Source organism: Agaricus bisporus (assembly GCF_000300575.1).
Source record: "Agaricus bisporus var. bisporus H97 unplaced genomic scaffold AGABI2scaffold_2, whole genome shotgun sequence".
Taxonomy (NCBI): Eukaryota; Fungi; Basidiomycota; class Agaricomycetes; order Agaricales; family Agaricaceae; genus Agaricus; species Agaricus bisporus.
The window spans coordinates 134,895-258,231 of NW_006267355.1; the positions used below are offsets into that span (position 1 = coordinate 134,895).

The 123,337-nt window shown below is 45.8% G+C and overlaps 33 protein-coding genes across 33 annotated transcripts in view; 15 read left to right on the forward strand and 18 right to left on the reverse strand.

Annotated features, from left to right (window-relative positions):
* The window catches only part of AGABI2DRAFT_182895 (hypothetical protein), a 2,972-nt gene extending 816 nt beyond the window's left edge, over nucleotides 1–2,156 (reverse strand). Inside the window, exons 1-3 of the mRNA XM_006457678.1 lie at nucleotides 2,060–2,156; nucleotides 1,541–2,004; nucleotides 29–1,482 (exon numbers count right to left, since the gene is read on the reverse strand). Coding sequence (XP_006457741.1) covers nucleotides 157–1,482; nucleotides 1,541–1,804 — 1,590 coding nt within the window. The 5' untranslated portion in view covers nucleotides 1,805–2,004; nucleotides 2,060–2,156 and the 3' untranslated portion in view covers nucleotides 29–156. The remainder of the gene's footprint in view (nucleotides 1–28; nucleotides 1,483–1,540; nucleotides 2,005–2,059) is intronic.
* Nucleotides 2,157–6,972: 4,816 nt separating this feature from the next.
* Nucleotides 6,973–9,401, forward strand: AGABI2DRAFT_114785 (hypothetical protein; the record flags this gene model as incomplete). Its single annotated transcript, XM_006457679.1, has 7 exons — nucleotides 6,973–7,081; nucleotides 7,132–7,273; nucleotides 7,323–7,349; nucleotides 7,401–7,439; nucleotides 7,497–7,936; nucleotides 7,998–8,379; nucleotides 8,426–9,401. The coding sequence occupies 7 exons, from the start codon at nucleotides 6,973–6,975 to the stop codon at nucleotides 9,399–9,401; spliced, it is 2,115 nt and encodes a 704-aa protein (XP_006457742.1).
* A 668-nt stretch (nucleotides 9,402–10,069) lies between these two features.
* On the forward strand, nucleotides 10,070–11,339 carry AGABI2DRAFT_190174 (hypothetical protein). The gene is made up of 6 exons (XM_006457680.1): nucleotides 10,070–10,406; nucleotides 10,462–10,604; nucleotides 10,654–10,770; nucleotides 10,825–10,929; nucleotides 10,986–11,106; nucleotides 11,154–11,339. Exons 1-6 carry the CDS (start codon nucleotides 10,209–10,211, stop codon nucleotides 11,274–11,276), a joined length of 807 nt encoding a protein of 268 aa, XP_006457743.1. The 5' UTR covers nucleotides 10,070–10,208; the 3' UTR covers nucleotides 11,277–11,339.
* Nucleotides 11,340–11,612: 273 nt separating this feature from the next.
* On the forward strand, nucleotides 11,613–12,620 carry AGABI2DRAFT_190175 (hypothetical protein). The gene is made up of 5 exons (XM_006457681.1): nucleotides 11,613–11,934; nucleotides 11,990–12,208; nucleotides 12,268–12,322; nucleotides 12,377–12,436; nucleotides 12,487–12,620. The coding sequence occupies exons 1-5, from the start codon at nucleotides 11,617–11,619 to the stop codon at nucleotides 12,546–12,548; spliced, it is 714 nt and encodes a 237-aa protein (XP_006457744.1). The 5' UTR covers nucleotides 11,613–11,616; the 3' UTR covers nucleotides 12,549–12,620.
* Nucleotides 12,621–14,802: 2,182 nt separating this feature from the next.
* AGABI2DRAFT_114788 (hypothetical protein) lies at nucleotides 14,803–17,211 on the reverse strand (the record flags this gene model as incomplete). The annotated part of the gene is made up of 9 exons (XM_006457682.1): nucleotides 14,803–14,842; nucleotides 14,922–15,003; nucleotides 15,063–15,155; nucleotides 15,241–15,404; nucleotides 15,650–15,799; nucleotides 15,861–15,973; nucleotides 16,030–16,036; nucleotides 16,098–16,454; nucleotides 16,586–17,211. The coding sequence occupies 9 exons, from the start codon at nucleotides 17,209–17,211 to the stop codon at nucleotides 14,803–14,805; spliced, it is 1,632 nt and encodes a 543-aa protein (XP_006457745.1).
* Nucleotides 17,212–17,810: 599 nt separating this feature from the next.
* AGABI2DRAFT_215673 (hypothetical protein) lies at nucleotides 17,811–22,409 on the forward strand. The gene is made up of 18 exons (XM_006457683.1): nucleotides 17,811–17,894; nucleotides 17,948–18,155; nucleotides 18,209–18,317; nucleotides 18,373–18,766; nucleotides 18,854–18,963; nucleotides 19,018–19,055; nucleotides 19,105–19,245; nucleotides 19,422–19,474; nucleotides 19,548–19,957; nucleotides 20,015–20,084; nucleotides 20,146–20,490; nucleotides 20,555–20,677; nucleotides 20,750–20,764; nucleotides 21,181–21,403; nucleotides 21,485–21,556; nucleotides 21,635–21,687; nucleotides 21,788–21,960; nucleotides 22,184–22,409. The coding sequence occupies exons 1-18, from the start codon at nucleotides 17,831–17,833 to the stop codon at nucleotides 22,220–22,222; spliced, it is 2,640 nt and encodes an 879-aa protein (XP_006457746.1). The 5' UTR covers nucleotides 17,811–17,830; the 3' UTR covers nucleotides 22,223–22,409.
* Nucleotides 22,410–23,284: 875 nt separating this feature from the next.
* Nucleotides 23,285–24,664, reverse strand: AGABI2DRAFT_114790 (hypothetical protein; the record flags this gene model as incomplete). The annotated part of the gene is made up of 2 exons (XM_006457684.1): nucleotides 23,285–23,617; nucleotides 23,672–24,664. 2 exons carry the CDS (start codon nucleotides 24,662–24,664, stop codon nucleotides 23,285–23,287), a joined length of 1,326 nt encoding a protein of 441 aa, XP_006457747.1.
* Nucleotides 24,665–29,706: 5,042 nt separating this feature from the next.
* AGABI2DRAFT_190177 (hypothetical protein) lies at nucleotides 29,707–30,381 on the reverse strand. The gene has a single exon (XM_006457685.1). It carries the CDS (start codon nucleotides 30,130–30,132, stop codon nucleotides 29,884–29,886), a length of 249 nt encoding a protein of 82 aa, XP_006457748.1. The 5' UTR covers nucleotides 30,133–30,381; the 3' UTR covers nucleotides 29,707–29,883.
* Nucleotides 30,382–30,904: 523 nt separating this feature from the next.
* AGABI2DRAFT_148303 (hypothetical protein) lies at nucleotides 30,905–32,673 on the reverse strand (the record flags this gene model as incomplete). The annotated part of the gene is made up of 10 exons (XM_006457686.1): nucleotides 30,905–30,922; nucleotides 30,999–31,067; nucleotides 31,136–31,226; nucleotides 31,284–31,440; nucleotides 31,506–31,653; nucleotides 31,704–31,928; nucleotides 31,992–32,145; nucleotides 32,196–32,337; nucleotides 32,388–32,470; nucleotides 32,519–32,673. The coding sequence occupies 10 exons, from the start codon at nucleotides 32,671–32,673 to the stop codon at nucleotides 30,905–30,907; spliced, it is 1,242 nt and encodes a 413-aa protein (XP_006457749.1).
* Nucleotides 32,674–32,750: 77 nt separating this feature from the next.
* AGABI2DRAFT_63917 (hypothetical protein) lies at nucleotides 32,751–34,177 on the forward strand (the record flags this gene model as incomplete). Its single annotated transcript, XM_006457687.1, has 6 exons — nucleotides 32,751–32,883; nucleotides 32,934–33,142; nucleotides 33,194–33,339; nucleotides 33,395–33,723; nucleotides 33,778–33,949; nucleotides 34,006–34,177. 6 exons carry the CDS (start codon nucleotides 32,751–32,753, stop codon nucleotides 34,175–34,177), a joined length of 1,161 nt encoding a protein of 386 aa, XP_006457750.1.
* Nucleotides 34,178–35,318: 1,141 nt separating this feature from the next.
* AGABI2DRAFT_176362 (hypothetical protein) lies at nucleotides 35,319–38,010 on the reverse strand. The gene is made up of 7 exons (XM_006457688.1): nucleotides 37,853–38,010; nucleotides 37,698–37,800; nucleotides 37,615–37,644; nucleotides 35,944–37,565; nucleotides 35,718–35,882; nucleotides 35,599–35,662; nucleotides 35,319–35,475 (listed from the first exon to the last, which is right to left on the reverse strand). The coding sequence occupies exons 2-7, from the start codon at nucleotides 37,750–37,752 to the stop codon at nucleotides 35,372–35,374; spliced, it is 2,040 nt and encodes a 679-aa protein (XP_006457751.1). The 5' UTR covers nucleotides 37,753–37,800; nucleotides 37,853–38,010; the 3' UTR covers nucleotides 35,319–35,371.
* Nucleotides 38,011–39,440: 1,430 nt separating this feature from the next.
* Nucleotides 39,441–40,152, forward strand: AGABI2DRAFT_190180 (hypothetical protein; the record flags this gene model as incomplete). The annotated part of the gene is made up of 5 exons (XM_006457689.1): nucleotides 39,441–39,495; nucleotides 39,550–39,726; nucleotides 39,785–39,844; nucleotides 39,897–40,055; nucleotides 40,114–40,152. Exons 2-5 carry the CDS (start codon nucleotides 39,565–39,567, stop codon nucleotides 40,150–40,152), a joined length of 420 nt encoding a protein of 139 aa, XP_006457752.1. The 5' UTR covers nucleotides 39,441–39,495; nucleotides 39,550–39,564.
* Nucleotides 40,153–41,503: 1,351 nt separating this feature from the next.
* Nucleotides 41,504–44,469, forward strand: AGABI2DRAFT_114796 (hypothetical protein; the record flags this gene model as incomplete). Its single annotated transcript, XM_006457690.1, has 11 exons — nucleotides 41,504–42,231; nucleotides 42,292–42,434; nucleotides 42,485–42,580; nucleotides 42,632–42,891; nucleotides 42,948–43,080; nucleotides 43,135–43,236; nucleotides 43,293–43,346; nucleotides 43,395–43,613; nucleotides 43,675–43,922; nucleotides 43,993–44,076; nucleotides 44,134–44,469. 11 exons carry the CDS (start codon nucleotides 41,504–41,506, stop codon nucleotides 44,467–44,469), a joined length of 2,403 nt encoding a protein of 800 aa, XP_006457753.1.
* A 21-nt stretch (nucleotides 44,470–44,490) lies between these two features.
* AGABI2DRAFT_190181 (hypothetical protein) lies at nucleotides 44,491–46,373 on the reverse strand. Its single transcript, XM_006457691.1, has one exon. It carries the CDS (start codon nucleotides 46,367–46,369, stop codon nucleotides 44,609–44,611), a length of 1,761 nt encoding a protein of 586 aa, XP_006457754.1. The 5' UTR covers nucleotides 46,370–46,373; the 3' UTR covers nucleotides 44,491–44,608.
* Nucleotides 46,374–47,133: 760 nt separating this feature from the next.
* AGABI2DRAFT_198736 (hypothetical protein) lies at nucleotides 47,134–48,890 on the forward strand (the record flags this gene model as incomplete). Its single annotated transcript, XM_006457692.1, has 3 exons — nucleotides 47,134–47,264; nucleotides 47,315–47,468; nucleotides 47,517–48,890. The coding sequence occupies 3 exons, from the start codon at nucleotides 47,134–47,136 to the stop codon at nucleotides 48,705–48,707; spliced, it is 1,476 nt and encodes a 491-aa protein (XP_006457755.1). The 3' UTR covers nucleotides 48,708–48,890.
* Nucleotides 48,891–52,666: 3,776 nt separating this feature from the next.
* On the forward strand, nucleotides 52,667–54,633 carry AGABI2DRAFT_133623 (hypothetical protein). Its single transcript, XM_006457693.1, has 13 exons — nucleotides 52,667–52,774; nucleotides 52,824–52,919; nucleotides 52,982–52,991; nucleotides 53,044–53,049; nucleotides 53,105–53,132; nucleotides 53,187–53,210; nucleotides 53,264–53,482; nucleotides 53,531–53,558; nucleotides 53,621–53,759; nucleotides 53,813–53,917; nucleotides 53,969–53,990; nucleotides 54,037–54,188; nucleotides 54,240–54,633. The coding sequence occupies exons 2-13, from the start codon at nucleotides 52,877–52,879 to the stop codon at nucleotides 54,439–54,441; spliced, it is 978 nt and encodes a 325-aa protein (XP_006457756.1). The 5' UTR covers nucleotides 52,667–52,774; nucleotides 52,824–52,876; the 3' UTR covers nucleotides 54,442–54,633.
* AGABI2DRAFT_148310 (hypothetical protein) lies at nucleotides 54,623–55,107 on the reverse strand (the record flags this gene model as incomplete). The annotated part of the gene is made up of 3 exons (XM_006457694.1): nucleotides 54,623–54,748; nucleotides 54,800–54,937; nucleotides 55,063–55,107. The coding sequence occupies 3 exons, from the start codon at nucleotides 55,105–55,107 to the stop codon at nucleotides 54,623–54,625; spliced, it is 309 nt and encodes a 102-aa protein (XP_006457757.1).
* A 340-nt stretch (nucleotides 55,108–55,447) lies between these two features.
* AGABI2DRAFT_148311 (hypothetical protein) lies at nucleotides 55,448–58,785 on the reverse strand (the record flags this gene model as incomplete). Its single annotated transcript, XM_006457695.1, has 7 exons — nucleotides 55,448–56,146; nucleotides 56,203–56,458; nucleotides 56,510–56,971; nucleotides 57,066–57,323; nucleotides 57,379–57,617; nucleotides 57,697–58,001; nucleotides 58,722–58,785. 7 exons carry the CDS (start codon nucleotides 58,783–58,785, stop codon nucleotides 55,448–55,450), a joined length of 2,283 nt encoding a protein of 760 aa, XP_006457758.1.
* A 238-nt stretch (nucleotides 58,786–59,023) lies between these two features.
* AGABI2DRAFT_182913 (hypothetical protein) lies at nucleotides 59,024–59,631 on the reverse strand. Its single transcript, XM_006457696.1, has 3 exons — nucleotides 59,447–59,631; nucleotides 59,338–59,385; nucleotides 59,024–59,270 (listed from the first exon to the last, which is right to left on the reverse strand). The coding sequence occupies exons 1-3, from the start codon at nucleotides 59,622–59,624 to the stop codon at nucleotides 59,056–59,058; spliced, it is 441 nt and encodes a 146-aa protein (XP_006457759.1). The 5' UTR covers nucleotides 59,625–59,631; the 3' UTR covers nucleotides 59,024–59,055.
* Nucleotides 59,632–63,018: 3,387 nt separating this feature from the next.
* Nucleotides 63,019–65,217, reverse strand: AGABI2DRAFT_182914 (hypothetical protein). The gene is made up of 7 exons (XM_006457697.1): nucleotides 65,047–65,217; nucleotides 64,568–64,985; nucleotides 64,422–64,509; nucleotides 63,998–64,370; nucleotides 63,837–63,947; nucleotides 63,204–63,780; nucleotides 63,019–63,148 (listed from the first exon to the last, which is right to left on the reverse strand). The coding sequence occupies exons 1-7, from the start codon at nucleotides 65,202–65,204 to the stop codon at nucleotides 63,074–63,076; spliced, it is 1,800 nt and encodes a 599-aa protein (XP_006457760.1). The 5' UTR covers nucleotides 65,205–65,217; the 3' UTR covers nucleotides 63,019–63,073.
* Nucleotides 65,218–65,289: 72 nt separating this feature from the next.
* Nucleotides 65,290–65,865, forward strand: AGABI2DRAFT_133629 (hypothetical protein). The gene is made up of 5 exons (XM_006457698.1): nucleotides 65,290–65,353; nucleotides 65,405–65,453; nucleotides 65,506–65,612; nucleotides 65,663–65,704; nucleotides 65,753–65,865. Exons 1-5 carry the CDS (start codon nucleotides 65,351–65,353, stop codon nucleotides 65,801–65,803), a joined length of 252 nt encoding a protein of 83 aa, XP_006457761.1. The 5' UTR covers nucleotides 65,290–65,350; the 3' UTR covers nucleotides 65,804–65,865.
* Nucleotides 65,866–67,741: 1,876 nt separating this feature from the next.
* On the forward strand, nucleotides 67,742–71,168 carry AGABI2DRAFT_114802 (hypothetical protein; the record flags this gene model as incomplete). Its single annotated transcript, XM_006457699.1, has 4 exons — nucleotides 67,742–67,859; nucleotides 67,908–67,917; nucleotides 67,967–70,593; nucleotides 70,651–71,168. The coding sequence occupies 4 exons, from the start codon at nucleotides 67,742–67,744 to the stop codon at nucleotides 71,166–71,168; spliced, it is 3,273 nt and encodes a 1,090-aa protein (XP_006457762.1).
* A 1,343-nt stretch (nucleotides 71,169–72,511) lies between these two features.
* Nucleotides 72,512–77,606, reverse strand: AGABI2DRAFT_198751 (hypothetical protein; the record flags this gene model as incomplete). The annotated part of the gene is made up of 8 exons (XM_006457700.1): nucleotides 72,512–73,403; nucleotides 73,458–73,647; nucleotides 73,702–74,371; nucleotides 74,436–75,922; nucleotides 75,978–76,891; nucleotides 76,943–77,128; nucleotides 77,180–77,248; nucleotides 77,298–77,606. The coding sequence occupies 8 exons, from the start codon at nucleotides 77,604–77,606 to the stop codon at nucleotides 72,723–72,725; spliced, it is 4,506 nt and encodes a 1,501-aa protein (XP_006457763.1). The 3' UTR covers nucleotides 72,512–72,722.
* Nucleotides 77,607–77,711: 105 nt separating this feature from the next.
* On the forward strand, nucleotides 77,712–81,704 carry AGABI2DRAFT_148319 (hypothetical protein; the record flags this gene model as incomplete). The annotated part of the gene is made up of 11 exons (XM_006457701.1): nucleotides 77,712–77,789; nucleotides 77,875–77,963; nucleotides 78,076–78,184; nucleotides 78,234–78,356; nucleotides 78,412–78,829; nucleotides 78,880–79,139; nucleotides 79,195–79,428; nucleotides 79,481–79,882; nucleotides 79,934–81,205; nucleotides 81,267–81,442; nucleotides 81,500–81,704. 11 exons carry the CDS (start codon nucleotides 77,712–77,714, stop codon nucleotides 81,702–81,704), a joined length of 3,366 nt encoding a protein of 1,121 aa, XP_006457764.1.
* A 2,618-nt stretch (nucleotides 81,705–84,322) lies between these two features.
* Nucleotides 84,323–84,968, forward strand: AGABI2DRAFT_190192 (hypothetical protein). The gene has a single exon (XM_006457702.1). It carries the CDS (start codon nucleotides 84,350–84,352, stop codon nucleotides 84,701–84,703), a length of 354 nt encoding a protein of 117 aa, XP_006457765.1. The 5' UTR covers nucleotides 84,323–84,349; the 3' UTR covers nucleotides 84,704–84,968.
* Nucleotides 84,969–91,996: 7,028 nt separating this feature from the next.
* AGABI2DRAFT_114805 (hypothetical protein) lies at nucleotides 91,997–92,304 on the reverse strand (the record flags this gene model as incomplete). Its single annotated transcript, XM_006457703.1, has 2 exons — nucleotides 91,997–92,038; nucleotides 92,092–92,304. 2 exons carry the CDS (start codon nucleotides 92,302–92,304, stop codon nucleotides 91,997–91,999), a joined length of 255 nt encoding a protein of 84 aa, XP_006457766.1.
* Nucleotides 92,305–95,541: 3,237 nt separating this feature from the next.
* Nucleotides 95,542–96,954, reverse strand: AGABI2DRAFT_176372 (hypothetical protein; the record flags this gene model as incomplete). The annotated part of the gene is made up of 1 exon (XM_006457704.1): nucleotides 95,542–96,954. One exon carries the CDS (start codon nucleotides 96,952–96,954, stop codon nucleotides 96,157–96,159), a length of 798 nt encoding a protein of 265 aa, XP_006457767.1. The 3' UTR covers nucleotides 95,542–96,156.
* A 12,343-nt stretch (nucleotides 96,955–109,297) lies between these two features.
* AGABI2DRAFT_114808 (hypothetical protein) lies at nucleotides 109,298–111,470 on the reverse strand (the record flags this gene model as incomplete). The annotated part of the gene is made up of 7 exons (XM_006457705.1): nucleotides 109,298–109,554; nucleotides 109,609–109,699; nucleotides 109,749–109,909; nucleotides 109,961–110,248; nucleotides 110,299–110,952; nucleotides 111,012–111,369; nucleotides 111,432–111,470. The coding sequence occupies 7 exons, from the start codon at nucleotides 111,468–111,470 to the stop codon at nucleotides 109,298–109,300; spliced, it is 1,848 nt and encodes a 615-aa protein (XP_006457768.1).
* AGABI2DRAFT_215705 (hypothetical protein) lies at nucleotides 111,436–112,934 on the forward strand. Its single transcript, XM_006457706.1, has 7 exons — nucleotides 111,436–111,504; nucleotides 111,555–111,616; nucleotides 111,661–111,798; nucleotides 111,845–111,942; nucleotides 111,998–112,335; nucleotides 112,387–112,726; nucleotides 112,782–112,934. Exons 2-7 carry the CDS (start codon nucleotides 111,566–111,568, stop codon nucleotides 112,909–112,911), a joined length of 1,095 nt encoding a protein of 364 aa, XP_006457769.1. The 5' UTR covers nucleotides 111,436–111,504; nucleotides 111,555–111,565; the 3' UTR covers nucleotides 112,912–112,934.
* Nucleotides 112,935–113,148: 214 nt separating this feature from the next.
* On the forward strand, nucleotides 113,149–114,555 carry AGABI2DRAFT_114810 (hypothetical protein; the record flags this gene model as incomplete). Its single annotated transcript, XM_006457707.1, has 1 exon — nucleotides 113,149–114,555. One exon carries the CDS (start codon nucleotides 113,149–113,151, stop codon nucleotides 114,553–114,555), a length of 1,407 nt encoding a protein of 468 aa, XP_006457770.1.
* A 24-nt stretch (nucleotides 114,556–114,579) lies between these two features.
* AGABI2DRAFT_190194 (hypothetical protein) lies at nucleotides 114,580–116,985 on the reverse strand. Its single transcript, XM_006457708.1, has 4 exons — nucleotides 116,446–116,985; nucleotides 116,282–116,390; nucleotides 115,952–116,220; nucleotides 114,580–115,887 (listed from the first exon to the last, which is right to left on the reverse strand). Exons 1-4 carry the CDS (start codon nucleotides 116,877–116,879, stop codon nucleotides 114,780–114,782), a joined length of 1,920 nt encoding a protein of 639 aa, XP_006457771.1. The 5' UTR covers nucleotides 116,880–116,985; the 3' UTR covers nucleotides 114,580–114,779.
* A 506-nt stretch (nucleotides 116,986–117,491) lies between these two features.
* On the reverse strand, nucleotides 117,492–118,390 carry AGABI2DRAFT_176376 (hypothetical protein). The gene is made up of 4 exons (XM_006457709.1): nucleotides 118,264–118,390; nucleotides 118,179–118,212; nucleotides 117,908–118,113; nucleotides 117,492–117,853 (listed from the first exon to the last, which is right to left on the reverse strand). The coding sequence occupies exons 1-4, from the start codon at nucleotides 118,362–118,364 to the stop codon at nucleotides 117,547–117,549; spliced, it is 648 nt and encodes a 215-aa protein (XP_006457772.1). The 5' UTR covers nucleotides 118,365–118,390; the 3' UTR covers nucleotides 117,492–117,546.
* Nucleotides 118,391–120,688: 2,298 nt separating this feature from the next.
* On the reverse strand, nucleotides 120,689–122,962 carry AGABI2DRAFT_63998 (hypothetical protein; the record flags this gene model as incomplete). The annotated part of the gene is made up of 4 exons (XM_006457710.1): nucleotides 120,689–120,981; nucleotides 121,037–121,410; nucleotides 121,463–121,858; nucleotides 121,998–122,962. 4 exons carry the CDS (start codon nucleotides 122,960–122,962, stop codon nucleotides 120,689–120,691), a joined length of 2,028 nt encoding a protein of 675 aa, XP_006457773.1.
* Nucleotides 122,963–123,337: the final 375 nt, after the last annotated feature.

Here is a 123,337-nt window from a genome sequence, read left to right on the forward strand (position 1 = left end):
GAGAACACAAACCTTTCATATACTCCGCTCGAAGGCAAAAGCAACGAAAAATATGTCGGATTTTTTTCGTTTCACATGGAAAAAGCAAATGAACCGCTCTCCGAGACAAGAGGCCAGAAACAGGAACGGATTTGACATTAAGACGTGGAGTGGACCTCACATCATCATTGCAAATCCTCCCCCATTCCCTCCACCACCAACTGGGACCATGGTCCCCATTGCGTTCCCAACTAAACCGTTGTTCAGTCCCATTCCCATTCCGTTCATCATCATACCGTTACCCATGATTCCCATGAGACCGTGGCCATGCTGCTGTGCTATGGGGATCTCGTCCCTCCACCCATTAGGCCCGGGTCGACGATTGAAAGATTGATTGTCAACGTCGTACGTCGGGCTGCCGCAACCAGTGCTGACAGGCGAATTGCCCGGGCTACTCATACCCACGCTATGGGCACTATGGCTAGCTGTGCTCAACGCTCGTCCTCGACCCGTGACATTGATAGGGATGGGTACAGGAATAGACAAGCGTTTTCCATTCGATCCATTACTTCCAGCACTTCCATCATCGCTGGAATAACCTTGCTGTCGAGACATATTCGCTGCGAAGAATGCTTGCGAAGGGTCAGAGAAAGGGTTGGTGGAGGCGGGAGAAGGGGGTTTGGATCCACCATGTGAAGCAGGGTTACCATTGATAGGCGAGACACTACCGTTGCTGCCGTTGCCATTATTACCGTTTGAACCATGAGACGTCGCAGGAGGAGTGTAAAGAGACCTCTGTTGAGCCATCATTTGTTGCTGTGACTGTGCTCCGTACCACGCGGCCATCTTTTCCGCTTCCATGGACTGCTGAGACTGTTGCATGAATCCAGCACCAGTAGGAGTACCGCCAAAACCGTGAGGGGTATCGTACATGTTAGGGCCCTCAAAAGAAGTAGGGCTGGAAATCATGGATGCATTCGCAGAGGGGCGGGGAAGAATGTGAGCAAGAGGCAGGCCATTGCCGGCAGGACCAGAAGGGATGTTATGAGCGAAACCATGTCCAGTTTTCATCATCGAAGTTACACGAGGATCATCCATCTCTTCCATCGGAGAAAGAGAATTAGCATGGTGCGAGTGAACACGGGCAATCCCATGGCTTGGAGCCACGTTCGAGTACTCATCCTCATAGCCTGCATAGTCGTTGTCTTCTTCGCCATCTTCTTCTCCAAGCACGGCAGCAATGACTTCGAGCTCGCCGCTAAGGACCATAGTAAAGGCCTCGCTTCGAACGGGTTCTTCGACGCGAGGGATTGCGGAACGATCACGCCATTCATTGACCTCACGACGAAGGGCATCAGCTTCATGTTTCAACATGCGAAGCTCGCGGGCAGCAAGGAAACGATGACGCCGAGAAGCATGTATATGCGCGATTGACGAATTGACGATAGAGGATTTAGAAGGACGACGAATCTGCGAGAGATTGGGTAAGAGGGCCGCGAGATCCTAATTTAAAGACGACGGGTAAGTATATGCGCCCTAAAAGTACAGTAAGCTAACCCACAAGAAAACGACCATTCAGAGTCTCTCTACGCTGGCGTTCGACTGCATTGTGAGTTGCGCGGCGCTCGGCAGTGTTGGCTCGCCTGCTGGGCTTGCGCTTGACTTGAGAAGGATTCGTAGGTGAAGAAGGATTGGCCGATTGGCTATTCTGCTGCTGTGTGTTGCTTTCCTGCTGGGAGTTAGGAGTAGAGGGGGTGTGGGGTGCTTCTGCATCCGAGCCGGAGGAATTGCCCGAAGCAGGGGAGGGTGGGAGTGTCAAGGCCATGGAATCGAGGATCAAGGTATAAGTTACAGGTAACGCGATAATTCGAGCGGACACCTGGGCGACAGGGGGGTTGGAGAGGGCGGTTGGTAGGTGGGTTCGCGAGCTGAGCTCAAGCGTGGTGCGGTATGGAGGAAGGGTCGCGAGCTGTGCTCAAGCGAAGGATTGGGCGGATGAGATGAAGCCGGCAAGGGTCGCGAGACCTGGGGGGGACGGTGAGGACGACGTCGGGGAGGGGAAAGAGGCGCATATACTCACTACAGGCGGTATCCTTGGGACGGCGAGGGCTAGGGCGGGAGGAAGGAAGGGGGAAGAGTCAAGGCAAGAGTCGGTTGGACTCGATTATCAGACGACCATACAGCGCTCTCAACCCACTCATCAACCCTCTCTATGTAAAGCCCTCAGGCCCGCCAAAACACCCGCAAATATGCCAGTCACAGTCACGTAGATCAAGATCCGCCACAAACACCCCCAAGCGAGATCCAAGATCTCCTGTCACGTTCTCTGGGGTCTTCCTGTCACTGCTTCGGCCAGCGGCCCTGGTGTCCGCCTGACCCCCCGAGATCTATCTCACCGGTCAACCGGCTTTTCGCTATGCGTATCTCACCCCTCATAAGCCTTGGGCCCAAGCAGCTGCTGCCATGGTCATTTCATCCGCAGCTCGCTGTGCCCTACCTGCTACCCAAGAGCGCCAGTATACCCTGACAGTCATCAGGAAATTTCCCTGGAAATGACAAAGAAAGTGCAACCGACTGATGTGTTGATGCAATTTTCGGACTTTCGCCGTCTTTCTCTAGCCATCTCAACTCTCTCTGGCGCCCACCCCTGTTGCGTTACAGGAAACGACGTTGACAATCAGTAAACAATGATCTGTACAAACGCCCCACCTATTCTTATGTCCCAATCCATTGGCCTTCCAATAATCAGAAGAAAACATGACCAGACATCAATTCAGTCACGATATACAATCTTTGTAACGTTCCTTTCCGTCATCACGAATTCGCTTCCCTCTGGGAGTGTTCTTGTGCTGACAGATATCCCTTGCCTTGCCCAAGAGTCATCCCTCTCAACACAAAGCGCTGCCTAAATCAGCGAAAATCGCTCTGCTACAGGACTTTCTCGTAAAACAATTCAATCATAGGCGAATTTTCCCCGGAGACTGCCATCACTGGAGTACTGGCGACTGTCATTCTCAAAATGGCTCTTTTCCCATGCACCATGACACCGCCATAAACTCGGTTTGGGCATCTACTGAACATATCGCTTTATATATCCCGCTTGCCGGAACTAAGGACAAACCTCACCCTCAGGATAAGAAAACTGGGAAACTTATCCGCTGTGTTCTCAGTTCTGATTTGTTCGAAACCATCCGAAATCGGACTTTTGAGGTGTCAACTGCTCTTTCTGTTTCCTGTAAATTTTTCATCTTTCTGATCTAATTCGTATACGTGTACCATGTCCCTTGGATTATCAATGAATTGTAGTTCTTCACCGTTCTCATCCTCTTTAATCTCCCTGCTTCAGCATAAAAATTATGCTCTGCTCCAACGCTCCATGAGATGCCATACCCGAAATTATTGATGATCACAGCCCCGAGCTCGACCCCACGCTGTATCGCATTTCGTCGCTGAGGCTTATTTTACCACCTCTAAAAAATCATATGCCATTTTGTTCCTATCCAGTTGGAGTGAGATCGATTGTCAACACCTAAAAATACTTGCTCGAGTCCTTGGATATTCGGTCGCGTGGTACACCAGGGTTCACCCATCGAAACGGCTACTCGATCAGCGAACTCAAGCTAATACTATTAGAGCATGAATAATTGGTTTCACCATCGACACCTAGTGCTACAAAAAAGCTGTTGGATATTCATCAGATTGATACGCATCACCCATTGTCGTATTTAGAGCCCACGCGACTAGTTCCAAGATCACTTCTGATCATCTTCATCAGTCAAGTAGTTTTCAGTCATCAATCAGACTAGTCCTAGCTGGGCTCGAGTAGCAGATGCACTTTTGTCCTACGAAGCATTTCTTCATCAGATATCTGTGGCGTTTCTTACTACATGACATATCAAATTGCGATCTCCCCTAAGTTCTCTCAATCGTTAGTTTTCGGACACTACAGGAGACCCACGGAATCGTCGGACCCCTTTACGCTATTCGCTTGATCGTAGCTCGGATCAGCTAATTTTTGACCCCCGCTACGGAAAATATATGCCTACCGTAACAGACCGTAACTGCCCGGCCGGAGTCGACGCAACAGTCTAGATTCTAAAATGCTGTGAACAAATTTTTTTCAATGATCGTTTCAATTTTAAAACTCGGCCGACAGTCACAAAAGACACACTTTTCTCAAGGAGAGCCTGCTATCGCAGAGCTTGCCAGTGTACAAACATTCTATAAGAAGTTCCTCTGATACCTCAAGTTCATAGATTAGGCCAATTGTTGTACTTAGTTGGTACTAGTGCGTTACTATGGCGTCACTTTAGAAACAGTATCAAACAGCGTCACATCTACGGTCAATTTTGAGCCTGCAGGGTAATCAAGGACGAGGCTATATCGAGACATAACGTTAAACGGAGAGATAAGTACAGTATATCCAGCGTCCTGGTGCGTATATATAGACATCGGTGGATGAAAGCGACCGACACTCGCTCAAACCATATCCGGCAACCTTTGTACTCTAAATTTGCGGGCTCGAGGGCCCGGATGATCCGGTGGAGTGGTACCTAAAAAGGATTCGTCAAAGGTACTGACTGTACTACATAAATGAACGTCTACAACGCCTCTGGGATTCTACATACCAACCGTACTTGAAATTTTTGGCCTGGAAAGACCCGAAAGGTTTGAAAGCGGAGCCGCAGGCGCTAATCAAATAAGGCCTCTCACCGGAATTAACTCCTAACGCGATCGTCGACGATAATTGCAAATACTAACCCCCTTGGCTATACTTTTGTCCAGCACTAGAGTAAATGCAGATCTAGTAGTTTTACATCCCGGTATGTACACACTGATCAGCCCGGTACAAACGGGCCCCGGCCCTTGCGAGACTGCGCCATTGGAAAGAGAGGAACTTGTTAATGTAAATGGAGTTACTAGAAATGCCTTTTGCGGGAAATCTTTTAGGACAAGACAATCACAGCCTCGTAAGTCGCCTAACAGTGTTCATTATTCATATTCATATTGGTTATGACAGTTAGGTTGGCAAGGGTCAACAAGTGAGACCAACCATTGTTATCGAGACATTCCTGACCCGGGTAGTATTCCCCGTCTTCGCCCTTCAGCGCTGAACTACTGGATTACCTCAACTCCATAACGGCCAGGATCATCAGAAACGACAGGACAAAGATTGAAAAGAACGTTGATTATGTGAAATTTGCCAGCAACTCGGCCCAAGTAGTAAGTAAGTACACGCAATTCATCTCGAACTTCCTTTCGCGCAATTATTATTTGTCTACTTCAGTAAGACACCCTAAATTCCTTCCATGTTTGTCAATACTCTTTCAAATTCCCCTGCGAATCGTCCAGGTTCGACTCCACTTATTTGTTCTCACATCGACACTTCCCCATTCAATTGACTACTAACAATGGAGGATCTGATTCTCCATCAACACGGTACTAACAGTTGTAGTCGTTTACCCCACTATGTACTGGGGTTCTCTTCTTCCTCGTTACAACAGGCACATCCGGAAATAGTGTTCTTCCTGACGTTCCATGGGTACGAACAACTAAATATTGATAATAAAATTCTCTCCGCGGCAAAAGAAACATTTAAATGCTTGTAACGTATGTACGTTATTGTTGTCAGTTTTCTGTTCTATGGAATTCTAATGGTGAGCAAGAACTTGTTTCCACTTGTGGCGGATTAACATTACTATACGAGATTTTGTGATGGGCGGTGGAGAAATATCATCAGAATATCATTGTGCGGACTCGGTTATGGGTCCCTGAACTTGTTCCTGTCACTGTTTTAATTTGGCCTGTCGATGGGTCATAGATCCTGACTATACTATATTTACCACTAAGAGTGGATCTGACACGCCAAGTATCTTGCAGATCCCAGTATAGATTGCAGGAGGTTACCTTTTCTATGAGCTGGCATACTAAAGAGATACGGTACTGCGCAACAAACTAATGAATACGATGCAGAGAGTCGCTGGGCTCGTTAGTACAAATTGGTCTCACCATCAACAAGATGGAATCATTTATCAAGAGATATACAAGTCACTTGTCATCACTTTGTTAATCGAACAACAAAATCTCACACTTTCCCCTGAGAATTTCAATCTTCTGAATGGTGTCAGAAAAAGTGGCCCAACGAGATTTATTTGATCATTTACTGGTATATACTGCATAACTTATTTGAATGCATACACCGGTCGGCTGGCTAATATACGAAATATTCCCGACATGCCCGAGCGAAGCGCAATCACCTGAGCCACTTTATAAATTCCGCAAGAAGCGAGACACCTTCGTGAATTTGTCGCGAATTTCGCATTTGATCAACTCACCGCCGGTAAGGTCCGATTTTCCTTGTTTTTACGTTGAGTGTCTGATGTAAAGTCAACATTGAATTGTTTTCAAAGTTAAGAAAGATGACCTGTCTTTCGAAACGGACGTTTCTGATGGTGGCGTTTGACACGTGAATGAGTCTATTTTGAACATTCAAATACTGATAGTGGCTGATAGTGGTCTCGTGAGACTCTTTGCGAATGTACATACGCAAAGGGCTCTTAAATGCGAACCTGAATATACGAGGTTCTCACAAGGACAACCTTCATGCGAGATATGACTTGATATGACTGGAGAGAGCGGGCCTTATTTTAGAAACGGCTGGCGCGTATACGGGAAAGAAATCTTTCTTTTAAATAGCTATCACATGCATAGTTCATGCAGGCTCTATAGCAGAGTTGCACGCATTCGGCGGATTCTATTTCGCGTGCAGAATGCTTTTTGTTTGCTTTTGCTGCAGTAACATTGAATGCTTCAACCTTAGGTACTAATATAGATAGATTGAGCTAAGTACAGTTAACAACCTGATTTAGGGAATGTCCTTTGCCCCTATCAACATCTACCGTACTTATCACCGGGCCGGCCCGGGCCAAACACAAAAATAGTACTCCCAAGCCTTTTTCTTTCATCAGTGACTTTGATTGCAACTTAGCGTCCATGGCCGTCAATGAAAAGAGCTCGTCTCTCAGACTTGCGAGCCTTCAAACTGAGGGTCGCAATGTCCGATCTTCCAACATTGACATAGTTTCCACACTGGAAATGTGCCGTAAGTACCTGTGATTTCACGGATCAGTCGTCATTCTAACACAATATCAGAAATCATAAACAGTGAAGATCGCCATGTTGCCGAGGATGTTGGACGTTGTATACATGACATCGCTGCTGCTATTGATCAAATTGCTGATCGAGTGAGGGAGGGTGGACGTCTTATCTATATAGGTGCGGGGACCAGTGGCAGGTATTTCTCTTTCTTTCCTTGAAATCGAATCCTTGGCTTAATTTTTTAGACTTGGCATATTAGACGCATCGGAAATGTGAGGAGGCCTCAGCATCGTATCACTCATTGTTTTTACTGGAGGCGTTAGACCCCCAACGTTTTCTGCCCCTCACTCTCAATTTGTCGGGTGAGTCGCTTCCACTACCGTAATAGCATGGCTAGATAACAATATCGGTGGAGAAAGAATTATGGCTGGCGGGGACATCGCGATCCGAAAGTCTGTGGAAAATGCCGAGGATTCACCCAGCCGTGCCGAGGAAGACTTGGCGTCCCTCGATCCCCCGTTATCGCGACTAGATTCTTTGATTGGTATAGCGACTTCAGGGAGAACACCCTATGTCCTCGGGGGACTCTCGCATGCAAAAAGCCTTGGCGTCCTCACTATTGGTATTTGTTGCGTCAAGCCAAGTGAAATGGAGGGAAAATGCGACCACCTCATTGAGTGTGTTGTCGGGTCAGAGGTTGTCACTGGAAGTACGAGGCTGAAAGCCGGCACAGCTACAAAACTGGTGCGCTCTTCGACTGGTCGACCTGTGTTAGTTTCGGGTACTAATGATCAAAGAGATCTTGAACATGTTATCTACGGGCGTGATGATACGAATTGGCAAGACTTACGGAAATTTGGTGATAACTCCAAGTATTTGTCTCACTTGAATCAGTGACTAATCTAGTTTTCAGATGGTAGACGTCAAACTTTCCAACATGAAATTACAGGACCGGGCGATAAGAATTTTCAGGACAGTCCTTCCCGAGACAAATCTTTCCGATTTGCAGATCGACGATCTTTTCAAAGCTTGCCAATACAATGTCAAACTGGCTATAGTCGTCGAGCATCATAAGTGCACGGTACCAGAAGCAACGACATTATTGGACCACAATGGAGGCGTCTTGAAATTAGCTTTGCGAACTCCAGTGATTACCAGCGAAAGCAGCAGTGCTCCTGTTCAGACGCAGGCTACGAAGGAGAGTCTCGTAGTATGTATTGATGCTGGTGGTACGAAATGTAAAGCGGTGATCGCGAACCGGGATGGAATCATCGGTCAAGGCGAATCCGGACCCTGCAACTTGTAAGGACTCGCAATGTTCACTGATATATCGACTGACTGGTCTTAGTGCCACCCTTGGTCACGATTCAGCTCTTTCTGCATTGGAAAACGCGGTAATATCTGCTCTGTCCGATATAGCAAATTCTTCCATAGTTACCCCTGTGCTTCCGCCCGAAAAACCTATATTCGCCGGCGTTTGGATAGGAGGTGCGGGACTAGATAGAGCAGCTGACCTAGCGTCTATCCGTCCTCGAATTGCGTCCCTTCTTAATCTGCTGGATGACAAGTCTTTGATAGTCACCAACGACGCCACTCTTCTTTCGTCCGCCATCATCGCATCTCAGCAATCGAACTCCAATCAGTCCAACATTTCGAGTTGCGTCGTATTAATCACAGGAACTGGTGCATTTGCGCATAGTTATATTCTGCCTGCCGACAAGGATTCTTCACTTCCCGTACCATTGGAACGGTCTAGTGGCTGGGGCTATTTGCTGGGCGACGAAGGATCCGCGTTCGCTATAGGTCGAGATGCTATTCGGGCAGCATTGGACCGTCGAGATTGTGGCCACGAGCCTACGTCTCTTGATCTCGCCATTCTGAATCATTTTGGCTGCAAAACAGTGAAGGAGCTCTTATCGGCGGTATACCTTGATGTACCTCCATTTCCGAAGGATGGACAGGATCCCTCAGCTGTCGATGCTGATCCTAAATTACGTATAGCTGGTGTTTGCCGTCTCGTCTTTAGCCACGCATTCCCTTCCTCTTCTAGCGTCACCCAAGATCAACAAGCTTTGGAGATAATTCAAAGAAGCGCTTCATCAGCTGCTGTGAGTGTCATACCCCTCATCAATAACAACAATCGAAAAGTGGATCCCGCGACTTCCGTACTCGTGTTTGGGGGAGCCTTGGCGCAAATCGACCAGTATCGTAATATGATCGTGGACGCATTGCGCGCAAGAGGGCATGTATTTGCTCGATTGGAATGCGTCCAAAACGCGGCTGAAGTTGGAGTTCGAGTTCTCGTCCGTGATTTCCTAGCATAGCCGATCGATGTATAAAAGTAAACATGCCACTCATTTCTTCATAGAAGCAGTCACGACCGCGCACGAAGATATCATCGAATTTTTGGCTTTATGACGGATCATGAGTCGATCATCGATCGTGTCCCTCCACTCAATCCATAAACCACGGAAGAGCTTGGTAAAACGGGAAAACTGTTGCACAAGAAGTTCCTTTAACAACATACACGTGCTGAACGCGCGTTGGAGTTCGCCCTTCGGAATCTGAGTAGAAGACCTTGATACCTCTTCTGATGAGCCAGAGCGTCGGCTCTGCGCCGTTCCACGTCTTCGATCGATCCCTTAGCGGAAAAAAAGTACCTGCTTTGATTTTTCAAAAGCGGACCCTCGGGAATTGCGAGTGGATGCGGTGCTGGGTGAATTCCACATCAGAAAAACAGAGAGGACACAAAGGGTTGTAACTGGACGGTTTTGACGAAGCAGCCTGTAAGCCACCAGTGTTATCTTTGAGCAGTCCTAAGAATGGAGCGTGGTGAGATGCAGAAGTTTTGCATGGACGCCGCTTGCACAAGTTGCAAGTTTTCAATTCAAATAATTATGTAAATAAGTTCCCTTGAATAATAATAGGTCGATCTTGACAGTGTTTTTCTGTTCTTTCGCAGCCCTTCAATTTACTCATACTAGGGGACGTAGGGGCCAACTCTGGCCCACGGCCGTCGCGCATAGTTCACCAATTTCCGACTCGGAGTAAATGAGAACTGAATTTCCCCGTCGGCCGCCGTCGATTCATCGGCAAACGTTCCCACGATATCTCTCACTTCGGCAGTCATAATGGTCCTGCGACGTGGCCTACGGTGGATATACAACAAAATCGTCACGAATACCCAACGATGCATTATCTCTATCCTCACTGCAGGCCCTGTTCCCAGACACGTAGCTTTTGTCATGGACGGCAACCGGCGCTATGCCCGAATACACGGGAAGGAAGTTCAACAGGGACATATGGAAGGCTTCGTTGCCTTACGTAGAGTATGGCTTGATTTTCTTTGCAGACGGAATTCGAACTGAAGATAGATGTGTACAGGTGTTAGACATATGTCTACGAATGAACGTTCACTGCGTATCTGCGTATGCATTTGCCATAGACAACTTTAATCGACCAAAAGAAGAAGTTGACGCCTTGATGAACCTCGCGGAATCGAAACTCCTGGAGCTTTGCAACGAAGGGTACCTGCTTAACTATGCGATTGAGCGTGCACTAATTTTTGTAACCTAGAGACCTGCTTGACGAGTACGGTGTACGTCTGAATATTGTTGGCCGAATTGAACTTTTCCCCAAAGCCCTGCAAGAGGCAATCCGAAAAGCAGAAAACATGACACGCCAGAATAACAAGTATATCTTTATTTTTTTTTTAGTTGGTATGCCTATATATTGTTGATTTTCCAGGGCTATCCTCAACCTCCACATGGCTTACGCGTCAACGGATGAAATGACAACTGCTATCGAAGACTGCGTTAAATTCGGACTAACGCACAATATAGATCCTGATACGTATGCCCATAGTTCTATCTTCTCATACGCACGAGTAATTGATCCGTCAATAACAGCTACTTTACCCAAGAAGAGATAGACAAACATCTGATGACGACTGCTAAAGGCAGTCCCCCACTAGATGTGCTCATCAGAACAAGCGGTGTCAAGCGGCTAAGCAACTATCTCGTTTGGCAGGTGCGTCTGCTTACTACATTGTAACATAGCTACTGATGCTTGTTCAGTGCTGCCAGAATACGCAGATACAATTCTCGTCAATATATTGGCCAGACTTCGGTTTTTGGGACTTTATCCCCATCATACTGGATTACCAGCGCAAAATTTGGAGTAGGCGGATATCGGCATAAACTCCTATTGCTAATTGTACCTTACTTTACGCGCCTCGTCATAATATGTCACGTCAACTTGATAATTTGTTCCTCTTGTGTGATTGCCGTTCGCTAGTCCAAAGCTGGATGCGAGGCCCACTTTGACAAGGGGTGACGTCAGGTACTGTGTTTCATGCAGTCAAAAGCAGAAAGATTCGTTAGTTTTCCGGGGAAGGTGTTTTGAGTGCGATAGGAATTCGATTTACTGTTTTTCAAATTCTCTAGGGTTTATCTTAACAGATAGGAGTAAGTGTGTGACTCGTCACGTGGATTCTGGCTACCGTGACATGACCGGAACAGCGCTCAGCGAGTGCCTACGATGGCCACTTTTCTCCAAACAACTTTGTTCCAACGATCACGGCCAGTCTTCAACATATGTAGACTGAGTGCTCACTCGCGGAACTTTGTCACGGACCATCCTCGGCCAGAACCTGTAGTCGAAACCTTTGCCGGACCATCAAAATATCGTCGAAATGGTTCCGCGAAGAAACATTTGAGAGGGCACTCGAGCCTCTCTCAACCATCTCATTCTACACCAACATCGTCAAAAGCTTCCGTCGAAACCTTTTCTGACCCCGCTCGTCCTCAACCGTACTACGCAAAGCATCCACCATTCAGAGATTTACCAAGGCCCAAGGTATGACCTCATACCTTTTCCGTTATGGTAATTTCGTCTCATCGATTTTCCACAGAAAAGATGGCCATATGTGCTAGTCGCAGCTGTCGCTGGAGTTGCCGGATGGGCCGCATTCCTCCAATATATAACAAATCAGGAAATGGTCTCTAGTTCTGTCGTACGACAGATCATGCGATGCGTGAAGGAAGATGCGCAATTACAGGAAGTGCTTGGTGAAGCTATCAGGTCACAACCAGAATGGTGGTTGAACGGGGACCCGAGGATCAACGGAAGGGTATGTTCCCTATTTGCCAATGGACAGTCGTTTTCTTGGCTGACCTTTTTCACGTGCAGATTAGCACCCTGCAAGGAAATATTGACGTCAGTTGGCGAATTCGTGGAACTAAAGGTATCCTGTCAAGAGCTATTTCTGAAAGGTCCTCAGAGTTTAACGTTCAAGCAGGTTCAGGCACGCTTTACTTTACCAGCATAAGAAAAGAAAAGGGTCAACCTTTTACTATCTGTGCGTTAGTATCGCTCTTTCTCCACTATGTTACTTACATGTTTTTTCAGTACGCTTCAAAGTCATCTGCGATGACGGTACCACTGTTGTCATTGACGCTGAACCAGTATAATCATGTTCCACGTTATTTATCGCGAACACCTGCAACTTTATTTGACGAGAATAATATTTTCCGTGCCTCGAGTCCATTTATGACAGGATCAAATCACTTGAATACAAATCGTTGTTGAAGAGAAGCAATTGTGCCTTGGCCAACACATTCCACGTCAAAGACGTCTTTATGTTCGCGGAAGTGAAGACTACACGCTCGCCGTCATGGCCGTAATACTTCTCGTACAGCGAAGTTGTCGGGTGAAAATCATGATCGGCTAAACATTAAAGGACATCCGACAGTAAAAAGCAGGTCATATCAGATGCTCAGGGTGTTAGACAAGCAGTTTTGTGATTAATGACCTGTTGCTCGATCCTGCTCGAATCATATCGACTTGATCGGCTTAAGACTGCTGACGTGCTGTCAATTAGAGAAAAGGACAATCTCTTGCTGAAAGAAGCACAGTGTGCCTACTAATCTCCGAACCAAAACACTCTGGAGTCTGGATGCATTTTGAGGACTGGGGTGGGTAGAGAAGAAGAAGATCCAAAAACAAATTAACCTCAGACTCATGCCCAGCATTTTCTTGCTTGATTCTAACCGATAGTAATGTTCTCGATACACTGGGTATTTCTTTTATCCGCACGGGGATTCGAAAGGACCGAACGAGAAGTGATAAGTGGACCTGGCTAAGGCTTCGAAAGTGAAAGAAAAGGAACACTTGAGACTTGAGGCTGTGACTTACGTTCTGGACACTTACAGGCACCCAATAAGTGATGCCGTGAATAGAAACCTGAAGATAACGTTTGCCGGATCCTGTAGAATCACGGGTCTCGACTCCGATCGAGTCATGGATGATGGATCCAGGGCGGACGAGGAAAGGCTGGACAAAAAAAGAACAACGGAATCTGACACAAACGTACTAATTGACTGATTCCTATTGACTTCACCTTTCCGACAGCTGGATCAAATAGTAAAATGGCGTTCAAAACCGTTCAAAACCGCGGAAGAGTTGTTTACTTGGCGATAAGAGCCTGAGGACGACTCATTCCATCATAAAAACTGTCATGACCCACCTCTCCCGGACCAATCTCGCTGATCAATCAAACCAGGAACAAGATCTAGTAATGCTGACTTTCTCGCTTGTCGGAATATCGTATTGTATTGCATTGTAATAATTTTTTTAAGCGATAGAAGCGATAGATCGCCGGGAACATAACCAAAAGAAATCATAAATCGGTCACATTGGTTTAGAGACACGGTCAACCGCTTTGCTTCCATTATACCGACTCTCGCCGGAAAAAAGAAAGAAAGAAAATACACAATACAACACCGTTTTACATTCCGGCGTAGATTCCAATTCAAGTATTTACGACGGCGCTTCATTCCAAGCTTCATTCCAAAAGGAAAAAAGGATAAAAATTCATGACTTCCGAATAAGTCGACATGAAACACAACGAAAGATCCGAGTCGAAACAGTCGGAATCTAATCTCCGTAGGCGAAAACCCTTATCTTTCCACATTAAGAAACCAAAAAAAAAAGTTACTCATTCGTTTGCAGTATTGTACATGCCGCCATACCGCCATCGTCAGTCCATCTCTAGTCTTACCACAAGAAGACCTACTTCGTTGTATTTTACTTTAACTTCACCGATCGTCGGTGCGAAGAATCCTTTATCCGAGATACTAAAAAGAAATTGATCAAAGTTAATCCCAAAGAAAATTAAAGTTATTCATCCGACGTCAAGATGACTGATTCTACTTGAGTGTTATCCCCATTGAAGGAAATAAAACAAAGGCGCTCTTTGTTGAGTTGTTTATTGTATTTATAATATTATAAATACTGCTTTTCACGAGACTCCCTCCCCACTTGTTCACCCGACGTTTCAAATCCATTAGAGAATTCTATTAGAATGGAAGGAGACCTAAGGACAAAGGTTTTTAAAACTTGAAATATATGAAGTTAAAGTTGATGAACCAAATAGTGTCCACGACTCAAAGAGAAATTTCTATCTCAAGAGAGAAGGAAAATGAAATTATTCATCAAGGAGAGAAAGTCCTACGTTAAAAAAAACAAACCAAAAAAATATGCAGAATTGACATGCGTCGGCTGAACTAAGCTTTAAAGTATGTATATATCGTACAAGCGAGAGAAAGAAAGAAAGTAATGAAAGTAATGAACTTGATAACGTGGTTCCAAAAAGACAGTTTATATAACTTTTTGCGTCAAAAACGTCGTAAACGAAAATAAAGTAACGAAAAATACGAAAATGAATTAATTTCCATCGCAATGTTTCCACATCTTGACATAATCACTTTTTAAAAAAGAAAGAAAAACGCCAGCATTAGTAACGAGAACAAAATGATAGATATACTGGAAAGAAAAGGACATACACGACCATAGCCCGATCTTCAACATTTGTAGGCCAAGTGGGATACCACTGTGATTGAGCCAGAGCAAAATCTCGCATAGCATCTAAACAGACATATTGAGAAACTTGTTATAAAAGTGTGTGAGGAATCGATAACACATACTCTGCGAGGCATCCAACCAAGGTTTGTCTCCCTGCACGTCAGGGAACCATCCATTCGTTCCACCAACAGCAACATTCAGAATCAAGTAGAATTCTAGAAAGATGTTTTCGTAAATAATCAATCAACAACATTCCTCCGAAAAGAAAAACTCTATTCCGACAGGAAACATGATACATACCTTGATCAAAAGGAGTCACATTCGTTCCATTAATCCAAGGATTCTTCAAAGCAACCGGATTCGGTCCATCAAAGATCACCTCAGGGAATTCACCTCTCTCAAAGAAGGGTTTATCAAACTTGATATCGAGAAGAGTGTGAAGCCGGTTATCAACATAGATGCGTCTTTTTTTCCGATATTAAGAGGTGGGTTCGTGTAGGTTTCATTATTGCCAATCAAATTCGTGTAATGCAAATTCGAATCATCGATTAGGTGGGTTTTAGAAGGGGTTCGAATTCGTGGGGGTTGGGATGTAAAAAGAAGAATTCGCAAATGACGCAATAGGTGGTTCAACGATGGCAAAAGAAAAAAAAAAACTCGCGAATCAGCTTTTGGAATGAGTTGGAAGCGAAAAAAAAAAAGTGCGCACAGCCATTTATCTGTCCATTCCAAAGCATATGTACGAAATTCGCTTCCGAAAGACTTGCGACGTTCTTGCCACCAACTATAAGATTTAGATACTCCATTCAAAATTTGTGTAGGTCCCCAATTGAGTGATCCTTGGACATAGTTCGAACCGCTATATGAGAAGAAAAGAACTTGAGTATAAGGGGGATAGCCACTCGGAGGGTTATACTCACCGTGCTGTGTACCGAATGTTATTTCCTCGGGATTCTAAGATATCGATTTCACCACTCAGAGGCCACGGTCCATAAACTTCGTCCTTGGGAAGCATCCAAATAGCAGGCCAGAGCTAGAAGGGAGAAAAGAATAAGAAAGGAATGTAAGTTTAATTCTTTCGAAACTCACCCAATCACTAAAAGATAATAAGCACGACGTCGAAAACACCTGAGCTGATCAAATAAAGAAACACGCACCCAGTTGGCATCTTGGCTTTGATTTCAACACGTCCATATCGGATACTCGATTTCCCTTTTGTGTTGATGCGAGCACTTTGTATAGGATTTATGATAGTTCCAGCTGTACGATTACTGACAGCGCTGCAAGCTTTGACATAACCCTCTTCGTCGAACAGAGTTACGCCACCTTTTGTTATGAATCCGTTGTTGGGTCGAGTTTGATTGAAGGTGCAGCCTGTAATGTTGTAGACAGTTCCGTCAAAAATGGCATCGTTGCCGATGGAATCTGATGTAAGAGTCGGCACGATATAGAGAAAACCGTCTTTCACAAATGAATTGTTACGAAACGCAGTCGTCATTTCGAATTGGCCGTTACTAGAAGTTGGAAGACATGGGTTAATAGAAGAATTTAGACGGGAGAATTGCAGAAAGTTAAAAGTTTCGGAACGATTGGCTTGGCTCGTCTCCCGGGAAATTGTATCATTAGGAGGGAATGAAGTACATACCCGAACCCATCCATATTAACCTCCCTATTAAAGGAGCCATTTTCGCCGAAGACTGAGTCTTCAGAATCGAAGTATTCTTCCATGACCAAGCAGAGTGGTGATTTATCCAGTTGCGCATTCGCATAGTTAAAGTAGCACTGGACAATCCCACCGGCGAGGCCTATGAGAACGACGGCGTAGGTCAGAAAATAGGCAATTTTGTTTCTCGCGTCGGGGGTTTGAGTCCAGGGTTTGGAGATCTGGCTGCGGTCAGAAATCATATGAGACTTCATTCGAGGAAGCTTGCGAGAAGTCGCAGAGGATAGAGGAACTGCGCTGGAGCGAGCCGAGGTTAACATCGAGATGTGAGAAGGATTTGTCAAAATGGAACGAGGAATGGGTATGTGATTGGGAGTGGCATTGGTAGGAAAAACACCCTCTGTAGGTGTACGGGGACCACTGGACAAATCAGAAATGGACATTTTGGAAGGTTGATGACGAGAGGAAGGTCGACTGGAATCCGGTGTTTTGAAAGGGTCGGAGGTATGGCCCTCGGGAGCGAGGGACGAGGCAGTGGTTGGGCGAGATTCTGTGCCCGACACATGAGTCCTCTGCTTGTTGTGGGTGGGAGTGATGTTGTCTGACATTGCTCAAAGAGGCCAAATGGTTGACTCAATGCTTTATAAGAGAGGCACGGAGGACTAGGCCGGCAGGAGAATGATGTGGTGGAAGCAAGAGAATCTGAAGGGTGGCATTGGATTGACAGAGTGGGAGATTGAGCGTGTCCTGGGTGTACGGCCCCCCTCCCAGGCACGGTCGATAGTACAAGGCAGTTTACGTGCCGATGTTGATGGGGCGATACAGAGGCCCGGGGATTTCTTGAAGTGATAGAAAGAAAGCATGGCTTCTGCGGAACCCGATGGGAGGAAAACACACGTGTAAGGCTTCGAAGTCAATCGCCGCGCAGGCTCCCTGATTCCGGCTGGCCGTGGCATGGCCTCGATTGATTTTTGACGACAGGCCGACCATATGTTTGACGGAAAGAAGACAGCACTATTCCTGCCATCCAATAAGACAAGGCGCCTCGCCAGGAACACTTGACATCCCCCGGTCACAGATCCAACGCGATCTGTCACACTTCCGCCAGAGCGTGACGCCCCCCAAAATCCCATTCCATCTCGACGTCCAACGTTTCCTGAGAACATCTACATAAGGCCAGATGCCTGGAATCTCCCCTCGTCCTCCCCTCTTTCCTCCTCGCGGTCAATGTCGGCAGTCACCACCCACAACAGTGACTATGACCTCTTCGACGCTTGGCTCCACAAGATCTGTGCGTCGGCCCGAGCTTTTGCCTCTCATACTCATTCCTAACCCTCTTCCCAGATGAGACCACTCAGCCGGACAACTGGTTTCTGCCCACCGAGGACATTATCTCTACCGGCGTCTGTCTCCGCGTCGAGGAAGGCTACTTTAGAGTCTTTCCCTACGAAAATCCGGCTTTGATTCCGTTCGAGGCTGCTGTCCGACGACTCAATCCCGTAGTCGCCGTCAAGATCAGAAGCGCTGCAATCACTGCTGCCATTCGCAAAATGTGGATCGTCTTCCTACTTCTCCCTATTTGCCACTTGCTGATCGTATCATTAGCGACCCTACGGATGAGTGTATCTACATCGACCGAGATACGCGCATTCAGGTCATAGAATCCATCGACCAGCTGCCACATGCTGAAAAAGATCAATGTGGCGCCTTCATTGTACGTTAGCCGTCATGTCCTTCTTTCGAGGACCATCCCTAACCGCCGCTTCTAGCGTGATGAACGGTCCCTTGTTCTTTGGTCGTATGCTCTCGAGACAATAATCCCCCTTTGTAAAGAGTTTGAGGAAAAGCTCATCAAGCACATCTGGCGGACACGTACAGTCGCTCGAAAATCGACTCCCTCAGTGTCCGCCAGCATCAACCTTTCTGTCGCCAACTCGGAAGCCAACCTCAACGAAAAGGTGCCAGAACTTTCCAAGGTCGAGATCGCTGTAGGAACCTCCCAACCCTCAAAACCTCCCCAGCGCAAATGGTGGAGCTGGCGATTGAACCCCAAGGATAAGGGCGCGGCTACAAAGTCTTCTGATCCGGAGAAGAAGCGTCCCGAGCGTAAACTTGTACTATTTGGCCCGTTCTATGCTGGATGTGGTGCGGCTTTGGCGGCATGTGAGTTGCTCTTTCTCGATTTTGCCTTACGTTTGTAGCTCTGTGGCGTGTTTCAGCTTTGTTAATTTGAACCGTTCTACTTGCCAGATTTTATGACTTCCGGTGCTGGAATCCTGCTGGAAGAATTCGCTTTGGATCGGGACGCGGCTAGGTTTGGTCTTGTGGTCACTCTTCCTATCATTTTTTGTATTTCAATCGTATGTACTCCTCTTCTCGAAGCCTTATTATTTCTAATAACATCCATGCTATAGTTCTTCTGCTTGCAACTTATCGGTAACCTGTCACTCATGTACGTTAATTGTCCTTTTCTGGTGTATTGGCTACTAATTTCGTCGTAGTCTGGGCCCTGTGGCGCAATATCACGAAAATTCAAAATACTATTCTGCTGTGAAACCCGAACCGAACCCAGAAGTTGACCACAACCTTCCTCATATCACGATTCAAATGCCGGTATACAAGGAAAGCCTTGAACTAACCATGTGAGTACGATGTTTTCCTCCAAACCTAGACTCCGCATCGTCTCGATGTCCGAAGGGTCGAGTCACATATGCAGTTCGGTCTGAGACAACGGCCGCTGTCGCCTTCTGTTGAGATGCTGTTGATGAATCTTGAATGAATGGTATTGATGATGCTGATACGGGATCCCCATTAATAGCCAACCTTCAGTCTTGTCCATTAAGAAAGCTATGCAGACGTACGCTCGTCAAGGTTCGTAATTTTCCCTGACACTTATCAGCGAGTGGCGCATTAATGACCGATTCTTCATAATCTTTTCATTTAGGCGGAACATCAGCGATCTTCGTCTGTGATGATGGTATGCAAGTCTTGCCAGAAATCGACCAATTGGAAAGAAAGGCTTTTTACGCAAATCACAATATCGGTTGGACTGCCCGTCCAGGCCATTCATCAAAGCCTGATGGGTTTAAACGTGCTGGCAAGTTCAAGAAAGCCAGTAACATGAACTATGCCTTGAATATCTCATTGAAAATCGAGAAACATCTGGCTAAGTTGTTGGAAGATGGAGAAGATGATACGGCTGAGGAATGTCTTGAAGATCGTGCTCTTAAATTGGCTTTGGACGAGGTATACGCTGATTCGGGGAACACATTCATGCCCTGGGGAGCGAATGGAAAGAGTATAAGAATGGGCGAGATTATCTTGATTATCGACTCTGATACCGTCGTACCGGAGGTATGTTAAAGATGAAATCATACTTCCGTTTTCTCCTGACCTAGTTTTTGATTACAGGATTGCTTCAGAGACGCCGCACGAGAAATGGGCGAATCCCCTGACGTTGCCATCATTCAGCACGAGTCAGGTAAGAAGCTCCCGATACTTTAGGGTATATTTTGGCTGATGGACGTTTTTTCTTTTGTCAGATGTTATGCAAGTGGCGCATCATTACTTCGAAAATGGTATCACGCACTTCACGCGCCGCATCAACAAGTGTATCTCTCTTGGATGTGCTAATGGAGAAGTCGCTCCTTTTGTCGGTCATAATGCCTTCCTTCGTTGGTCTGCAGTACAAGATGCATCTTTTATCGAAAACGGTGTTTTGAAACAATGGTCTGAAGCGAATGTTTCGGAAGATTTTAACATGGCTCTTCGACTTTTGCTCAAAGGGTATACTCTTCGTTGGGCTACTTATTCTGAAGGTGGTTTCAAAGAGGGTGTGTCTTTGACTGTTGTGGATGAATTGGCGAGGTGGCAAAAATATGCGTATGGTGAGTGTTTAATTTGATTTTTGTGAAGCTGGTTCTGGTTCTTGACGATATGACAAATCTACAGGGTGTAATGAGATTATCTTTAACCCTCTCATTAGGTGGTGGCGCCAAGGACCGATCAGTAGCGAACTTACAGGATTCGTTTGGTCCAAGGCACCTGTCCATTATAAGATTGGAATGATGTCCTGTAAGCTCATCGTATTCTTTCCGCAATCATTAAACTAGAACACTGATTTTGTACCTTTGTGCCTCCCCTTAGATATGTTTTCTTATTGTAAGTCGCGCTTCTCTTCCGATCTAATTCCGATATCCCCTGGTCCTTTGCCCTGCATATTGTTTTTTTCGCACGTCAACTGGCGTCGGATCGGGAACATTGTTCTTTTTTTTCGTACACTAGGAACACCTGCTGACGTTTTTTTTTTACATTTTATGTTGCTCCTCCTTTACCCCCGTCGGCGCTTTCTCTCCGCCAATCCTTCTCAAATGAACGAAAATGGTCTCTTTATCACCGACGGACGTATCTTTCAACATGTCAAAAATACAACACACACGGCCTCCACATTGCTGTCCCGCTGGATTTCAATTGGTCTATCCTTGTATTCCTTCTGACACTGCGTGACATTTTTCCGATGTCGAACATCTGATGATGATGACGATGATGTTGTGTACGGGTGCAATGACACATTACAGACGGCATCGCCGCCGCGACTATCGGGTCTATCGTCAATTATCTCATTCTCGGCCTCGGACTCCAAGTGGACCGCTTCTATCTCCATAGTTTCGAAATTCTTTTGGCTTGTACAGTCGTCTTTCCTGGGATTGGGAATTTGGGGTATACGTTGTTGGAGTATAGACTTGGGCATAGGAGTTTTTTGGGGGCTTTGTTTGAAAATTTGAGATGGGTTCCGTTTTTGTGAGTTGTTGTTTGCTTTTTTTTCTTTTGTGCTCTTTTTTTGGATTGTGCTGAATTGGTTTTTTGGGGGTTGGTTTTTAGTGTGTTTTTCTTTGGTGGTTTGAGTATTCATTTGTCGACGGCACTTTTGGCTCATTTATTCTCTTATGACATGTAAGTTTATTGGGCTGGCTGGCGTCTGTCTGTCCATCAGACTACTTGTCTTTATCAGTGGCTGATATATGCATATAGGACATGGGGATCAACAGGAAAGGAAGTTGAACGTTCGACGTTTTGGATTGAAGGTAAGTAAAAAAAACGAGATTTCCTATGCATTTCCTCTTTACCGCCACTGCAATATCCAAGTTACCCTCTTGCTCACGCATGTTTTTGTTTTCTCTTTAGTGCCAAGGATATGGCAACGTTTCAGACTTTCGTTTATCATATGTTTCCTGTGCATTGCTATGATGGTGATTTTTGCGACGGAACTTGTGCCGTTTGAGTGGCAGATACCTGGATATCAGTGGGCTTTGATTATCCCGCTTTCGTTGGTTGTTGGGTGTCATATGCTCTTTCCTGTGAGTGTTCAATTTTTTTTTTGTCTTTTTCCGCTTTGGTTTTTCGCTTTTGGGAGGGATCATTGTCATCATGTTTCGGAGGGTCTGATCATTCATATATCCATGATGAACGCTTTTAGAGCGATAGGTCTTTTTTTAATTTTGATCATGATGATTTTTACGTTTCGTGCTTTGATTTTACTGATTGATTAATGTTCTGATCTGATCTTTTTTTTCTTTCTAGATCGTTCTTAATCCTTGGCTCATGATATTTTCATACTAAACCTCTTCTCCTCGGATGTGGAGGATTACTACAGTCGTTGTGCTATTTTCGGTTTTGAGGATCTTCGTTGGAGGAAAACGATCACTGTTTCTTGATTTTGTTGGGGATGATTTTTGGATATTCTATCAATCTTCTTTTTGGATTGTCATTTGTTAATCAGTTCTATTCTATTTGTTTTTTCTTCGGAGGAAAGCGTAATTTTTGTTCTCTTGTTCATCTCTTGGACAGATTTGGACTTTTCTTTTTTCAATGATGCTTGATTGTTTTTTGAGTATATGAGCTGTTTGCGTTAATTACATACTAATGGTCGGAAAATAATTAGCACGTTCTTTTCTTTTTTCTATCATGAACTGTCACACACTCGTTATATCTGTTTTTTTTTTTTTTCTGTTGTAGTCTATTCGGCACGGAATTTCTGTTCCGGTCTTTACTTGATTTGCTTGGGTGTCCCCGTGACTGTTAATTTACAATGTTCGGCCAGCTGATTGTGCTATTGGCTGCTATTGGAGGATAATACCGGATATCGATACTGGAAAAGATTAGTCGATGCGCTTTCCTTTTTTGATATTGGATGACTTTCCGTAGGATTTAGAATGAGGTGGTTTTAGAAATCCGCTTATTTTGATTTTAGGCATCGGCACGTCTGGCGAGGAACCTTGATGCAATTTAGAATTCAATTATGTTTATCTAAATGCTACGGAAAGTCATCCCCATTATTTTATTTTCTGACCTTCTCTCTTCCTCGCCCACCACACCGCTATCCGGCCCGACGTTCGGATGTTCGTTTCTTGTTCTTTATTTCGTCGAGTCATATTCCCCTGTAGATGAACAATACGACGCGTTGGTAATGTTCTTTTCTTCTCCCTCGTGTCATAAGGGTATGTATAGCCTTGAAAGTACATGAGAGGTTTGATGCAGGGTATCGGGAGTGGAAGGCCTGGTGCAAGCCGACAACATGAGCTGGAACATGAGGATATCGAAAATCGCATACTGAATCAATCGAAAAGGGTAAATTCATGCATTTCGTAATTATCGTACATCAATCAATCAATATTCTGATACTCATTGGCTAGCTTTCAATGCCTCAAGTTCTCGACGCACGTCTGCTAGCTCCCTGGTTGCATCGTCAGCTCTCTTCTTCTCTATGTCAGCTCTCTTCTTCTCTACGTCTGCTCTCTTCATCGCCTCGCGTTTCTTCTTCCCCTCGTGGATTCTCTTCTTTGTCTCTTCCGTTCTCTTCTCTTTTTCTTTGAGTCTCCTCTTTGTCTCTCCCAGCCTTTTCATTTTCTCCTCTGCTATCGCATCTTCTGCCTCCTTACGCTTGCTCCTCTCTTGCTCCATCCCTTCTTCCACTTCCCTCATTTTGGTAAGTTTAGCGTATCGCACATCCCGGAGCTGTCATCAGAACCAGATCAACAAAAGAGGCAACTCGAAGGCAACGAGACGAACCTGTTCCGTTCTCATCTTATCCTTCAATCTCCATTCTTCAGCATCTTTAACGACTTTACCGTCTGCAGGAACCCCAGTGATGGTTAAGAAAAAACAACTACCCATAACACTCTTGGCGGCTCTGACTTTACTGTTGATGATAGAGCGAGGATCCTGAGGACCAATGACGACAGAATCCTTTTTGGTGAGAATGGTGAAATCTACCCAAGCATACCTGCGAAGGATATGTATGATCATTGCGCAATACCAATAACAATTGGTATCGGTCGGTGTGTACGTGGGGTACTTTCCACTGATAAACGAGGCAAGCGAGATGAGGGTGGGGAGGGAGACGAAGCGAGCAACCTGGGGGGAGGGTTCGGCCGGTGGGTTTTCTAAGGCATGCAAGGCAGCTCGAAAATCGTTATCAGCTGAAAGACGAGGAGGGACAGGGAAGTCCATGTATCCTAGTTGGTCGCAACCCTTAAGCGCCAATTCCTTGGAACGAATGAATCGAGCAGTGTCCCGTGCAGTCCTTCCCCCCCACACCCATTTTACCATGGTGTTTGAACCCCTCGACAAACTATCAGACAGAGAAGCAGACGAACCATCCCTCCCCTTTGAGTAGTCCTCCTCATCCCTGAGAGATTCCGTGTTGCCTCCCGATGCCGACTTTCCTCTCGCAGCCTCGTTGTTTTCCACGCAGCGCTCGATAACAAGACAAGCATCCTTCAAGTCGTTATCTTGGTCATCCTTAAGGGCAGAAGCGTTCCCAGGGAGACGAGGAGTCCGCTTGGCTTTAACAAGCAAAAGCTCATGCCGTACACCATCGTCACGCTTGTATGCCTCAACGCGAGAGACAAACCAGTCATCGGGACCGCAAATCACCCCGGGAAGAGAGTAGTGCATATCAACGCGTTCCAGGTAGTCTGCGAGTGAAATTGAATTATTCAACACCGAGTGCCAGATTTTGTGTCCATCTGTCGGAGGTTGGAGAATTTCAGGAGGATCCATAGTAAAGAGGGAGGCGATCGAATGATAGATTTTTGTGATGAATTGCATATCAGTGATTGAGGGCGTATATATGGCCTACACGGCGACTGAGAGTGCAATCCAGGTCTCTGAGAGTCAGGACTTTCTTCTTTTGCGCATGTGGAAACTGGCAGAACGCGGAATCCTCGTGAACCTGGTTCCGTAAAGTGTCTAAGCAAGCACAAATAGAGGAATCACACCATAAAAGGGAATCTACACAATCTAAAAATAACGTTCACATTTATGTTTCCAGCTTCCGGCTTTATCGCTGGCACAGATCCATCCTCGTGCAATACACGTTTTTACAACCCATGACGCTGTGATTCCCCGAGGGAATTTAAATCGTGGGTGATAGCGATATCGGTTCATGTCTCTTCATTGAAAGTTCAAGCTAAAATGAGGGGTAAAGAGTTGATTGATATGTTTCATGGAAAAAATGAAATCAAGCACGTACACGAGTTGATTTTGTGATAAAATCTCGGAGGACGATTGAACACTATGGGGTATTATGAGATTATCTTCAACCCTCTCATTAGATGGTGTGCCGAGGCCGAATACTTACAAGGCTATTTTGATCCAAGGCATTGGCTAATCATAAAATTAATGATGTTGCTCAGGCGTGTCTCCAACGTTGCAGGACTAGAACACTGATTCCTTAAGGTGTGTCCCTCAGACATGTCTTCTTATCGTAAGTCCCGCTCGTTCACCTGATGGATGAATACTCCAGACCCCTTTGCCCAACACATTGTTTTTTGCGCGTCATTGCGCATAGACGCAGGGGTGCTAACATTTCTGTGCACAAGAGCCACCTGCTGACTTTCGCCACGCGATGCTGCTTTCGTCTCTCGTGCTGGCAAGGCTCCCAAGGCTCCCAATCGGAACAATGCATGACTGACGTCTCGTGTCTAGTATAGACAAATTAGGCATAACAAATCAAGAGAATGAATGTCGTTTGTCAAACACATCTTACATGTTTTATGCTATGAATGTAAACTTTGAATCACTGCCTCTGGTAAGAAGTTGCCGGATGTTCACCCGATAACATTTCGACGATCTCTCTTTCTGGACCACTGAACCAGATTAGAGCTGTCTACCTGGCATAGGTTAGTGTCCGAGAAGAAGGAATTTATGAGCAAGTCGAAATCAAGATACATTGAGTCCGTGATGATCACATGAAACGGGTGGATATGTACGTATGTACCCACACTTAATTAACCCATCCATCAATGTATACGTATCAAGCATCGCGGAAGGCATGATCTGATTCCTTCATCGGCGATTGCGCACTCACGCTCAATTGGCCTACTCAGGATGGAAAGGCAAGATTTCACTCATCCGCCAGCATTAGAACAAACTCCACAATACCTAAAAGAAACTAAGACAAAACCTTGACCAACGGAATCTGATAATCTGCATACCAGCAGTTAAACAACCAGAGGAGACAGAAGGGTCCCGCGGAATCGAAATGCTCGGAGATTTGTAAGAATTAAAGAGTATGATAGTACCATGATCTTCCTATTTTTGTACTTGGGCCCGAGTACAAAAAATATAAGAGAGTATTGACGGCTGTGCCGCTAATCCCCATCTACAGTGATGGTTTTTATTATCCGACGCAGATGACAGTGCGCTGGACTTACTGATTGATATCTTTTTGTTTTCTATATCTTTATCATCATCCGATATGTGCTTATGATTTCAAATATCACTTCAGAATCTTTGATACAAGCATTGCCAAGGCACTGCTTCTGTCCGGTCATCTCCAGAAGAACAAAACAGTGGACAGAAATAATAATTCTTCTTCGTGGGATACGATATCTTACTATACTAGACTTTTTTGGAGCCGGGGTATGGAAACCGGTCTTCATGTTCGTCACGGTGGTGCTCACAAAATATTCAAGTTGCCAGTGAATATTTGGATCCCCCGCTAGTAATTTATAATTCGACCTCTTCTTAAACTCCCGAACAAACCTCACGCTTATTTTTAACATATCAAACGCGACATATCAGCCTTATGGCAATTACTTTCAATTACGTCACAACCGGTGGCACAGGTCAGCATCTCGGTCATCAAAAGAAGTGACTCAACTCACACGATTTCTTACAACTTGGTCGCTAGTGACTTCATCGAAGTATTGATCGTTTCATTCTGTAACGTTTTGTATTTACGGGCTAGGTTGCGGGCATTACATTTTTCTTAAAAAATTCGGATCGAGACCATAGGGTTTGTGTTTACGACTTGCTGCACTAATATCGATCATCTGTTTTACGACGATATCTTTCATACCGCCTGAGTCAAAATTTCCAGCGGTTAGCAGCTCGGGAAAGCTTGTTTTCTGGAAGTCAATCAACTCTTGTTTGTTTATTTTGGAACAACAAGATCGGCGAGAATGGTATAAGAATATATTGGTACCAACCATCTTTATATCCGGTCAATTGATAACGGTTGGGAGGGAAAAGAGATGAAAACTAACTAAAGTATGTTCCGGACTGCAAGTGTTCCGCTTGCTTAAGCACAGCCTATCGCCGCTAAAGAACAACATTGGAGGTCCAACGGGCGGTGATATCCAGGGGAGTAAGGTGGTGGTCGCTGATGTCCAGCGGCAGGATGATGGTCGGTTCGCTCACTCTAAATCCACGAATGGTGGCCCTCTACCGTAATGATCTTTTTTTGTTCATACAATGTTGCCGTCGCCTCATCACCAGAGGCAATGACCTCCGAGTCTTCATTTTGATTCAGTCATTGACTATTTATACACTTCGGGCATCTGGTGAGGTATCACCGAACCACGCTCATCTATATGAAGCAGAACGCCCTCTATAAAAGCTTGGAAAGGGGACCTGATGGTCTTTCAATCAAACTTCCTTCCTTCCTTCTCCACTTTTTACCCCCTGAAAAGGGGAGGGGCCTCGCAGCGGGATCTGTAAAAGCATAGACATTTGGTATATGTTCCGCGCTGGATTCGCTTGAAGCAATCTACTTCTTTACCTGGGGTGAGTGGGGTAAAAAGCTCATGTAGAAGCGTGGTAAAGTTGTAACATTTGTTTTCACACATTTGTCACTGGCAGGTTCCACTACCGCGAATACAGCATAGGAAACTTTGCTAGTTTTCCCCTATCAGGGTATCTATTTTATCCCCACAGCGTTTCTCCCGGACGCAGCTTTCTTAGTTTTGTCTTCATTCCTCTAGCTTTTGTGGCTCCCTTTTGCATGTTCTCCCTCGCCTTTCTGCAAGATTGGCTTCGGCTTTTCATCCGCACTCTTCGAGATGGTTCCGCTCCCCTACCCTGCATTATCATAATCCTAATTCTGTGCCTCGTATCCCTCGGCATCTCTATTGTACTCCTCGTCAAGGCCGTAGGCCATTATGCCCCCCGACATGACGCCGACATGGCGAGGACGAGATGCTCAACACCGGCATCTCTTTGGCCATCGTTTCAGTACCACCCCAATACCTCACTATCGTCGCCCACCGCTTCGACCGATGGAACAGAGCAGCTGACCGGTTCCCCCCCTGAAGCACGCCCACTTTCGTCACCGCAGTCCCTCTTTCCACCGCTACAGCCTCTTTCGTCCACCTCTCCGATGCTTCCGCGTGCACAAGCTGAACCTAATCATTATCGCCCGATGGATGTTCTACCTCGAGAGGTGTTTCAAATCATCTTGCAGTATTTTGCCCCACGACGCAACGCATCAGTTCCGGATTCCTTCCTGTTTTCTCCATTCCCTCTTCGACTCGTAGAAAGCAATTGGAGGTCGACCGTCGATTGTGTGCCCGAGCTTTGGAGATGTCTCGACGTGTCCCTTGGGAAATCGAATCACGACCCCAAGATATTCGAGTGGTATCAGCGTGTAACCCAAAACCTGACCAGCTTTGACAGTATCGCTGTTCGGTTTCCCGACAAAGTAAGGTTCATTGACACACGGCTTTCTCGATACCTCTTTGGTTTGGTTGTCAAATCAAAGGCCATAACTATCAAAATTCCACACTTGCTTTCAAGGGAGTGCTCGACCAGTCGAGACTTGCCTGATCTCTTCTCTCACACTACTGCGAGAGAAAATGTCCGCCGACAGCTCTCCAGAGGGCCGGCATTGGAAAACCTACGGAGAGTTGAATGGTACATGACTGGTTCTTGGTTTTGCTCTTACTTTCCGAGGGAACTTGATCTTCCGTGGAGTAGCTTTTTCGCTTTGCCTTGGGGTATCCTCACTCATGTGAAACTGTGTGTCAAGCTGACGTTATATGACTGCTTGACCATCTTGGAATACGCGTCCTCGATCGAGAAACTTTCTCTCAGGACAATATTTCCCCATAATAGAGAAGTTGTCTATCCAGAACCAAAAACGCACCATCTTTTGCATCTGCGTTCTTTAACGATAAACACGGAGGCCAATCTTAACGGGTTATTCCGGAGTTGTCACATGCCGGCGTTGCGCCAACTCAAGCTTGAGCTCGAAGGAAGCGATGCAGTTTCGAATCTCCACATGTTGGATGTTGGATGGTGGGACTTGACTCGGGTCTCACTCGGAATTCCCCCCTGCGTTGACATTGTTGAAGGCATCCTCACCAGGCTTGATGCTGTGGAGAAGCTGTCTATCAAAGCGAAAGGGCCATACGTAGGTGTCGGAACTTGGTCCCTGAAGAAGCGCCTTCCTTCTTTGGAAACATTCGAGCTTTCCCCCGACAATCTCGCTACTGATAAAATGATGGCCCACATTGCGCAACACATCCTCACAGATTCCATGCAGAATCTGTACGCTCCTTTAATCCATAATCCTAGTATTCAGTTTCCATTTCCTAATTTTTTGGAATTCTTGCGGATTATCAGGCTTAGCAAGTCGATATCTCCGCAGGATTTCCTTTCCATTCTCTCGCATGCGAAACACCTTACTGAAGGGCAGTTTGAAATATCAGACGGCCTTGTAGAAGAACTCCCTCCGCCAACATCACAACCTCCTTCACCCGTACCACTTTTACCTCCACCGACTATCTTTCCAACCTTTGATGAAGACGTCACCTCCAACATATGTTCATTGAAACTCGCACTGAAATTGAAACGGGTTTCTGGGGAACCATTACTCCGAGCTCTGACTCTTCCGCGACTTGTGAAATTCGAATTCGAAGCCTCACGGAACTCGAGTGCTTGCGATGAATTCTACAAGCTTTTAGAACGATCTCAATGTCCTCTCGTTCATCTTTCCCTCAAATGCCATTCGGCACACTCTCATGTGGTTTTGAGAGTCTTGCGTTTGGTGTCGAGGAGTTTGAGGTGGCTTGAGGTTGTGAATTCTTCGGTTGTCGGTGCGGGTGATTCTCGGCACTGTTTCGGAAAGGAACTTTTTGACCCATTGGCGCATTCCGTTGATAATGATGACGATGATGACAATGACGATTGTTATGTACATCCGGAATCTTCACAACCGACAACACCAACCAGCCCTCGTCGTCCATGTCGACTCCTCTGCCCCCACCTCGAACATCTCCACATTTGGCCCTGCACAGACCTAACCTCCTTCCGCAAAATGGTCTCCTCCCGCTGGACCACCACCACACATCGACATTGCTGCCAATGTAAGAAATTGGAATTTGTGGGTGCGGGGTTCCTACCTGGAGATGATTGGACAGAGTTTGTGAAAGAGTTGAAGGAGAGGAGGATTAGAACCGAGTTTGAGAGGTTGGCGGAGGATTCGGTGTTGTATCCGGCTTGCGATCTTGTTTGAATGAGTGATCTCTTTTTGATATATATATATAAGTATATGTAGATGTAGATACGTATAATATCTTTCGTATTATTCTTTTTTTTTATTTTTCTTTCTTCGTTTCTTTATGTTTTTATTTCATTTTTGTTGTTTTGTTGTGTGTTTTTATGCTATCGTCGAGGAACTGTATTCTACTCATCCACTTACTATAATTGCGGCTACTACTTGCAACTATTTTTCTCTACTACATACTTACTCTAGTTTTTTTTTTGTTAAAAAAAGTGGAAGGTCAAAGATAATTTGATTTTCTCGGAATCATGTTCGTGTTTAGTGCTATCACCCGAAAAGACAAGTATTTATTCACTCCCCGCGAACCTGCTTTTTTCGAGTGAGTTCTCCTCGGATGTCCAACTTCGATCTCACTTCGTGCCCAGTTTGTCGATTGACCAGAGACTACCAGCTCACGAACTACGCTCTTATGATAATCTTTTGAAAAAATGATATCGAATTCCATTATTATACATCTACGCAATCTTTACAGTCTACAAAAAAAAAACCAAAAAAATCAATATCCACTTGTTCCACAAAAACCATAAACCAAAAAAAAACAAAACGAACCTTTGCATACAGCGATTGCACAACCTTCCCAACTTGTTGTAATGTATCAATCGCCGCCCCATACGTATTCTTAAAAAAAAAAAAACAAACGATTATTAGCTCTCACTCTGAAACTGAAAAAAAAAAAAGTGACTCACGTCGGATTCGGGTTCATCGAAAACTAAAAGACAACCACGACCTTGATCTAAAACGCCATGAAACACTTTATCCAAAATCATTTGCGATAATCTGAAAAGAAATTATTTATGTAACCCAACTGAGAGAACAAAAAAAAAGATTACTGACTTGGCTTCGACAGCTTGTTGACCTTGTCCAACTAATGATGCTACATGTGTAATCTCAACAACAGAATAAGGTTCGATAATCCGAAGTAAATTTTGTTCGAGGAGGGTATCGTATAATGCAGCAAGATGTGAACGAATCGTTGGATCCGAAGACAATTCTAAAAAAGAAAAAAAAAAACTGAGAAATTGGATATATTGTGAAAAAGAGAAACTAGACAAAAACCATGTTTATAATCGAATAACGCTTTTTCAAAATCGGCAAGATTGCGTTCTTGATGTGCACGTGCTATAGCACGCATACTTTCTACTTCTCTGAGATGAGCGTATTTGATGGCTAATTTGTTTGTTAATAATGTTGAGACATCTTCCGGCTACCCCCAAAAGTGAGAAAAGAAGCTTCAGTGTAAGATTGAATACGGACGAGGTTGAGCATGACTTTGCAAAGGAGCATGTATTTGAGAGCGTCGAGGGCACCATCGTCACCTTGAGCTGAAAGGTTTTCGAATGATTCGAAAAAGTAGGAGTAGCCGGTGGTGTAATCTTTATCTTCGGCGTGGAGAACTCCGGATTGGAGGTCTAGAGAAGCTTGGAGAGTGGGTGGACAGTAGATAGAGTTGGCAGCAGTTCGTGAAGATGTTAGAGCAGCCTGAAAAAAGAGATGTATGTGTGAGAGTCTTGCGTAAATGAACTGTGACTTGTTCACCCGCACCTTGGCTTTTGGGAGATTGCCGATCCCGCGATAGACTCGACTTTCGAGGAGATGGACTTCGGTGAGAATCATTTTGTCGTCGAGACGTTTGAGTTCGGTGAGGAGAGTATCGATGAGGACAAGTGCGGGTTGGAATTGTTGAGACTCGAGTTGTCTGTCAAGAATGTGAGGTTTCCGAGTTGAATAAGCATAAAGAAGACGGACATTCCGACGAGACGAGTTTCGAGACTATGTTTGAGGAATACCCGTTTCTCAGCTTTTGCCCAGGCGATATTGTCGATGAGAGTCTTCATTTGGATTTCTTGACTGTTTGGAATGGCGGAGAAAAAGTCGAGTAGGGTTCGGACTGGATGGGATGTGAGGTGGTAGACGGGGATAGATAACAGATGTGCGTACTGAGTTTGGCTGTCTTTGCTTTGGCCGTGGAGGACATGAAAGAGCGAGAGAGTGTGATCACACCCGCCAGCGACGATGCATTTCTGCTTTCAATTTTAACCAACGATGACCCAAAGTCGAGTACTACGCACTTTTGATCGCGATAGAGCTGGCCGAGTTTGACGAGCGCCGTCTCCTTGTCGCGGAGGACGGCAGGATCTGTTGTCGTCGTGTTTTCTGCGAGAATCTGGCGCAGGATTTGTTCTGCGTTGGCTGGGTTGGCCTCTGCCTGTGCGAGGAGAGACATGGGTAGAGATGACGCGTCGAGCGTGGGAACCAGTGAGAGACGCGTCATTGACTGAATCTGATCTCTCTCTCTACCAAATGGCCGACGACACCATCCTGCCCATCCCCAATCTCACCCTCCCCCAACACCTCTTTGTCCTCTCAAACCCCGCCTTCGAATCCAAACATCCAGATGCACGGACCAATCTCCTCGACGGCATCCGCGCTGACCGTGCGTATCCTCTTCCACTTCATTATGTAGATGCTCAGATTGCATTGTAGAAATGGCACCGTACTATCGATCGATAACCGCGTCCTCATCGGTACTGCCGCTAGATAAGAGTTTGCTAGAGTCGCTGGAAAAGGAAAACGAGGACGAGCTCAAGACGTTGGACGAACGCCTGGCAGAGGCAGAGAAAACAGAGGGCGAATCCGAAATTTCAGACGCGCTCAAAGCTCGTGCAAACTATCTCACCAGAATTGGCGACAAAGTCTGTTTTATCGTTTTCTATGTGCAACTTTCTCTAAACCCGCATTGACAGGACCGAGCCGTTGAAGCTCAAAAGCTTGCCCTCGAAAAGACACCTGGTCTAGGTTCTCGTATAGATATCGTCCTCACCCTTGCCCGCATTGGTTTTTTCTTTGGTGACCATGACCTTATCAATACCTACGTATCCAAAGCCGAAGTGTATGCTCCTCATCCTTCTTTCTAAGAGACTCATCCTGATATTCAGGCTTTTCAGACTAATTGAAGAAGGGGGCGACTGGGATCGCCGCAATCGTCTCAAAGTTTACAATGGTCTCCATCTACTCTCCATCCGACAATTTAAACGCGGAGGCGAGCTATTACTTGACGCCTTGTCTACGTTTACTACCACCGAACTCATCTCTTACAACGATTTCGTCACTCTAACCGTCATCGCCAATGCTCTCACTCTCAAACGTGTCGATCTCAAGAAAAAAGTCATCAACGCCCCGGAAGTCAATCAAGCTTTACCTGATGTACCAGCACTCGGCGAATTGATCAAGAACTTGTATAATTGTCGTTATGACAAGTTTTTCTCTGCCCTTGGTACGTTATACACCATTTTTTTCTGATTTTGATTTCTTATCCCACTTGTGTTAGCTACTCTGGAAGATACTTATCTTTTACCATCTCGTATACTCTCTCCTCATACCCGGTATTACATCCGAGAAATGCGTATACTCGCATACTCCCAACTTTTAGAATCATATCGCAGTCTTACTCTAGACAGTCTCGCTGCGGCGTTCGGCGTCACCGTCAATTATATCGACAAGTGAGTTGTGATAAATTCTGAATCTCTCTATGATCTAAATTGAAATTTTTTAAAAGTGAATTGTCGCGGTTTATTGCAAATGGGCGATTACATTGTTCGATAGATAAAGTGAATGGGATTGTGGAGACGACGAGGCCGTCGGTGAAGAGTGCGCAGTATGAACAGGTTGTTAAGCAGGGTGATATTTTGTTGAATGAGGTGCAGAGGTTGAGTAAAGTGTTGTATTAGATGAATTCAATTGTATGATTTGTTCATTCAAGAGAGACGAATTATTCTACCATGACTTGCGGCTGCCCGTGCTTTTGGGCGTCAATCAACTGCTAATGGTCTGTGTATTCCTTACATCAGGCGATACTTGGCTGATTTGGACAGGTTGGACGATGATCTTTCCTCTATGCATTCATGTTTATCCCATTGTCTTCCCTTTCTGCGTTCTCGCCGTTCATCTCCTTCCAACCATATAGATACCGTCCAAGCTCAGCACCCTCTGCCACCACCGCCTTTACCATACTTACCCATGACACCGCAGCAGCAGCAACACCAGACGCAAGGCATGTTTAATCAAGCGCACGACTTCACTGTGATGGGAACCTTTATCGAGGCCAATGGTGAGATTCCTTTCGTGAGATTGGTTTGCATATTCTGATTTTCTCTTGCACTAGTCATTCATAATAATCTCACCTCAAACCAATGTAAGCAATATTCTTGTCCCGCTACCTCATTAATCGCTATCTCTGCCAGTCATGAAAGAATTTCTGGAGAAAACAATACCTGGAGCACAATTCGACTCTTCTGAACGTGATCCCCCACCGCGATGTCATCCCAAAACTCGTTTGGCCATCCTCGACCAATGCTTATACTTCATTCGTAACTGCGATGGCAAGCTGTTTCAAGTTTCAGAACTCAAGTAACCGAGAGAAATGTTGCTCCTCGATTTCTGGACCTTTTTCTCGTTTCCATTATAAATTATTAAAAATTATAGCCATGTATTAAGATAGATGACACTGCTTATGTCTCTCGATCCCCCCCAGTTCCGTTTGATTCGTTCTTCGTTCTCTCGATTCGCACCATTATCACATATTTTCGTCGTTTCCACATCTTCAACCCTCATCCTAATAATACCATCCAACTCTTTCCGGTTTTGAAGCCTTCTTCAATGGGGTTGATTGATATAACGGCGCGGGATCGAGTAGAAAGAAAGAAAGAATTTTCTCCTATCCATGTCAAGGAGGGTCGAAAGCCTGATATGAGGTAACAATTTGGCGAGGAATACAATCCAATGATGGTGACTATCACCATTATTTCTCTTTATTTTATTCTTCCTAGTCGTTGAAACCATGTAACATGAGGTCAATGGACGACGATCATGGAGCCAAAACTCAGAATTATATTTTACAACATGAAGTTTTAAGAGTTCGTGCATTATACAGTGCTTCTATACATTCTATGCTCCTCCGGCGAACGACGACACCAAAACTGGTATATCCACTCCGACATACCATCTTCTGGATTCACAAATTGCAATTCTACACAACAATCTCCAAGCGAAGTGAACACGATTAGAAGGGTATGGTCCGGGGAGTGGGACTTCAAGTTTTCCAACTGGTGTCTAAGCCGTCCGGAGCAGAAAGTGCATCCAAACTGCTTACCCCACACAAAGGTAGTCTTCGAGTCCTGGTCCTTTCCTTCTTGCCACTCACTATCCCATTCATGCTGCAAAAAACACTAATTCAATGGGTGGATTCAAAATACGACTATTTTCGCTTACATCACAAGATGAATTCTGTGGATGAGGTACATTTGTCACTGCTCCTGTAGCAGGACGACGGAAGTGTAGCTTGACAACGTCGAAGATAATGGAAGTGTTAACCGCCTTGAGGGGCATTTGTTTGAGTATACCATGCATCATAAATCCATCACGTCGAGATTCATCCTAACGAATAAATTCAGCCTCACCAATACAGGAAAAAAAATATTATAAATCATGAACTCACAAACAGCAAATCACACAATGCTCGAAATGGAAAACCCATATCATACACCTCAAGCCCAGTAGTCAAAAGACGGATACAAAACTCATTTTGGAAGGTTTGATCCCCACGTTTTATCCCGGTTATAACCTCTCCAATGGCCAATTTATACACGTTCAACCTCGTTTTGCAATTATCCCAACCAATGTAACCATCAACCACTGGCCAAGAAAGCGCAATCTTGTCACCCGTACCGGGACCAGGCTTTATCGTGCAGTACTTCATCGAATAACCTGCACCTAAAAAATCAATGCCATCAGGAGCCTCCTTCAAGATTCTGAATGCACATTGGTTCTTGAGTCTTTGAGCTTCGCGCTTGATATGGGGGGAAAATCCGGATCGTGTAAAATCGGATACATAGTCGATGAGTGATTTATGGAAAGGTTCAAGTATCAGTTTATGAGCTTTATCGCGTTTAGGAACACGCAAAACAGAACGGAGATGACTGAGGGCGGCATAAGCTTCATCAGCTGTCATACCTAACCAATTGCACAGCACAATAAAGTTCGCTTCTGTATAAAGAGGCCGAGGTTGAGGCAAGACTGAATTCCAACCTGACACTAAAACCACTAAAAGTTTTCGGGTGTTTATCATGACCCTGGAAGGGACGTTGGACAGAATCCGGGCGTACAAGGCATCGAGTGAGGCCATCGGGTGATCCTCTCGTGGCACATCCGTCATTGGATGATTATCAATGACATTTAAAACATCAGAGAGTTGTGAGGCTGGGCTTCCAGTCGTCGAGTCGCCAATATATCTGATGACCGTATGCGCATATGCAAATAGTCCACCCGAAGCATTGGCGAGTTTCCACACGTCCCGTTCCTCTGGCCATTGTGGATCGAGTGAATCTGCGACATGTTTCATTTCCGTAAACTCGTCACGCAAGAACCGCTCAACATCTGCACGAGCCTCATCAGAATCTACCGGAATTTCCTCCTTCTCATATGCTGGCGTAATCTCGGCTCTAGCAAAAAAGGAATTGATGTGTGTTTCAGGGCGACTGGCAATGAGCCACACAAGAGGCGAGGACGGATACTTGATGCATAAATCAGATATGTAACGGAGGAGATTTAACTGAATGCCTGAACCGCTGCATTCATCAAGGCCATCAATGACGATCAAGACACGTCCGGCAGAATTTAGTTGGGGCTGGTGGATGAAGGGCTCAACGATGAGCTTGTTGAATTGCTTTGCCATTGACGATCGAAGGAGTGACGGATCGCGGCTGATTTCTTTCTCGATGAGCTGACGGTACACTTCGGATTTGGCTGCAAACTGGTAGGAAATAGTTGCAATAGCTTTCGTTCCATCATTGCGTCCGTTGATTGAAAAAAAGACCGATGCGTGGGAGCTCACTAGAAGCTCCGGAGACTCAACCACACTCTGCATGACGGCTGACTTTCCAACTCCAGCCGCACCGACCACCCAGCGTATCTTTTCCTTGCCGTCGCAGTTTTGAATGAAGTATAGGCACCGGTCGAGGATGGCCAACCGAGTTTTGGGATGACATCGCGGCGGGGGATCACGATCGGAAGAGTCGAATTCTGCTCCAGGTATTGTTTTCTCAAGGAATTCTTTCATGACTGGCAGAGATAACGATCAATGAGGGCGCGGGACAAGAACATTGCTTACATTGGTTTGGGGTGAGATTATTATGAATGACTAGTGAAGAAATAATCAGAATATGCAAACCAATCTCACGGAAGGAATCTCACCATTGCTCTCAATAAAGGTTCCCATCACAGTGAAGTCGTGCGCTTGATTAAACATGCCTTGCGCCTGGCGTTGCTGTTGTAACGAATCCGGGCCTGAAGGTGGCTAAGTGTGTTTCAACGTCTTTATTTGCAGTTCAAATTCATGAGAAACTCACAATCAGTGGTTCAAACCTCAAGGACTGCTGCGGAGGTGTAATGGGTATATATGGTAAGGGCGGTGGTGCCGGTGGCTGCTGAGCTTGGATGGCGTCTATATGGTTGGAAGAAGATGAACGGCGGGAGCGTAGAAAGGGAAGACAGTGGGATAAACATGAATGCATCGAGTAAGTAGAGGAAAGATCATCCAACCTGTGCAAGTTAGCTAAGTATCGCCTGAAATGAGGAATGCACATGATTGACGCCCAAAGCATGGGGAGCCGCAAGTCATAGTGGTGGGGTCATAGTGGGATGAACCTAATAATTCGTCTCCATTAGAATCCTGGGGAGACTGATGCATATGTTTTATGTCGTACGAAACCCGTCACATTCCCAGCACCTTGCTCGTTACTACTTTCATACACAAACTCTTGAAGAGCAATAAATTGATTTGTGCGAAAACATGGGCGAGACACCGCCGCTGATTTGGGTGTGACCGGATGGTTACTGGAAGATAGAAAATCCATCATTGATTATTTTCCAAGATCACGAAATTTTCGTTCCTCGTGGCGAGCCCGAACCTAGTCATTTCGTCCAAATCCACCTTCTATGGTCCGCACTCAACAAAGCTCCAGCTTCTATGAACGAAATTCATGAAATTCGTTGGTTCATTTGCCCCGGTGTCTTCCGATGCTCGTTTCATTTACCGAAAAGGTTTTTGTTGTTTCTTTCCGGCACGAAGTCTTCCGTACTCCTGAACGTTGTCTTTATTCTATCATTGAAAGAGAAGGTCCATCGTTGTTCTTTTTTCCCTCGAACTACATGTTTCAATGTTGGAAACTTATAACATGGTAGGTGGTCTGAAAATAGTATCAAGGTTGCGGCCTCGTGTAAACTTAGAAGTAGCTGGAAAAAGAACAATCACTATGAGTGCCGATTTTTCGATCACTTTTTCCGGAATATCGGTCAAATAGAGTTGCGTTCTGTGAGTCTCTAAGGTAACGAAGGTCTTAGAGAGCTTGGACTTGTCATGGGGCCTAGCTTTGTTCAGTAGGATGCTGGAAAGTCCTTGAAAGTTTATTGTAGATGAATGACTTGAAAGTTCTTGGATGCCTCATGGTACTATGTGTGTCACGGTTGATGATGATTCAATTGATTCGGACTCTAGGTATTTCCCTGCCAGTGGTAGAATCAGGGTGGGTCAGGTCATTCCAGACTGATGTTTCAGGACAACGTGGCAAAGGACATTACGGAGTACAGGAAAGTATGAACCAGGAGGCTTGATATCCCAAGTAATGCCTCGCGTTAAGAGTTCTCCCGCCCTTGCCTCACACGCTCAGCCTTGGTGGTTAGATTGAAGTGCAACGTGGGGTAACTCTTATTCTCACAGACGAACTCATATTTACAAAGAAGGGAAAGGTATTGGAACGAGTCATCGTCTGTCAGCGACATTCCACGTAAAATTACTTGATCGGGGTGGATTGGACTATTTTGTTTTGGATACTGCCTCGTGGACGGCAGCGTCGAAGTTCCTACCCATTATAGATGTGGATTTGGCGACTTCCGCTATAAAAGTCGGCTAGTGTGCACCAGGGTGCACCCCCTTCCCCATCCTTTCTCCCACTCCTCTTCGCATTTTTGAACGCTCTTTTTCTCGCTTGCAGTAAGTCCACCTCGGAGCAGGTTAATAGGACTGAACTCAACCTAATTAAAAAAGCAATCAAAGGAGTCAATGAAATCGATACTTTCTCGAAAGTTCTCCCGTTCGCTATCCTCTCTCGTTTCTCGTCCCCATCAGGACAATACCCTTTCTCTACCCGATTACTATCGAGATACAAGGCGAGAAATATATGGCCCATGTTGGAGTGACAGTGAAGAGACCTACTGCTCCGTGGTAATTTTCCTGTTTTTGACCTCGTGTAAATGATCAGGGCTCAACATGCCTCATTTAGCGGACAATGGAATTACCGTACTTTGACGACAATGAAAGCTATCGGAGCAGTTTTCTTCTTGTGAGTAAGACTTTTAAAGGGTGGGAATAAACCACTTACCGATTATTGTTAGGACATTGGTTTTCCTGGGGATGAAGGAGGAGAAAGAAAGGCAACATACTATGTCGACGCTCGTCCCTTTGCCTTCAAGTCTTGCGCTGAGCGTGAGGCCCCTTCATCCGCCCGAAAAAAATTCAAGCGCGTTGGCGTATTTCATCGAGCAGTCTTCAGGGTAAGCTGATGAAATCATTCGTGCCCACTGCAAGATTATTCACGCTTTGCTTGGGTAGGGATTTTTCTCCCTCTTCTGTGGTCGAAGTCACCTCTGAAGCTAGTCCATACGCAAGGGACGCACAAAAAATACCAATACTCTCACTTCCTTGAGACATGTTTATTCCTTGGATTCTCGTCTTCGATTTTCATTTTTGGTCACATATTTCTTCGATCTGTAGCATCACCACTCAACCTACCATTATCATCTTGTGGTCGTAACCAAACATACCTTAGGATATTTCTTGATAATCTGCAGAGGAGTAAACCGCTAGTAATCATGTAATAAGTATAGAAAAACCAAACGAAAGGGTTCTCATCGTGCCGGAATCATTGCAGACAATAATTAACGGAAATACTTGCGTGAGTGGACTGCTCTTGCATTGGGGACCCGACAGCACGCAAAACCACGATAAGACAACTGGCACATCAAGGAACAATAAGTTGAAGGCCATCACAATATTCGATCTAAGCAAAATTAAGCGTGTCCCCCGGTTCCCCGCACAAGAAAAGAAAAACATACCTATTTTCATATTTAGCCGACAACCCGAGATCTTGGCCTGTCCTCCATTTTCAAGTACAAGCGATGCTACTGTAACTGTGAGTTTGAATATCTTCTGATTAGATAAGATTTGTGTGCCTCATCACGTTCCAACTCATTTGTCGGCTTGCACCAGGCCTCCCACTCCCGATACCTGGTGCCAAACCCTATCATTTACTTGAGTTGGTTGATCACTGCAAGATTATTCACGCTTTTCTTGGGAAGGGATTTTTCTCCCTCTTCTGTGGTCGAAGTCACCTCTGAAGCTAGTCCATACGCAAGAGACGCACAAAAAATACCAATACTCTCACTTCCTTGAGACATGTTTATTCCTTGGATTCTTGTCTTCGATTTTCATTTTTGTTCACATATTTCTTCGATCTGTAGCATCACCACTCAACCTACCATTATAATCTTGTGGCCGTAACCAAGCATACCTTAAAATATTTCTTGATAATCTGCAGAGGAGTAAACCGCTAATCATGTAATAAGGATAGAAAAACCAAATGAAAGGGTTCTCATCGTGCCGGAACCATTGTAGACAATGATTGACGGAAATACTTGCATGAGTTGACTGCTCTTGCATTGGGGACCCAACAGCACGCAAAATCACGATAAGACAACTGGCACATCAAGGAACAGCTTGAAGGCCATCACAATATTCGATCTAAGCAAATTTGAGCGAGTCCCCCGGTTCCCCGCACAAAAACAGAAAAACATACCTGTTTCCATCCGTAGCCGACAACCCGAGATCTTGGCCTGTCCTCCATTTTCAAGTACAAGCGATGCTACTGTAACTGTGAGTTTGAATATCTTCTGATTAGATAAGATTTGTGTGCTGCACGGGTGTTCCCTAAATAGAACATCCAATGACACGCCAACTGCGCCCACGTAAGGCCAAACCTAGCTATCTCCTCGTGGCCGACCGCGATGAAGCCTCAGATGCGAGCCCTGGCGAGACATCTAGGATGAACGTCGACGACGATGGCTCCAGCGGCTCAGAATTTTCTCCTGAAAACAACAAAGACGTAGCGGAGCAAACACAACAAGCCGAAGAAGAAGCCGAGGAATCAACGCCGGACGACAAAGTCGAGTTTGAGGTTGAAGAATCACCAATGAACCTGATTACAGACATGGATCTTGATGTGATCCCATTAACGTCGACGTCAAAGGCCAAAGGAAAGGGTAAGGCACCGGCGAAGAAGGGGAATGGGCACCCGAGTTTGGGACCTAGTCTGACGAAAACGAGGAGGCAGATGTATACTCTTCCGACGCCCAGCACTCACCACCGGCATCGTGCTATTCCGCTCTACAGGCGTGATGGACGCGCCGAACGACTAAAACAGAGGCCTGAACTGTTCCGAGCCCCGAGCATTGTGATGACCAATGGTATCAGTAATGACAAAGTTATGGAACGTGTCAATAAAGCCTGGGGTTACAATGTCGGCTCTGGACCGTTATGGGAGATGGCTGAGGACCGGGGATGGTTCAAAGAAGCCGAGTTACTGGGCAATGGCGGTGATTTAGAAGCGGAAAGAAGACCAGTTGTGCATAGTGCGGTCCGAGTGAAAAATGGTTGGAGAATCCTCACAAAGGAGTATGCATGTTCATTCTATGTTATCTTGGCTTTCGATCGTTGTTGATTCCCTTCACCCAGGGAAGCCGCTCCATACTTACCGTCGGACACAAGCACAACGGAAGAAGGAAACCTCAGACCTCCACCTCCGCTCAAATGCTACTTTGGACCATATGACGAGCAAACTCTGACCGAAATTCATATACTTGAAGCTCGTTCCATGTGTAAAGTCGCGTCCTTCCCTTTCTTTCCTCGTGATATTCATTTCGAGTAGCAGAATTCGTTCCCGAAAGCCAAGCACACATCTTCAATCCCGGTGCTCCTGCTTGGGGCCTCGACTGGTGTCCTATCCATCGCGATGATCGTCCAAGTTTGTCAACTGCTTTTTTGCCCTTTGACAGTAGCTTATATCGTATCACAGAACGTGGGTTCAAACAGTATCTTGCGGTCGCTCCATTCCCTACGAGCTCTCATTCTCCTGAAATTGGAGCCAAAGTCTCCCGCCCTTCTTACTCGTGCATCCAAATTTGGTCATTATCAAGCCCTGAAAGCAACAGTTCGCGTGCCGCTGGGTCTAGAGCACAGAACAGCCCGAAAATGCAATGCGAAATGATTTTGTGTATTGAAAGTGGTCCTGCCCACGACCTCAAGTGGTGCCCTCCTTCCCAGTCCACCGACGTAGTACGTCCTTTTTTTGCTTTTTGGGCGACTGTCCTTCTCAATCTTTATTACCACAGCCCCCGGAGGCGAAAAAGCCAAGGAAACTGGGTCTGCTCGCAGGAACATTCGAAGATGGCTCGTTAACGATCTACGCTGTCCCCGAACCGGAAGACATGCAGAAAACCGGTCGGACTTCTCTCCCAGTTTATGGTTTGTAGTTTTCGGTTGTTGTAGTATCTACCTGAAGCGTTTCACTTTCGTTAGTGAAGGTATCAGAACCTCTCGTTCGCATTTCTCTAGAAGAAACCTCTTGTTGGTCTTTGGACTGGGCAAATAGTGAAATGGTGGCTATTGGTACAACGAATGGTATGTTGTGTTCCCGCTCTGCCCCAGTACTTGACTGGCTTAACTGGCATTATCAGGAATCATTGCCGTATATAATGTCGGTACGGCTCTCGAACTGTCTACCGCAGCAGGTATATATGCTCCAATTTTGGAGAATTTGATCTAACGATGACCCCTAGATTCTCCCACTATCACAGATCTTTTGCCTACACACTACATCACTGCCCATCAATCAGCCATTCGTGCACTCGCATGGATTAGAGCACCATCTGGTTCAACTTCGGGTGTTCGTAAGCTGTTTGAAGACCCAACTGTGATTGCGAGCGGAGCTTATGACGGTATGGAATGTCTTACCGATATTCGTACAGGACGTGCTAGCGTAATGAATCGTACTCGAGGTCAGTGTTTTTCTTACTACCACCAGGAAAAGGGATTATTATATCTGACTATGATGATTAGACGTAATCAGCACGATGTCATATTCTCCTTATGGTGGAGGACCTGTCACCATCGATCATGAAAACATTGTGAAATCGTATTCTGCTTCTCCGAGTATGCTTGGACGAGGACATATGTTACTAGAACCTCAAGGACCGGTATGGAGTGTCAGTTCATCAGAATGGCATCCTCAACTTGGAGTTGGGTCGGCTGATGGATCGTGTTTGACGACCAACCTTTTGAGATCGACGAGAAGGTCTGGATCTATAGTGCGTCGTCATTTGGATTTTTGAATAATAATAATATTGATATTGATATTGATATGAAATGATTGCATAGCCGTTTTTTGTTCATAAAGTTTATCAGATGGATTTTAAACGAAAAACGGGAGAGTTTAGGATGTTGGATCAGTTCTTACCTCAAGTATGTTTTTTCCACTTCTCTCTCTCAAAAAACTCTCGTCATTCACAACTCTACCAGGAATCCGCCGATCGTCCAACAGCCGCCTCAAAAGCCAAACAACAACAACACCAAAAATCCAAAAAAGACACCAGTACTAGTAATGATAATACTAGCATCAGTACAGGTGCCTGGCCACAAGAAGTCGCCGTTCATAAAGTGACTTGGAATAATGGAAATGGGTTGAATGCGTGTGGGTTATTGGCGTCTGCGACGTCGTCGGGGTTGTGTAGAGTAGATAATGTGTGGGGGAGGTGGATGAAGGATAAGGTGCCGTATGGAGGGATTGAGCAGATTAGGAGGGAGGAGATGGAGGATGGTATGGATGTTGATTCGGGGGAGAGTGATTCGGAGTGAGGTTGTTGATGTTCAGCTGTAAGGAATTCGTGTATTGCCTTCCTATAGTGCATAAAGCTTTTATGTTCGACCTCGGGGATGCTCAGACTCTATTTAAAAAGCATATAGAATATATGTATATATATATTATAACCCCTCTCTACTCCAAATCCTCATCATCCTCATCCACATCCCGACCGTCCGGTCTATTACCACCCGCCATCATCCCATTCAAAGTCGAATACGTCTTCGCCCTCACATCAGCCTCATCCCCCATTCCCATTCCCATACCCATACTATTAATCTGCTCCCCCACCCCCCTCGCATAATTACTACCACCCTTCGACTGTGCCAAAAAATTCTCTCTCTTCCTCCTCTCCCTCGCAATAGCCTCCCTCTCCTCAAACCTACTCCCATACCCAATCAAATTATTACTCCCATTCATCATCTGTGACCCATACGTCATCGTCCGCTTCACCGAATTCGCAGATACATGTGAAATATATTCCGGTGAACCCGGTTTATGAGGATTATTCAGATTACGTCTGTGCCATGGAAGGTCAATGTTCACGTCCGCTACGATGTTAATTTGGTTGATGAGTTCAGAGGGACGTTGATGTTGTGTTTTGTAAGAGACAACATTGGGGAGATGATCCATAAAGTAAGAGGTGAAACGGAAAAGCTCTGTTGAGTTGGCGAAACTGACAGCGCGGGTGCGGGTGGAGCCGTCGTTATCCCCATTGAATGCCGCAGCACCTTTCTTACCACCAGTGGAAGAACCTAAAGGATCAGGTCCACCTAGGAGAACTCCATCTGGAGTGTCTGGATGATAAATTGGTACCAGAGCTTTGGCGTTGGCGGGTGATAACTTGGCTAACACGTCACCGAAAAGAACGAGATAATTCGTTCTCGCACGTTTTTGGTTGTCAGAACGTTCTTTGGTGAATTGATTGGATGTCTGGGGGGAGTCTTGGAGGACGATACCCGGTAAAGGAGGGGAGGTGAGGATGGATTGGAGCATCGAAGGATGATGGTAAATGAGACCTCCGAAACGATGAGGTTGAGCTTTGATTTTAGAAGGAGCAGTAGGAGAAGAGGGATCTTCGAGATAGTTCTTGGAGAACTGTTCCGCGAGGAATTGTCGATGAAGTTTGTGCATGGGTGATTGAGCGGCAACGTAGAGCAAGGATTCGTCCTTTTTGCTCAACCCGTTATCGAGCTCCTCTTGAGAAGGTGGTTTTTTGCCCTTTTCCATTGCTTTGGCTTTCTTCTGGGTAATGTAACGAGATTCGAATTGTTGAGTGATGTAAGCACGGAATTCGGGACGGAGGTCACGAAGCTGAGAGAGATAGCGTTGGAATTGTTTGGGGGACAGTGATTGAATGTTGAGTTGAACGCCATTGTGAGTAGGTAAAGGACGGCGAGAGCCGTATTGGCGCGAACCCTGTTTACCAAACGATCTGATGTCGTCCACTTTTTCTTTTTCCTCAGGAACAGGAGGAGGAGGAGGGGTAGAAGTCGCGGCGGAAGGACGGCATGAATAGTCCACCTCTGCAAATTCAGAGTCAATAAGCCATTGGTTTTGCGCTTCACCCAGCGCACGATCCCAGCTCGCATCCGGACGAGGCGAAGGACAGATGTTCATTTCCTCCATACGTTTGACAAACTTGACTTGCTGTTCTGCATTATTCCAGTCTGTGAACTGGGCGTGATGCTCGAATGTAGGGATGGAGATGTAGCTGTCCTTGTAGGTCATGGGGATGGCGCGTTTGAGACCATAATTTCCTCTGCGGGCGGAGGCGGGAGGGGCGGTGTAGGTCTGTGCTATAGCCTGGTCGTACGAGGAGAAGCGGGAGCGGCGGAGAAGTTCAGCAAACGTCGACGCGGGCGGGACGACCGCCTTTGCTTTCGCCACCGACATAAGCAGAACCAAGCAAACGCGTCAAACACCCGATTTTTCCGAAGTTGTGGTTGTTTGTTTGTATTGGTGCCGGGCCACATCACTCCGAGTCCAGAATTCAGAATTCATTCATATATTCCGTTGACTGCAAATTTATTCCTTCTCTTTGCACGTTTGATCCTGCTAACACAAAAAAAAAAAAACTCGGAGTAGAACGTTTTGCATGTGATCACGTGATCGGCGATATCCGGCGGGTATATAAAGTGATGCTTGTCATCAATTCAGCCACTTGAGGGTTTTTTTCTCAAGAAACCCAACGGCGTCCAAATTGCTGCATCTCCCCGCGAGCTCGCGGCGTATAGTTGCGGTTTGTTTTCAGGGAGGGTCAGCCCAGACAAACGTCGAAGAAGGACTTGGGGATCTCAAAAACAATCCTTGCCGATCGCTCTTCCCGTTGGTCGAGGAGCCAGGACGCAGGATCACCTGGAGGTTGCTACATATATTTGTTTGTATAGAATAGAATACGCAAAGTGAGTGGCAAGTTTGTTTTCCGTGTTGGCGGTGTGGGCCTAGGATGATACTCCTGGTAAAAACACGCAGCCCAGAAAAAAGCAAACTCCGAAGTGGAGTGCTGGTGTTGCGGGTGGAGAGAAAAAGGCGAGGCTGAGGCTCCCACCGTCTGTTGCTGTCCGCCTGTCACGTCCATGGCTGATGATCATCACTAGCGTGGGAAGGCCCTTGCCCTACATAACCACTGGCTTGTGACTTCTGAACCACGACGCGCCATGCACCACCGCCCGCTGCCCGCTGCCCGGACTTCCTCCTCCTCTCCCTACCCAGAAAAGCTCGGCCATGTCCCGACCCCCGACCCCCCAGCCTCGCCCTCCATCTGCGGCCTTCCGCTCAAATACGTGTCGTGCGCCCTTTTCTTTCTTTTTGTATTCCTGACACTCAGCCCGTCCCCAGACTGGTCACGCTGGCCGTGCAGAACGCCGCGCTGGCCATCGTCATGCACTACTCCCGCATCTCCACCCCGCCAGAACTCTCCTACTCCCCCGCCGCCGCCGTCCTCCTCAACGAGCTCATCAAGGGCGCCATTTCCTTTTGCATGGCCCTCTACGTCACCGCCACCGCCGCCTCCGACCATCCCCGCTACAGCGGCCTCCAGTCTCCGTTAAAAAAATTCACCAGCGTCTTTTCCTGCGTTTGCTGTGAAATTTTCAGCCCTGACTGTTGGAAACTCTCCATCCCTGCTGTACTTTACGTAATCCAAAATTCTCTCCAATTCGTTGCCATTTCCAATCTCCCGGTTGCAACCTATCAAATCACGTATCAGATGAAAATCCTAACGACCGCCGCGTTCACCGTCGCACTCTTACGCAAAAAACTCTCCACGAGCAAATGGCTTTCCTTGTTCTTTTTGGCTATCGGCGTCGGCATCGTTCAAATTCAGTCCGCTACCTCCAATACCCCGGCTAAAGATACGCCCGTGGGCAGTGCTCATGATTTCCATATCCACACCATGGATCCTCTCAAAGGCTTCGGCGCCGTCACAGCCGCATGTTTCACCTCGGGCCTAGCGGGTGTGTATTTCGAGATGGTTTTGAAAAACTCAAAGGCCGACTTGTGGGTTCGCAACGTCCAGCTCTCGCTCTTTTCCCTTATCCCCGCCATCCTGCCTATCCTCTACAACCCGCCTCGATCCACTGCCAATGGTTTTATCGCCGATCTCTTCAAACACTTTGGTGGCTGGGCGTGGGCCACAGTTGGTATTCAGGTATTCGGTGGTCTCGTAACGGCGATTGTTATCAAGTACTCGGATAACATCCTCAAGGGTTTCGCAACAAGTTTAGCCATCGTTTTATCTTTCCTCGCTAGTGTCGCCTTGTTCAACTTCCATATCTCATGGGGATTCGTCATTGGTTCTACGACAGTCTTGACCGCAACTTGGATGTACAACCAGCCTCCAGGAAGAGAACCCATATCCATTGTCCTAACCACCTCTTCCTCTTACGACAAATTATCCGAATCTTCGGATATGGTCATCCTCGGTCATCCCGATCTTGATTCATTCCACACTACCAAACGGAAAAAGAGCCGATTGTCTCCGTTTCCGAGCCCCAAAGTTATTGTTGGCGCGCTTGGGCTAGGGTCTGATAATGATTCATATACCACTACTCCGATCACCGCTAGCAATAGTCCGACAACTCTTTCGCCTATCACTGGACTTGGTGAAACATTGGACACACCAAGGTATAATTATTCCCCTTATGGTTCTCCTTGGCCTTCCAGAGCTCCTACACCAACTTTAGATCCTGGTGAAAAGGGGAGTGTTGGGAAAGCTATTAATGAGGTGTAAGTGAATGGAACGGGTCTCTTTGTTGAATTTTTTTTTCTTTTCTTTTACGAATTTTTCTAATCATAACGAAGTTGTGCTTTTTCTTTCTGTCTTTTTTGTGACGATACTTTGGATGGTCTTTTCACGTTTTCCACCTTCTTTTTTTGGTTGTACGACATGAAACTTTTTTATTTAACTTTTTTTTCCAATATTCGGTTATTTACTTATTATTTTTTCTTTTGAGACGAAGAAGACACCACGAGGAAATGTTCTCATTCTTTTTAGTCTTTTGGGGCGGTCGTGGGTGGCAGCGGCAGTACAAGCACACAGAGGCTCCATATATACATACGTACGTACGAACCGAATTCTTCTTTTTCTTTTTTCCTTTTTTGTTGGTTGGGATGGGAGACCCCCGCACATTATCGTATGCAGCAGCAAGCATAAATATACGTAACGCGATGTTAGTTATTCTTTTCTTTCTTCTTCTTTTTCTACATATATACCCCCCGAATTCGATTGGAATGGCAATCGGAAAGAACAAAAATGCTTTTTTTTTTTTACTATTTACCTACCTACCTACCTACCTACCTATTACCACAACTTTTTTTTTTAGTTAGTAGTACTCGTATACACTAGATTTTTCTTTTTTTTCTCTTTCTCTTATTTTTTTGGTATTTGGTATTTGGTATTTTATTGATGCAAATGATTTTTTTCTTTGTTTTGTTGAACGTTGACGTTGAGGATGGTTCTCTGCTTTTTTTTCATTTTATGGTTTTTTTTTGATTGTTTGGAATGAATATGTGATGAATGTTTTTTAATGTTAGAAGAATGTCTTGACGACGTTGACGTGTGAGGAAAAGTTTGAACTTCGCAGGCGGCGTTGATGCGGTCAGGTGCGCTTGAGCCTGAGGAACGGAGTGTTGCGGTACTTACTCTACATAGTGTGCGGTGATATGTTGGCTTAGCCTTCGGCCGGGCTTGGCTTTGTTCTATGTAGACGTTTCTAGTTCATGTCCATTGTTGTTGAGTTGTTCAATGACTAAGATTTCGGATTAATCGTTGTTTTCGGCTTTCCGCGATCCACGGGGTTCAGTCATCGACCGTTTCATCAACCCACCTTGACACTGGTTTCATCTTAAGACTCCACACTTCGGGTAGTTATTGTAGAGCCCAGCGTTAAATCCTATTCCTATTTCTATTCCTAGAATACGATGAATACGATGAATGATGGATTAATGACGACATGTGGGGGCTTCCAAGTCTTTTTTTTCTCTTTTCTTCTTTTTGACTGCCTGATTGACGGATTGACAGGTAGGGCACATCATTGATCAACGCCATATTTAATCAGTTATAAGTATAAGTGCGCAAACTGTATATATATATATGATCGTCCCCACTCGTGTGTGCGCAAATGTTATATATGTAATAGATAGGATGTCGGAGTCGGAAACGACATTCGCCACAGCTTTTTCGGCTAAATAGTCGATAAGTATCGGTATGTGGTGATCACTGATAAGGCTTGTTGCTATTTTTCATTATTTGTTTTTCTTTTGCTTTTCCGATCAAAAAAACTCCGTCATTGGGATTTATTTTTGGGCTCGAGGTGGTGGTGACGCGTCGGGTGTTATTTGAGTTTTTTGCGACGCGGGTTTATGAAAAACCTATTGAGCTTTTCGGACCAGAATGTTTGATGAGCTGGGTGGGAGGGGTTTGTGATAGAAAAGTTTCGCCGATGCGATTTGGTAGGAGATTGGACCTGAAGTTTGATCGAGTACTATGGATTGATGGTGATGATGATTATCAAACTAGATATGTTTTTTGTTTGTTTTTCTCACATATTTATTGAGAATTCTAAATTTATGTTTAGGCGACGCTTGATTGTGAAAGGTTGATGGTGTGTCGATAAGAAGGAAGGAGGAAGGAGGAAGGAAGGAGGAAGAAGACAATATGGCCATACACTTATTCATAGACCCCTAGTACTTGTTCGATCAGGTGTTACTACACGCCTTGTTCGCTCCTTGCTAACTGCTTCCATACATATTCCACTACATATGGCGTTCGCTGTTCGACTAGAGGCGTTCCAGTTTCTTCACTTGTATAATAAGTAAAAATCTTATTGGATTATCAGCCCCGATTCTCTAGCTCTCTGCCACACTCTTCATCCTATAGGCTTCTCCTCTCAATTTCACTTCTCTCGTTTCTTAGGGCGGAAAAAGCAGATCCGTATTGAAGAATGATCTTGATACTTCTGTTCACGAGGTTGTTGGGATTTAATGAGAAGAAAAGGATAGCATGATCCAATGAAGGGAGTGACCCGAGTCCGTCGGAATAGTAGTGAAAAGATTAGATAAAGACCTTCCTGAGGAAGCGAGCCTACGCTCCGCAGACCCAGCCTGTCAAGAATTTCGAGAGCGCACAGGTTGTCAAAATATCGGTATAGTAGAAGGTCATCCACATGGCACCGTGGCATCCAGACAAGGAGTGACAAGGTCAGATATTGAATATTGAGGTCTAAGGCAGATGTGTATTGAAATCGAGGGAACGGGTGGCTTGAGTGCCGAGTTCTTGACTCGAGGGACCTCTCGAGGGCCTTCATGCGGAATCCGAGTCGGTACAACATATCGACAGTAATACATCATGATCGTGGAAAGATCAGCGGCTATCCATGTCGAGAACTGATGTCCGCTATCATGAGCGAATGCTCTTTTTTTTTAGACTGGAATGAATAGACTCTTGGAAAGTAGTTCGGCCTCTGCAAATAGTTAGTTATGAAAAGATAGAAATCCACTTCTCTATTCCATTGATGCACTTAGTATGACATGGCGCTAGTAGATGATGTTAGTACTGTAGTCTGCCTGATGTTTCATTTCCGGATCTTGACTCTCGCTATCGCTCTGTGCGAAGAAGCCAGGTATCACCCAAGAGTCGCATCACAGCCGGACATTCCCCACAAGCCCTCATAAAGCCTTAAAAGCCGTGGAAAATTGACGATGGTAATGTGAGGGCTTCAACTACTACTTCGACTAAATTTAGATTTTTGAAAGAAACGTCCAACTTGTTAGACCTACTAAATCATAGATATTGTCCACCGGCACTGCTGATACGCCGTGCCCGTACAATCAGTTTGACACTCTGTTCTCTACCATGGCAAATAACCGTCAAGGTATTTGATGGAATCAAGTGAGGGTTGTGTGACTAAAGAAGCTTCGCTTTACGTTGACTCTTCGCGGAGCTTCCCATGATCATCTTCCCAACTTATAATCGATTGGCTCAGCTTTAGGCTTCGCTACCAGATCCCACTGTTGTCCTCTCTCGCACCTCCATGATTTCACTATTTGAAGTTCTCTTCGTTGCCATTCTTATAGTCGTTGGAGTTCCTCTGTTAAAAAGGCTTAAGGTGACTTTGAAACCCTTGCCTCCTGGTCCTTCTCTCCTAGAACGATTGCTGGATGGAAATAAGAATGAACGGCTGCCTGACAAGTACTTGAGGTGGAGTAAGCGTTACGGTGAGCTTTAAGAATATCGACTCTTTCAAAGTTTCTAACAGCGGAGTGACAAATCGAAGGGAACATAATGACAGTAATGGACACGACACAGTTTGGAAAACCAACGCTGAGTACTATATTTCAAGATGATCCATCGATGAGGGCGAGAATAACATATCAGTAATATAGTCCTTTCAAGTGCAGAAGCTGCAATTAATCTACTTGATAAACGTGGGAATATATATTCTAGCAGACCAAGGAATATAATCGCGTGAGCCCTCAAACTCTGCCAGAAATCATGACATGTCTTGGAGAATTTACTATTCAACTTATCTTTAGGGGCGAGATCGCTTACAGAGGAAGAAAAGGGACTCTTTTCCAAATGGGCGCAAAACAAAGGAGATTTAGGACCGTCAGTTAACTCTTCTGAACATATGAATGTTGACTCAGTTACTTATGGTCATAAATTTAGCTGTTGATGACCACTCTCAGTTCCGTTGCTCTAAAATCTTTCAGGAAGCTTGAGTCGATGGAGACAAAGCTCATGCTACGGGATTTACTATTCGAGAGCGATCATCAAAAGTATAAAAAATACTTTCAAAGGTACATGTGTACGTGCATCCATCCATTCTATGAAACTTAAGGAACGTTAGAGTGGCACATTCAGTGACGTTTTGTGCGTCATTTGGTCAACGTGTTAGTCACATGGACGAAGAGCATTTGAAATTCTACAGTAAAATTGAAAGATGTGAGTGAACAAATAACGCTCATTTCATGATATGACGAAGAAATGACCGAGGAAATCAAAAGACTTCCAAGAGTAAGACTAACTTTCTCACTTACCGCTTATACTGATTTAGCTATCTAATTAGACACTCGTCAGTAAAACAGTTGAGGTAAAGGACGATAAAATTAACCGTTATATCCCCGCAGATTTCCGGGAAAATACCTCGTCGACCATGTAAGTTCTCCGTGGCAATGTATCCTTGTATCAGCTTTCTCATTTGCAACCTAGTTCCCGATCCTTCTTAAATTACCTGTAAGTGGCATTTCTCATGCCAGGAACAACCAATAACGCATTAAATTTACAAGCGTTCCCTACAATGGTTCCGAAAGGCGGCGGAGGAACAAGGGAGTAAGGAGGAGCTTTTCTATGAATCGTGCATGGATCGTACCAAAGATATCATTGACAAGGGATCCTCCTTGCTCGGTGCAGGCCCTCGCGGGATGGAGAAGCAGCAGAGGTATCAGTGGCATGATAAGGATTTGGCAATCCTCGCAGGAGCACCTTATGCTGCTGGAGTTGGAACGGTAACGTCCTTCATTTGAATGAGTTATCATATATCTAATGATCTATAGACAGTGGGCACTATCCAAGCATTTTTATGTAAGTGGTCACGATAGAGTTGTATTTTTCTGACACTGACTTTCGGCCTGGCGTGGCCACAGTGGCTTGTATTTCGTATCCTAGGGTCATGAAAAAAGCGCAAGACGAAGTAGACTCGGTGGTGGGTATCCATAGAATGCCTGAATTCGAAGATTTAGATTATTTGCCTTACGTCCAAGCTATTATAAAGGAATGCTTGAGGTTAGTTGTTATATCACTTGCGCATTATATTTTTGATGAGTCTCTCGCCGAAGATGGCACCCGTTTCCTTCCCTGGGCATACCTCATTCGGTTGTTGAAGATGATGCATATGACGGGATGTTCATTCCGGCAGGCAGCACTGTTGTAGCGAACATCTAGTAAGTTATAAACGTATGAAAGCGTAAAATCTCTTTGATCGCAAAGTCCAGCGGAATGACGAGGGATCCTGAGGTCAGGTGAATCGTGAGCTATTAGTAACGTACTTACGCTGCCCCAGCTTTTTCCAGACCCGGAAACATTCAGACCCGAAAGATTTTTAGACACTGCCAACCCACTTCTCCAGAATTACAATCTGACATTTGGCTTCGGGCGCCGGGTCTGTCCCGGACAGCGTCTCGCTACCGACCAACTGTTTGCCGTCATTTCCAGGTGCGGTTCACAGTCCATTAGCATTATTAGTGAAATTCAACAGAAAACCAGATTACTCTGGGCATTCAACATCGTTTCCGTCGATGGTAGACCAAATCATGCGAAATGCGACGAAGATGGGAAATTTGGGCCTCCAGCACTGTTGCCATACAAGCTGGTTCCCAGAGGAGAACATGTAGCTTCGATCATCATCGAACAAGCTCAACTAGCAGATAAGGAGGCCAAGGACTGGGAGTCAGTCCGTTTTGACTGAAGAGTCATATTGGTGTTAGAACACTGCTCGTGGTTGACGGTCGGGAGCTTCCTGATCATTTGATCGAGTGTTGTATTGGAAGATTTGCGCGAGTAACGTCCGAATAGTTCAGTTCGATTGCAGCATTAGGGGCTTGATATGACAGATCAATGTAGGATTGATGCGATACGAATACATGGATTCAAGCGTTGCTAAGGAAATCAGTGGATCTTGGGGTGATGAGGGCGCGTATCGTCCTCCCCACATCACCACCGTTTTGTAACAATGCTTTCTCGGCTTGCGCTCGGGGAATTTCGAATTCATGAACCTAATACAAAGATGACTCAAAGCTCTAGCAAAAACAAAGGTGAGTACGCACGACGAGGTCCACGTCTTCTCGTTTCAGTGTAGAGAGTGCAGGATCACGAGGAACCTTTGGCGGTGCTTTTTCCAGGATGCCACCAGGTCTATAAGCGTCTTCCACTCGAGCCTTGACATAATTGAACCCGTCCACGAACTATCGGAACAAAAAACAACGCAGCGTGTACAATTCGTTTATTGCCATCCGAAGCGACATTTTAGAGAATGATGCAGAAACTGAATTCTCCTCAGCGATAGGTGAACAAACATCAAGAGACGTACGTTCATGATAACTTCTGGTTCTGGCCTACCGTTGCTTCGTGCCATGGCGTATCTGCTCACGAGAGTTCGGAAACGACGTTTGCGCAAAGTATCATAAGCCCGATTTGGAAATGACAATACTACTTTTCTCACGACTTTGAGATTGCGCCTAAGTACCCGAAGCTTGAAGTAGGAAGCGATAGATGTATTTGCATCTTATAGGTGTGGTTAAGCGAGCGGGAAAGGCCCGAGTTCACTCTACGGGACGCTAGAAAATCTGAGATCATTCTACCCCCTGAAATAATAGGGATAAGAGGCTGGGTCAAGTAATTCTTCCACAACCCTATGTAACACAGTCTCAGCAAGCTAACAAGGCGACGCCCTGATCGATGGTACAAAAAGCGTCTCACGATGGGAAGCTCCCAAGGGTAAACAACGTCTGCTTTTGTTTCCCTTTTCCTTTTCTTCCCTTCTTCCCAGAACCAGTATCCTCGCCTTCACCTACAGCTACATCATCTTCATTTCCCTCTCCCGTATTATAACCTGAATTATTGCCGGAACCTGATCCGGAATGCGCTTGCCAAGCAGGTGCAGCGGGTGCAGTATTCCCTAAAATATTCTTCAACGACTGGTTTCCACCAACCTTTGGTTTTTCTTGGGATGAACCCGAAGAGGGCAATTCCGGGAACAAGGATTTGTCTAATTTAGGTGCTTTACTTGGCTTCGACGAAGAATTTGATCCGGGAACACTAAAAGGTTCGATAGTACGAGAAGAAGCGGTTGCATTCGCGCTGGCAGACCAAGGTGTCGTACGCGTGGTTTGACGGAATGGCTTCACTGACGTCGCTGCGGTTGTCGCCGTCCCCGATGCTGCTGCTGCTGGAAGCGCAGGGTAATTTCCAATTTTCTTTTGAGGGGACTTGCGGGGTGGCGGGGTCAATTTGGAGGATGAAGCGGCTGCGGCTACGCGATCCCAAACTTGACGTGACGGTCGAGATGAACGTGTAGCTGTTGAGTTTTTTGCGTTAAGGACGCGACCCGAAGCGATATTCGCATAACCATCTCCAAGACGTTGAGGAACAAGGTCGGGGAATTGTTGTCGTTGCTTTCATTATAAAGTATATAACCCAGACTGAGATACTTCAAGATGAAGGTACGAACCTCGGTGCGGAAACCTTGCCATGACGCCAATAGTTCCATCTTTTTGTCTTCTTCATCCAACAAATCGACAAGACCATTAACTATACTCGCAGTGTGATCAAGGTCGTTGGCCAAAACGTTGAAAATTGTTAAAAGGAGGTCCCGAGAACTTATTTCAGCAGCCCTGTATCCACGAGCAGCAGCCTTGAAGGCAGGGACGGCGTTCGTCGGATTCGGTGCAAAAGATTGGAGACGGGCAATGAGAGCGGAATGGCGCCTGCGAATTATTAGCCCTCATGTCAGAACATTATGGAAAGTGAGGGCGTACTCTGCAACAGCTGGGTCAACGTCTGTGGCATAAAGTGTACTGGTCCCACTAGGTGAAGGATGGATAGGTGGCGAAGGATGGATAGGCGGTGTGGGACTGGCTCCATCAGTCAAATTAGCTCCAAAAGCGGCCCTTCGACTATTAGATGGTCCGGATAGTATACGGGGTGGTGGAGTTCCAGGAGGAGGCTCTCTGTCGCGCTCTCGTGGTGGACCATCCCGCCGGCTTCTCCCAAAAGCGACACCCTCGAATTGGAACTCTGCTGCGACTTTACGGGCGTCCTTTTTATCGCGAGTGCTCATAACGGCCCCGTGTTCTTCGACCATATGAGCTTGAATGTCCAGTGGCGTGTTGAAGACGACAAATTTACGCTCCTTACATTCCGGCTGGGTACAAGGATGATGCACGGTATTGAAGTGTCGTTCCTGTTGAATGACATTTATCAATATTCCTGACGCGGAACTAGACGAGACCCACTAAGCTATCATAATTCTGGAAGCTGAAGAAATCCGGGAATCAGCATATAAACCCTTAAATTGGAGAACTAGTCACCCACTATTGAAATTGCACTCCGTTTCGTTTACAAATGAAACATTCCTCATGCCTTTCTCGCATGTGGCTGTAATGTTCATCCGTACCAAAGAAACATTCGTTACAAAATTCGCACATCGGATGAACACCACCCTCAACCTTGTCTTTAGGTATCTGTTTCACATGCCGATGGTGCATGGAGGGTAGATGTACGGGAAGCACGTTGGGCGGATAAAGTGCATGTTCATGCGAAAACACCTTTTTCTGACGGATACACAGGTCGCTATTGAGTCTCGAGTAAATCACGGTAAACATCACAGAAGAAAGCGGGGACGGACCACATGAGCCGCCCATGTACTGCGCGCGTATGGAGCTTCAAATCTCCCCATCCGTTCGCAATATAGTCGCAGTCAGCATTTGGACAGTTGAATTTGAGTAAAATCAACGTCTCTTCCATCATCTCTTGATTTTCGAAGTATATAGACAGCTTGGCATCTTTGAAAGGTATATCATCCGGCTTGTATGAACTGTATTCTGCATCCGGAGAGGCGGTAAAAATAACCGATCTTTGAGGTTCCTGGAAGCAGTCGAACAAAATTTAGAAGTGCAGGATGACAGATGGTGACAGAACATAGCAACCAAGGTTTGGAACGTACTTTGCAAAATGCACAGTCAGTCTTTTTATACAACGCCCTCAGCCTCAAGGCACACACATGGCATGTCCTATGATTGCAGTCGGACACCGACCAATACTTGACAGGTTCAGCGCAAATCCAACATACGAGATCCTCTCCAGGCTCTTCTTCTAGAGTAGTCGTCGCCATTGCTGCGGTGGTAGCATCGACCGTTCCATTATCCTTCGACCTTTGTTCTCCTTGACTTTCTTGCTTGCCCTCGACAGCGTGACCCCGACCTCGACCGCGATTTCTACCGCTTCTGCCGCCTCTACCACGACCTCCACCTCTTCCACGAGTAGTTTCTTGAACGATAGGTTGTTGGGTAGTGACTTGGGTCAACATCTGGTGGGATAGATTAGCTGGTGCTGTCAGAGATTCGAGGTGTGACTTATTATTGCTATCAGTCACATGACCTAGCTCGAAATTATCGGTCCCGAACATATTTTATTTTCCGACCGGATCGCTCTTCGTCAGTTGGCATGCTGCGTACATCAAATGTACTGGCAGGGAGTCACGCCAATTACAGCGAAGATAGCGGAAAATAACCTTGCATGATTGTCATAGAAGAAGCAGGCTTAGTGAAAAATACCCCCGCCAAAGACGGGACACACAATCACAATCTCTCTCCATGTCTTAATGAATGTGAAATTAATTTATTAGGGAGGTTCAAACGGCTCCAAATCGAATAAGTTGATATTCTTCTACTGAGGCTCTCTAACGAAGAAGGCCGACAAGCCTAAAAAGCTCACAGTGATGATGATTTATCGTGCAGTAATCCTTTACGCGATTTTGGAGGGGAATGATCCAGCAAGACCAAAGCGCAAAGAAGTCCAGTACATATTGAAACGTAGCAAACCATACACTCTACGGGTACAAGGGTTCCCGTATGCTTGAATTTTTGGAATTATTCACAAGGCCTGAGGAATGGGAGTTGAAATCTTCGTATATACATTATACGACAAGACATAATCGAAAATCCATCTTAATCCAAGAAAAAAACGCACCCTCTATGTCTTTAACCAATTTAACTTTCTTATGCCAATATCGGAATCCAAATTTAAATGCCATGATTAAACGAGCATTTCCCTGTTGTATTCCAAAAGACGTTCCCCGCCCCCGCTCGAAAAACCCGCGGCTTTATAACAGATTCCGCGAAGGCGAAGAGGGTGAAAACAATGCTTTTCGTAAAAGCTACCGAAGCCACCTATCCCGAGAATATATATATCACATGAGAGTACAAAACAAAAAACTAACCAAATCAAATCAATAAAACTACGACAGCGGCATCATCATCAGCGATAACAAGACCCAAAGAAAGAGTACCGTCCCTTCCTCTTCTCAACTTCGTATCCGTCTATAAAACAACAGATAGGCATTCCTCATCTCATCCTTGTCCCAAGCATTAAAAACATCTTCACTCCTCACATCACTAACCAATTCGTCATCTATCCTTATCCATCCTTCACGTAATTTAGCTCCTGGGTATCTGTTTTGATGAAGGATGTCGAGAGTGTAGTGCCCGCCTGATGCGGAATGTCCGTGATGGTAGATGGCTATGTAAGCGAGAAAAGAAAACGATGATGTGAGGGAGAGATGAGTTTCTAAAGACGGGGCCCGTACCTCCAAATAATCGATACTTAGTCGATCTCTTTCCTGGCACCATCATATCTTCAAAAAATAAGAAATGAGTTCAAAAAACGATTATCGCATAACTATTCAGCCCACTCACCAGAGCCGATTTCCAACTCCGGCTCAAACCTCACTTGCTTCATAACCTTCACAACACCACCCACGGTAACATCGTACCAAAACCTCTTAACATGTAAAACCAGGACAGGAGGTAAAGCTTCAACCAACACTTTCTGATTAGCGTCAATTGTGATTCCTGGTTGAGATGGATGGGTCATTTGTATTGATTGAGGATGTGTTATTTGCGTTAGTGCTTCTTGAATTGTATGTATCGAATCGGGCTGGAATGAAGTTTTAGAGTTTTTGTGAGTGATGGTGAAGTGTGATGGTAAGCGTACCTGAACATCTAATCGAAGCGATCTCCAATCTTCCACGAGCACTGAATCTTTTTGTCCAGGAGCCTTAAGCGTCGATTTGAATTTACCGCCAAACATCCTCGTTATTGGACTCTCGGCGGCTTTGATCTATACGACAGCCATTAACGCCCGAATGCTTGAAAATAGAACCAGACAAAAGAGACCCACGGTGCGAGTAATAATCATCCTATTTTTCTTACCGACCTCTAACCAACCATCCCCCACCGGAGGTTCCAATTCCTCTTTCTCCTCGACAGAATGTGGTTGATGTTGTTGCTGTTTTGAGGTTTTTTGGGGGGAAGGAGCAAGGGAATGTTGTATTGACAACAATTCTTCTTCCAACGTATCAAGATAAAATCCAAGGAACTCTTCCGCGTCTTCTTGTTGTCCACCCTGTGTATATTGTTAGATCAGCACAAGCAAGAGACGGTGGTCGAGACAATGGCTGTTGGTACTCACCCGCATACTCTCAAACCTCTTTTTCTCTTTCATAGCTTCATAAACATACGAAGGTAAGAACGAATCTGGCCAATCGTCACCGTCTGTCCCGTCTCCATTACCTTCCACGCCGTCATCCAAAAAGATTTCTTTTCCCTTCCCTTTGGCTCCTCCACTTCTCCCGCTAATTTGATTACTAAAACCATCCTTATTTTTCTTCGCTTTCTTCCCAGTATTAGATCCCTCTCCCTCCTCCTCCACAACAAATTCCTTCAGAAATTCAACAGTAGCATCTATAAAAGGTGTTTGACTCTTTCCTGCTTTCGGCATCGTCGCTCCGTTTACTTGAGAACGAGCTGAGCCATTGGGGATGACAGTAACACCTGAAGATGAAGAGCTAGTAACAGGAGGAATAGCCGAAGCTGACGGCGTCGAAGCTTGTTGTTCTTCCTCAGAAACCAACGTCTTCCCCAACTCGATAAACAACCTTCGAAACGGAGCACAATATACCAAAACCTGCAAAACCGCATTTGCGAAGCACATATTTCCAGAATTTATCAATCCCCTAGTTCGAATTTTATCCATTCCACCGCCACCAGGTCCATTAGTGAGTAAATTCAGTAATTCACTTTTTTTCGCAGGTATAACTGGAACAATAGGTAATATAGAAGGGTTTGTTGCTGAGGCGGGAATGGAAAAACCGATTACTGATGAAGTGGGAAGTCCAGTTCGTTGAGATAATGAAGTTCCAGAAATTCCAGTAGCAGATGTAGATGCTGATGAGAAAAGAGATGCCCATGATTTTTGTGTTGGTGGTTTGGCGGATGGCGTTCCGATGTCGGTCGCTTGTGATTCCGCAGCAGCTGTAGAGGCGGGTTCTGCGATAACGGACGAGGCCGCCTCCGGTGTCGTTGTATCACCAAACCCAGTTTCACCTTTGGTAGCTACGACTGCAGGTACCGCAGGGATGGAAGCAATATGTTCCTTTGTAAGTGAACCACCGGCGCCCGACACAGACGTGTTAGTTGACATCGGTGACCCAGGTAGGGTGGGCACATCCGTGACCTCTGTCACGGCCGACGAGGAGATGGTAGAATTGGCTAACATAGCCATAGTAGAATCGGTTTTGTATTTTTTTTCTTCTTGCGCGAAGTCGTCCGACGGGAGTGCCACTGGCACGGGGTTTGGTGGTGATGCAGGTGGTGTGGGCAGATCTAATGCTTTTGACATGATATCCTCTGGAGGTTGTGCACGCGGAGAGATGATTATTCCAGGCGCTTTTGATGGGTCACCAGGTCGACGAGACCAGATAGCGATAGAGGTATATGCAGAAAGAGAAGTTGCATGAGAGCGAGATTTAACACTTGATATCGATTGAGCGGGAGACAAAGGAGCATGGTCCCCAGCTCCACCAGATATTGATCCCATGGTCGATGTTGTCGGCGAGAGAAACGCCTGGTTGACAGGGGAGGCAGTGGGAGGAGTGCAAGGCGTACGACGCAGCTCGACTTGAATAAGCACGTGTGGCAAATATCAAATGGCAAACACCGAAGATTCTTCCCACAGTCAATGAATAAGATTTTGATCATGAATAAGTATGATGACGACTTTGTGCGCGATGTCTGAGAAAGTTAGTTAGACCACCGATCCCGATAAGCTTATGATCTACAAGCAGCGAACCCCGTTTTGCCTCATACCGACCTTTAAAGTTTTCATTCTCGTTTCCTCTTTTCCCTGGAGTAAATAAGACAATTCACCAAGGTGTATTCAACAAGGAGATTCAGTATGCTACGAGGTCGAAGCCAACGCTGAACCACAATACTTCGGAACTATAAGCCCACGAGTTTAACAGATCCCTACCACGTTTGATGACTTCGGCATCACAGAATCAGAGGACTATCAGCTTCCACGGAATGAGTATATATATAATGAAATAACCAGGAGGAAACAGCCATGTATTGAGATACTGGGAACGAGAGTAATGTTGGGAAAGTTACTGAACAATACAGTGACTTAATCCCCGCCCAGAGCTGGAGTTATTCACCACCTTTTAAATCAGTCCTTCTTTATGAGTCTTGCCCTGGTACGGACGCTATATCTGCAATTTTTAAGGGGATGAGAGTAATCCTCGTTTGCCACCAATTCTTCCTGAACGTAGATGTCCACTCTTGGATACGTAGTCGAACATTTCTTGTTGCCCTTTTAGCCGCCTTTATTTTGGAACACTGTCGATCTAGTTTTGACATGTAGAAGCCTTGAGGTGAGGATACTTGTCTACATTGATAAAACCTTCAAACTTAGGGAGGCGTTGGAGCGGAAGTTGAGAGCTGGAGACGTTAAGTTGGTAAATGGAAAAGAAAGGGGAAGAAGTAGATATTGCTCAAGCCGAGGAAGCAGCAAAGCCCGAAGAAGTTTGAACACGGATGCCCCGAGGATATCCATTGTTACTAGACACGATGGGATCTCAAGAATTGAGGTGTGAGCAACCCGAGGATGATTATGACGATTACGGACTAAGGCTAGATGGTGATAATGCAGATTAAATGATGCAACAACTATAACAGAACAATTATATCACCGAGTGCCCGAACCTGCAGAACATAGGGATCTTTGTACAAATTAGCGGAAGGCCGCGTCGCGAAAGAAACACTAAATTTTAGTACATATCCTTTCTGACGTTTTTGTGCCTGGACTGCTCGTGAGAGTGGAATGGTTACGCTTTCCTCTTGAGATGAAAGCACGAATTAGAAAATGCTAGAACAAGACCTCAAGAGAGAGCAGAATAGGCTGTTGAATCCACTCCTTGACCAATTATTTTCATATTCGTTAGGAGTTCACATGGACGCACAAAACACCAGAAAACCTCCCATGGTTCATTGGAATTTCTCTTCAAACTTCGAGAACACAATAGCCGAGAGGCAGGATACATCCCTAACAGCAAGCACATTCTGTGATCCTCATATCAATAATCCGAAAGTAAACCACAAAATATACAATACTCACATCAACCAATTCGCAAGGAATACTCCTAAGCGCCAACGAACTCCACCTACTCAGACCCGGTAACATCCCCGCCAACCTGATTCGCACTTCTTCCTCAGGTCCGGTCGAACTATCCACGAAAACATTCTTCTCCAATCCATCAAACAAGACTTCAACACCTCGATCTAAACAGTTTTCCAAGACAAAAGCGAAATCTGACGAACAAATAATTGAACGTGTTTCATCTAAGAGTGATGTGAATGGAAGATCTTCTGTATGTGGATGAGGGTTTGGTATAGGTAGGGTTTGAGCATTGTCACTAGGTAGGGCTGCTACTTGTGAGGAGGAAGCTAAGGGCCCGCCAATTGCTGGTCCCCCGAAGGGTGCGAAGGTGTTGAAAGGATCCGCAGTGTTGTTGAGGGCGGAGAGAAAGTAATTTGAATGCGATAGTTGGGAGGATGAAAGGGAAGTTGAGGATTCTTGAGTATGTCTGTCACCAAGAGAAGGTGATGAAGGTTCATTGTAACCCGGGAACCCACCCTGACTAAGGACGTGCTGCACCATTTCTGGCGTTGGAGGGAGAAGCGTAGAAAGGAAACTAGGGATAACATGAGGCGAGGAAATGAAAAGGGAGGGAGGGAGGCCAAGACTTACTTAATACGACGCTCAGTTCCTTCGAACGTGATTTCGTATTCTACACGTCGTCGAACGTCACGGACAAGACGGTGAAGATCCATCGCGCTTAGTTTGGTCTTCAATGATACCCTAGTTCACGTTAAATCATGATGTCGGTCTGCGATTATACGAGGACGAACCCTTCAAACACCTCTTCTACTCCACGCCGCACGCGTTCTCCGACATCCTTCCATCCGACATGAAGGAGCCACCAGCTCATGGTCAGATATTTGTTCTCAACATCTTCAGACATCGCTTCATCACCCAGCGCATCTTCTTCTTCCATCAACGTCTCCAGATCTCTGGACATCAACTCTTCGAGCCTTCCCATGCCACCAAACATGAGCTTCGTCAACGAAAGTTCAGCTTCTAACCGTTCTTGAACTTGTTCTTCACGTCCTTGTTGGAGAACAGAATGCACATATTTCGCCCGCGCCAGAAGGGTCAATTGGACCGCCGTCAGCAAACAAAGCAAAGTTGTTGAATATAGAGCAGTCAGTGTCCGCGTGAACGCTTGCAAAAAATGTAAGTAGAACTTTTGTACCATGGGGTGGGAGGACTCACTCAACATTTTTACTTCATTCCATAGTTCCACCTTTGTTCGAGTATCTGAGGACTCTGATACAGCAGACGAGGTAGTCAAGGGGTCTGACTACATTACGCTTTAGTAAACACGAATTGTTTTCAAAAAAAACACAACAATGACGTACCAGTTGTGAGCTGTGTAGAGATAAATTTTCACCCGAGATCGCAGAGCTGGTTGAAGAGGCGACCACAGAAGATGACAGGTGGTCCCTGGCCGACTCTGATGGTTGAGAAACGACCTGAGGAGCAGTTGCCGCAGTCGAATCTGGATCCCCAAAAGAGAAACCTGTTGATGCCACAGACGGGGCAATAGAACCACTGTCCGAACGTACGTCGTGTTCCTGGACAACGTCAATACTTGAAGCGAGGCTAGAAGGCGCTTGAGACTGTTGTCTCGCGTTCCTAATCTTGCTCCTGCTCTGCAATTCTTTCGTGATAGCCTCTACGTCCATGTACTCGAGTATCTGATCGCCTAGGGTGGGCAATAAAGCCATGACGGTATAAGATACATCGTCCTGAGTCTGCTGAAAGCGCCGCCGGAGGCTTGAGAACAAACCTCCTTCAGTCGCAGGAAGACTTGACTTCTGGGAAAATGCGAACTTGCCTGTCCTTGGCCGTCCTTTCTTGTTCAAGCCGAACCTTGACTTCCTCTAAACGGTCGCCGATATAATTTTTCGCGATGTAGAGTCCGCCAGCAAAGCCAACAGTTTTTGCGATACCGCTTTTGCGGTCAACGACATAGTTTCTGAGGGTAGAAAACATTAGGTCGGGTACCGGTCACTGGCATTGGGTGAAATGGATTCCTGACAGAAACACATGACACGGGACGATCGGGGTTAGGGTTTAGCTGTTCCCGAAGCCCACCAAACAGACATCCATCAAACACTCAGTAACTCGTCGTTCGCAACATGGTGTGTATGTTCCAAATTCTTTCAACAAAAGGCTCAAAAATATGTACCTAGGGTGGTGGTGCCAGATATCCTTACCCGAAATATGTGTGGTCGCCTGCAGGTATGATTGCTCATTCTTTTCGGCTCGCACCAGCCGTCTCATTCCGATGCAGGTGGTTGGTGGGTTCGACCCTCCAACTGGGCCTCAAACACTGCGATTGTTGCTGGCGGAATGGCGGCTGTATTGTACGCGGTGTGGCGTGTGAGCGCAAACAATGAAGTCCGCGTTTCTTTTATCTCTCTCTAGAAAGTCATTGACACCCGGCTCAGCAACGCATTACCCAACCCAGCCGATTCATTCCCTCGATGTTGGTCAGTGATGTCCTTTATTCCTCATCCACCTAACTCATTCGCTTGTAGTGGGCTAAGGAATACGAGGATAGGAAGCTTAAGCTTGACAAAGACAAATGACCTCCCTGTTCTCGTACTTGCCCCTAATAGATTCAATCCCACCGCACACCATTTGAACAAGTTATAAGTTACATGAGGCCACTACGTTCCTACCGGATTCTTCTCCTAGCCGGCCTGTAATTGAGGTTGCAATTTCTCGACCGCTTCGGAACAGACGGCTAAACCTGAGCAATACTTTATCGGGACTGTTCATACGATTTTGACGCTCCTTTCGGCCGTTACTCAAATCTCCGTACGGGTCCATTTATATCAGCAATTTTGCGTCGGGCTGAAGCATGATGATTTCCCAAAAGAATTCAGCTGTTCTACGTGTTTTTCCGACTACTTATCTCCTGTTCGTCATCTGCGGACCTCCTCTACTCTTGGGCTACTTGAACTTTGATACTCTCGTGATTGAAACAAAACATAGTTGCATATCAACTGGCTCAAAAAGAAGTCGCTAAAATTTTTTACTCCAATTCATCAAAATCTATTCCATAGCTCAGGGAAAAGGTTTCAATTACCTCCGTCTTCATAGCTCGATCTATTGTTGGATAGCCTATATGGTCTGGATGGCGCCCAGTGGGCATACATGACCTGGAGAGCCAAGGTCGCATCCGGTTGCTGCGAAGTTCGCCTCGTTGCCCCTCTCATCGTTGCTGTGTTCTTGCGTAACGTATGACCCAAACAACCTTCCCTTGCTAGGCATTCGCCTGCCGTGGTGGCCTGAAAAGAGCGATAATGTTGCGGATTTCGGGTTGAAGGCAAGCATGGAAGGTCGTCAATCTAGAGCTCGTGGTTCAAAACAATGTGGGGGGTATCCGTCCTCCGCTTACACGACAGGCGACATCGTCGGCATTTTGACTACGAATTGGATTTCTTACCCAATTCGGGTACAATCATCAAATCCAACCATGGAGGAACTTATTCCCAGAAGGGAACGGAACTTTGGTTTTCCCAATAACTTGGAGGTGTTCGGCGGCTAAGTTTCTCCGCATGCCATATGAACTGAGTCCCTGCCGCTCTCCTCACAAAAATATTACGTCCATCCAAGTTTGCATGAGTGCAGAGGTTGTAATGGATGTGATAGGTATATAGGTGAGAATGACTTCTGGCATACATCAGCGAACTTATCCAAATCACCTTCAAAATATACTTTGATCAGGTATAGACGCTCCTCAATGAAGGTTATCCTTACCCCGGACAATAATTTACGTCCTTGAATACACAGTACTTTGGGCAGGGCGTCGAGTCGATCCGTCAGCCAGGAACTAGCCCTTTCATAAATCGGACCTGGCCACCAATTCGGCTGGCATTGAAATTGTACGCATTCCGCTCTATAAATTGCCTGTATATAGTCCTCGTGCTTTTTCATTTCAGGGTCAGGCTGTTAGAATATGCCAATGCTCAAAGAGAAGAAATGAGTGAGACGTCTTGAATCTTGGTATATGATAGCTATCTAGGGCTTACGTGACGATTCGCTAAATCGCTAGTGGGAGTAGTCCCAGGTAACTTCTAAGGCTCTGAGACTTGTGGTTCTGTTGATTGACACGTTCTGTCAATGTCATTACTTCGTTGCATAGATATCGTATGTAAATGTAATGTAAGCTGGACGCATACTTCAAACCAGTTTATCTTTGAAAATTTGATAACTTCTGTCTCAGAGTCTACAGAGCAAGAAATGACGCATAGCCAATTTAAATTTCGTATTTCCTCGCCTCGCCTTCGCTTGATTGCATTGTTGAAAGCGCGTCTCCCTTGACTCAGGAGAACGGTATATACGCTCGTTAGTCTGGTTTCGGAGTGTCATCCTCTGGATCTGAGAAGCTGAGGTAGCACATTTCGAATGAAATTTTGCCTTCAATAGGCCATTTAAAAACCAAACGAGATTCAGGATCTCTATGAATTTCTCGAATCAGGAAATTCAGCCGACCGGTTGTGACTTGAATCTCTGTGAGCATGGGAAGATGGCATATTACACCCAGTTTGAAGCCAAACAGAGGCACACAGGAAGCTTTCTACTGGCGACAATCATTCCTGAATGCCCTTTCTCTCCTTCTAACTCTCCCTGCTGCTAGTCGCTGGCTTGTCCAGCCTTCTCATCCCCAACCATAATTCCATTTAGTAACTCTAATGTCTGTTTCATCCGAATATTATTTAATTCTGCCCACTCACGAAATTTAGGTCACCTTCGACTCGGGTGGTGGATGCTACTCCCATAAATCTGAAAGAGCGTATCGCAGCTCTTCAGCACCTCTCGAGTACATCCAACCCCCCTCCGTCTCCCTCTTTATCTACGAACAATGATGCGTCACCAAGCCGGCAGTCCCCCACTACGGGAGTTAATGCTAACGTCAAATTTCGTGAAAAGATTGCTCGATTCGAGAAGAAGGGCGGTGTCCCTGTTCCTCGCGGTAGTTTTGGCTTAGGAGCTCCGCCTCTTCAAGACGGCCATACAAAACGCCAAAACGAGCTCTATGGCAACCGTATACCACAACCTGTTCGCGCTGCCAGCGGTCTACCAGGTACACCGTCCCCTTCAGGTCAATCTCATCCACCTTCAGCTACTGTTAGACCCCAAGGGAATAACAGACGCTCGTATTCGTTGTCAAGTGTTCATACTTTGATGACTTCGGAGTTTTCTGGTGGTGCTGATACACCTTTAAATTCTCTTTCCACGGAGGAACCTGTTCATCAAAGCTCCGTTTTGTCTGCCGAGTCTTCCGGACTCAATATACCTGATGGACAGGATCAGCCACTCGTCATGTCCCCTCTTCCCACCACTGTCGCTTTCCAGGGCGAAGGTGACAACGTCACGGGAACTACTGGACTTCCCTTAGAGAAGGATGCTCAAATGGCGGTGGAGGCTGGTGCAGAAGTCCCAAGAGCGCCAGATAATGTCGTCACTCCTTCAGCCTACTCTCCCGACCTTGATATCAAACCCAAACTGCCTTCATCTACTGCTATGACGGACAGCCCTTCGTTCTCTTTGTCCTCGCCATCTGCTGTACCCTCCTCCCCACACTTAGATACTACCACCACAGTTTTACCAACCTTATCTCCTGCGCCATCCACTGACAAGACGCTTCTTCAAGCTACTACGCTTGGTAATCCACCAGCCGACCCTGTCTTACATCAACCGGCGCCAATTAGCAAGGGTGATTTGGTGTCAAGCGATGATGACTGTACTATCATTAACTCGCCTGTTAAGGATGTTGCTCTTGAGTCACCACAGTCCATATCTGAGGGCTCAACTTCATTCTCACATACGGCTAAGGAGGTCAACGAGAAGGAAAACCTGGGGGCCAAAACGGCGGTTAAGGTGGATGAAGGGGAGGCAGACACGGGGGACAAAAAACCGCCACCCCTTGCTTTAGAACTCAATAATCCAGTTGCAATGGCTCAATCTATCAGTGCTGTCCCATCCTCACAACCGCGTAACGCTTGCAAAGAAGCTGTTCAGGGCACTCAACAGGATACATACTCTGCAGTGGCGGCGGACAATGATATAGCCTCATCTCAAACTACGCCTCAGGCTACTCAGAATTCTCTCCCTGAAACGTCACGCTCAACTTCCATAAAAATTTCGTCCTCTCTTGAACCGCACACACATTTTGAAGCATCCCTTCGTCCAGCGAGCATGATCAAGGCCATCTCGGGCTCTAATCACGTCCAATCTGCGCCGAAAGAAGAGGCGGAAATTGAACGTGGTTCTGTTACAATTCCCGATCAACAGTCGTATTCCTCGTCGCGTCAAAGTATTTCGTCAAACAGAGGTGTGGTCCACAACAAAAGGCGCGACGACTTGGCCAATTCGCGCTCCATTGTATCAGAAACACCTCAAACTCGTCGAGCGTCGTCTGCCCTACCGGGAAATGGCCCCTCATCCTTTCATGCGCCGGTCACAGCCACTACTATACCCAGTCTTCCCAGTGTATCTGCAAGTTCAGGATTTGGCGACCTCTCCGACTTGTTGCAGAGTACCTTCTTACTTGAACAGACGCTCGAGTCAGGAAATTTGCTTACAGAGCCTGGCATACCTGCTATTGTAGCTGATGACGATGGCGATGTCAATGGCGAGATTATTACTACACGTCCAGATGGAGTGGAAGTGCGCAAACTGTCAAGAGGTGAAGCGGAAGAGAACAAGAGGACTTTGGAGAAATTGCAAGCGAAGAGAGAGGAACAAGCGAAGAGTAAGCTCAGGAGCTCGTTTAGAAATACGTTGACTAGGGCTGTTGGTGGTGGAAATGGTGGGGCGACTTCAGGTGCTGATGTGACGGCGTCGTCTGATGCCGGCGAATCGGTTACGGCGGCGTTTCAGCAGGAACAACCACAATATTATAGCAAGCGTTTCAAATCACCTTCAGTCCCACATTTGTTGGATTCTACTCCACATAGCGGAACCTCAAGGTCGAAAACACCCGAAAATCAACTCGGAAGAGCTCAGAAGCCTGCAAGTTTGACTAGTAGCAAATCTGCGAAGTCACGATTCCCAAATTTCCGTCGACTGACCTCATCGTCGAATTCTTCTGAAGGACACAGTAGAAGACTTGCTAGAAGTAGCTATTCTACTTCTTCAGAGATTTCGTCCGAGGATTCTTCCCCTGCTCTTATAACGCCTCCGGATGTAACCACGGAATTCGGTGAAGGTGTGAAAGGTAGAGAGGGCTCTGGGATGTCGTGGCGGGTCTCGTCACCGAAGAAGGGGAAAGACAGTATGTCGAGAGCCGCGACTTTTGCTGGAAAGATTTGGTCGCGAGCGAGGACGAGGAGTGGTGCAAGTACTTTGAGTACGCAGAGTTCTCTTGGTAAGGATACATTCTATTCCTTCTGCAATCTAGATTATTGATTTATACTGGAAATAGGACGAACCAGCAGTGAGACCCCGCCTTTGTTGCCTCCGCTACCCAATATTATCTTGCCTGAGGATTCAGAGAGTTCGCCTGTCCTCATCAACCCACCTGCAAGGTCGACCTCACTCAGCCCTCGTTCGCCTAAATTTTCACAGCTACCCTCTCAATCTCCCGACCTATCATTGTCACTCTCGTTTGATTCAGAAGGGACCAGATCATCAACCCCTGTTCAATCTTTCAAACACTCTAATACTTTGTCACCAGAATCTTCCTCTAATGCGCCTACTTCGCATTCACGCAGACGATCAGAGATGACACCTGCTTCACAAAGTTCACCACCTTCACTTCGTCCTTTGTCGTGGATGTCGGCGTCTTCAACCCCGAACTCGCCGCTGTCTATGTTGGAATCAGATTTTTTTGATGCGTTCCCTTCGGTACCCGAAAATCAACCCTTAGTTCTTTCGCCAGCTAGTTCTTCTTCACCTTACTCTCGCTCACAGCCGCAAGCTGCGGGTCCTAGAAAAGGGTGAAATGTTGAGCTGCTTTTTTCTGCTTTTGGATAACAGCGGTAATAGTGATATTGGTGGGAAGACCCATTTGACGGTACCGAATGCGGGTCCATCACTAGCACATTTTTTTTTAGCCCTTAGAGTCTGCTTAATAGTATGCAGAGTGGGATTCATGGAGGAGTATCAAGATAAATAATACGTAGTGATGGTGGTGTTTTCTTTATGTCGTTGTGGTTGCGATACTTGTTGTCAGCCTTCATTTGACCTCGACCCTTTTTTTGCCTTTCTTTAATTATCACTCATTTTCATCTCTCCCAATCTTTTGCTTGATCATGACCTCTATCCCTTTCTCGGTCTACCCTCTCTCTCCTTCACTTATAATCTGCTTCATCTTAGTTGGAACGAGTTTTAAATACAATATTTATATAAACATGCTTAGTCTGCTTTCTTATTTTTTTTGTGCCTGGGGAGTGTTTTCGGCTCGCATTAAATAGTGAAGTTGCTTGTTTGACAGGATGGATTTTATTTATATAATTGGTTGGTTTTTGGAAGAGGAAGTTGGAGGGAGAATATCCGTCGATTGCTGTGCAAAATATATAGACGATAATTAACGGGTTCAAAAAAGCCTTAATAAAACGCTTGAGAAATCTCTTCGCGTCTTCAACAAGTCTCAGAATCAAGATCTGCATCCATGAACAGACGGAACCACTCCTTCAACTGATAATTAAAATAAAGTCAGATAGAGTGAATCAAAGAACTGCTAAATTCTCTTCGTACCTCCGCTTTCACCAGTACAACAAGCAGGCTGACGCTGGGAACTGATGCGAAATTAAGAAAGGAAAATTAGTTCAGTACACTTCAAGTGATGTATATGTACGCACCAGGTTTGGATATCATCAACAGGAGTACAGTTCCAACCAACCCATCCATCATTCTTTCCTTTGTTTTCTACCTTTGAAAAGAATGTTGGATTTTTGAGGGAATCACAACAGTACAGCTGTTCATGTGAAGTGCAGGATGGTTGAGGAAATGCACTGGTGAAGGTCACGAGAGAGAGGAGTGTTAAAAGGAGTGGCCTGTACATCGGAGGAAACAAGGTTGGCAGGCAGCTTTTAGACAGCGAGCGGCGGAGTGTTTATATATGAGGCAGCTTCGCGGTGATTTGGCGGGGGCTAATACTAGGCTAGTAAGTCCCGAAATCATTCGATCGTATGATTTCGGCATGATTCATTTTCAAAAATTTGATAGTCTATTCTTCGGTGGCAGCGGCGTTGCTTTAATTTGGATTTGGAGGGGTGATAATGCCGTACATGATACATATGGATAGCGGAAAAGCTTTTTTTCTGTGCGTTTATTGTCACAAGTGGAAGATGCAAGGGAAAGTATGCGCTGATGAACAAGAGAGTCCGGTGTTGGGAATAGCATTCTAGCCCCTTTATGTCACTTTAATCCACGCGATTCCATACTCGTAAGTGTTAACGTATAGGCTTGCCTCATGGATGGCCCAACCCAACCCACACAGTCCATCCTCCTGATATGTCGCATTCCATACCCAACTTCCGCGCAAAATACGAACTAGATTGTAAGAGGTGGAGGATCTTCTGGTACGTGTGTTAACAACATAATCTGCTCCTCATAAAATGCCTTCAACGCCACAGCATCAGAACAAAACTGATTCAACTGATCCCTAAGATCGCCCGCTACATCCACCGATTTCTGCTCCTTCTTATTATTAGGAGCCAATCGTCCCATGAGCTTATTCGTACAAAAAATAAACCCTTCAGTTCCACCTTTGACTTGAATAAACGCAGCGCCAGATCGATGAACGAATTGCGGATACGTATAAGGCATCCGGCGGTAAGAGTAGATGATATCCACATTGTCTGGATATGAATCGGCTGCCTCCGTGTCGACTATGAAATCGAATCTGCGGAGAATTGCGTACTCGAAATATCTGGAAGCTTGAATATGCTCTGGTGGATGCGTCTCATTACGAGATATATCAGGCGGAGGAATAGCTAAAGGAATGAGGAAATAAGTCTGAAACGCATTTCGTTTGCTGAGATCGCTGATTTGTGTAACGTAGGCCTCAACGAGGTTGAGGCCGTAACGCTCGATGGCTCGATTCCAAGCCTTGACTTGGTCCTCTATGCATCGAGCGGTCGTGCCAATCCATTGAAGTTCAAAATGGAATACGGTTCCGGGGTTGTGAATAATGTCGTGGTGAAGAAGGACGGGCTCAGCCTGGTCGCTTTTCTGATTGACCCTCCCTTTAATAGCAGATACGATTTACTAGAATTCAGAACTCACTTTATTGGGATCAGCATCAATAACCAGGGTTTGACTGAGGATCAGCCGTTTTCTCGCAGGCTTCCTGTGACGTGCCAAGGAAGGACCAGGTACTTTGGGCGTCGTTTCCTCGCTCGTGTATCTCCTGAACCAGCCACCTTTCGGAGTCATTGGTACAGAATATTCGCCCTTGATGCGGTAATAGTAGTGGCTGTCGCACAGTTAAACCAACAAAACCGATGTCTTGGGACAAGAGTGAACTCACCCATCCAAAAACCCATGATGCCCTCGACAATGTTCAAACAAACCCTGCTCTAACAACGTAACTCCCCACTCCACCGCTTGAGCTCTCGACGACACATCATTAAACTCTCTAACCAACCACGACACAAAATCCGAACCGATAAAAGAATTCGGATATCGCGATTGATGCCAATGGTAATGTTTAATAGGCACACCATCCTCTTCATTCATAGCTTTAACAATCGCCGAAGGCGCCATATCACCAATTTCCCTTTCACTCTTCACTTTCTTCTTTAATGGTCCCTGAGCATGAATTTGATCGAGTTGATCCATAAGACCTTGGTCGAGTATAGAAGCGACTGGGTCAAGTGTCGTATGAAGTAAGCGAACAGCAAGTGGGGGTTGATTGCTATTACGTTCATCAGGATACGGCCAACGGAGTTTTGTAAAAGTTTCTGCAAGTTTTTCTATGCCTAAGATTCGGATTTCTTCATCGTTGAGTCGTTCACCATTAGGTCCTGTATTTATGGTCGGAGGTTCTTTTGTTGGAATGACAATGAATCGTGTTCTCCAATAATGAAGTGATTCACTAAAGTCGTGCCCGTAGCCGGCAACCAACATGTCGAGTTTATTCCAGCCGTAGTTTTCCAATCCAAACGATGAAAATTGGGTTTGATTGGAAGTGTATCCTCCTTGAAACCAACCACTGTCAAAAATGGGACAACGGAATATAGGGGGAAATGGTATGTGCTTTACCTCCATATTTCGGCCAAATGAAACATTCATACTTGATCATCCTAGCTGGAAGCAATCTCCTAACATACCGATGCACTTGTACAGAACCACCCGTATACGAAATCTTATGTATCTCATTCGCCATACTGAGATACACCGGTTCCAACGGCGTTTTCAAAACATCAGAAGGCCCAACCGCACTCGGTCCCCGATCTTCAACCGCGGAAAATTTACCTCTTCGCAGTCCACTCGGTTTTTCTTCATTATTTTGAGATGGTTTTAAACCGGAACGACGTAGAATGAATTGAAAGCCTTGTGCAATTCGCACGGCAGCCATACCACGCATTACGACAAGTGCCCAAGCTCGATGGATTTCTTCTGCTGATCCTTTACCTTGGGGGGGTCTAACAAGGAAAGAGCGCATTTCCTTCGGATCAATAACGCAATCATATTCATACTTCCCGTAATAAGACTCCAGTTCTGCGTTTGATGGTAGATATTCCATGGTCAAGGGTAAACAAGGTGGCGCTATCAAAGCTCTCCATTTGATATCATGTTTATGTGTATCCTCTGGCAGTAAATGTTCCCAACGACGTGCCAGATATTCTTGAACGTAATGAGCGGATAAGTCTGGTTGATAACGGTTTGACCAAGAGCGTGGTGAATTGGAACCATAAGATTGACCAAGTGCGCCTGCAGCACTGCGACGTTTATCGTCAGATGGAGGCGTGCTCACAGGTGATCTTCGGAGTTGAGGTCGATTAGGGAGAACTGTCTCCTCTTCGAATGTGCGGCTCACAACTGTCTTGGCCGGGGCAGGTTTAATCGCTACCGGTTGTACTGGCTTCTCAATTTCAATTTCAGAAACGGGAGAAAGGGTCGAGGCAGATTTGGCGGGAGTAGCGTCATCTGTAGTTGCCTTTCCAGAGGACGAAGCGCTTGTTTGAGTCGTTTGTGGTTCACTTGGTCCAGAACGAAACGAGCTGAATAACCATGAAGACGTGATTTTCGTTCCGAGACTCGATTTGGGCTGGTTCGATGTCGCAGGTGGATTGGAAAACTTGGATAATGTCGAACGTACAGAATGGATTGAAGCTTGTGAGGGAGAAGTACTAACACCTGTCGCCGTCGCTGGTGTAACCATATTTTCAACTGAAGTTTCATCTGGAAGATCCTTGATGATACGTTTCGGACTCTCCTCAATGGTGGTAATCGAACGCGTGCCCGTTAAAGCACGATTTCTCTTTTCAGAAAGTCGTGAAGGGAGTGCTGTCAGGGGCTTGCCAACATTTGGTGCCGAATAGTTGATTCGTAGCGAAAAAATATCCATATCGAATTTATCAGCATCACTTTTGCTGTATGGCAGGTGTTTCTGTTCCTCGATTTCTCGTGGCGACATCTCGTTGTTCAATCTATTCGGTAGATAAGGAACTTCGATGCTTGAGAGAACATCTGATTCAAGAAGACCGAGCATTTGAATTTCGTGCATTTTCGCTCTTGCTACGAAGCTATATCACCGCATGAGTATAACGAGTATAACGTGACATTGAAATCCCAATTCACCGATCACGTCTAAAAGGTAAATCCATCTGTTTGTCCCAGAAAGTCGTTGAAATCCAGAATGGTTCCCACCAAAAAGTATTGAGCTCATCGGGACGCGAATGTAAACCATCACTACCACCCCACAAAGGATCACTCGCCAAAGGGTCTGCATGTTTATGGTCGAACTCGTGTCTAATTTCCGGCTCTGTACCCTGGAAACTGAAGATTGGACTTGTGTGAAGTGGAGGTTTGGTCAAGAGGATAAGATCCAAAACAGTGCCCTGATCGAGCATTCGAGACGTCGTCAAACGCAGCAGCTTCTTGTTGACGCGAAAGTATCCTGTACCAGGACTAATGAGGAGAGACGTCGCACCAGTCAAATTGAGTGACCGGTCGATATAATGTGTTTCGGCACAATTTAGTCCGAGATTGAGAGCCTCCAGAATCGGACCATCGTGAGCGAATGATAGTTTCCCCACTAAACGGGGATTGACCTCCGCTTTGCATTCCTGAGCAGCGCGATAATGATGGGTCAACAATATTTCGCGTTGAAATTTCCAGAAAGCGGTCTTGATGCTGACGAGGATAGGTTTCCATTCTCGAATGAGCTCGTTATCCGTGACGACCTTGTAGAAATCCTTATACCACATTCCTCGTTCGTCCAATAGAGCTCCATCGCGGACTGGTCCTTGCATTTCGCTTTCTTCATAAAAAACCCTTGAGATAAGGACAATTGTGACAGTGTGGTTGGTGTTGGCTTCTCGCCACCTCGTAAACAAGGCAGGAAGGAATGAATGAACTATCTTTTCATTGTAGCGTTCGCCGTCTCCGCTGAACTCCCAAAGTTCGCGGCAGACTTGGATGAACAAGGTGACCTTGGCGGATAGGGAACGGAAAATCGGTCGAGTTGAGGAAGCTACGATGGCTGACGGGACCTGGAGCCAGAATTCAAGCGAGGTTTAGTTGAAACCCAATGGATCGCGCACCTTTTTCCCTTTGATGTAGATGTTCTGTATCTTACCCATGACGACTCCAACGAACGAGATATCTCGACCAGTGTAAACACATTGCCCTACGAGTTGTTCTCCGAGTCTCCACATATCGTTACGACCCAGATATTGATCTTGAAAGGCAAATTCTACATGGTCCGCACAGCATACCTCTTTATCCACCTACCAATGTCAGTCACTCAAAAGACAGACTTCGAGAGAATAACCACTGACCTTGGTTATGAACACGTCTACTTTGTTTTTGAGATTGAATGCATCTGCAAGCGGTTTCGGAACAGACAACTAAACATTTATCAGGGAAAGATTTTGCGATTGCAAGCAAGGCTCTTACATGAAGCTGGGATCTCGGACTTTGATCTTCTTTCGGAACGAAAAAGAGGAACGCATCGTCGTGGCCTTCCGTACCGTGTTTATTGACTCGCATCAAGTCTCCCTCTGTAACCCCAGGCCATGACGAGTGATTGAACAATATGTCGGGTGCATCCTTGGTTTCGTGTACGCAGAGGCTAAATGATTTTGTGTCGCCGATGCTGAGGGGGGGAGGGGCTGGCTGTGGTAGTGGGCGTAGGACTGACTGCGCTGTATTGGATCGACGGCGACCGAAGAGGGAATGCTGCGACTCGGCTCTTGACGACGACATTCGCTTGTGTGATTTCACATTCAGGAGAGTCACTAAATTGTGGGAAAGTGAACTCAACTTGCGTCATCTCACGACCTTAACTGCGTTTTCCATCCAGAGCCAGACATGCCTTCCAGCCTCACAACACTGGCTGTTAACGCGACATCCAAGGTGTCAGACTCTGCTGGGACAGCCGGACCCGCCGTAAGTATCGTTGAACGTATGTACACGCGGAGTCTAGCATCCCACCCAAGCGTTGCTGGTCACTAATTCATTGGTGTTCTAACAGTGGCGACAATTTCCGTTTTTCGACGTCGTCCCAGTCAAAGACGTTCATGACCTCGAGAGTTCTCCAGATATTTTCAAGGTGCGAGAGCCGTTCTACGTCTCCAGATATGGTTGCTCAGCTCGAACCTGTACAGGCAACGCCAGAGATCTCTACAGTGATCTCGTCGACGTCTGGAGTTCTTGTTGCCGATATACATGGTAGCATTCACTTACTCAATCGAGATTTTGAGTCGGTCAAGAGCTGGGTTGCGCATATCGATGGACGAGTGACACATATGGTTGAACAGAAGGATATCCTCGTAACGCTTGGCGTACGTGTTCCATATTGCAAACCTAACTTGTTCTAACGACAATCTGTAGGAAGAAGATGCCATAAGGTCTCCTGTTCTCAAGATTTGGGACATGCACAGTTTCGATGGGAAGATGGGTGCTCCTCTCCTTCTACGCTCGACCAGAATCCAACTAGGCAATAGACCACATCCCGTAAGCACAGTAAACTCCTCTATGATCCGCGTTTTTGCTGACATCCGCTCTACAGGTGACGACTGTCGCGCTTTCTGCTTCCCTGTCTCATCTTGCCATTGGTCTAGGCGATGGCACCGTTATTCTCTACCGGCACCTTGATCAATCTCTAGCATCTTCCCCCTCCTTGACAAACCTCCCAAAAATCCGTACTGTACATGAATCTCCTACAGAACCCATCACAGGACTAGGGTTTCGTGAACCTACAGATGAAATCCCGAGCCTTTACCTTTTCATCATCACGACGAATCGTGTGCTGTGCTATCAGGCCTCTGGAAAGGGAAGTGGTAGTGCACCGCGTGTTGTTGATGAGATTGGTACTGGCCTTGGATGTGCGTGTATAGATTGGAGAGGAAGGGACGTGATTATTGCGAGAGATGAAGCGATTTACGCGTGTAATACTGATGGAAGAGGGAATTGTTGGGCTTATGAAGGTATGAGGTGTCCATTGGCGCAAGAAACTTGTCTGATATCCTCTGTCTAGGCAGGAAGTCATCCATCCATACTCACTTGAGCTATCTCGTCATAGTTTCACCACCTTTCATTCCATCCGCATCTTCTGCATCTGCCACTGTCAGGAATTTTGTCGCGCGTTCTACGAATACCCAAGAGACCGATATCACAAAAGTGACCGTGTTCGACTCGGAAAACAAGATTGTCGCGTATACTGGTCCTGTTAGACAAGGTGTGAGGGCTGTGGTATCACAATGGGGAAACATCTACGTTTTAACTTCAGACGGTCAAGTACGCCCGAAAACAAAACAAAAACGCGTGAACTGACACGTTTTTTTTTTGGTAGTTGCTGTGTTTACAGGAAAAGAGTACAGCTGATAAATTGGATATGCTCTACCGCAAAACGCATTTTCCTCTCGCGCTTAATGTTGCCATGACGCAAAATCTGGATGATTCGAGTGTTGCTGATATTCATCGGCAATATGGTGATCATTTGTATATGAAGGGTGATTATGATGGTGCAATGCAACAATTTGTGCAGACTATTGGGTTTTTGCAGCCTAGTTATGTGATACGCAAGGTAACTCATTTCTTCTTCTCCCTTTGTTTGTAGTGCTTATGCGTTGATATAGTTCCTTGATGCTCAACGAATTCACAATCTCGTAACATACCTCCAAGAATTACATACTCTCGGTCTCGCAAGTTCCGATCATACAACATTACTCCTGAACACCTATACGAAACTCAAAGACGTCGCACGTCTCGACACTTTTATCAAAACGGAATCCAAACGCAGTAGCACCACAGCCAATGGCAGTGGTGGTGGTGGCGGCGTTAAATCCGGTACAGGAGATGAATTGCCTTTTGATTTGGATACCGCTATACGAGTGTGTAGACAGGCGGGGTATTATGAGCATGCTGCGTATTTGGCGGAGAAGTATGAGAGGCATGAGGATTATTTGAGGATTATGATTGAGGACGCTGGAGAATTCAGAGCTGCTGGAGCTTATTTGAGGAAATTGGGACCTGAAATCGTAGGCGTTTCTTCTCTCTGTTTTTTTTCCATTGACTAAGTGATGTGATAGGCGGAAAGCAATTTGGCTAGATATGGACGAGCGATGTTGCATAGCTTGCCGGAAGAAACGACACAGCTACTTATTGATCTGTGTACGATGACGACTGGGTCGTTGAAGAGCGAATCATTGGAAGAAGCTGTGACGCCTACTACGGCGAAGAGACAGTCGACGACTAATAGTGCTACATCAACTACCGCTGGTGGAGCTTCGTATTTATCGTATTTGGCTCTTAACAGAGGTGGTCAAAACCAAATTCTGGATCAAACTAATACCACTCAGCCTCCATCACCTTCTACTAAAACTATTCACGCGGATGGTCCTTTTGCGTCTGGGAGATCTACACCCGTAGCGCCTGCTACACCGACTGCTACGACAACCAAAGGAGGTGGGAGTCAACGCGCGCAAACTCCAACTACACAACCTCAGACGACTCAAAGTCCTTCAACTCCTCAACCACAGTCGCAGCGAACGCAAGCTGTGGCTCCTGTGAGGTTACCCTCTCCTAGAGTGTGTTTTGCACATTTTGTGGATCATATGGAACAGTTTGTTGTGTTCTTGGAGACGGTTGCGTTGAGGAGGTATGGGCAGAGTTTGGAGGAGGGTGGGGGAGGAGGACAGGGGTTTGTGATTCAAAGTATGAGGGGGTCGATGAGTTCGTCGGTTGAGACGCAGCAGCTTGTGGAAGAGGAGGATAAGGAGGATCAAGTTGCGATCTGGAATACGTTGTTGGAGTTGTATTTGACTCTACCTTCCTCTGTTGTCGAAAAAGAGGAGGAAGAGGAAGAGGAAAAACGAAAGAAGAAGAAGAAGGAATATGAAGAAAAGGCGATGAAGGTTTTACGAAGTCAGTTGCCTTTTGATTCTATGCATGCGCTTATACTGTGTTCCACGCATGGATTTATCGATGGTCTCGTTTTGCTTTGGGAGAAACTGGGGATGTATGAGGATATTATTCGGTTTTGGATTGAGAGGTTTAAATCTGGGAAGGATGATGATGCGTCAAAGAGGGTTGTGACATGTTTGATGACTTATGGTGGTGGTGTTGAGGAACCTCGACGGCAGTTGTATCCGATTGTGTTGAGGTTTTTGACTTCGACGCCGGAGTTGTTGAGTAAACATAGGGAAGATTTGAAAGGGATTTTGGAACATGTTGAGGAGGAGGGGATTATGCCACCGCTTGGGGTTGTGCAGTTGTTGGCTAGGAATGGTGTGGCTAGTGTTGGATTGGTGAAGGAATGGTTGATGATGAGGATTAAGGTGTCGCAAGACGAGATTGAGAATGTAAGCTTTCGATTTTTTTTTCCCTGAGGTTATGCTGTTTTGTTGATTTTTCTTTTTCAAGGACAAGAATTTGATTAGGTCGTATAGATTGGAAACGACAGAGAAAATGAAGCAGGTAGAGGAATTGACGGATATGCAACATCCGAAAGTGTTTCATGTTACGAGATGCGCGATATGTAAAGCGCAATTGGATCTACCTGCGGTACACTTTATGTGTAATCACAGCTATCATCAAAGGTTCGTCAAAATTGAAATAATTTATGGTTTTTTGTTTCTCAAATCCGACTTTTTTAGATGCATACAGGAACAGGATGTGGAATGTCCGATTTGTGCGAGGGAACATGGGGTTATACGTGAAATCCGGATGAATAATGAGAGGCTTGCGGATCAACATGATGTTTTTATTGGGGAAGTAGAGGAGAGAGGGTTTGAAGCTGTTGCTACGGCATTTAGTCGGGGGATGCTGAATATGCCTCGTGGAGAGGAGATGATGGGATAGTTATGTAGTGTTTTTTTTTTTTTTCCTTTTTTTCTTGTTTTGTTTGTAAATAGCGTGGCACTGCACTCTGGAACCTTCTACTCTCGTCTGGCTCTTTAGACCTTACCTCTGGCTCAATGGGCCGAGATCCTTTCCCGTTCCCTCCTAAAACAAGACGATGTAGGGTATGTCGTTACCCCCTCACAATTCCTTTAGCTTCTTTTCTGCGTCCCTCCATTCCCAAAAAAGAAAAGGAAATGCCCTGACCCTTGAACCGCGTTTTCTTTTAGCACTTTGACGACGAGGGAAATGAAACGAAGGATAAATGTTCACATCCGAGTTCTACTTGTTGGTTTTTGCATCCTAATGAGCATGAATGGTACGAGTACCCGCCGAGCCATAAGAAAGGGAGACTTCCGAAGGGACCTGCTGGGAGGAGGAGGAGGAGTGGTGCATGGTCGAGGTCGAGATCGCGGTCTAGGGAGAGGGAGAGGGATAGAGGATGGGGTGAGCGGGGACGACAGTACAGGTCGAGGTCGAGATCGCCGGTGAGGAGAGCAGACTCGATGGCATCGTCGCGTGCGTCTGCCGCGCACGGACCCACTTCGCCTGGATACCGACCACGGGAACCGCGCCGGGCGTCGATCAATGATAATAATAACAACGAGAATAGCAATTCTCCTTTGACGTCCATTCGGCCATTTTTTCAAATTTCTTCTTCGTCGCCTGCCACTGTGTCCTTCCCGCCGCCTTCTCCTGTTCAGCAGAACTTACCACCGGCTTCACCTCACAAGCTCTTTGCGCCCTTTCAGAGGATTCAATCTGGGACTGCAACGGCGACGAGCGCTTCTCCTGCTGCTACTTTTACGGTACCGCCACAGCCACCTGTCGTTAGTGCTCCCGCCACGACAACGAACCCCACCGACGTCCATCCTGCACCTCCTCCAGAACATTCTTCATCCTCGCCTACGATACCCGGCCTCACCTCGTCAACACAGGAACCACCCGTCCGGGTAATGTCTGTTATATCCTTGGAAGATGGTCAAGTTGCGGAACCAGAGGCACCTTCACTACCTATGCCGCCGCTTGTGCCCCTCCCGCGTTTGCCTAACCTCGAATATGAATCGACTTCGACCAGTGAAGTTTCACAGGAGGCGAAAATCGAGATGTGGAATAAACGAATCAAGTGTGTGGTTAATTCTCCAGAGGTGTCAATCTGACCTGAAAATACTTGTTATTTAAACAGGATATTTGCTGAAGCACTCGCTTTTAAGGATAGGATTCAAGGACTTGAAGCGGATATCGAAGACATGAGTCGATATTCCACTTCTTCTGCGTTTATGTCGATGGATGATGATTCTGAAGAGAAACAACGAATGCAATCCCATCTTGAGGAACTCTTGTCCGATAGAGATTCAGCGATACAAGATTTACAGAAAGGACTGGATGAATTGGCTATTGGTTCTACCTCTTCGGATTCAACGGCTGTTGTTGAGTGGCCTGATACGTTTGATATGGAGGAAACGCAGAAGAAGAATGAGCAAGTGAAGGAGTATGTTGTTGGGTTGGCGGATGTGATGAGGCAGGTTAGTTTGACGTTGAAGGAGCTGGAAGAGTTTATCGATACAAACGATGATGAGAAGAAGGCGACGAAGAGGAGAGATAAAGGAAAGGAGAAAGCAGTGGTGGATGATGCGATGGATGTCGATCAGGAAGAGGTATCGACAACCGAAGCTGTATCAATACCCTCGGGCGCTTCACCATCGATTGTGAAAGGTCCACGTGAGGAACGTGAAGAAGGCGCTACTGTACCGTCAGAGATATCCTCGTCCTCGTCATCACGTTCACGCGGCATATCCAAAATCCGCGCTAAATTCGAATCACTAGAAACCTCGATCCAGAACGTGGCTATCTCGTTGGAACAAAGCGAGGCTAGCTGGATGGAAGGCGTTCAAGAACTTTTTCAAGATCTCCTTCTCAAGCACAAGAAGACCATCCGAAAACATGATAAGAAACAAAAAGAGTTAATTGAACAACATGCTACGCAGTTGAAATCGTCTCTTTGCCACGTTTCTGACAACGTCTACACCACGAATGCGAAGGTACAAAAAGGGGTTGATGAAATTTCACAAGCGATAGAGAAGATCAATCTTCTAGAACGAGAAAGAGATTCTTTGCTGGAAGGTCATAAGAAGTTTTTTGAAGTGGAACTGCCAGAGTGGAAGAAGTCATTTAGGGAGTATGAGGTACAGAGGGAGGATGATAGGAAAAAGATGGATGTACTTGAAGCTGCTTTGAATGCGTTCATCAATCGACCGCCGGGAGGGTCGCGCAAAATGGTTAATGGGTCAATGATGGTTTCGACTTCGGCTATGATGACTAGTCCAACAACGGTGACTTCTTCGGAGTGGGCTCAAAACTCGAATTCGACACAGACGACTCAAACGCCAACACCTACGACTCCTACTTTACATCCACTCACACCACCAGCGTCATCATCGACATTACAAACATCATTCCCCTCACCTTCAACACTTCCTCCTCTATCCTCCTCTTCCTCTAATGACACTTCATACATGCTTCAAAACATCAAACCAACTATAACAATTCTCCTTCGGGAAGCCGCGAAACCTTTACTTGAAGAAGTACGTCAAAAAGTTGAGGAAATGGTCTCGGCGAAGGGAGAGGAGATGTATATGACTGTGGGGAGTAGTATGCAGTTTACTTGGCAACTTTTAGGGAAGATTGAGAAAAGAATTGGACCTGAATTGATGAGCGTCTTTGACAAGGTTATTACGGGTAATGATGTTGGTGTTGGGAGAGTTGGTATAGGTAGAGGCGGGGAGGATATGGGGGGGAAGGGGAAAGAGAAGGAAAGTGGGGTGGGGATGAATGGGAATATGAGTATGGATGTGGATTCGAATGTTAATGCGCCGTTGATGGGATTGACGACTGCGACGATGACGAATGGGAATGGTACTGTCGTTTCAACCTCTAGTTTCAATGTTGGTGGGCAATAATCCTGCTCCAGACGTTCCTCCTCTTCTTTCCATGATTCCTGTAATGATTACTACGGCCTACACATCTCTTTTTCTCCTGCTCTAACTACTGCTTTCTGGAGTTCTCTATGTATCTCTTTTCTCCCCCTGTTTCTTCATCGTATTGTAAATCGTCTCCTTTTCCCCCCGGTCACTTTATCTCCTTGTCATGTATTTTTTCTTCTTCTTGGGAACCTTTGAATACCTATTGTTAATGTTAGCGACTCCCTGTTATGACAGAATCGCCGTCGTTGTCTTTTTGTTTTGTTCTCTTACCGTTTTGCATGTAGCATCTGTCATATGATCACTCTTTCATTTTCTTTTCATTCTCGTATAAGCATATTCACCTGGTTAAATGTTATTTATATCCTTTCTTTTTTGCAGTTTTTTGATTTCGCTGCATTAAACATGAATACATGCATATCTATTATTGCGTATCGTTCCAGTTACAGAAGAACAGTGATGAACCATTTCCTAGAATGTTATCTGACAACTGCAGTTGGACGCATTGGCCTGGGTGCGGTTCGATTCGACTCGTTTGAGCGTGACAAGCTATGGCTCGACATTTCCCCCAGTACTCCCCCTGATGAGGTCTACAGAGGTAATTCATGACCGCTATCAGGAGGCGCGTGAAGTTTGATTACCTCCTCTGGGTACGCCGTCGACCTTGACGCCATATCTCCTGTTAATTACCGGGCAAGAAACGCCATAAATCATTTGATAACCACATTTTGTGCGCGATTCAGACACCGTGGCGGTATACGATCGCGAGAAAACGGCGTTATCAGTAATGGAAGTATACCGATTTCGATTTTGACTTCTTCGAGTTTAAGAGAAATGGAAATGAAATGCCCTGTAGCGTATACTACTGATACACTTAAGTATAGTTCAGTCACATTGCTTTGAGAGTTAAAAATGAAATGAAGAAAAAGTGGGGGGCGATTTTTTCTATTTCATGGGTTCTGACTTCTCCGCTACTCTACGTACCGATGTGCTTTTGAGTAGGCTCTATTCACCCGATTACCTTTTGGATTAGACTCTTGAATGATTTTTGGCTTTGGTACTTTGAAGGTTGAGTTTGTCTTGATAGGGATTTGACTACCCCGGTAAGTAGATGTAGTTCGTTGATGATAAACGCATGAACGGATCGATTAGATGTATCTTTCGACTTGACCGGGGAGTATCATTGATCCTTTTAAGGAAAACCCGGATGTTTCGATTGTTCGCTATGTTAGTTGGGGTTTTTTGGCTTAGGAATCAGAGGGGAGGATATAAAGTGCTGGTGGTGATGTTTCTAATTTAAGTCAGCCGCAGTTTGTACTACTAATAGTGGCTGGCGTACCTGTTCCATAGGAATAATGATATCCGGTTTCTTTACAGACAGACCATGCAGGCCCAAGTATCTGGGCAGTTTGATCTTCACCAATCATCTGGTTGAGGGTCAGGCAAAAACGAGTAAAACTTTCCGAGGACTGACTTGATAGGACAATTACATCTACTTAATTAGTTGCCGGTGTCTTCCGTTTCCGAGACGATCTATATTGACGAGCAATCAACGGAACGATATTTTTGTTGAAGGATCAATTGTAGGAGGATCGGCGTTTATAATCTTGGAACGAAGAAATCAAGATATTGGTTATTGTGGGCTAGAGAGTGGCGCAGGATTTTTTCGATCAAACCCTCCTTTCTAACAGACGAGTGCCCGTTGGTCAGTGATAGATCAGAATGCTCGAAGACCGATAAAGAACGGCTGATGTTGATTAAACCGTGCATGGCAATAAGACATGTGTCATGCTGTAATATCTGATTCGATATATCAAACACAACAACCTGAGGCACGGTAGATGCCGTCATATCCGTTTCTTCTACAAGCCTAGAAGCAGTGGTTGTTCCAAGTAAGCAATTGGTTGGCTCTAGATGGGAATTCCTGGTGATGTTCGCGGGTACAAGCGTAGTATCCGCGCAAATCGCGGAACAGGTCCAGGCGGTCCAACTTGTAAACGGATCAGGTAGAATTCGTACCCGAAACAACACATGTATGTTCATTTGAAAGCAGTAATGTAGAGTAGAATTGAGTTGTTGTCGGCTTGGTTCATAGCTCAAAGTCACAAAGAGGATGTGGTCCAACGGAAAAGTTCAGTCAGCCGGTGCGCAAGGATAGATATGTCACAAACCTTAACCCTAAATTATGAGCAATTTCCCTCTTCAATGGTTTAAACTAACAGTTTGAACTGGTTCCTCTACATCTTTGTAGTCCTGCGATCATGGCGTTGTGCTCTGACATAACAACAATCAGTCCTAGTCCTAGGTTTCGTTCCAAGCGTGCTTTCATGGTGTGCTCCATATTTATCATTTCCCAGTACCGGACCATCATTTCCTCTTTCACCTTCGGAGTGCTTCCACGACTGTAGATCGTATATGTGGTTTGCCTTGCTCAGGCAATGCGGTTCTGTGCTGCTTTTAATCCTACAGAGAGTCCAGGAGGACGGCACTTCCCTGGTTTCAACGAATCACAGATTCGTATTCACCGTACACCGCACCAATACGATACTTTATATCACCCCAAGTTACGGAAGGACCCTAATAATCAGTACATGAACATATGTTCGCCATCTGGACGACAGTTTTTCTGCGAACTCCTGACAAAGGAATTGGTGGACCCAAAATTTCACGAAAACCCCCTCGTGCCCACCGCGAGTGGTAGATTCCAGGGCGGCCCTCCTATTGACTCATATAGTGTTCAACAGCCTTCGATTACATATTGCAGTGCGTAACCGTGGTTCACCGACAGGAACGAGAATTGAACTTTGTCAAATAATGGCACGCCTGCCTCGTGTGGAATGAGACCATATGACCACCAAACCAAACCCAATGACTTGATTAACAGTCTCTACCGAAAATTATATCATCTACCTTACGAACTTCGGAGTGTATTGAACTACGAAAGGAATCTGGGAAACGACGCCACGGATCCCGAGTACGACTGTTGGACGTTGGCCTCCTGCACCCTCGGACCTGCGGAGAACTCAGCATCAAAAAGCTCGTTTTTGATTGCACCATTGGTGTTGAGCCGATGTAATTGGCGCCCCGTGTTGTGGAAAATGACCGCAGTATTTTCTATTATCTCACCAGGTTCTACCTCAAATCATTTCATTACCACTCTTCTGGTTTGAGCAGAAGCCATGCTTCGTGCTAACTACGAATCAACCACGATATACCCAGCGTCGGGCGTCCCTGGTCGCTGAGAAGATTAGAGGTGTCATACGTTTCCGTGCGACCCTGGAACACGAGTCCAATACCTGCCGTTTGGCGGTTGATCTTGGGTTAATCTATACTATCTGGCGCCACAAGTTTTTGGGGAGGGATATCGACTTTTTATCGGAAGTTTCGCTGCGCTGCATACGTGCGTTGTAACCACCTTCTAGTGGTGACCATCGACGAGGCAAAATCAAGGTTTCCTACTCAACTTCGCATCGGAAGTTTCCAAACCCTTCTTAGCTATCTCACTGCTCTGCCTGTGGTCAAATTAGGATTCGATTAAGTACGCTCGCATCGGTGATTTTTAACCAATAGATTCACCCCTGCCCTTGTGGTCCACGAGGAGGTATAGTTGCCTGTCGAAGTTCTGGAACCACCGATAGCCTATTTCTGTCCCATATTTCACGACATATCTTCTATAAACTTCTAGCTCGCCATACTCTCTTGAGAACAGAGTTTGACGCCTCATTGCTATTTCGAAGAGGCAATGAACACGAGGCATGTCAAATATTCTTTAACCGGTCCAGATACTTCTTGTGGCGTCCTCGAGTCGAAACGCAAAATACTTCCTATGCTATCAGTTTTGATAATACATCTCCCTGTATCCTATCTCGATGTCTGTTAAAATGATCGCCTTGCTCGTATCCTCAGAGCTTGGTGTTAAGGATATCAATCACGATTGTTTCGAACTCGCTCAAGTCGGAGGTGAATTCAGTCGAGCCAAACGGCGGCCTCTGAACCTTGCGGCTCGGCCCGAAATCGGCATTGCTGAGTCTATTTAGCTTAAGTGCTCGGCATGGGCACATCAGTCACGGCAAGAATTTCGGCTAGTAAAGCCGAGTCATTCTCTTGCGTGCAGCGTGGACCTAATACTGTTTGATTGAGCAAGTTGCTTGTGTCAAGCGATATTCACATCAGTTTCAAGTCATAGGTAACTGTGCTTTGTCTGTGTCTGTTTCCTATTTCATTTCGTGGGCATACATGTGGTACTTGTTTGAGCTCCAGTTCACCGGCACCGCTGAGATATTTAGATAATTGCGTCTTAATATAGTAATCGATATCAACGCAGTCTTTCTTAAGCACTGGAACCTTGACAGGAGTGTGACTGTTCGCTTGTCTGTTTTCATTGATGCGCATTCATTGAGTTAACACGAAGAGCTGGATACGTCAAAGGTACCTCACTCCGTCACTCCAAACGGAGTTTTAAAGACCGCATTGAAGGTTTATAGATTTTTGATTCGTAGGCCTGGCCAAGCTTAGACCCTTAGTACTGGTACTGAATAGACACCGAATAAGTGAAGCTCCCCAGTTTGCCTAATGCTGATCAGATTGAAGAAGCATGGCATTCGCCTGAAATCAAGGATCACGTAGTATCTCTATTGTTGTTAACGTTGTAAGTAAGAAGGGCTAACGAAACGATGGGCAACTGAATCGCAATATCATGGCGTCCTTCTTGCCCCTCCGCCCTGTTTATCACTGCTGAACGTCGTTGAATCCAAGATCTTCGAGCGCAAAAGTGAAAATATCATATTCTGAGTGACTTTGAGCAGTTTCTCAGGTGTCAAGTCAACTGCGGAACTGTATCAGTGTTCTTCCACGGACGCACTGTGGTTCAACGTGACGCTCAGCACTGACCGTTGAAGAACAGACTCCGCAGCTGATGAATTAGTTTTGTAGCTGATGACGAAACGATGATGATAACCATGGATCCCGCAGCATTACAAACCATCGATTGAGATGTCAGTGGAAGTGCTATACTTTCCCCGCCCAACATGCCTTTTTGGTTGCCCCTTCGGATCTACCTTGATGGTATCGTTGTCACTGACGTCACGGATTCGTTCATCTTTTCTCAAAGTATGATCTATCGCCACACATGTGCGCCAGAATCCTCTCATGCGGTGGTTGAAGTACGTCTCAAAGCGAGCCAGGTCGCCCCTTGTTGTTTGTCGATCATGTGGGCTTTCAAAACCATACAAAGTGTGGAAGAAGAAAATTCTGACGTAGCAAATCACATGCTAACGTCCAATCCATAATCGGTGATGAAAATCCGATGACTTTCTCAAAATCAAAGCCAGATTCCAGAACACAAGGAAACAACCCAGCTCAGAGCTGGTTAGCGCTGGTTCCTCACCAAGGCCCGAGGTATCGAATTGAACATCAACCAGTCACTATTCTACGCTTATCCGCTTGTTCACACTCATATATACTAACCTTCTGACTAGTCAATGGCACTCTCAGCAATTCTTCCGATGAATATACGATGTCAACACGAGAACCTATTCAGGAGAGCCACTCATGGTCGGTCGAGCCATCTGATCAGCCGCTAACATGGCACTGAAATTGGGAAGAAATTCTTTTTCATGATGTCGTACCGCCTGTAATCCGTTTTCCATAGGAACAGGCAGGTCCGGCAGGAACACGACTGATCGGGCCTGATCGGGCGGAAATAGGGGAACCCGATGTTACACCGGAAAAGCAGGCGGCGAGTGCTCTCCTGCGGCTCTCCTGTGCTCTCTCGAGTCTCCGTATTTCCTCACCTCTTCGATTTGCAAGCGACCTGATAATAACATTTATGCGAAGCCAGGCATTTTGAGGAATCGTCACCTTGGCTCGCTCACAAAATATCTGTGAAAAATACCTTCACGCCCATCACCAATCATCACCAGGAATGCTCTGCATGCTCCAGCTATACCGTGGCTGTAACCTACATGAAAAGGACAGCGAAACAGGGTAGATGTGTCATCTACAAGACGCCAATATTGCTAATGTGATCGCATTGGTGAGTTCTACTTGATAGAATATTCGACTCGCCGCCTTCGATTCAGGGTTTCACTGCCGCTACTGCAACTTGGCAAGTAAACATTCTATGGTCTGCAATTTCTATGTGGCTCTTAGTCTGATGGAAGTTTCCTGACGACGTCATAACGCATGCTAGCATTGTTCATCCCGTAGCGCTCGTAGGAAGATTAATTGTTCAAGAAAGAAGCTGACCACGAGTGCAACGAAATAAGTTCACGAGGTTACTATGGTGGCTTGTCTGTCTCACACTGTTCGGTGCTTGGTGAACATTTGTCTGGGCGAGTCTGTGTCCAACTATCATTTGATCTACGATCAACCAGCAACGTGCAACAGTCAGTCTACTTATCTTATCATTAGACTGTAAGAGTTATAAATGGCTGACGACGTCATTTCGTTCACCCTAATCACTATGGCTCTATTCGAGTGAAGGCTTCAATAACAACAACGACCAACATTCAGTGGTTTTCTTATTCGACACGCACAGTCTTACATGTATATAGCATGCCAGGCGAGGGGTACCAAGTACTTGGCGTTTGTTTCAATGCGGGGGAGGCGATGCTGTCTTCATCTCGGGTAAATCCATGACTTAATTGAGATTGCGTATAACTTACTGCATAAAGATGTATTGGTAGACACAACTGGTAATGCTTCCGGGTGTTAGTAGGCGAGAGCAACAGAGCTCCACTGTATTAACAGCTTCTCAGAAACATCCACGATGCTTATGAACAGCTATGTATAGCATTGGCTCTCCGTAGCTGGATGAAACTCCGAAGGCAACACCCTTAGAGAGGCGGGAGGCGATGCCTCCGGACCCTGAGAGGGAAAATTTGTACTCAGATCACTTTTGGAATAACAAGGTACTATGCTCGTTCGTTTGGACATGTTCGCTGCGGAAACTTGTAGAAACATTGTTCGTACGACGGTGCCTCCATAGCTAAGTGCGTGATGTAGCCTAAAGTATTCTCCTCTACATGGCTTCCAGTTGGTATGCTGACGTTGTTGTTCGGAGGGAATGTAGCTCCGTTTCTTGTCACTTCTTTCAGCTATGGTCAACGAGGATGTGGGCTGTTATCCTCGAGACCTACAGCACTTGGCGCATCGATATCTATCACAATAAAGTCCCTGATTTCATGAGTGCTGGTTTGTATGATACTAATTACCGTCTAGCTCAGATACCCTTTTCGCCATCCTGAAACTTCAAAATTGATGCCAGAGTATTCAAAAAGCACGCGAGATAATTGTTTCAGCATAGCGTGAAAGCTAGGTCATGAAAAAAATGATTCACACTGGATGACATCGGTAAGTGAACTAACTTTGCAATAATGATTGGAAGGTTCGTTACCACAAGGAGTCGAGTTATCCTCGGCGCAGATTTCAATGCCAGCTCCACGAGTATACAGCACCTTGCAGCAGACGCCACTGGGAACAGCAGCACGATTCTTTTCTTTCTCTTCCGAGTCGTCCTTGTGTGATGATGGTTCATATCTCCACCCATCTATTTCGAGTTCTAGACTAGCGACGGCCATGAGAATCCAGAGATCCAGGCTGGCTCTACCACTCGTTCTCTCTGAACTGCGATCCTTTGTCCTACGCAGCCGGTTGGTGTCTCTCGAGTTGGATTGGTGATCGAAGTCCGAGACCCGTATCATCTGGCCTACGCGTGGCCGTCCGCTTGACCGGGCCCGAGAAGGTGGTGGAAAATTGACCGGCGTAGCTGCTCTTTGTTCTCATAGACACCGAGCGTTAGAATGTTGACTGCTGCATGAACTTCCTGGAAGATAAAAACAGAACCAAAAAAAAAAGTTTCGTAATAGACATCATGAATCCTGCAGGACCCTTTGAGTCGGGTCACGGGTAAAATAAAATTTTATCTTGGAATACACTGGAGACGTCAGTTCGGTTTGTTCGGGTCGAAATAGGTCAAATTGTTGAGGCAACATGATATTCCATAACAAAAGGGAGTAGTTTGTCGAACTGGGTGGAAGAGCGCGATGGCATTGTTGCAAGCGAATAAATACGAATAAATGCGAATAAATGCTCCGCGTGACTATATACGTGTGGGTGAGATGACTACCTGTTCTGAAGTTGTCTCGCGACGCTCATCAACCGCATCACACCCCGCCTTTTTCTTTTCTTACCGCGCACGGCGCTTCTCAAGTTCCGCTTTTCAGCACAAAAAATCGTGCTATTTTCATGCAATGGAAACTCCGAATCTCATGGCATCATCCCAGCATCATCAAGCACCGCAAGTCCGAAGTGGAATCATATCTGACTCTCGACGCCACAAATTTCGAACTGAATTATCAGTGAACTCTCTGATCGGGCTTCAAAAAACGCGTACCGATACTCCACAAGTCGTCACCCAAGTGAGGCTACTTTGAACAAACGTTTTGCATGGAAGTAAAAGTAGTAAGCTATTTTTGAATCGACAGCAGGCAAAATTTAGCAAGGGTCTCTTGATATATGGGTTCGCTCAACATGCATCACCGGTAAGCCCGACCTAACAAAGCCCGAAAGCTTACTCGTAGGGCGATCATGGGTAATCTACGGCCATGTTTGAGCGGAATTTTTTTTACCTTACGAACATCAACATCAGCCATGTCGCCGAATTGGATCAACGCTTCTAGCGTTCAGCTCTATTTTAAAACATCAACCCCAAAAAATTCTTACATGCTCTGTTCGCCGTTGACATCATTCTACCGTTCACCCGCACCGTGTCTTTTCAGCTATTCTGTTGGATTATGTACCAATTCAAACCACTATTGAACCGCAAACTCCTCGTGTTGTTCTATAAAAGAGAAGAAGACACAATTAACCGGTGAACGCGTTGTAAAAATGTGGCGTTTGTAGTGTTTACCGCTTGGAAGAGGTCCCATGAGCTCAAATTCCAAGTCGGTGGGACAGGGATTTTTTACGTTTAACCGCCTCGTACCGACTACCGAACGCGCCCTGTTTTTAGGACGGCAACGTTGTGACAACGTTTTAACGGTATTGGCGTACAAATGTACATGGACATTCATACTTTTCGTATACCCCACAACACGTCGGTGTCCCAATGGGTCTTGGGTATTAAAAGAGGTCAAGATATCTTATCAGTGTTGTGTATGGGAGTCTAATTTGATATGACACTGTCCTTGGCGACAAAACACCCCACCTATATCGGACCACGCCTCTGCAATGTGTCTTTTTTCTTGTCTTCTCGAGCTGCAAATGGATGATTGGAAAGACGCGTTCCGAATTTACGGCGTTAAGAAAAGAAGCCGCTACCGGCTTTTGAATAAGTAATTCACCGTATAAGGAAGCTTACTACCGGAACAGGGTTTTCGTGTCAGGTAACCCTCGTAAATTCGTTCACGTTTTTGTTCACGTTTATCCAGCGTTTTGTTGTTAATTCTTGGATTCGGACCTTGGAGGGTTTTTTTTACGGCAAAAGGGATTTTGCAAATCGGCAGAACACGGGCCTTCGTTCCGATTTTCCTGTTCTGTTTTCCGAGGGACCTGATATGAGCACTATGATACAAGTAACAACAATCATTCGGACGTTATATACAGCTGTCCATATGCCATCAAATTTTTCTCACTAGCCGTCGGCGTAAAATATTGACCTTCCCATACTCGGTAAACACAATGAAGCTAGAAGAGACTAGAGCATTTTCGTTTTTGGTTAAGTAGTCCAAGGGTCGACAGGGGGGTCGTAAGCGATCATGATCTTTATATACATATGAAGATTTATTTTTCCTTTCATTTCTCTGGGGGTTACTAATGTATTGACAGTGTATGTAATAAGGGTGGAGACATGGCAACGTGGACGGGGGCGTCAAGGGTGAGAATTAAGACTTTGGGGAAGGGATGGTGACATGGGGAATGTAAAATAATATTTAATTCAGTAATAAAATTAATGCACTGTTGGAAAAACCTTGGAATATTTGTAGAGTCGAGCATGATGATCGTCTTCTCTGTACTATGCAGGTACTAGAAGGATCGTATACTCCTGAACTTAAGCTTAATACATTGTAATTAACAAAACCCCCAGGCACGCGTTGTAAGTAACAATTTTAATAGGAGGACACGTATGTATTCGAGTTGCTCCTCTTTATTACATACAAACCCCATACTAATTACTTCTACTACGTCGTCGGTCCGTACTACATTCATTAAGGAAGACGTTCTTTTCAAGACTGTGCAATCGACCCTTGAGCCCGGAACCGCCTGCGGTCTGGGAACTTCCCAGCTTCTTAGTCTTCCATCTCGCAGAGTGAAAGTAAAGACAAAGCTAAAACCTATGTATATTCAAACAAACGATAACTTTCTTCCCACATGAACCAACCAAAAAAAAAACACTAATCTCGGCCGCCGACATCACGCGTAAAAACCAAATTCCCGAAATTACACGATAATTTTTTTTTATTTACAAAACTCGTCATGGAAACGTTCGTCGTTCTCGTCTAGAATCCTGACCGTCAATAAATTTAAAAAAAAAACCAAAACCGCAGTTTACGACAGTTACGACCCCCGTACTTTCACCGACAGTTGTTACCTTACATACACTCTATCAACCAATACAAACCCGAACGTCCCTTTTCGTTCACAATCACGAGCTAATACAACTTCCGTTCTCGTCACACTCAAGGGGTAAAAAAAAAAATTTTCTTAAGACTTAGGGGGTTTTCATTTTTTCATCAACACAAAGTCGTACCATTTCATCCGTAAAAAAACTAACTAAGAAGACACCGCTGTCTACCAGAAAAGAGATAGTAGGAAAGAAAAAAGTAAACCCGGAATACGCGACGAAAAGCAAAAAAAAAATTGGTATATATCATACACAATTTGCAATATATGCACGAAACCCCCAGAAACCAATTGTTCGGAGAGCGTGTATGACAAAAGTAGAAAGGAAAGTAAGAAAAAGAACGCCTATTGCGGTCTATATAGCAGAAGAAAGCTTGCATCACAAAGTCGTAAAGGGTCGTAAAAGCCTAGAAATACACCGGCCAGAAACATGTCGATGAAGAGAAAAGAGGAGACGCAGAATGTCATTTGAGGTCGAAGAAACGGTTGTTGACGTTGATATATATGGAAGAATGTGATCACAGACTGGCTGCGGGTTCGGAAGAGTGTAGAAGGTGGGGGATAGGGCCCCTACCAGACGTCGGCAGATAGACAATTGAGAACCATATGCACAGAAAAAAATTGCGAATGAGAAAGCATGAATGTGGAAAATGTTGTTGGGAAAAGAAGAATAAATGCAGGGTATCGCGATGTCTTGGTAGTTGTGGGCATTGCATAAAGATAAGACGTGATGATATACATGGAATGGGCATGAAGGAAATTCCGGATGATGCATGAAAATGGAGAAAGAGGAAAAGGCGGTTAGGCGATTAACGGGTCGCCATGAGAGCGATGATCTGATGCTTCAAGCGTCTTTGAGCACGGAAGATACTGAGATTAAAGGCGAGACAGAAGGTCTGCCAGTGGCGCTGGAACACATCACCGCATGTCGGGACGTATTCATCCCTTTTGGCGACGGTTTCGGAGATTGTCGCGAGGGTGGTCTCCCTAGGGGGAGGAGAGACATCCGCCTGGTTATCCTCGTCAAAGTCTTCCATTTCCTTATTCCTTCCTTTATCCTTTCTTCTACGCCTTAACACAGCTGCCCAGCCTTGCTTTTCGTTGAGGTTCTCAGAGTCGTCTTCGTACAAGGGAGAGGAGGCCCGGGACTCGTACGAGTTTGGTGGGGAATAGTCCACCACGGAGGACGGAGAACAGGAAAAGGAAGAGTAAGCGGGAGTGTAGGAGGAGGGAGACGCGTAGGGGTAGCGGTTATCGCGGCGGTACTGGCCGGAAGAGCGGCGGTGAGCATACATACTCGAGTACGCATAGCCGTCGGATAATCTGCGTTCGTCACACGCGTCCTCATCATCATCTTCGTCGGCATGGTCATCTTCGGCCATGGATATGGTCTCCCAGTAGGGGCGGGGCAGCGAGTGCCGACGCGGGGAGGTGGATCTGGGAGGGGGTGATATGGGGGTGAATGGGCGGTAATCTGGGTCGTGAAAGTCGCCGTTTGTGTCCTTGACGATGGGTTTGCTGGCTCTGGAGGGGGAGTACTGCGGGTCCAAGAGGCGGGAGACATCGTCGTTGGCGGCATTGCGCCTGGCCTTTGAGAGGAAGGACATTGGTGGGTGGCCGTTTTCGGATGGCCCCTACTCCTTTATATCCTCCTCCCAGATCGAGATCCCCAGCTGAGCCGGCCCGGTTCGCTAGCCGGTTCTGCCTCGCCCACTCCGCGTTGCTGGTTCGTTTGTGGCTTCTTCACTCGCTCCTCCCGCATTCGTCGCTCCCACGGACGCTCCCGGCCGATCCCCCCGGCTGCTTGCTGACTGAGCCGACTATCTCACTCAGCCCTCGGCCCTCCTCTTGCACCGGTCCGCCGTCGACGTTTTCGCCACTACCACTCTAGTCGGAGCATTCTCCCGACATCTCCCGCCGAGACATATTCCGGGCCGTCGAGTCATGGATGTCCTACGATTTTGACTCACTATCGTCCGCCGCCGTAAATACGACTTCCTTCCTATCTTTTCTACTTACCGCTCTCTACCGCAAATATATGTTTTCTGATATTCTCGGTGGAAAACCACATCCGTAAAAGAGACCTTGACATAGCCTCGTTCTTACTTTTCCGAATGACTCAACTTTCCGAACAACTCGAATTAGGATGCGTCACAAGACCCTATACTTTCTCAATCGCCGAAGGGAAGCGTAATCAAGAACTTGGGATGACGAATCTTGTATGTTCGAGCAATAAATCGAATATTCTCCTACTGCGGAGAAAAGATGCTATTGTGCAGGAATATACAATTACTGCGGGGTGACCCTATATGCTGATAATGATAAACTCAAGTTTGCTACTCCCGCAGTCAGTGCAAGTTCAAGAAGAACGGCTCACTTTTGAGACACAGCCTATTACATTAAACAGCAAAAGAGTCATCTAAACGACTATAATAACTAATAGTTCATAGTATGCTCCTCCGTATGAATTGCGGGACACACTTTGACAAACATATTAAACAACTGCATTAGAACACTATTACAAGTGTATTATGGAGGTGTTTCTGAAACTAATCAACAATAATGGAGAATACATTTCCTTAGCTACCTTTCAATCACCCCTTTCCATTCGAACATACGTTATAATTTTGCTGGTATCTACATTGAGAGAAAAAACACACATATATATATCACGGCACCAGGGCACATGAAGCACTTGAAATGCGAAAAAAAGGGCCGAATCTCAAACGTATCACAAGTTCACTTGACAACTACCTCCCTATCAACCTAAAAATTCAACCCCTAGCACAAAACTCTCATTCAACGCCCTATTTCGAGTTTCACACCAGCGATAAAATGAACAACAGCACTTAAGATAAAAACACACACTGAGAGTCTCACTTGTGAAAAATGCTCCGCTTGGGGGAACAGAAACTCCGAAATTCGAACCCGCCATCATTTTTCCTTTCTCCTCAAGAACCGAACAATCAATACTATCTAGTGAAAAACAAAGAAGGTTAAGGTACGGGTCAAAGAGCAGTCTCAGATCATAGCTTTTCATTGGAAGCGGAGACGCAATTACGACACTTTCCTACTACTAAATTTTGAATCCACACAAACAACCGAACTTTTCAAAAAAATCTCCACCCTTCTAGCAGTGATTATTGGAGCCCCAATCATAATTCTCGTGAGACGATTGCGTCACCTCAATACTTGCACGCTCTTGACTTCTCGTTATATCATAGACTTGTGGTCCGAGAAGTGGGGAAGACAATGATGAAATTTGAACTCCTCTTTTTGGGGCGGCATGTCTTGATTTCGACGTCAAGCACCACACTGAGGGTTGTGGATCACCGAGGTCGTCATTAAACTATCCCTAAATATGGTACACATATATACGTATTCAACTGCTAATTGGAATACTATGGTGTTTCCACATACCACCGCATTAGGGAGAGTCACTCATACACGAAAAAAAGGCAATGTACTTATACTCAACAGCTTTCTTTTTATATATGTGTGTAGGTAAAATCGGTTCAAGTTGGTTAATCTATTCGCGATACCACAGGAGGAAAAAATGTACCGATACTTACATTTGTTTGAACTTGTAGTATTGAACAGGAAAAGAGCAAGAAAAAAAAAACGGAACAACGCATCACCAATACTACTCCTCGTCATCAATCTCTCACCTCTCCGAACTCGGAAAACCCGAGCAAAGTACACATATGCATATATATATAAGGCATCACTCTCATGAGTTCCGTTCCGTAAAGACTTACACCTTAGACGCTCATACAATGTGTTATGTGTATGTCATTTGTGTCATTCGTTCTTTCACATTAACATATAAGTATGATAAAATCAGATGATCCACAGGTACACACGTATACCGGGTGAGAAAGAAGAAGTCACTGATTGATTTTATTCGCGGCCAATACATATACTGTATGTAGATCGCATTAGTACTTAAAAGTACAAAATCAGATTCCCGTAATACAGAAGAAAAAGAACGGTGTCTTCTTTCTTGTAAATATATAACTTATCATCATTGTAAATTTGGATGAGGACATCGGTTGTGTATGTATGCTGATACCCGAGTAGCGATATAGGAATAGGAACACTGGGATAGCAAGTGGATAGCTGCGGTGGGCTGGAATTCTAGAAAGAGAAATCAACATCATCTTCGAATCGTTGGTGGTTCGGAGTTTTGTTGAGCTACTACGGTTTGATGGTACTACGGTGATGAACTTATATCGATGATGATATACCATCTTCATGATAGCACAAAAACATCAACTCGCCATAGTGTACAAAACCTATTGCGGAAAACAGCCTTTCGTGGATAACCTTTCAGCTATGATAGCTCAAAAAAAAGCGACCCGAATTTCATCAATCCGATAGTGTGAAAGAAAATCGGTAGATAACGAGAAGGATAATCAAGAACCAGAACGTAAATTGATTTGATTAGCGTAATCGGCAAGTATCAAATAAACATAACCCCACTTTCGACTGAACATTTGCCGGTATGTAATATAATCTACTACACGCGAACTGATGATGAGAATACATGATGCATGATGGATGCCTTGTGTACGAATTTTACTTACTTTGATCTAACCTAGATCAATCCCATCAAAAACCGATAAGCATAATCGCAGCTGTCCGTAGTGCATGTTCTTCTCAGAACATCAAGTCAATGAAATCAGATATCGATGGGGAATATGTGTAGCGTGGTTTGCGTATGTCTATTCGATGAACTACGATTGCTTGGTTCGAATCGTGGTCACCTCGAGGTGAAGATTTCCTTTCGCTCTTCAAACTTTTTGTTAGGCGCCTATATGCGAGCCGCGTGTGCCCGTTATAGGCGTCATGTGGGGAGGAGGAGCAACCTCGTGGACTTGGAAAAGGGCATACAACTCGGTAAAATGGCTGCTCATAACGGTGATTGATGTGTCGAAAGCTAAGTGCTGTTAAATACATGAGGAATCCAGAGTTAGAACGGAACATGGAAAAATGCCCGTTGCCCACAGAAAACGTCTTGAAGTTATAAGAAGGTCCGCTGGCCGTGGTACCGTTTGCATCGATAAAAGTGCCGCAACTTATGAAAGATCAGTTTGGCGTTATCTCCGCGTCCATTATAAATGAGAGGCTGTCGATTTCAACAAGCGACCGACAGATTCTTGTTTATCAATGCGCGTGGATGTAGCATGAGAGTTATCCGAATATCGAAGATGCTCCTCGAAAGATTCGAAAGCATCATTAAGCCCTTCAGATATACTTGCTGTCCTGATTCTAGAAATTGAACATGTTCTGTCCCGAGTCGTGGCAAAGTTCTCGAGTCATTAATCGGATGGCGATTTTTTCGGAGGCAATGGGTTGATCTTCTTTTGATTCCATTTTCGATTTTAATCTTCTTCGGTAGTGCATAAGAAGAAAGTGAGAGTCTGATTTTGAAAGAGTCCTCGGAAATACGCCAGTACGGAGGAGTTTTGGCGTGAGTCTAATGCTGGCGAGTACTGGAGATACACTGTACAAGTGCACTCCACTGCAGGCCACAACTTGATCGTACGCGTAAGGAGTGATCATAGTCACGTGAATATCATCCAGCTATACCGAGCCTGGTTCGAGTTCCGCTATGCATTAAGCGACAAGCTCCATTCCTATAACTCTTCATCGGGAGCCCATTATCATTCTCTGCTCAGGCTACTTATGGGAATGTTTTGACCCCAGGCCGCCGTGAACTGAATTGATCAATCAAGAGCTTCTCATCAGGCGCCTTTTATGAAATTGAGCAGACGGAACCCGAGTCGGTATACTTATATATGAGAAACATGCCGATGCCACAACATGTGCGAGATTAATCGTGTTTTCGTCTCCTCTAACCCTATGACCTGAGAAGCTTCTGATATTTTTTCCATCCCACTACGCGTGACATAAATTGAGGTAGTGGGAGTCGCCACATTCGCTTGGGTCGACTATAACTGCATATCTAAGACATCTCTCATGTCTCTTGAGAAGTACACGAGGCAAAGCAGCGCCCCGCCTTCTTATCTCAGGGCGTTCATTCTTGGGTCAGGCGATGTGTGCACGTTTGGATTTACATCAAACGACACATATAAGAGGCAAGCGGTGCGTGTTGAGATTTGTATTCAGATATTAAGCAGGGTTGATGATCTAATCTTATCTCTTTTAACCCTTAACAATCTTATCTTATCCGTTTATCCAGTGATCAGTCCGCACAGTATTGGTCGCCTGAACTCCCCATTTTGAGTCCCTCTCCTCCACTCCTTATTCCTTCCGTGAACAATGACCTCACGCAACTGCAACGTTGTTCTCGGATGCCTTGCTGCTCATCTATCTTGCTGGTTCGTACTTCCAGGAAGCATGATGATGGCATGCCTGCGCGTGATGTCATGAGTGGCAAAAACAATAAGCCTCAGCGAGTGGACCTCAGTAGAATCTCGACCGAGAACATAACTATTCTGGAAGCTTGGGATTGGTGCTTCATGTCGTCATGTCCATTATCACCAGCCCATCTAGTGAACTTGGGGGGTGAAACCGGGGGTAAGCGAATTTACCCGCCCACAAATACAGAGCTCACTGAATCCAGAATACGCGGAAATGTAAAGCAAATTAGTATGGTTCTAGAACGACGTGTGCTACATATGCCACATGCAGTTATTCACAATGCAGTCTATACATTTCGCATCGCATCACTCGCCTCTCGTTTCGCTAGAGAGTTTATAGTTAACTGATGCTATTTCAATGGTCGCCAGAGCTTGGTTCATTTTCTTGTCATGTATGCTTACCCGACGTGATATGTCTTACCCGATTTCAGGTGACTAACAGTTAGCGAAAGCGGTGAAATATCAATGATTCAGCAATACGAACTGGGTCGTCCGAAATCGTCGTGTTACTTTTGGCCGGTATACTCTCATGTTCCTCCCCATCAGATGATCTGCTTGGCAGGTTACTCCGGTATACAAGGAGCAAGACCTAAGTTCTGGAAAAGGCCCCTGAGGAATCAGGAGGGGTTAGGGTTAACATGTAGCTTTTTCGAGCTGCCGAGGGTGTTCGTCAGCTGCTATGATCATCTCCTCTACATATCCGCTCCTTTTCTCAGCCGGAAGTCGCGCTTAGGGCAGCTCGGGGATTCCGTTCTCAGACTTATCACATGGCGTCTCTACCGCACTCCCATTCTCTTCCTTTTCTTTTGTCTTCTCGTTTTTTGAGCAAGTTCGGAAGCGGAACGCACATGTTGTTAACTTGGCGAGGCTCGGGAGTTTTTCTCCTCACTTCCGTTAAGGTGAGCATTTGCGGGGTACATTTGAATCGGTTTACCGACCGAAGGTGATTTCTGAGAGACAAAAAATAACTTATATTTTTCTCAGGCCTATTAATCTCGCTGGTCTTGTCAGCTAACAGGTTTTCAAGTTGAAGAGCAAATTCATTATGGCATGACACGACATCGACACGAGATATGGAATGCTCTATATTTCTCTAGTCTATGATCAAGCTCCAACCCGTTGTCGGCCTTTCACGCTATTCGTGGTTTCTTATGCCGCTTCTCCGGCGTTGGCCTGGGAATCAATTGAAGTTTATATGAATGGACTGGAACATTAGATGAAGCCCGGAAGTCGACGAAACTCGCATCTCCTGAGTATGGTATCTCACTCCAACGGTTGATGGAAGGGCTCGTTTATCCCGGGTCGGTGCTTCTGTCCATAATTGTCACTTGAGCGGGCTATAAGTAGTGCGTATGAGAATATTTTTGTGCTCCGATTGTGGCTGACAGCCTACAGGTAGCTTTGGTTGTACTATAACTCCCAGCTGCAGCAAGAAGCTTGTGATTCTACTTTGCCGCGGCTCATTTCATAATGCACTTTAGGCTCGCGCCTCTCTCTTTGTGCGGCGCTCTAGAGCCTCCTGACAAGATGCTTGACGTCCGAGTTATTCATGTCACTATTCTTGATTCCTACTCACAGTTCTTCGGGATCCAAGCCAGTCTACAGCATGTGAACTCCACCACTCATTCCGCTTTAACTCCCCCACGTTTCAACTTGAACTCCCCGTAGAAGATAAACACCCTTTCCTACTAATAATGATACCCCTTTCAGCACTCGAATCCGAACCACGGGTGCGGCTATGATTGATCGGCAAGAACGGTTATAGCGGAAAGTGATGAATCGTAACGAATAGAGACATGTATGGTCTTCGCATCAAACCAACGCTCTCACCAGGCGGACATTATTTGATATCGTCGGGAAACGCTCAGCATGCCGACACACTCAGCGTATTCTGCTCAGGGTGATTAACCCCGGTGGTACGATGACCTCAATTAGGCTTTCTCCGTCCAGTCTCGGGTCGTCCAACTTTGTGAAAGACCTTTGTCTTTTTTTACCAGGGTGTTATTTTTAGCGCTGGAATTGTCTGTCCGCGGGAATCTTGCGTGTCTTGATGGTTTTACGAGTCAGGGAAATATAGATAAGGTGGAGGTCAAAGATTGATAGTTGATGGTGCGGACAGATATTAATGCTGGTATGAAATGAACTTGAAAGTATGTCCATCCAGCTTGGCTGCTTAAATGTCGATTGACCTCCTGCATAGTATGCTTCTACGACCGGCAAATTCTTGACTACACTTCTTGATTCACTCTAGCTTCCCGGTCGGAATGGACAAGTTAATACTGTTAATACACAGTTTTATTTTTCCTCCTCGGAGAACGCATCGATCACTTGCGCGAATTTCCCTCAACTTCATGACCCTCGTATTCTCCGCCCTTTATGATCTCAAGCCGAACGATTTGGATGCATCATCGAATTGGAATTACACATTTACTATCATCTTGCCCCGGTCTTCTCATAAATTGTCTCAGTGACAATCACAGTCACATATCTAGGGATGAAAGGGGGGAGGATCACTATCAGATGAACTCTACAAATACACGACGCAGGGCTGAATTAAAGGGAGGGTTCCCCAGTTAGGGAATCACTGGGGTAGGTAGGGTTGTCAGGGTTATGCAGCTGTCTGAATCATACAAATATTCCTTCACCGTTGCTACTTCGATATCGGAGACGACTTTTCTCGCTTGCTCGTAATTTTCATTGCTTCACCTTTTTTCTACACCAAGTCGGTGTGACACAGACTAGAGTGCTTTCATGATTCTGTTGTGAAGGATACGCAAACATATCGCTGGTGCGTTGTGCTGTAGCATTCATGTGATATGTCCATGTCATTGACCAGTGTGCATCGGGGTGGAAAACGCAAAAATAAGCAAGGAAACTTGTCCTCTCGAAATCTTTTCATCAACGCGGCTCATGTTCTTATTCGATGTGCTAATACCTATTTTTAGATCTGCTTTAGAACTTTCAACTCACAAATCATTGATCCACGTTGCTTGCGATCTGCAGCTCAAGCATACGTTATCTGCGCTCGTACACGCGCATTCGTCGTTACCATCGGTCTCTGCGTGGAGCCACGACCAAACCAACCGGCCTGGGACAAAGGAATCGAACCAACTCGAATCTAGACGAGATTCTTGCGCAGGGCTACAGCAACTGAACGCGTTTTTGTCCTTCATTAATAGTCCGCTAAGGACCGTCGTTTGGTTCGGACGGATCAGTTTCCTAATTATTTTCGTTGGATGAAGAGAAACGAACCAGGGAGTTCACTACCGGCTACTTACTTACCAATCCCTTATACGGCGCCATTTATTCAATATCCATTTCATCATTTACAAATGCAAGGGACAATCCGCACTGTTAATCCTTTATCGTCCCTTACGCCCATCCCCGGAAGCATGCTGTTCCTGTTGTACCTGCGCTGTGGAGTGCTGTGTTCCTCCTTGTTCATCGGTTTCGGAACCAAGGTCGTGCGACTGAATTGTTTCTATGCTCTTACTGATTGCAGGTGAAGAGATGCAAAGACTTCAACATACTCATGGACGACAAGGTTTCATATTCTGCGCTTAGGATCATACCGTTATGGACGGGAAGTATAGCTACACGTTGCGCTGGTTACTTGCTGTGGGAGGACATGATCTGGGGTACCGGACATTGGCTTCAGGTCCGCACAGTGATCGAACGAATTTCCATGGACCAGGGCTTCGCCGATGCCATTAAACGCTCTTACTGCAACTCATTGCCCTCTTTCTCTAAAAATGTCGTCATGTTCGATGTTAGTGTCACACCGAAATGGCCGTCGTGGTGAAGAAGCGACATATCGATTACATTAACATGAGGTGGCCGCTTAGAATCGAATATGCATGCTCCCACGTGTCTTGTGATGGTCTTGCTAAATACATCCTTGGGTTCCGTCGGTCAAGGCCTTTTCTTGCGTTGGGGCACAGGCATTTTGGAATCGGACCCAGCGAGAGCTTTGAAGTTCCCCAGGTTAATGAGCAAAACTTCATCTATCACATTGTTTCATTATAATTGAATCGTATGCTTTGTTTCAATGCTTTGTTGAATCTGTTGGCTCACGATAAACCCTGAAGTGAACGTAAGTTTCTGAAATCAAACTGAACCTTGGTAGGAATCAGTTCGTGTAACGCCAGAGGAAAATAAAAGCCGGTCTCGTCACAGTCCTACGATCATCCTATTTCAATTTTTGAGTTCCCGGATCACATCATCCGGGGTCGATGGTGGGTGGGCGACCTTTTGATAAGAAAGCATTAATAGACCGGTTTCCCCGCTCTCAAATTCTTGTCGTGAGTTCCACTATTTAGCGAAGCTTCGATAATTCTTATAGTTCCGGTCGGTGTTCCGGCATGTTTCGACATTAAATTTTCAGGTGGCGTTAAGGCCGACTCACCTGGAGTCACTGTCCGCAGAGTTACCTTCCCTTGGTCACGGTGACGGCACCTTCATTCGGCCCAAAAAACTGCGGGATCCACAATCAATGGGTGTTTACGGCCATTAGAAGGTATGCCGGTTATCAGTTCACTAATCATCAGCTTATCTTGGCTTGATCCTCTGATTGATGACTTTGTTGTTTTCTATCGTTCAGATCAAGTATAAGTCTAGAAAACCGTCGAAGTTGCAGTATTTGAAGCAGGGAGCATCTGGTGGATGATGTTGTGTTCTTCTCATCTTAAACTTGAGTTTATTTTGTAATTTCGCAGTCTCGCGTTCTCCAAGTTTCCAGCAGGAATGCACATCCTAGGTGAAGAAGGCGGTTCATACGGCGGTCGAGGTCGGAGTTAAGATGCGAGTTCGTCGGGCATCCGCTAACTCAGCATTGCTTCACATGCAGGTTTCGTGTGATGAAGACCGGGTTTGATTTTGATCCAGACTCCCCGCCACTGGTTCATCAAATATCCATTCGAAGCTTCTTTGTCACATCAAGTAGGTATTCCATCTGTTCTTGTCTAGAACATCCTTTTTAATAAACTCGACTCGAGCCTGGGAACTGATGTGATTATCTTCGGGATTCGGGATATCTCGCGCTCGTAATGGCATTGACAGTGCAAGGTCTGATGTTGGGTCAAGGGCATGCACATCTATCAAACAAAGGCATGTGTTGTGTACTTCGTCTATATATATGATACACGATATTGAACTCATCAGATAAAATAATTGACTGTTATCACCTGCCTCTGGAGCCTCCCGACGCAAGAAAAGCGGAGAAAGTATCCGAACGCATCGCGGACTATTTTGACTTCTTAGAAAAACATTCATGTTGGCGCAAGTGGATTGGAGAGCGTGAACGTGGTTCCAGAGCCAAATTTGCCACGTATCAGCCACATTCAACGTGTTTCTAGGAAGAACTTCGGTAACGGCCTTCGGTAAGCCTAAGCGTTTAGTTCGAGCTGAAATATGCGACAGGAACGTATGCAAAGTCTGGAAGGTGCCGTAGTGACTTTTTACACCCGGCCCAGAATTTCTTTCATCAAGCTTCCATCGCCGTACCCAGTCTTATGAATAACTTCAATTGGATACAATTGGAAAGGCTTAGAGCCTCATTGAAGACTTCCATACCGATGTTCGCGTGGGTTATCAAGATGGGTGGCAAAATTCGGAAAGTGAACTGGACTGTGATAGAACGAAGTTGATGGCCAACCTTCAAAAGTGCTGTATTTCTGTACTGTCGAACGAAGCTGATTCAGTACCCCAACCAATTAAGCTCCGGCCATCAACGCAGATGATAAATAATCATCGCTCTCTCGTATACCCCTTTGAGATATTGTACTAGGACTTTCAGTACCACCGATTGAAGCTCCAAAGTAGCCATCCACCTAAATGATCTTCGAAGGAACATTAGTGGATAACAGTGACTCATAACCAAAACAGCTTCACCAACGTTCTATTAGTCAATAACTCTGGTTCTCGGAGGTGCAATTGGCCGATGTGCAAAAAGGGACTTCACTCTCACGAAGGTGCATGGTGCATCGCTTTCTGTCATGTCAGATGGGTGGGGAAGCAGCTTATCAATTCTTCATCTCGATGTCTTCGGGGGAATAATCCTTTGATCGATCGCCAAATTCGGTGTCTATACCAACCAGGCCCCAGACTCGAGCCGTGATTGCAAGCATGATTAGATGGTAGGATAGTACGTTAATCCATTCACAGATAATGAGTCCTCTTGTGTTAATCAGCAATCGGGGTGTCGCCGAAGGGAATTAAATGTTCAAGGACATGTTCTTACTGGATTGAACGGATATGTTCCCGAACTCGTTCTTCAGAAAATTCTTCACAACGTGCACCGAAAGTCATTACACCAGTCTGAGGAATTTCTCCGAGGGAAATCGGATAAAAAAACTCCTAAAATCGGACCGTCTTCCCCATCCATCCGCCGTAGCTGACCGACGAAATAAATTGACTGACAAAGAAGCAAAATCACTTCACATGTTATCAAGGTACACACCTACTCGAGATGGATAAAAGGGAAGCCAAATCGGACCGATATGTTATTTTTGATCTATCCCTTTAAAAGCCGGACTGTCCGAGTCGGCGTCTTTCCAGAATTAGTATTTGGAGAACGATCAGCCTCGTTCAACTTGCCAGTGGGAACTTTTGCTCCGTAAGGGTTTCAACATCAAATTCATCCGATATCAACGTCGGAGTATATCGTCAGCTTTATTTTTTTCTGACGTTTTGCAGGTGGGGTGGTGGAACAGTGGACCACATTGGAGGAGGGGAGAGTCTTAAAGTTATTAGAAGAACCAATTCGTTCTGTGACACTTGACTTTCATGAACTGAACCTGCGATGAACCCAGGGCTTATCAAGATTAGTATTATATGACGCCATACCTAATGTCATTGCGTCACTAATGCAAAGGGTTGTCGAAGACAATGAGTTTGGTAAGTAATCCAGGATCCAGAATTCTGATGACTCGTTCAACCTAGTGGCTTACTGATGATAATCTAGACTTCCACTGATAGTAGTAAGCTAGCCCGATCAAGACTTATAACGCAATGATTCGAACAATCCGACAACAGACGTCTCATTGCATCCTTCCCATTATTCTTTTTGATCTGCGCTTCTCGTGTAAATAAGCTTGGGGTTTGTTTGTAATTCGAATAGTCTTTATTTTTCAAAACTTCCGTGCCTGTGAACTGCTATCCTTGCCTAGACTGAATCGTCTGAACCCCAAAAGACCCGTTTCATTGGATGTCATCATGATCACAGATTAATTCGTCGGATAACACAAACTCAAGTTTCCAGGAAAGAGATTCCGGTCGAATCAACTCCATAGGTATTTCCTTCTTACTATTCTGTACAAAGATTTTGACGAGGTTCGGTAAAGTTGAGCGAGGAGCAAAAAAGCAGCAATGATGCGATAGAGGAAAATATGGGGACGAAACAGATGCACTGATTACAGAAGAAACTTGGTTGATAAATAGGTATTCATAAAGCCTGTACTGTCATAATCGTAAAGCCTGCAACATATGAAAGCAAAAGAGTTGAGCCCGTAAAAAAAAAAAAAAAAAGGAAAAACAGAACCACAGAGCAGAAATGAGAAAGCAACTCTCATACTTTCGCCGACGGTGCTCGCTTCTTCATTGTCGTCTGCTGCCGGTTATGTGTGGCAGGTGGTAGACTTCGAGCTGTCCTCCCAGCGGCCGAGGCCAGACCAGGGCTTGATGACCTGACTTCTTCCAATGATTTCTTTCTCATCGATGGAGGAAAGCTTTCACGTTCGTTGTCAGGCAAGGGCACTTTGCGTGCCTGCGTAAAGAAAAGTCTGGCATCTCGATTTGAAATGTTTTCAATAAAGTATCGGTTACCTGATAGGTGAACCGTGAGCATGGTTAATGCAAGTGGGGGATGTAACAACGAACCTCGAGGAGCGATGAATGAGCCTCCCGTCGCGACCACTTTACTAGTCTCGTGAATCTTAAAGTTCACCGCTCCCTGAACTACATAAAAAATCTAGCCAAAAAATTCAGCAATAAAGTATGAAAATGTGGTATATATTTACGTATGTATTATCATTTGTTCCTTTTGATGGCTTGCGACAATCTGGAGGTATTAGGATCTGCCCAGCGGCCAGGAATTCTGAGTCCCCAAAAATTCTTTCGTAGGACCATTCACCCTCGTTGGCGTGCTGGAAAGTCAACCTCTTCTCAGTCCAGACAAGCCCTATTTCACGGGGTAAGAAAAAGAGAGTAGAAGAAGAGCGAGGTCACTCACGTCGCTCAACAATGCATTGTCTTTCCATATCGTAGACTTCACCGTTCGGCAAAGTATCGTCATCCCAACCTTCTTCTGGGTTTATGGTGTTCTTCTTATACTTCCGTTTTCTGCTCTGTATGCCTAGTGGGACGGGCGGTTCGCTCGGTATTCGACGTATTTCTTTAATCGTAGGGACAAGAATCGGTCCTGAACTTTCAGTGCGTCCATATACGACCTTTTCGCCTCTCCAATATTCCAGGGGTGCAAAGCGTTCCCGCCTACTCTTTCGTACTCCTTCTCGATACACTAAGGGGTGCTGAGGACGAGCACGGGCAGACTATCAGAGCACGACTCACCCCGATTTTCCTTTTTTGATCTTCGAGCTCTGGGTTTCTTGGCGGGTTCTTCCTCTCTTACTCGTTGTTTCTTCGACGCCGGAGACGAGTTGTTCTCTGGTTCGTCATCTAAATCATCCAAGCCATTCGCGATTTCATTTTCCTCTCTTTCTTCATCTTCTTCCCCATCTTCGTCCCCTTCTTGGATGTCCTCCAGGACTGCTTTACGCTTGCCTTTGTCGAGCCTTGGTGGCGATTCAGATAGTGGTGGCTCTGATTCACCAGCTTCTTGGTTATCAAGGTCCTGGTCGATTTGGGTGAAACTCTTTCTTCTCGGCGAACTCTCTTGCACCGGTGATGGCGGCAGAGAACCTTCTGCCTCAAAGTTGCCGTTCATGTCTGTTGTACCACTAACATCCATATCATTCCCATAGTCTCCGAAATCCGCAGGTTCATTGTCAGAGTCAGAGTCAGGTAGAGTGTCTTGAAAAACTGTAAACTTTGAGAGACCAGATGGACCGGCCTTTGCAGAGCGAGATATTGATGAGCGAGTACGGGGAGAGGGAATGTCGTCAAAGTCGACTTCGGAACTCCGTGCGACGGGTCGTGAGGATCCGCTCGTATTTCGGAGAATCGGCGTCGAGGGAATGCGTGCGCTGGACAGAAGGTGGATACCTAATGCACATACCGCATATATGAATATGGTAAAGCTGAGATGTTGAAAGAAAGCGCACTGTCGTCTATATCCATTGACATTTCGCCATCCGCTTCATCCAAGGCCGTTTGCCGTACAGCTGGCTTAGACTTTCTTATCCCCTTGACTCTGGGTGGGGTGCGTTTGTCTGCTTCTCGAAGGAGCTCCTCGAAGGGCTCGAAACCATCGGATCTGCGCTCGATGCGGGGAATTTGAACACCCGTCCTCTTTCCGACTTCGAGGTTGTCGCCGCGGTAGGGAACATGGGCTTTCTGGATGCTGCGTCTTGCAGACGATATACTGCTCTTCCTGGCAGACGAGGGCATGGGCGCTGGCGGGAGGACAAAGTCTCGGGTGATGGTGAGAAATAAACAATACCGCGCTGTTTGGTTGCGCCCCTGGAAACAAACACCCTGCGTCACGCGTTTCGCGAATTGTTTTCCTCAACGCTATGCAGCACCTGGCAAGACTCCGGCGCTGCTTCTCCACGTCGCTTCATGTTCCAAGATTGCAGCCTCGGAAAGGGGACAAGGGTGCGCGCATATGTCCTCCGCGCAGCACTCTCATTGACTTGCATCCTCAGTTGTCGTCGGCATGTCCGGCGGAGTCGATTCTTCCGTAGCTGCATGGCTATTAGCAAACCAAGTAGGTGTTCTTGCGTCGCCCAGGCCCAAATTAATGTTCAGTAGGACTTTGATCTTTCCGCGGTGTATATGCGTAATTGGGATACCCGCGACGAATCAGGGACTGACAATGGTTGCGAGTGGGAAAAAGATTGGGAAGACGTTCAACGAGTCTGTAAAAAGCTTGGGATACCGTGTCAAATGGTATGCCAGCATCAATAGACGAAAGCATGTCTAATCCATGTGACAGATCGACTTGTCACAGGAATATTGGAACAAAGTTTTCGAGCCTTCACTGCAGGTCTGGGAGTCAGGCGCAACGCCAAATCCCGATGTATGGTGCAACAGGTCAGATTTGAGGTCGTAATCCGTCGCTTGTTGCTCATATGAACTCTATGGACAGAGAAATCAAGTTTGGTTCCCTCTTGGAAAGGCTTCCCACAAGTTCCATCGGGAATACTTGGTTTGCAACGGGCCATTACGCCCGCAAACTTTGGGTAATTGGCAACGGACTTCCTCGCCCACAACTTCTTCGTGGTAGGGATCCCACCAAGGATCAATCATACTACCTATCTTCAATATCTGAGAGTGGTTTGCGACAAGCCCTCTTTCCAATAGGCCACTTGCGCAAGCCGGAAGTACGGGCGCTTGCCAGAAAGTATGGTCTCCCCACCTCTGACCGCCCCGAAAGTATGGGTATCTGCTTCGTTGGCGAAAAATCCCGATTCAATAGATTTCTCTGTGAGTGTGCAATCTGATCCCTGTCGCCATTGGTTGTTTAATCTGTTTCAGCTTCATATATTCCCCCAAAACCTGGTCCAATAATCGATCAGACAACAGGCAAAGCGATCGGCGAGCACTCTGGCCTTTGGAATTTCACTATTGGCGAGAATGCGCGGATACCAGGAATGCACACAAAAATGTTCGTCTCCCGGAAGGATACAATGTCCAATTCCATCTTTGTTGTACCGGGAACAAACCATTCCATGTTGTATTGCAATGCTCTCCACGTTCCCGTATTCAATTGGATATGGAAAGATTCGCCACACCCAGAACTTGACCTTGGGAGAAGTTTTCGCGCGCAGGCGATGCATCGCTACCGCATGAGAAGCGTGCCTTGCACCGTTCATAGGTATGAGCTTCTCACAGTATATGATCGTACTATTCATCGTCACCGCACAATTTAGAGATCGAGATACTGGTCACATCAAAATACAATTTGACGAAGGAGAAAAATCTGTATCTCCAGGTCAAGCTGCCGTTCTCTACGACGATGAGTGGTGCTTAGGTTGTGGTATCATAGAGCGAACCTCATAATTTGATGGCCCATCAGCGGCTACAAGAAGTCGCGCCGAGCACCGCGCTTTTTTTTTTATCGGAATCAAAGCGGCCCTGCGGTCTATATCACGCTTTTTTATGTCCTGGGAACATACAAGTCGTTAAACAAGGCTGTCTGTCATCCACCACTTAAACAAACCTTAATAGTTGATCGTTTCCCACTTTCCCCACTTTCCTGTCGCTCAGCTCCCATTCCTTATCCACCACCCTAAGACGATGCACGCCTTACCACCAGAGCTACTGTTTATGATCTTCAGATACGCATGTTTTACCAACAACGTGAGCGATACTCTCACAACCGTCCGCCTATCTCATGTCGACCGTTCTTGGCGTCGAGTAACCATTGCTTCACCAAGCCTGTGGTCTAGTATCACGTATCAATCACCTTTCGGTTATCACCATAATTATGTGGCTCTCCAAAAACTTATGACCTACATCGAGCGGTCAGGAAGTAGCCCTCTGACGCTATTCCTTCATCTTTGTAACAAAGATGACGAAGGTTTTCAGATTCTTTTGGAGCACTCCATGCGCTGGAAGTCGCTTACGCTTCGATGCATGCACAGTCTTGTTCCCATTGTTAGCAGGCTCCTTCGAAAAGCGCCAGTTCCTCTTCTTGAATCCATGTGCGCTACGGCGTTTCCTACGGGTCGTCACCAAGATGAAGATTCATCTGGTCCATCACCAGCTTCAATAGGTCAAATCCCTTGCAGTATTTTCTCAGGTGGCGCGCCCAAGCTACGACTTTTGGAGCTCGGGAATGCGACTGTGTATTACATGCGACCTGTCCATCTCGAAACTCTCTCCACCCTCCATTTTCACAGCTCATTCAGCGACCTCGAACTATCTCCCTCGGAACTTTACACCATTTTAACCATTCCCAATCTGACGACACTCACTATCCTAGCCGAGTTCTGGGAACTCATACCCGATATCGCTGATATCTCTTCGTCTCGGATCGTTATGTCTAAACTTCGATACCTCGCCATTCGCGGGGGGAGCGATTACGAAGTCATGCGCATATTCGCTACCTTGTCCTGTCCTCTAGTCGAAGTTCTCATGATACAAAACATCTTCATGACAACCAATGTATACGATTTCCCGACTGACATCGATTCCCGTGTCCCGGAAGTATTAAAGAAACTTCACACATTACATTTAACCGACAATTGCGAAATCTCCGCTTCGTTGCACCCTTTTTTGAAACAAATCTGTGCACCACTCAAAGAACTCGTATTTGATACCGGAGCTTCCGAATCATTTGCTCTTGGCAGTATCCTATTACCACTCAATGAAGATGGGACTGTACCAAAGATACCGCCTATTGTATTCCCGGAACTTGAGACGATGGTGATTAGATCTGTGGATAAACGAGATGCGCAGCATTTGATGGTGATTCTTCCTGGTTTGGAGGCGCAGGGTAGACCTGTTGAGAGTATTGCGGTTGGTCCGGAATTGGTGGATATGTGGTCTGAGACTGGACATATAGATGGGTTGAGGAAGATGAATGTGAGAATGCTTAGAGAAGGAGAGGTTGATGTTGCGATGCCGCTGTGGGTTTACCCACCGAGGACGTTGATATATAGCGATTCTGAGGAATACCCGCTATCTCCCGATTCCGATTGAGGGCTATCTTGCGAATTACGTAGATCAAGCAAACAATTTTATTCGAGGCGGGTAGAAGATGTCTTGTAACAGATTAGATCTCGAACTAAATGATAACTACGCAGAGAGCATGACTTTCGTAATTCAAACGGTATAGCTTTCGCGGAACGCTGTACAAGTTTAGTGACAAGACAACGGCGAGAGCGAGAACGGCAGTGCTGGGTGGACGCTCGAAACGCCCAACGTTATCCACAAAACTGATAGAAACTTGGAATGACCCTAAGTAACTCTTCAACATACCAATATCTTTCCATCTTTGCATTTTTCTTCTTTTTCTTCTTTGGATCTGGCACCTCGAAATCTGCAACGCGCGCCAACTGCACCCAAGTAGCCAAACACGCCATACCAACAGAGAAAAACTCCAAATGGGCGGCGTCAACGAGAACGCTGATTGTGTCTTTGTATGGATCGAAAGGAGGAAGGGCCGTTTTCAAATCACCATCAATCACCTCGTCGTCTTTCTTTACAACACCACGCGACGAGTCTAAAATCTTCGGCATAGATAAATGTGGTTCTTCGCCCCCATTCCAATTAACCCACGGTTCAAACACAACAACGCCGAAAATCCTACTCAATGTTTTTTCAACAGCATCTGGGCTAATGTCTTTCGCAATGGCGAATTTGGAAACGTCGGAAGAGGGAGGTAGGATGGCTTTGATTCTACGAACGGAAGATTCAACGATACCAGTTGTATGGGTAAGCGGAAGGGCTGTGGGTCCAAGAAGACGGAAGAAAGTGGGTGGTTCGAACTTGTCCCACTCATTGACACTGGCAACTTCGGATTGGGCGGGAGGGTCGTCTTCCACGTTTTCAGTGACCTCGACAACACGTGTTTCAAATTCGCCTTCCTCGTCGACGTCGACAGTGACTGCACCGGAAGTGCTTTTGGGAGGAGGAGCTTCCCAACCAGAACCCCAATCTCCGGAAGCCCAATCATTGGGGTCTTGATTTTCCGTGGGAGTGGCAGTCGTGTCAGCGGGGCCTCCCCAGCCATTATCAGTTGTTTTTGGGTCCGCAGCAGTTTCGACGCCCTCCATTGGTTCGTAAAAGTCGAAGATAAAAGCTTGCGCCTTCGAACCCCAACACGTTTTACAAGCCGTATGAAACTCATCTGGCCAGGCTTTGGCAAGTTTAGAAGTGATGGGGAGTTCTTTGAGCGCTTGATCGAGGATGCGGCGCGTCGAATCGTGTTTCATAGCGTTTTCCTCACGAGCAGGAAGGACTCTGTTATCAATTAGGAAATTGATGAAGAAGCGCATTAGGTTTGGTGCGCCGGTAAGGTTCGCGTCAGTCCTAGGAGAAAAATGAGCATTGGGTTTGTCGTTTCAATTGATGGTAATCAATGAAAGTTACGAACCAGATGATCCCGCGATCGCGAGCATAGGAAGAGAAAAAGACTCTCAAGTAGAGAGCAGGATCCGTCAGGAAAGCCTCTCCTCTGTCTCTAGCCTTGTTTGCAGCATCCATGGCCACAAGGTGGCTGGGGTTTAGGACTCCGCGTGGATCGTCGTCGTCGTCAACATCATCTACATCAGAATCGTCGTCGTGGTTGGCAGTTGGTTCAGGTATTTCGATACGTGTACCCGCAGAGTCGAGATTTGCAGGTATCCCCGCGAATCGTAAGAACTATAATTATTTCCAAGTTTTAGTAAACGAAGTTGAGAATAAACATCAAAAAAGTACTGACCTCTCCCCAACAATAAACTGGGCCTGATTGCTTCAATGCCGTTGGCCAAGGTCTGAGTTCTTTGAAGTCGAATGCCCCTTGGCAAAGCCTTTCGTACGCGCTCGAATGACTGTCCCGCACATCAATCAAACAATTATCACACTGGACAGGCTGATTGTGCTTACGGATCATATGTTCCGTGAGCACGATACGCCGGTTCTCTGTCCTCCCAATAGTCCTCCCAATTATCTGGTGTAGGTCCCGAACTTGCACCGGTTTTCCTCTTCTTTCTCCTCTTTGATGGCCCGCCCCTACCGTTTGAATTGGCTCTTTTGGTTTCAGTTTTGCACCAATCCGTCTGGTGAAAGTTCGGTAGAACGATTGTCTTTACGCCGCAGCTGTCGACTTCCGTATTGTTGTCGTCACCGCCTGGTTGGATACTGATACCTCTCTCCTTGAAGTCTTTGAATGGAATAATCTGTACACCTTCCGGGACTGGCGGAAAGGGTGGAAAACGAACGAGATACTCTACGTTGTTCGTACTTTTAGCAGTGGTAGGAGCGGGCAGAGTAGAGGTAATGGTTATTGGGATTGTATCGATGGGAATGTCGGTGGCCATGGTATATCCGACTTTAGGTCACGACAAGAGTAGACTTGGTCAACAGCTCTGGAATATGCGATCGACCGAGACTGCAGTAGATGTCACTGAAAGACGGATCGTGGCCACCAACAAGCTAGGTAGCCAACCCTGAATCGCCTTTTATCGATACATTCGGCAATCACCAGAGTCCCCGATTTGACTTCAAGTGTTCCACAATTCTTCCATAGTCTTCTCCACGAGAAGTCACTAGTACATAAATTCGCCGCAGCATCATTCATTTATTCGGTAGCAGGTCATCAGTACAACGTAAGGCAATCTCTGCATTGGTGCTCTCCAGCTTTCAACTTCTCAAGGTCTTTAATGCTTGGGCATGGTATGTGTTATCCGTGAAAACGGATACTTAAGTCGAGACGAAATAAGTTTAGAAACAACAAGGAATTAATATCAAACTGAGTTTACTACATAGTTTTCTGGTAGTTTATATATACTGTACATATGCATAGACGAGATGAGACGAGTCACGTTGTAACCTAACAATACGTATAGATAAAAGGAAATGGGAACAAGTCATAACAGTATGTCTACCTTACGCCAGAAAAGAAGTGGAATTCCCAATAAGCTACTGCAACCGGCGCAGTGTAATAAAACGTATCGCAATCGAACAGGTAAATAATCTAGTACTAAATTAGAGGCCATTGATAATCTGGTCTATCAAATTACTTGCGGATTCCTCCTCGGGCGCGAACACATTTTTCCTTCTCTCAAATAAGAAGCACCACTCCTCCGGAACCTTGGATCTGACTCTGCTGCTTCTCCCGTCTGGCTGGACAAAGGCAATTTTGTCGGTTATGATATTGGTATCATCTGTACCACAGACTTTCTTCAAAGAAGACCAGTAAACCCCAACCGGCTTCAATGGAATTTGGTAATTTCCTTCAGGATCACCAAAGTAAAGAATACGGTCGATATTGGGCTTTTGTGCCCTATTACATCTGTTCGTTCACAATATTGAGCTGGACTTCGTGAGAGAATTCTAATATACCTACCGAAGCCATTTTTTCACGTTTTCGAGGATGGACTTTTCGTTGATGCTGTCACCGTCAAATAAAGTCGGGATGAGGAATATGATCCGCTCAGGTTTCTCCCCTGTTCTGTTGATATCCATCTCTTGTATTCGTATTTGAGGCTCGGATGGAACGACTAAGGAGTCCTGAGAGTTATTACTAAGTCGTCCGGTGACTTTTTCGACAAACTAAGTCATCAACATAAAAATATAAATGTAGATTCAGGTTATAGACCGATTGAACGTAGACAAACCTCTTCTACTTTCGAGCCAATAGGTCCTATGAGCCTTGGAAACTTTAGTTACACGACTCTATAAACCACATTGAAGGATACCCACAAGACGAGCAAAGCTTTAGGAGAGAATTGTTTCTCAGTGACTTGCGATTCTTCGGGTTTTGAGAAGCATTTACGAGCAAGCGATGAAAGGAATTTAAACATGACGAGGGACAGAGATAGGATATAAGTTGGAGAATTCTGAGAATATCCAACGAGATTGTCCTCACCTCCTTATATAGACGGTATGGTTTTCCTATAGGCATAGCCTAGTGAGAAGCTTCATCAGTCCGGTTAACCATGAAGTATAAGCCGTGGGGATCGCCTCGTGTTGAAGTCCAGGCAGAGAACATGTCCGGTCCCTAAGGCCATCCGAGAGTCCGGTTTACATGTTTCTTACCATAGTGGGCATGAACTGTGCTAATAGAAGTTGAGGCTGTGGAGTAGGCGGCTGGCCGCAGGCACTACTTGGGCTGTTCCCGCGAAGCACCAGAATTAATTATTACTTTGTGGGGACTTACCCTCTAGTCGGAGTCAACTCTAAGTGCGTCCAATTCTCGGCCTTTAGAACCGGAAGACTTGGAGATTTAGATAGTCACAGAGGAAAGATATTAAAACAGCAGGCCGCCCGCACGTACCACTCAAAAGCCACCAACACCTTCCGATCACAAGATTTGCAAATTTGGAACCTGTCCATTAATATGTGACATACACCGTTTAGGCTATGTACCGGCTACTTGAAAGACCTTTTGGAAGATATACTCGGTCAAGTCAATGCCCGTAAGTTCTTGTCATGTTGAGTGATAGAATCTGCATAGATAGATCTAGAAGAAAGCTAAGTTGCTGCAGTGGATGGAGCTACGTGTGATAGACCTGTATTTTGGATCTCAAAGTCACGGTGACCGGATCATATAACCTTAGCATCTAGCTCCTCGAAGCTATAGCAGGAACATACATCACACGGTAATCGCGTCTTTCTTTAGTGTACTATTCACTTATGTTTAACGAAAACATATGAACAGTCAACGGACTCTCTCAAGGACTCTCTCAGGTTTGATTCAGAGAGTAAGAGTGAAAGTTTATAATTAGCAACAATTCAGCCCTGAGGCAAGGAAAATCATCCCTATTTCCCACAGAGATTTGTACTCCTGTTTTTTTGATGATTCATGGAATCTAAGAAGAAAAATAACAAGTATAGCCACTGTAATGTTATAATTAATTAATTATCACTGAAACAAGTAATCATCTCGCAAGTTCGCATATAGTAGATAGTTAATTTGTGCTTTAAGCTGTATCCTTCATATGGCCTTCGAACTTCCAAGATGATCAGCACTAAAGCGCCTTCAGCCACTGAACAGTTCCACCAAAGAACAAAAACGAAGCCCATTAATATTAACGACAATAAATATACTCAGGCATATTATGTGCGTGTGTAGAATCACTGTAGATATATGCAATGAGAAAAAAATGTCGTCGTGATAAACAAAGAAATGCAAGAAGACTAGTATGTACAGAAGAAGCGTAGAAAAAAAAAAAACAGAAAACAAGGTCGATGAATGAGATGCATGAGGTGTTCAGCTACACCAACGAATCATCGTAAGATAAACAAACCCCGACTCTAAATTGTAAAACTGCACCCCAGATTTCAATGCGATAATGTTACCATGAACACGCTAGATGCTGCGAGGTAGAATTCGACCAAGTCCAAACACTGGTGCATATATACAACTCCAAGAAAGGAGTTCAGTAGCGTCCTAGGCCTAGAAAAAGTCGGAGCCAGGGAAAAACTGAGATGATCCTTGTCCTCTTTCGCTTCCACTCCCGGCCAAACCCGTTCTCTTCAAGCTATCACTCCGTCGGTGACTTCCGCTCCCCTCTTCCTGGGCTTTACCTTTAGACAACCGGCCAGCCATGAACTTCTTATGCAGTTCAACCGCTTCATCCTCATCGGATGACTCCGAGAGAGCTGCTGTTCTTCCCCACACATGACTCTTCATATTCAATTCCGCGCTTGTCCTCAGTGCGCTTGTTTCCATCTTCGCATGTCTCTCCGGCTGCTGCTTAGGTTCTAACTCGAGTTGCAAGGAAAGTGTTGGTGAAGGTGATCGAAGTGATAAATCGGAAGGATTTGGTGGCACTTCATGATGCTCCTCGGCGAAACTATGTTTAAAAGGATCAACGTCGTCGGCCTCAACAGCGATAGGGGCTCGCGAGAGAGGGACTGATCTTGATATCACCGTTGTCGGGTTAACTGGCGGAGGGGAAACTGGAATTTGCTTCGATGGACGCGATTGCGAGGATACCTGGGGGAGCTGTTGACCCTGAGGCTGAGCGGGGAGCTGCGCCGTCTTGCTAGGCGGTGAGCGAGCTGGGAGTGGTATGATCTCCTCTGGTTGAGATGAAAGAGCCTGTCGCGGACGATTCGGGCGTCCTCGTGCAGTAATTCGATTCCGATTCTCATACTCGAACTGTTGCGTTATCGTCAAAAATCAGACACATTTAAAGTCAACATGTAGTCCAAAACTCACCAGAATAAACACCTCTTCCCGTCTCTGCTGACCGGTATCCTTGTCGATACAGTAGCACATGTATAATGTGTCAGCCGTGTCCTTCACTAGCCCAACACAAAATAGGCCGACAAGAGCAGTGACACCGCCAGCAAGGACAGAGGCACCCAGAGCCTGATTCGGAGCTCCAATTGTGTGAGCGACAAAGATGTACGTGAGTAGTGAGAATGGGAAAGACAGGGTGAGAGGAGCTACGGTGAGCAGCGTCAGAGGCGCTATAATGATGGATTAGTTTAAGTCACCTCCAGCATTGAAATTTTTAACACAAACGTTCAGATCTACCCTTCTTTCTTCCCCGATCGACTCTTGTTTCGATAGCAGTAGTCAAAGCCCTGGCCCTTCTGGCACTGGGCATAAATGGATCTCCTGTCATTCCTGTATACACCAAGGCATACTTGCTCAACGCCGTTGTAACACCATCGAGGTAGCCTACGGCCACTCGGATCCCATTTGTAAGGAAAAAAGCTCTCGGCGGGATATATGCCGGCAACCGCTCAAGGAAGAGTGTAAAGAGAGTGAGGAGGCGAATGATGGTGAGTATGAGAGCAGAGAGGCAAACGGTTCCTAATGATGAGCCTGTCGATCGGACGGCTGCTGCGTGAATGGTATGAGTCGACATTGGCGGTTGTGGGAGGGCATCTGGACTATGGACGAATTAGTCGTTGAAGAAGAAAAAGGGTAGATATACCTGCTTACTCCGCGAAATACCACGCGCCGATTACGCTTGCACAGCTCATTCTCAAGATACCTCTTGCAACACCCCAACTCCATAGCCAAACAGCAACGGTTCCAGCAATAGCCCAGTTAGCCCAGCCACTGATATGTCCCTCCAGAGTTGAACTATGCGATGAGACAGGCAAAGTATACCCATAGAGTACAAGTCGGAAGATGAGAGTTAAGAATGGAATGGATCCAATCAAAGCGATGAGGAGTATTGCAGGAGACAGGGCGAGAAGAAAGGGATTTGCAATGAGAAGATGTGTTGTAAGGGTGAGAGTGGACGAAGTCACATGGATATCACGGGGAAGATGCGCCAGCCGTCTGGCGGTGAGAATGGATAGTCCAAGAGGGATGATTGAAAACAATCGAAGCCTGATAATTGATAATGATCATCAGTATCTGGTCTAGCATGAACGGCAATAGAGGAAAAAATGGAAATAAATTTTCAAATTTTATGTTCTAAGGGTCGCAGAGAACGGATATAGGAACAAAACAACGAAGCATAACTCACCCAACTGTTTCTCCCCAAGTAGGCTCAGGGCCATCTGAATCCCACATGAAACTTCCGACAAACGCCCAAACTGCAGATATGAAGAGTGTCGCCGGGATGAAAACGGATGTTGCAATCATGACTGGTCGTACAAAAATTCGCAGCAGGAATATGTGTGTGTATGCCACAATGCCACTCAGGATCGTAAGGATGGTCAACATTGGGACGGTATGCAGTAAGGTTGTGTATGGAAGCTTCACTCCCGGTTTCGAAGGTTTGCGGGAGAGAAAGAGGAGAATTATGGAAAAGAGGTAACATATTGAGACACCCGCCAACCACAGGGCCGTCCAAACGGAGTCGTTGTATCTTCTTCGATTCCGAGGGGTGTGCCGCGGGTCCGGAAGGTTGAATACATCGATAGGTCGGGCAAGCCCATCCCGTGGAAGGAGAGACTCTGTCAAAGATAAGGAAACAGGTTGGCGACTAGAAGGAGGGGGAGGATGTAAAGCGCGGGTTTGTGAGCCTGCTGGAAAAACCAGGTCTGGTGGAGGCTCGGAGTTGGATGAAGTTGAGGACCGTGAAGGTGAAGGGGAAGGAGAATGCCTGAACGGCGAAGAAGCTAGGTGTGCAAGCCATCCGCCATGGCGAGAGCTGGAAACTGACGACGCATTGTCAGACTGAATGAACGGAACACGCTGCAATTGGGCATTGCGGTGTTTCGAGTGGAAGTTCGTGGTTGGCGTCTGCTCATCTTCGTCTAGACGAAGATATGGATCGTCATCTTCTTCTGGTCTACGTCGAGTGGATCTGCTGACCTCGCTCTCTCTTATGTGGGGGTCGTCGAGGTCATCGAGGTCGGTGTCATGACCTGCGCGGGATCCGTTGTCCGTGGTGAAAGAGAAGAACATAGGCTGTGAGGAGGATGGGGGAGACTCATCCTGTCTGTTGAGGTACTGCGAGGCATACGCTGCGAACGATGTCGCCATGAGCGTCGGGACCGTGGACAACGGCGGAGGGATACAAATGTGTGTCTGCGTTACAGAGTCACAGTCACACTCTGACCCTCCGCCTTTCCGAGCAACTCTGCTCAAATCGGCCAAATCATCAACAATGTGTGGCTCTCTCCTACAGGCACCTGTTTATAAACTTTTTGCTACTCCTTCTCCGGTGGCCCAGAATGACTCGTCCTGTCCCATCTACTTGAAATCTTTCTTTCTACCTCCCGCGGAGACACCCCATAAGTATCTCGAGACGACATGATCTCCTATCCAGGATCAAAGAATGTCGTGCATACCATCTGATTCTATATTCCACCCCCCAGCTCGAGTTGCCCAATTAGTTGTCTGGATCTGAAACCCTAC

Coding starts and splice junctions, on each gene's coding strand:
- AGABI2DRAFT_190194 (XM_006457708.1), bottom strand. CDS start 116,879: ATGGCCACCGACATTCCCATCGATACAATCCCAATAACCATTACCTCT. Junction 116,221..116,281: donor CAGTTTATTGTTGGGGAGAG/GTCAGTACTTTT, acceptor AAATAATTATAG/TTCTTACGATTCGCGGGGAT. Junction 115,888..115,951: donor CGCGATCGCGGGATCATCTG/GTTCGTAACTTT, acceptor TTTTTCTCCTAG/GACTGACGCGAACCTTACCG.
- AGABI2DRAFT_190177 (XM_006457685.1), bottom strand. CDS start 30,132: ATGGACGACGAGGGCTGGTTGGTGTTGTCGGTTGTGAAGATTCCGGAT.
- AGABI2DRAFT_190175 (XM_006457681.1), top strand. CDS start 11,617: ATGGCCACTTTTCTCCAAACAACTTTGTTCCAACGATCACGGCCAGTC. Junction 12,209..12,267: donor ACCCGAGGATCAACGGAAGG/GTATGTTCCCTA, acceptor TTTCACGTGCAG/ATTAGCACCCTGCAAGGAAA. Junction 12,323..12,376: donor GCGAATTCGTGGAACTAAAG/GTATCCTGTCAA, acceptor ACGTTCAAGCAG/GTTCAGGCACGCTTTACTTT.
- AGABI2DRAFT_133629 (XM_006457698.1), top strand. Junction 65,454..65,505: donor ATATGTGTGGTCGCCTGCAG/GTATGATTGCTC, acceptor ATTCCGATGCAG/GTGGTTGGTGGGTTCGACCC. Junction 65,613..65,662: donor GTGTGAGCGCAAACAATGAA/GTCCGCGTTTCT, acceptor CACCCGGCTCAG/CAACGCATTACCCAACCCAG.
- AGABI2DRAFT_190174 (XM_006457680.1), top strand. CDS start 10,209: ATGGTCCTGCGACGTGGCCTACGGTGGATATACAACAAAATCGTCACG. Junction 10,771..10,824: donor ATGACACGCCAGAATAACAA/GTATATCTTTAT, acceptor TTGATTTTCCAG/GGCTATCCTCAACCTCCACA. Junction 10,930..10,985: donor CACAATATAGATCCTGATAC/GTATGCCCATAG, acceptor CGTCAATAACAG/CTACTTTACCCAAGAAGAGA.
- AGABI2DRAFT_176376 (XM_006457709.1), bottom strand. CDS start 118,364: ATGTTTAAATTCCTTTCATCGCTTGCTCGTAAATGCTTCTCAAAACCC. Junction 118,213..118,263: donor CCTAAAGCTTTGCTCGTCTT/GTGGGTATCCTT, acceptor AAAGTTTCCAAG/GCTCATAGGACCTATTGGCT. Junction 117,854..117,907: donor AACGTGAAAAAATGGCTTCG/GTAGGTATATTA, acceptor GTGAACGAACAG/ATGTAATAGGGCACAAAAGC.
- AGABI2DRAFT_182913 (XM_006457696.1), bottom strand. CDS start 59,624: ATGACCCATCCATCTCAACCAGGAATCACAATTGACGCTAATCAGAAA. Junction 59,386..59,446: donor GGAGTTGGAAATCGGCTCTG/GTGAGTGGGCTG, acceptor TATTTTTTGAAG/ATATGATGGTGCCAGGAAAG. Junction 59,271..59,337: donor TAAGTATCGATTATTTGGAG/GTACGGGCCCCG, acceptor TCGCTTACATAG/CCATCTACCATCACGGACAT.
- AGABI2DRAFT_133623 (XM_006457693.1), top strand. CDS start 52,877: ATGGACGAAGAGCATTTGAAATTCTACAGTAAAATTGAAAGAT. Junction 53,559..53,620: donor CACTATCCAAGCATTTTTAT/GTAAGTGGTCAC, acceptor GCGTGGCCACAG/TGGCTTGTATTTCGTATCCT. Junction 53,760..53,812: donor ATTATAAAGGAATGCTTGAG/GTTAGTTGTTAT, acceptor CTCTCGCCGAAG/ATGGCACCCGTTTCCTTCCC.
- AGABI2DRAFT_215705 (XM_006457706.1), top strand. CDS start 111,566: ATGTCCGGCGGAGTCGATTCTTCCGTAGCTGCATGGCTATTAGCAAAC. Junction 111,799..111,844: donor TTGGGATACCGTGTCAAATG/GTATGCCAGCAT, acceptor TCCATGTGACAG/ATCGACTTGTCACAGGAATA. Junction 111,943..111,997: donor CCCGATGTATGGTGCAACAG/GTCAGATTTGAG, acceptor CTCTATGGACAG/AGAAATCAAGTTTGGTTCCC.
- AGABI2DRAFT_176362 (XM_006457688.1), bottom strand. CDS start 37,752: ATGTTTAATCAAGCGCACGACTTCACTGTGATGGGAACCTTTATTGAG. Junction 37,566..37,614: donor TAATCTCACCCCAAACCAAT/GTAAGCAATGTT, acceptor TATCTCTGCCAG/TCATGAAAGAATTCCTTGAG. Junction 35,663..35,717: donor CACAGAATTCATCTTGTGAT/GTAAGCGAAAAT, acceptor TGTTTTTTGCAG/CATGAATGGGATAGTGAGTG.
- AGABI2DRAFT_190181 (XM_006457691.1), bottom strand. CDS start 46,369: ATGTCGGTGGCGAAAGCAAAGGCGGTCGTCCCGCCCGCGTCGACGTTT.
- AGABI2DRAFT_215673 (XM_006457683.1), top strand. CDS start 17,831: ATGTCGGCAGTCACCACCCACAACAGTGACTATGACCTCTTCGACGCT. Junction 19,056..19,104: donor ATCGGTAACCTGTCACTCAT/GTACGTTAATTG, acceptor ATTTCGTCGTAG/TCTGGGCCCTGTGGCGCAAT. Junction 21,404..21,484: donor TTGAGATGGGTTCCGTTTTT/GTGAGTTGTTGT, acceptor GTTGGTTTTTAG/TGTGTTTTTCTTTGGTGGTT.
- AGABI2DRAFT_182914 (XM_006457697.1), bottom strand. CDS start 65,204: ATGTTTTCTACCCTCAGAAACTATGTCGTTGACCGCAAAAGCGGTATC. Junction 64,510..64,567: donor CTCTACACAGCTCACAACTG/GTACGTCATTGT, acceptor AGCGTAATGTAG/TCAGACCCCTTGACTACCTC. Junction 63,948..63,997: donor GTAGAAGAGGTGTTTGAAGG/GTTCGTCCTCGT, acceptor AACGTGAACTAG/GGTATCATTGAAGACCAAAC.
- AGABI2DRAFT_190192 (XM_006457702.1), top strand. CDS start 84,350: ATGGTCTCGGCGAAGGGAGAGGAGATGTATATGACTGTGGGGAGTAGT.